Genomic DNA, 143694 nt, shown 5'->3' with positions numbered 1-143694 from the left:
GTGAAGCCATTAGATTTTTCAACTGCATTTTATCACCACTCTTTATTTCTAATATGCATCAAACAGCCCTCCCCACCCCCCAATATTACATGGGCCAGGAAGTTTTAACTGTAATGTTTGCTTCAGTGAACAGGATCATATAATGTGACAAACAGTGTGGTTTGTTTCTGGTAAGCCAAGTGCTAAGATCAATGAGTTGGTGTTATCACATTACTACTGATACAATATCATTTGTTTTTAGGAAGTGGCAAAAGTAATGGAAAGGCTGTGTAATGTGAAATTAAACACTGGGAATGACTTCCATTCTTTGATGTAGCTTGAGAGATGCCAAGTGTGTTGAGACACTGAAATAGCACAGCTATAATCGTCTGTAATGCATCCAATCATAGAATCATAGAATGGCATGGGTTGGAAGGGACCCCAAGGATAATAGAGTTCCAACCCCTCTGCCACAGGCAGGACCACCAACCTCCAGGCCTGGAGCTACACAAGGTTGCCCAGGGCCCCATCTGACCTGACCTCGAACACCTCCAGGAACGGGGCACCCACCACCTCTCTGGGCAGCCTGTTGCAGCACCTCACCACTCTCTCTGTAAAAAACTTCCCCCTAAGACCTAATTTAAACCTTCCTTCCTTTAGCTTTAATCCATCCCCCTTGTCCTGCCATTGTCTGCCCTTTTAAAAAGTTGATTCCCTTCCTGTTTCTCTGCTCCCTTCAGGGACTGGAAGGCTGCAATGAGGTCCCCCCGTAGCCTTCTCTTCTCCAGGCTGAACATCAGAATGGCAGAATGTCACTGCTGGTCAAAGAGCAGCTGTCACACATTCAGCAACATGAGGCCACAGGAATCAGAAGGATTTTAAGCCACAGAGGTAAGCATGTTCTGGCAGGTAATATGGCTTTCAGTGTATAATGAAACAGACCACTCTCCAGACTTGTGATGAAGGGGGGGTTCCTTCCTCCTGTGGTTATTCCTGTTGCTTCAAAGCCATCCTTCCCTTTGCCTGAGTACAGTTACTGGTTTAACACCCAGCAACCATACCAAGCGATACCAAAACTATTCTGGTTTGGAGTTTATCCTGTGAACTGCAGCTATAATGAGCTGGACTTGATATGGTGTAAACCAGTCCACAAACCGCTCTCACTCTTGCAAGTACCAGCAGCTGACTTCAGGGGAATACTCCCTGAGAAAGCAGTTAAAGGACTGTTGGTTCACTGAGCAAGTGGTGCCTGGGATAAGTTAAAATTGGTTTGTGCATACAGTCATTTTTGTTTCATCATTAAGATTGTTCTCTCCCCCACCCTTCTACAGTGTGTCCTTTTACTGTGTCCTTGCCAGTTATGGCCAAGCATACTCCTATTGAAACAGGAGGCTTTTAACAGCATCTAAAGCCCACAGTTGAGTCCCACACAGACTAGGGCATTGCCCCTGACTTGCTCTTTGCATAGCAGAGGAGTCTGCAATATTAAGACACTGGCCTCGAGTATGCAGAACATACATATGGTCAAGGCTCATGGCTAACTGAGGTGGTGGACCCCTGGTATGGTGGTACATATGGAGCCTATGTACATCATCAAAGAGCAACACAGAAGGAGAAAGCCTCTTTTGCTTTCTCTTTCTCCACAGCCTTTGTAAGTTTGTGAGAACAAATCAGAAAGCTTCTCTACTCAATTTGGGGATCTGACTTCATTTTCTCTTTCCATTCTATTCCTTTTCTAGATCCTGAGTTTATCAGATACCATTAAGAATGGCCAATTTTCTTCAATAGCTGGTAGAGGTAGTCCCAGAGTACTAAGTTGTATATTGTGATCCTGTTTGATTTCATTTGCTGTCCTATAACAGCAAGTTTCTAATTGTGTAACATAGAATCATTAACCTGAATATGAAAAATATCCTCAGAGGCCTATGCTTATTCAGAAGGGTTTTGTCAGTCTTGGTTTGGTGATAAAGTGGCTCACAAATGGATTTGGGAGTTTTGATGGAAACACAGTTGTAATGGGTCACAGCTAAGTCAAACTTAGCCTCCATAATAATAAAACTAGACCTCCATAATTTCATCAGAGTTAGACTGGTTGAGATATGCCCTAGCAAAGGAACTGTGATGGCTAAAATTACAACTTGCCTGGCACTGTGGTAGTTAACAGCTGTTTTACATTAAAAACAGTCCTTTCATCCTACCAGGAAAAACCTCACGGGATATCTCTACATGAACACGTTCACCTGGTTTAAACAGATGATTTGGATCTCAGTGAAAGTGTCACATACCCATATAGTTTTATTACAGATTTTGCCCAGTTAGTTTTTGGCCAACAGAAAACTGGCATTAGCTAACTAATGTGCTCCAGTGATTAGATTTGGCAGTACTACTCTAAATATTGCTCCTGACAGTTCTTTCTTGTACAGCTCTTGAGCACCTGACTGCACAGGTACTAAGTTTCTCACATGGCATCAAACCCAGAGGTTTGCATCTACAAGTCAACAGAGGGGTTACACAGTCCTGAGGAGACAATCCCAGGTAGTCAGGTAGTAGCAAATCCAGATATCCATGTGAATTTCTGGTAGCACAGGAGGGTGAGCATACTCTTCTGTGTAAGAGCAACCTAGCTCCAAAATGCAACAGAAAAAGAGGGCAGAGCCTCAGAGGAAGGAACTGCAGACCAGTTTCCCCAAATACATCATCCTGCAGCTTCCCATTTCTGGACCCCCATCCAGTTCAGAAGCATGAGCAGACCACATGGTTAGTTTATGCAGATATCCTAACTTCGTGTGTGTCATCTATCTTCATGCTTGTAAGCACAAAGACAACTGGAAAAGAACAAAGTACCTGCTCAGTTGCACTGGTGCAAAGCTTTGATGTGCTAACAAAGATGCAAACTGAGAGCTGCACTTATGGCATTTCCTTGAAAATAGATTCAATTTATTGCCAATGGATGTTTAGTGGAAGGATAACATAGAACATGCTAGCAACACAAGTATGCTACTTGTCCGAAGGTACAGCATGGAAGATACCTAGATGATAAAGAGTATGGAGGATCATCTTTTTGTCAGAAAAACACTGTAAAACAACTGAAATAGGGTACTGCCTGCAGAAGAGAAAGGCTTGCATGCTGTTTCCTGAACTACTGCATGGCCTCTCAGAAGTGAGTTTGATCAGCAGGGGCTATTTTACTGGAGGCAGGCAAAGAATCAAGAGCACCCTTTACTCGATCAGAGCTACCCAAGATTCTGAAAGGAGTTCCATAGAATAACTGTCAACCTGCCACAGAAGGCAACCATAAAACATGGAAATTTTTAGTACCTCACTGTATGGTTCAACTGAGAAGCTATAACCCACCTAGGGCTCAAGTGATTATCTTTAACTAAGTAAATCTGTAATCGATGGGTACAATGTTAGACTCCCACTTAGCCACAATTTAAGAATCACTGACAAAATCTTCTCTTTGGCTGTGATCAGTACAACACTCACACTCCTTTCTGGTTTCTGCAACCTTAAGTGGTGAATGGCACTTTCCTGTTTTATTAGATAAGTTCATGCCACAGGTATGACACAAATTCCTCTCCCTCAGGAAAAGTTCCTCTGTAAAAAAGACAATTTAGTGAAAACCCCCAAACTCCCTGTCTGCCATGGTGATGAGTGAGCTATAAAAAACTGTAGATAAAGACAAACAGAGCCACGCCTGATCTGACAGGCAGTACCAGCAGATCTGCCTACTTGCAAAGCACCTCATGTTTCCATGTGAACATTGCTGAGCAAGCCCGTGCCCTTGCTTAGGAATGGTTTAATTTATATGCCCTCAGAATGAGGTCATATCAATATCATGCATGATCTCTATCAGCTTTACAGATGCCTTAACCTGAGAACGTTCAAGCTCTTTGAGAGCCATTCATACTTGGCAGATTGATATAGTAACTGACAATTCACCGCCATCCAAGTGTATCTGAGAGCACAAAGCTCACATAAATATTGTTGAGCATATCCCATTGTTGGTTATTTACTTCTGCCATTCAACTTTCTACAGCTCTGAGAGGAAGATAATTTCTCTCTGTGTCATATGTCTGACTTACCCAGCAGACACCAAAAGCTCCTTGTTTCCTTTTTACCAGTAATGAGCTGTGCTAGAAGTGTCAAACACAGGTTTGTTCAGCACACCACCCCCCACCCCCCCCATCCAACAATGTGAAACAGAAAAGTATGGGTGGACAGAGACCGGGTGAGGAAGCCTGGCTACAAGCTTGGCTTTGTAACTAGTGCTGAAACAGCTTGCAGTGGTGTTTCTACATTCCACAAGCTCCAGAAGGAAGGACAAAGACCTACCTGACACCTTTTCTCCCACAGTTTCATAAGCTGCCATGCCTCCTTACCCAGCCTAAACCCTTACCAAAGGCAACCACGAGCAAACAGCATGCAAATATTTTTTTCATACAATCCGTGCTCGTGGCTTTCCAGTCCAGAAATGACCAGCTGACCCTTTGCTGTGGATTTATCGCACTCACCTTAGCCTCTCTCACTCTAACAACTCCGTGATGGAAAGACACAAAGAGAAAAACAAAGGATGAGAAAAACAGAAAAAAGGGGGAAAAGTGTGCAAAACTCCTCACTTTCAAACTTACCCCGGACCAAGCGTTTCTGACTGGTAAGTCTGGCTGAAAATCAGAGGCACGCTGTTCTAGCTTTGGAGAGGGATTCTTTTGATTTCCTGACATGCATCTCTCTCTCTGGCACCATAATTGAAAAGAGGAATCAAATTAAAAATATGTATGTTCCTACCTGGACTAATTCCTTTTGTTCAGCCATAAAGCTCGATTTTTAAATGGCTATTTATTTTCTTGGAGAATTTCTTGTTGAGTTAGTGAACTAAACTGGCTCACAAAGAGGTCAAACGAGGGCCAGAACTGCCACAAGTGAAACCATAGACTCATGTGGTCAAAACAAACAGGAGAGCAACTCTACCTTCCAGCACCCAAAGCTGCTAGACAAAGCTCAGCACCCCCTAACAGCACCCTCTAAGCACCCATACCACCTTCTGCTGTGCAACCTCAGCCTGGACAGACAGGTTTATTGTAAGCACATGGAACAACTTGGACAAACCAGCAATGGCTATACAACAGCTTGCTTTTTTCTTACTCATTATTATTGTCACACTATTGCACAATTTGAACATGACATCAGGGAAAGAAAGAAAAATTTGTCTTCCCCCCCCCCTCTTCTGCTACTGTCCTTTAATATAACATGTTACTGAAAGCAAAATCAGTTAATATCTAACCTGAAAAAAGTTGTATAGTAAGTACCTAAAGTACACCAGAGAAACAGAAACAAAGATAAAGCTTTCCTTTACGCTGTAAGCATAATTTGAAGCATATTTCTGGTAGAGTATGGAAAATAAGTAGTAGATCCTTGTCTTAATTAAATCTCAAAAAAACCTTCTTGAAGTAAATACTGTGAACACTATTGCCAGGCCAGAGGAATGGAGTAAGAGGCTCAGTGAAATGAATCAATTTACATAATTTTACTCTGTGGATAGGACCACGAAAAGAACCCAGGAGCCTTGGTGCCTTGTACTGTCTTCGGTGCATTAGGCAACTCTACTTGTGTTTACCTTGATGCTGTGGAAGGGAAAGTCTTGAATTTGTGTTAAGTACTCAAGCCTAATTCAGACGGGTATGTTATCCAGGTCGGTCAAACAAGCACAGAGGCTCCATTTCATTTGCCTTCAACTTCCCCCAGATTAAACGATCAAACCTACATCAATCATTGGGTGTAAAAGACATGGAGTAATTGGACTAGAAGGTTGTCAACAGACTGAAGGCTTCTGTTCAGAAAGCAGATGTCTTGGCTTTTTCTTGGTCTTGTTTATTCTTCATAAATACCAGAGCAAGACAGCATAGTCACTATTATCTCGTAACAACGTTCTGTTAATCAGGCATGTCATTTGCTTGTATGGCCCAACCTTCTGCAGATCCCAGACATTCCCCTTCCACAAGAATTAACCACAAAAATACTGCAGTGTAGCTGCTTTATGACCATGGCTAGGATCAATTTGTTTTGTGCTTTCAGGCACTGATCTTGCAACAGTGAACATACAGACACTATAGCAGGTTTTTTCTTTTTACATAAATAAGAGGTTTTGACCACCATCTTTCCTTTTTCAATGGCAGTTTGTCAAGATCTTTTGCCTAATTCCCAGCTCAGGAAAAAAAAAAAAAAGACAGCATTCAGCTAAGGAACAGCACATCCTTCTCAAATCGCTTTGAAAAGCAATCATTGGGGTGAAAGGCTGGGTCAAAATAATAGCAATTACACTAGAAGCATAGTATTGGTGGGCTAAACTAAGGAAAGAAAAGGAAAAAAAAAGAGAAAGGAAAAAAAGGCAAAACAGAACTCAAATGTTAGAAGCAGTATGCAAAGAATTTAAGAAATAAATACGAAGTTACACGTTCCAGCCTGAGCTCACTTCCTGTCTCGCACACAAAAGTTGGTGAACCTTCTGCATCCTTGCCACCACTGCTGGTCCTGCAGTCCTTCCCTCTTCACTGCGTGGGCTTTAGCCCTCACGGCACCCTCCCCTCAGCTACATCATGCTATACCGTCTGAAAACTACTCATTTTTCTTTCTTTGGATTAGTTTTCTGCCAGGACACTGATACTGGTTCTGTTCAGCACCAGCGCTGACACAGAAGACCATGGGTTTATGCAGGCAGGGACAAGAGGGGATGAGACAGGAGGAGCCAGACCTTCTTTATCCAGCAGCAGACAGCTGCCAAACTGGCTGAAGGACCCCAAAAGAGAAACATCCCTGTAAGTCAGTACAATGGCACTGGCATCAAGGAAGCTTTGTAACAAGATCTGGCCTGAATTGTGCATGCTCAAGACATCCACAAGTACAAAAATTTAGGTGCATCTGGCAGCACTCCCATAAAATCCCACCTTACATATGTGGACATATTTATAGATGATCTACAAATGACAATATTCCTGCCTACACCATCAACAATTTTTACAGCACCATCTCCTTCAGCTTTACCTCAATCTGCAACATAAACTGGATTCTTCCCAAGTATTCAAGGGTTTCATGGGGAACGGCTGTGTCAAGCTTTCTCAGCCCTTAGCTGAGGGGGATAGGTGGGACATCTTCTATCCCTGCCCTTTGTGTTGAAAATCATAAAGTATTAGCAGAAGCGACCAAACTCTGCATGAAAACTTTTCTAGTCCGGTGCAGGGGAACATGCCCTACAAACCACTGGCACCTTTCGTCTTAGTGGATGCTTCAAAATCACGTCAGTCCAAACAGCAGCCCAACTTTCCTGCAAGTACTCAACTCTAGACAACTCTAGACCTGGAGTTTCCTGGCTCATATGCTACAAGTGCTTCCTAACATACCTCACTATTAGAGCATTTTCTCACTAACAAAATGGCTATGGACTTCAATGGAAGCAGGATTGGGGTGTTTTTTTAAGCTGCTTGCTGCTGCCTTTGGTGAATGTTACACAGTTCTGTCCACTCAATGGACCTGAACACGATGCACAAAAGAGTCTCAATATCTGTGTGCAAACACAAAATGCTTTGTCAAACACTGTGAGTGGATAGTGAGGCAAAGCCAAAACCAACCAACCAAAAAAAACCCCAAACCCACCCACCCCAAAACCCAAACCCTAACTAACTTTTTATACAGGCAACATTGATGCTTAGGCAAAAATAGGGTATGATAGAATAGCATTTGTGTGTGACTCTGTATGTGTAAGGGCGCACACTCCCCCCCATATATTGTCCCCAGCTATAAGGGGGACTTGTCATCTGCAAAAGTCAAATGCTGGAGAGACTTGTCTAGGCAGGGAAAGGGAGAGATCCTTTTTTCTCCTCAAGGCTCTGCAGATGACAGCACTGAGACCCACTTGCTCTCCTCCCCTCACCACGCTGTAAGGCTCGTCTGGCCAGTAGAACTGTGAACATTTACTCCTACATAGCAACGATAACCAAGCTTATGCACAAAGAGCATCTACGTTTCAAGTTAATTTGGTTCTCCTGGGTCTTTATCTCCCCACGTAACTTCACTGCAGTTCGGCATTCTCTCCCCCTGCACAGTATGCCTTTCTTATTTAGCCTTTGTTGTTATTAAATATCAAAAATGGTAAATTAAATTGTCATTGTTCCAGTTACTGAGAGCAACATCGCTTACATCCAATGCAGAAATGGGAGTGTAAGTAGGCATCAGAACACAGTTTTCTTTCAGGAGGGTGTCAGGCTTCCGTGTGAACAAGTTTACCCTTGGGTTTTGCACATCAAGGTCGGGGGAAAAAGAAATGGCTTCGGGAGCCCTATAGAGGTGCTTTTGCTTCCCTGACTTCTCACACACCATTCTTTCGAATGAATTTAAAGCTTTTCTTGTCCAAATCCCCGCAAAAAGTAACCACACTGCAGTTTTCCTACTATTATGCAAATAGATTAATCAGCCAACGCTCCAGTGAGAATTAATTTATATTTGAATCAAATGAGGCCTTAGATTCTTTATAACCCAACCCCCGGGCCAAGGCCTGGGCTAGGTAGCAACCTCATATTATTCATTTGACGAAATGTGAACTGACATAAATACCATGGCTAACTTTCAATCCGATTACCCCGTTACCTCACATCAATGCTCTCCCAGCCATCAGATTCTAGCGTCCCTCCTTTCACCAGCACAGCCAACAACTGACAACTCTTCCCTGATAAACAAGCACCCACGCCGCCACCTCGGACCCCGCCTTTAACCCATCATCCCTGCTCAATGGCCCTTATTCGACAAGGTATTTTATTTTGTTTGTAGGAATCGGGGGGACTAAACAGCACAGAAATACTGTTTTGCTGGGGCTGCAATTCAAAGCTGCCCTTTCAGAGCTGCAGAGCACTTGAGGCACTAACAATAAACAGCCAAAAATGTGGGAGCATCATGTCTGCCCGTACACATACACACATTTGGTACAGCCACCAACATCTGTTATCTTTCATACTCTCCTAACCCTTAAAAAAACCAACCCCCCCCCCCCAAAAAAAAAAAAACCAGTGTTTTGGGCTCCTCTGTCCAAAGGTCAATGTAAAGTGAACCCACATTTTACACAGCACCCTCATACTAAACTCATGTTGACAACCACTAAATTCTTTCCATTGCCCTGCACAGGAATTTGGGGTTTTTTTTAAAAGGTTTTGGGTTTTCTTTTTTTTTTTTTTTTTTCCCCTTTAAAACTGTAAGCATTTAAAAAGATTGCCAGAGCAATCCACCAGGTGTGAGAAAAGCACTTTCTATGCAAGCAGCTCTGTGTCAGGAAACCTACACTCTGTAATTAGATTAGCAAGCCAGGACTGAATAGCTCTGATCCAAACATCTCCCCCCACATATCTCTAATAGCACATAACTGATAACTAAGCTTCTCTAGTCATGGTTAAAAATCTACTTAAAAACGGGAGTCCTGTGCAATCTGGAATTTAAATGCAGAGGAAAAGAAAACAAAGTACACATTCTTAAAAAGCTATGGGTAATTACTTGGCTGTCTGGTTTAAACAAAGCTTTATTTGAAAATCTCAGTCATACAACAAACCCTATGATGTAATGGCAGCCCTTCAGGAGAGCGCCACGTAAAACACACCTAAGCCAGAGAGTCAAGGATGTCATTTTTGCCTTAAGGACATACCTCACAGTGAAGAGGTTAGGGGAGGAGGAGGACAGTCCTCTCAGCCACGTGGCCCCAGCTCCAGGGAACATCCCGGATCCCTGGGATGAGAGCTGAAAATTCCCCAGCCCAAGAAGATGACTTTGGTTGTCTTTCTCTGTGGATTTTCCCATGTAGCCATACAGTTTACTTCTGTACTGGAGTCAGCTTCCCCAGCATAAAGGGAGGTTCTTCATAAAGGTTTCATGCAAAGCTTGTGTATTTTTCTTTGTAATAGTGAGGCTGTTTCACAGTTCTGCTCCATCTGCCCAGAGTGCAAATGCCTCAGTTATGAAGTTTGATCTCAGCCCCATCCACACCAGAATCAGTCTCTTTTTGTACTGTGGGCCCTGAAATCAGAAGGAAACCCTTGTGTGAATCAGTTTGTCTGAAGAGGGCTGATTACTGGATCCTTTTGCTCGGATCAGCACAGCTTATAAACCCCATAGTTATTCTATCCTTCTTGAAATAGTCTTTTAAGTATTCGGGGTGGAGCATCAGAACGGAGATCAAAGCTAAAGGACACCACAGAAATAGCAGAAGATAACAAGAGGACATTCTCCATTCTTCCTTTTGCAAAACAGGATATACTTGCTATACACACCACGAACAAAAACTTATCCATACTTCAGAAACTGTCCTACCTTCTCCTACTTCTGCTCTAAGCTCAGGAGCAGGGTCTAGTCTTCCATTTAAGACCTAGGCCAGGACTATTTAAAGGACACCAGAGGTCTACCCCTTACTGCAGGGTATCCATGTATCTGGAGGATGCAAACATAGCTTAGAACTATGTTAATCTCCTTTCTCCTGACCTTTCTGGGTCTGATGCGGAACCAGAGTATGGCTCCTCAGGAAGAGCACGTTCCATCTTCACTTCAAACTGTTGAATCTGACTAGCTAAGGTGTACTATGCTTGAGTAAATTTACCCCTTGAAAAATAAGCTAGTACAGTCTATTTTCAAAGACCTTTGCAGGGGAGTAAATAGGATGGTACACCGTGCTCCTCCATCCACACAAGGGGCACAACCCTTCTGCCAACATCACGACCAAATGTCTGCGGTTCAAGACCCTCACAGTTCACAACCATGACACACTCTCCCCCCTGAGCTTGTGCCCTGCCACGAAAGCAATGCTTAGCACTCCCAGGACAACGTGACCTTACCAGATTTCCTCAAGTAAAATTCTAAATCTGCTTAATCCCATCCAAGCTCCCTAAAGACCTTTCCAGAGACACAAGATTCGATGCTCTCCACCCTCTTACATTTTTCATGGAAAAGTCAAAAACAGAGAGAGGAAAAAAAAAGACAAAATTCACACTGAGAGCCAAAAATGTGAACGTGACCACTGAAATGTGATTTTTGTTGAGTAGCTCTCATGTTAAGTGGCATGACAAGAAACCTGAGAAAACCTGTTTCGGGCTATGAAGACCCCATTCAAACATCCTGCCTGTCTCATTCTGAACTTCAGTCGTCTTTGATATTTCCCCTGCAGTATCAAAACACTCCTGACAAAGTACTGAAAAGAGACAAGCACATTCAAATTCTTCCAGGGCTTAACCCCACCGCATTGAAATTAGCAAGAGTTTTGCCCCTGACTTCAGCCCTGACAGAACGAGCCACGTTCTCAGGCCAAAGGCATGGGGGAAAACCTTTTCTACAGCTTTTTTTACATGTTTCCACTTTCATTAGTCCTAGAGATTTCCCTTTACTTTCAAAACCACAAAGGCATAAATGGAAACACATTCTGCCAAGGATCTATCCAATCTCATGGCAGGTAAGAAACAAGTAAGGCTTTTTTTTTATTTCCATTTGCCAGAAACAAACACAATTGTCTGAGAAGGAACATACTTTCTACAGGTTCAGAAAGCTCCCGTGAGAAAGGTTCTGGTCTTTGCTATTTCAAGACAGTTTTACAAGTGCAAGAGAAGTTGGAACCTCATCAGCTTTTCCCAGTGATAAAACAGAAGGGTCCTTCATCTCTGAACACCGTGAAGCTGTGCTGCTTGCAAAGTGAAGCCCAGGAGGGAATTCTTGTTCTAGACTCCACAATGAGTCAAATGTTTTCTAAAGAGAACAACTCTTTCTCACAAACGGAGATCCAGTGCAAAATCTGTTGGCTTTGCAGGGAGCCAGTCACTCTGAATTCAGAGACCTACACTTGAGAAACGTTCATGATGCGTAGGACTATGAAATTATTAATTCCTCAGTAATTATTGCTCCATTGTTCTTGTTTTCTCTACCTGAAGCACTTAATTAAAAAAAAAAAATCCCCAGAAATACAGGTATCTTCCTTAGATTTCCCAATTTACACAAAGTAACTGGGAACACAGACCAGTGCATGCTAATCCATTTCTCACTGGCTCTATGGGGGTAAACCCAGATGGACAGAGTTTGTCAGCTCTATTCTTCTGTTGGAGCTCCAGAAATCAAACATACTCCATAGCAACACTCACAAAAATAGGTTTGCATTTTTTTGAAACACCAAGCATTGCTCTTCTCCAAAGAGTCCTTCACATATAGTACCTTCCTCCATGGATGCCGTACAGTTTGCTAGTGACCTATAGACATGAATGTAGCTATGGTTAAGGCACGGTCTGGAAAGGAAGCATTTAACTGCCAATTCATTGCTCCAAATCCATTAGACAAGTTCATCAGTCTAATGCTTCCAGGATGAAATCACTAGATGCTCAAGGAATTCAATGATTAAAAAAAAACCTAAAACACACGACCCAGAACTCACAAATTACTTTTTTTTAAAAAAAGAGATTCTGTGAACATCACAATATCCCAGGGAGAAATTTTTGCACTTCTATTCTTGCTAAGTAACTGCTACAGAGTATTTTAGTTTCCCTTCTTTCCTTTTCACATCATTTTTGGTCCTAGCAAAAGGTGTATACTTTAATCCCTTTCAACAGAACTTCCAGCACCTTCACATCAGACTCAAAGAGAGAAAAACAGTGAGTTTTGAAGAAGATACCTCCACACCTTCAAATCAAGAATATTCTTGCAACAATGAGTTTGTGCCAAGAAGTTGATAACTTGCACGGTCAAAAGGATGGACAGTGTGACTTTCCAGACAGGGAGATAGCCATCATGCAGGTGACCAATTAATTAAAACCTCTCTATCACCTACCTACAAGACCCCCATGACAGCTGTTTTCCCCAGTAGATCAGGGCATCTGAAGGCATTTTCTGCTAGAAGGAGCAAAGTGAGTCTCCAAGCCCATCACTGTCTATCTATCTGGCTACTCCCTACCAACACATACATCAGGGAAGACTTTCCACGAGGGGCAGTGTTTCCAACTACACGGGCTCTCATCAGCATCCTATGGGCTTTTCTGAGCCTCTTTCTTAAACCTTTCCAGAGGGGCTGAAGCCCCAGGGAGGTGTTCTACCAGTTGGTTGGCATAGTGAAAGTTGAGGCATTGAGGACTAATTGTCTGGCCCCTTTAAGAAAAGGTGTAGAAATAAGAGAAGGTCCTAGTTTCATCCTACATGGCAGTTAAATACTGATTGTGTTCTTTCCCTGAGAGACAGAGGTCCCTACATGCCGCTCCAGCGGGCAGAGGGACAGAGAACAGCTTCTTAAAAGACTGCATCTGTTCTCCTGGCAGGCATGGAGGGAGTGCATGGGCTCAGGGACCCTCACTTTAAGGTGACAATGAACTGTCATGTTTGCTGAAATCCACCCCAGGACACATTCATTCTCCTGTTAAATTTCCCTGGTAGATTCCCTCCCTCCAAGGAGGGTCACCCTTCCTGTCTTAGCCTGGAGAACAGGGAAGAGAAACGAGGCTTTACTAGTGGAAAAAGTAATGGGATCCTCAACTCCTAGCACTGAAAATAGCCCGCTGCCCAGAGATCTCAGTGAAACCTACCACCAGCATAAACAAAGGATCCCCGCTCTGGTTTGTGGGGAGGTGGCAGGAGTAGATGTAGGACCTGATTTGAAAGATAAAAGGATTTTTAATTATTCCTGTCTACTTGAGTAAGATGAGACAATTATGTATTGGAGAAATGAAAGGGGAAAGGATCATGCTCCCTCATCCTCCACGCTTCATCTGTGCCATCTAACATGGAAACTCCTGGGGCAGAGACCACAACTGGAACACACAGGACCATGGCCTCCAGCAGCTGGGAAACAGAACAGCCACTTCCCAGTTCCCAGCTAGTTTCTACAACCATGCTAAATAGTCATGAAATTAAGGCGATGAACCAAGCCCCGTATTGCACTCTCCAAAACCTGCAGATCTCAGTTCATGAAAGGAGTTGTTTTTAGAGAGGTAGTGTGGCTGGTTATTAGACAGATCAGTGGAGAAGAAAGAAGGAGGATTGTCCAACCCCAGATTATTATTTCTCCTTAAACAAAGGTGGAGGTTGGGGGAAAGGACGAGGTGGACAAAAATAATCAAATTCGGAAGAAAGGATGCAAATTAAACAGGCTTGGAAGGAGTTAGCAGAGCGCAAGCAAGACACAGAGACTAAACTAAAGTTAATTACTTTTGACATGATCAGATCATCTGGTTGCATTTCAGGCTGCGTGCACTCCGGGCTGGCCAGCATGAATGGCGAGGGAAAAGAAAGTAACTCTCCCCTCTAAGGTCCCTTTGCCAAGTCTGGGCTGCGCGCTCGGTCCGAGATCCCTCTTTCTTTGCGCAGAGAGAGAGAGGGGGAGAGGAGAGAGAAACACAGTTAACCACCTGTCAGGGCTGAGGACACAATAAGGCAGCCCCCAAAAGAGCTTTTCATGCATGCGTAATATATTTGTTCAGCTATTCACTTAATGAAGCTGATAAATGTGATGCGAAACAATAGTCAAGTTAATCTATTTAGTAAAATGTTTTGAGACTCTCAGGCGATGTTAAGGAGGGTAGTGTGTTCGGGGACATTTTCATTTCAATACGCTCATCTCTCCCCTCTTAGGGGGGTTTCAAGCAACCTATGTGAATATAATTTCTTATAAATGTGTCTTTAATGGGTTTAATTCACCCTTGCCAGCTGTTTTTTTAGCTATTTTGTAAGAGCAAAACAAACGTGCCAGGCTTGGAAAGCTAGTTAAAATTAGTTTCGGTCACTGGGGCCAAGCTATATTTCCTGCAAACCATCTGCTTGATTGGCACAATAGAAGGATTTTCAAGAAAAGGGGGGGGATCTAGAAGAGCTTTGAACGAACCAACAGTTACTGTTCCTTGTGCCTGAATTCTAAAGGTGAAGCCTTAGGTGTCTTAATATAGCTTCGCCCCCGCAGCCTCCATTCAAGCTCCCGACGAGGTCGATAAGCATCGTTAGGGAGCTGGGGCACGCCGGGGACGGAGCATCCCTCCCGCCGCCGCTACCCGCCTCCCCGCGAGGGGGGGGGGGGGAAAGGAGAAAGGGGGGGAAAAGGGGGGGAAAGAAACCGAAACGACAGGCGCACGCACGCTTCCTCCGCGGCTTTGGAGAAGGGGAAGCAGCGGGGCTGCTGCGGGCCGGCAGCCGCTCTCCGAGCAGGGGCGGCGGAGCAGGGGGTTCACCCCCCCAACCCCTTCCCCGGCGGAGCCGTGCCCGATTTGGGAATGGGGGGTGGCGGGGGAGGTGGGGGGCGAATTTGGCTTTCACCTGGCTGCGGGAAGCGCCGGGGACCGGCTCGGGAAAGGCGGGGGGTGTCCTGGCAGGGCAACCGTGCCGGTGATTGAGACGTCCGTCTCCCGGGGGCGCGGGGAGCGGGACGGCGCTTCCCAAAGCAGCTCCGCGCCGCTCGGGCAGGCGCTGGCCCAGCCCGGGCCAGCTCTTTGGTCTCCGGATTTGAAGTGCTGGCTCTCCCGATTTCATGCGGATTACCAGCCTCGGACCGGGACACACGCAGGCTTCAAACCCTCCTCCCCCCGCTGCCAGAGGTTTTGGGGTCGGATGGGTTTGGGGTTTTTTTATAGGGTTTTGGTTTTTCTTTAGTTTTGTTTTGGGAATTTTTTTTCCCCGACAAAGAAAGTGAGTGACTTAAGAAATAAATTTGAAGATAACGACATTAAAATGAATGGCAGGAAGCACAAAACGGCGTGAGCATAGGTCAAACGGCATTAGTCACAGGTTTTATCCTGAGACATTAGAATTCCCTTTCTCTTAAATGATCACTGCCTTTGAAAAGAAACTTCCAAAGGAGATCACTTAAAATAAGATCCTTTCGTCTGATTTCTTGGTTTCTTACGGTCTATCTTCCCTTTCAATAGATGTCTAGTCCCTTTTGCCTTGGTGCTTAAGGAATTCTTTATGAGTGTGCTCAGATGCATCACAAGGAACCGGGTCCACGTGTGCCCCAGCATGCGTTTGACCCAACCTTCCAGAAAATGTCAGACCCTCTTTCTTAAACCAGAGAAATTAGCAGCAGTTGGTCTATAGTGAGGCAAAATGCCCCCGATGTATATCTAAAGAAAGGAGTAAATCATCTCAAAGGGAACGTATAATGACTGTAAAAAACCGGAGTGTTCTAGGGTCCGCCCGGGCTGCTCCGAGACGCCGGAGCTGTGTTGGGAAATGCGGGGGGGGGGAGCGAAGGGGGGGCAATGCGGGGGGGGAGAGCAGCGCAGGAGTGCGGCTGCGAGAAGGGCAGGGAACAGGGGGGAGAGATGGAACGGGACCGGGGGGGGGGGGGGGGGAGGTGTGTGTGTGCGCGCGAGGGTGCAATCGGTTTTATTGGGAAAGCCCTGTTTGCTTTTTCCATTCGCTACAGTCCCGCTCGCTCGCTAAGTAACACCTTGAGCGCAGCCCTGTGTGGAAGCGGGCTTGAGATAACCCCGGAGCGCTCCGGGGGGAGCTGGGGGAGAGGGAAGCTAAACCCAGAGCAGGACCGGGCAACTCCCGCTTCTCCCACCCGCCGCGGTGCCCGCCGGGGGCGGGGGGCAGGTGCCGGGGACCCGCCGCCCTGCCTGCCAGCACCCCCCGAGCCCTTCAGGCTCTGCCCGCGCCTTCCTGCCCCTTTTTTCCCTCCCCCTCTTTACCTGCTAATCATCAAGATTAACAAACCCCGTGCGTGTTCGGGACTCCGGCGAGGTTTTGTTTCAAAGCGATGCTTTCAGACAGCCGGTCCCCCAAGTCAGCCTTCTGCAGATGCTCATCTGCTGGAGGCCGGCGTACAGCACCGGGAAAGCTTGTCGGGATCATACAATTTCGAGGGCCGATCCCGTCCTCTCTAATAAATAACTTTTTGATTTGAATCGAGGGAGAGGTTTAACAGACTTTCTTTCTTCCTTAATGTGATATAAATCGCAGATGCACTTTTATTGAATGGTTAAAGCATCGACATGGAGATAATCAACACAAAACGTCCGGACAAAAAACCATCGAGAGAAATAAAGCTGGTTAATAAGATTTTTGAGAAAGCTTTGTGTTAAAAAGTAAAAAGGGAAAACAGCTGAAGGTGACAGTTAGTTCATGGTTAATAGGATAAAGGCTGCATGGTTGAGCTGCACACTTCTGCTTGCAAAGGTTCAGCCACACCAAAGGGCTGAATAGGGTGCTTTTAAAACATAGGACATTTAACACATCTGTTATAGTCTTTAACAGAGAAATCAGGTAAAACCACTCTCAATAGTCGCTTTCATCACCCAGCTGCAAAGGAAATTAACTACACTTGCGCCTATTTCCATATTTGCCACCACAAAGCCCCTTTGCCGGGGGGAGGGGGAGGAATTAAAAATAATCCCTATTTTCTACTTTTCCGTTAGACGACGTCACTTGTCCCTCGCACCGAAGTTAAGGCACCGTCGGTCCTGCGGCACCCAGCTCCGCACAACTCCCCAAATTCCGCGCACCCACGCAGGTAACGAGCGAGTTCAGGTGGATTGGGTGGCTCCGAGAAGGCTCCGAGGCACCGGTACCGACAAAACCCAGGCTAGCTCGGACTACTTTCACCAAAATGATCCAAATGCTACAACGCCGTCTTCGTTTTCATGGTCGCGGGGGGTGGGGTGGGCTGGGCTGTGGGGGGTGGTAGCGATCTCCACTCTTTTTAATATAGGTGGGCCGAAGAAGACGGGCAGACTGAGAACCTGAGGGGGGCTGCTCTGGTCCCATAAAGCCGTTCAGATATTTAGGTCCAGCGCTCAGCCTGTCTCGGAGCAGAGACCTTACCGGCTCACGCTCCGGTCCGGAGAGGGCAAACCTCCTGCCTGAGCGCGCGCACACACACACACACGCGGCTCTTGGGATGCTCCCACGGTGAGAGCAGAGGTTCACGCCGCAAACGCCCTTTATAGCGGACCTTTGACGTGAAGGTAGAAAAACAACCCCAAACTACGCGCACAACTTTCGCTGCATACTAACAGCAAGGGGTAGAATGCGCTCCAAACACGGAGGGATCCGCTCTCCCAATATCCCCCCCCCCCCCCCCAACAGGGCTTAGATCCACGTTTTCTAATTTGTCTTTTCCAACCCACAAACCCGGTGCTTTTCTGAGAGCCCGCGGATAAGTTTTATATGAATATTTATTGATTTATTTCCTAAACTCGGCAGGGGAGCGGCAAATAAATTTAGTGCTTTCTTTAAATAATTCCCTTTCTACGAGGCAAGATGTCATTCGAAACTTTTAAATAGGCATTTAATTAGCCTGTGTGTGTTGCCTCTGAACAAAACCCTGCTGGGAGCCTTTGGAGCGCTGTATTCCAAAGAGGCGGTCAATATGCAAAATTGATGACTACACTTTCTTTGTGGCGGGGCCATTGTGCCCCGGTTGCTTATGAAGTCTAATCCAATCATAAATTGCAGCCCCGGACCAATGGAGAAGCCCGGAGCTCGCCCTGAATGAAGCTCAAGTGGAGAACTTTGTTGAACCCCATTGTTGGGGCTGTCACTTTTGAAAGAGCCTCAGCGGGGCTGACCACTATAAAACCCATCGTCCAGGAGGAAGGGGCAGAGAGAACCCCGCCAGGCTCGCTAGCCGGATCTTTACCAAACGAGGTTTCCAAAGCAGAAAACAAAACCCAAAAGCCAAACAAACAAACGAACGAGCGGCCCCAGCCCCGCTCCGCCGACGGCCCCTGCGATGATGTTCCCCAGCCTCATCGCTCCGCCGGCCGTCTACCCCAGCCTCCTGCGCCCGACTCCCACCCTCACCTTGCCTCAGTCGCTGCAGTCAGCTTTTTCCAGCCACTCCAGCTTCCTGGTGGAAGATTTGATCCGGATCAGCAGGCCTACCAGTTACCTGCCCAGGACTGCCCCCCAGCCCAGCATGTCCCCCCCAACCGCGGCGGCCAGGACGGACTCGGGGACGCCGGAGCTCTCCAGCTCCACCGCCGCCGGCTCCAGGAGGATCTGTTCGCCGCAGACTTCCAGCGGGGACTCCACTTTCCTCAAATTTGGGGTCAACGCCATCCTCTCCTCCGCCCCCCGAGCCGGTAAGCGGCCCGCTCCCGGCCCCCCCCACCCCCCCACACGGCTCCGGGGCGCTGCGGCACCCATCGCCCGCAGGAGGGGGTGGCAGGGGTGGGGGGAAGAGGAAGGAGACGGTTTAGGAAAGGGAGGGAGGATCTAGTGCCGAGGCTGCGGAGCCCTGCGGCGTTGATCGGATTTAAGGGCTCGGGGCAGCGCTGGCAGGCTGCTGGTCCCGCAGGACGGAGGCGGGGAGCAGGCAGCTTGGCAGCCGGGGGGTCCTACAGATGGGGGGGTCGGACCCACAAACGGGTCTCCTAACTGAGTGCCAGCCTGGGTGCCGCTTTGGGGCAAAATCATCGCAGCAGAAGTTGAGCACTCGGCGGTTGAGAGCTCGGTCTGGCTCTTTTTTCTTTTTTTTTGGGGGGGGGGAGAGGGGGGGGAAAGGCGGCGCGGGGGGGGGGGGGGGGGGGAGGGATCGGGGAGGTGTTGGGGAGAAGAAAGTACCGCATTGGTCCCCTGGCCAGACAGACCCAGCCGCGCCGTCGTTCGAGTGCAACCGGTGGTCATGTTTTTGGTGGGGTTGTTTTTTTTTTTTTGCTTAATCTCACTTAATTTATTTACTAGAAACTTCCCCCGCGCTGCTTCAGAGCGTCCCTCCAAAGACTTTCTCCTTCCCATACTTCGAAGGATCCTTCCAGCCCTTTATCAGATCTTCCTATTTCCCAGGTAGGTCCTTACACATCCCCGCCCCCTCCGAGAGACCCCTCTCCTCCCGCCCGGTAATATTTCTCCATCCATCCATCCCCGGGGGGGAGGGGGGGGTGGTTATGCTCTAGTTCAGAGGTTGGAGGGAGTACAACATTCAAGCATCAGTCGCGCCAATTTGATGCCCGATTTAGCACCGGCGGTGACTGTCTGACAGTCCCTGCCCGCTCCCCCTCCCGCTGATCGCCAAATTAGCCGGGATTGTCACGGTCCTGAGGCGAGGCGGGTCCCCCTCCTCCCGCCCGGCTCCATCCCTCCGCTTTCAGCACCACGCAGGGAGCGGTCAGCTCCCGCCACAGCCGCCTGCGCGGAGCGTTTCCCGGCCGGGCTGCGCGGGTGCGGAGCTCCGCACCCGCGCAGCCCGGCCGGGAAACGCTCCGCGCAGGCGGTCAGCCCGCTCTCCGCTCTGTATGTCGTCTGTCCCTTCATCTATCGTGACATCCCCCGACTGGCATTTGCCGGCGGAGCGAGGGTACCGCGGGCACGGCTTGGGTTCCTCCCCGGCGCCGTGCTAACCCCTTCCCCTCCCTTCGCTTCGGGTCTCACACCTCATCGCTTCTCGTTTAGACAAGTCAGGGTAATTCAAACCCCGCACGGGCCCGGCCAGAAAGCAGGGTACGGGGTTCGGGGAGGGGAGGGTGGTTAGGGAGGGATGATTCTCAGATCCTTGGGAGTGTTATGATGTGCAGAGAGCAATTAAAAAAAAAAAAAAGAAAACCAACCACAAACCACACACCAACCAGAAATCTAATTACACAAACAAGCTATTAATTTAAAAAGAAAACAGGGAAAGGGAGAGAGGGGAAAAAAATAACCCAAGCTCTTCCATTCATCCTCCGGATAATGGAATTTGCTTCCTTTCTCCAGCATGTGAATGGTCTAACAAAAACAACTTGAGCTTTATAAATAGCTTTTCATGTCCATTTAATGAAAATGATTTGGGGAAAGAGACGATTGTGCCATCAGTATTCTCCCGAGGAGCCTGGCATGCCGTTGTGTTTAGTTTGAAAGTGTAAATCTCTTTTGTTCCAATAATATATGGCGTTAGCTGCTTGTCCTCAGTCTTTTTCTGTTAGTTCATTACTACACAATTACCATTCACGCTTCATTAGCATCTCTGTCTCTCTTGGGGAGGTTCCCCCCCCCTCCTTTTTTTTTTTTTTAAGGCGAAACCCTGACCTTTTTATCATACCAATGCTATTGGGAACCAGGCAATGTGCTAATTAGCTGTTACTTTTCATGTCTTCGGCTTGAATTCTCTAACTTTGGGGAGGGGGGGAGCCAGGGTGGGAGAAGAGATTAATATAAAAAGATGAATACTGATTGATCAAAACTGCATGTGAAGAGGTTTTGTTCAGAACCAGAAAAGTCCTCATTTTCATCTTCAGCATAATAAAGCGCCTGAAATAATAAAAGCATCTGAAAAAAAAGTAATCGAATGCTTCTGAGGGGGAGGGAAAGCTTTTCTCTTCTACCTCTATCTTAGCTCATATGCCTCGCTTTGCCTTTTCAGGCTGGGGACCTTTGAATCTCCCCAACAAAACCAGCCACTATTGATCCATTTCACACGTTTGAGTTGATAGATCTAATCCCAGAGATCACGGGCTGAAAGGGGGGCGCGTAGTTAAGCCTAAAGCGCCTTTTCACGGCCTCAGGTTGATGGGTGCCCACCCAAAGGGCAAGGAGGGGGTGGTGGGGCCGGGTCCCGCTCCACTCCATGCTGTGTGTCCCCCCTGCAGCTGCCTCTGCTGTGGTCCCCATCCCTGGCACCTTCTCCTGGCCGCTGGCCGCCCGTGGCAAGCCTCGCCGTGGCATGCTGCGCCGCGCCGTCTTCTCCGACGTGCAGCGCAAGGCGCTGGAGAAGATGTTCCAGAAGCAGAAGTACATCAGCAAACCCGACAGGAAGAAGCTGGCAGCCAAGCTGGGCCTCAAGGACTCACAGGTGAGGTGGATGCCAGCTGGGGAGGGCAGAGGGGGTGCAGGGAGCCAGGGGCCCCATCTCTGGGGCAGCTTGAGGGCAGGGGAGGAAAAGGGGACCAGAGCAAGCTGCGGGGCTGTGAGCACCAAGGGAGCAGCATGATTCGCTGCTGGATGAGTAGGATGGGACAGACCACAGCCTTATTGCCACCCAACCCCTCTCCTCGGGTCCCCTACGTCAGGTTTTGTAGTTCCCATTGGTTTTGGTACGGGCATCAGCAGCGTTTTCAAGGGAGCAACTAAAAGGCCTCTCCTGGTCTCTGTTTTACTGAACTGTTTCGTTTCTGGTTTGCTTCACCCCTGCCCTCCCCAGGTGAAAATCTGGTTCCAGAACAGGAGGATGAAGTGGAGGAACTCCAAAGAAAGAGAGCTTCTCTCTTCTGGTGGCTGCAGAGAACAGACCCTACCCACCAAGTTCAATCCTCACCCTGACCTCAGCGACGTAGGCAAGAAATGTACAGGAGAGGAGGAGGAGGAAGAGGAAGTTCCCACCGTGTGCCCACCTAGCCCCCGGCATCCCTTAACCTACCACCAGTCCCCAGAACATCTACACTTGAGGGACAGACTGGACTCCCAGATGTCTCCTTCCCCATCCCATTCTAGCAGCCCCAGCAAACCTTCAGACTTCTCAGACTCGGAGGAAGAGGATGAAGAAGGGGAAGAGGAAGAGGAGGAGATAACAGTCTCTTAGGTCACCCTGCCTGCCCCTACCATCACACAGGGACATTGCAAAGCTGTAAATAAACCAGAGTGCTATAAATTGAAGAGGTGATGTCCCACTCAAATGTCCACATGCTTCTCCAATGCAGGTTCTTTATCACATAGCTGCAAGAAGTCCTACTTGGAGGTATTCCTTATTTTTCTGCCCCACGTGGAGATTTTCATATTGATAGCATCTGCTAACCTTTCCATAACTCTGCTTAACAACCAACACTTGCCCAGTTAGGTTTCTTCCCCTGAAAGCAAGCAACAGGCAGCTCCTTGCTTTACAGCAGGAAGGAAAGTAAAACTTGCCTGGAGGAAATGCTGTGGCCATTTTTGCTGCCTTTCAAGTGAATTTCAAGCTACTACTAAGATTTCAGAGCCCTGAAGACTGGCCTGATCCAGTAACCCTTTCCTCCAAGCCAAGTAACGTTACTGAGGGACACAGACCAAACACTACTCACTGCAAATAGCACAATATGTGTGCAACAGACCCACTGAAAAACCTGGAATGACTTGTAAGGTATAACGCCAGTGTGCCTTGTATAATGGAGACCTTATATATTTATATGTTTTTCATTTTAATTTATACATCAATATTATATTGGAAGCACTGTCTAACCCACCTATTTTTTTTTTTTTTCCCCACAGACCTGTGTTTATTTTCCACTTTGCTTCTGCTATCCTTGGTGTGGACAGAGGAAAGTGGATGTGCCTCTTTGATTTTTGACTGAACTTTGCTGTCTTTGCACAGCTTATATGAACTGTACACTATTTTGTACACTTACTCTGTATGGATGTTTTATACCAAGGTTATTGTGAATGAATATAACAATGGCTCAACAAGGTTTCTCTCCCTTTTTTTTAATTGACAGCTAAACTACAGACAAATTTAGTGTTTAACTGTGTAACTTATAAAGAAACACTTTTATTTTGTATTTTACCATGTACAGACTTTAAATATGTATATATATAATAAAGTGAATGATTGTCAACTGACAAAAAAAGGTAGAGTTCCAAGTTTGATTATTCATTAATACTTGGTTCTAGTTTACAGGTTGTTGTAGGTTGTGTCTGAGGCCAAATGGGAAGAAAACTACCTTTTTATCAACAGTACTGTGATTCAGTGAGACTTTATCAGCTTCAAATTAAATAGCCTTACAAGAGTATCTACCTGCCTTTTAACTAGGGAGCAACTCCACCAAAGGATTAGAGATTTTCTGCAGTTCAACAGACACCAGACTAGGAAGCCCATGGCAGGTGTTCAGCTGCTTCTCATTTAGGTGAGGAAGCCTGTGGCAGGTCTTCAGCTGCTCCTCATTTAGATGACTGCACACACCTAACCCCAGACACTCTATCATTTGAAGCACCTGCTACCCCTCTCACACCTTACAGCCCTTAGGGACTGAAAAGGTACACCTGAGACAGAGCAGGGAAACAGTTACCCACCTACAGTATTTATCCCACAAACCAAAGTGAAACAGCAGGAGTGTTTGCTTGGTTTATTTTTGGGTAGGGTGTTTTTTTTTTGGGGGGGGAAGCTTTTCCAAAAAATAAAAGAAACCCAAAAAAACAGCACATCACCCAAGCATACCTGAAAGGTCACACAAACCTTCATTAAAGAGCAACTGGCTCTGTAGCAACTGCATATGTACTGGAGGATGTGTTATTATCCATCTACTAACTCTTCAGGTGATGGAGCCCCCCACAACAAGCATTTATAACTTAAATTTTACTAATCCACTAAGCACAAGACCATTGTTAAGCAATCTATAAAGCCATATCTAATTCAAAACACATATTTTGTTTTAGAACTCATAAGCTACTCCAGACACCTCAGGTACTATCACACATACCACAAAACTCAAGAAAGCAGCACGTTCAAAACAAAAGCAGGTATTGCTTACACATAATCCCTTCCACTTCAGCATCCAACAGCTACTCACCCACCATATTACACCCTCTGCTCTTTACAGCTTGTCTGCATTTGGAATGTTACCAAAAATAATTACTTCAGACTACCTCTCTCAGCATAAGTACTGTTACATCTCACTCAGCCAGGAAAATAATCTTACTAAAGGGAAAAAAAATATCCTTGAACACCTAACATGGCAAAACCCTTACCTGAAAGGTTTTTTTTTAGTAATCTCACTATTCCCCCACACCCTTTTTAAGGGTTGCATAGCACGACCACCAAACACAAGCATTCAAGACTCAGAAATACCTTAAAATGCTTTTAAAGAATTGCTTTGTTTTTTTACTTACCAACAGCTGCCAGACCACATCTGTAGCTTGCAGGAAAGGAGGCAGCCTCCTTCTCCCCAGCTTTACCATCCTCTGGCTGGTGGAGCCCGAGTTCATGGCTGCAATGTGATGGCTCACACAGAACAGTTGTGCCCAGGGCAGACCCAGAAGCAGCCACCCTTTCTGAAGCCCAATGCCATCACTTACCTCAAATGGGGAGAGATTCCAGGTGGTTTGGGAGGGCCTGATTTGAACAGGGCTTGTGCCCCATGCCTAACGCTGGCAGTTCAGCTTGGGTGTGTTTCCAAGAGCAAGGTGTTTCATAACTTGCTTTTAACATAAAGAAAGCCTGAGGACCCTTCCCCAAGCCCCTGCAGCTAGCTAACCTTGGTGAGGACAACACAAAACTGCTGGCCCTGGATTGCTTTATTTGTTTATATTTAATTTTTTAATGCATCTCTCTACATGCTTTGGGAAAGGAAGCAAGATGATGGTACGAAGTCTTTCCTGCCTTCATGAGAGATGGAAAGATTTACATACTGACTAGTAGCACCCACAGCTTTTGAAACTCTTTAACAAAGTGATCCTGTACCCAATGCACTCCCACAACTGCTGCTTCGTGATACTCAAGTGCTCTTTCTAAAGACCCAGTGGCCTGGAGTGGTCTTGTGTGTCTGTTCTTCCTTCCCACAGCCAGGCTGGAAGTATCTGACACTGGGGGAACAGGAAAGGCAGAGAGAGGGATTTATCTGTGGCGGCTGTGAGCTCAGGGCAGCAAATTCTCAATTATTTCAATTATTTTATCCCTTAAGAAACCAGCTGGTTGGACATCTGTGCCTGCTGATCTTCCCCCAGCGTGGGAGAGTGGCTTTTCATCAGGGAAGGAATTAAATCACTTTCTTAGGGAGACTGTGCTGTTGTTACCTGCAGACCTGTATGGCAGGATCCTTGGCCAGCAGTCCCTGAGTACATTTCAGTACTGCCAAGCTTGAGAATGCCATGATTGGGGTGGGAGCAGGTGGGAAAGGCTCACTGAAGAACACCTCTTGTCCAGGAAAGTTTGAACACTGCGATTATCTTTAAGAAATAGAGCCCAAGATGCAAGGCCATAGTTCCCAGTTTTTCCCAGCACAGGCTGAGGCTCACAACATGCAAAACTCCCCCCAGCATTAAACCCCCCACCCGAAGGAGAACCAGACTTCTCTGGAGAGACCAAGGCTCAGAACTCAAAAACACTGGTGGCATTAAAAATTCTTTGTCTGGGAAGTTTAAGGTGACAACAGCAACGGGCTCTGCTATTTTCAAGAGGAAGAGGGCAGGGTCTCACCCCTGGGTATGCTTCCTCTTCACCCACAACCCATGCACACACCCTGGCACATACCTGGGCCCAAAGCAACCAGTTTTCTGGGTTTGCTCTGATTTCAGCTGGTCTCACATGTGGAACTGCTTACCAGTGCGTCAGAAGCACATGTGGCAGAAATGCTCCGTGAGGGTGGGAAAGAAGTGTTGAAGAACATCCCTTGTGCCAGCCCTCGTTATTAACTGATCTTCAATGTTCATCTTTAAAGCTGTTGTGTTTTCCAACTAGAATTGAACTTGATGTAAGTAAATGAAACCCTTCAAACCCCAAACAACTTATCAGCATCCCTTTCCCAGCTCACAAGACAGGGATACAGCACCAGGGAAGCCCAGCCCAGCAGCCAGGAACTCGCAGGAGTGCCTTACTGAGCATGCAGAAGTGCTAGGTGTGCTGCTTGTACCCAGCTTTACCTCCCTTGTAGTCAGCAAATGCTTCATAGAACAGCCCAGGTTGGAAGGGATCTGGAAAAATTCTCTGGTCCAACTTTTTCTGGGAAAGGGAATCTAGATGAAAACTATTATCCCATTCATTCACATCTTGAAAAACCTTCAGCAACGAGGACTTCCAGGGAGGTTCTTCCAGTGAACAACTGTTCTTACTGTAAAAAAAAAAAAAGTCAAGCTATAGCCTCTCCCAGTGCAACTTGTACCCATTGCCCTTTGTCTTCTCCATGTGAGTCCTTGTGAATAGAGAATGTCCATCCTGAGTATGGCTGCCATTTAAATTCTGGAATGCTGTGCTGAAATCCTCCCTGGGCCTTCTCTTCTTGGAGAAACGGAACTGTTCCAGTCTTTCCTTATAGGGCAGGGCCTCTAGCCCTCTGATCGCTCCCACAGCCCTCATTTGGACTCTTTACAGCCTGTCCACATTATTTTTTAATTGTGGGGACCAGAATTGGACATGGTACTCCAGGTGTGGCCTGATCACATTCCTTATTTCTGCCAGTAAAGCCCCTGTGGACACAGCCCACGGTCTGGTTTGCCTTTGTGTCACTGCTGACTCACATTCAGGTTGCTGCCCAGACCCCCCTCTCCCGGGTCCCTTTCAGCAAGGCTGCTTCCCAGCCACACAGCTCCTGGCCTGCACCGGGCTCTTTGGTTATGTCACCTCAGGCACAAAACCTTGCCCTAGAGCTTGTGAAACTTCAGGCTGCCCTTGCCAGCCTGCTCCTCCAGGCTGCATGGAGTATAAGCAAACCCAAGCACTATTAATATCACATTAAAAATAGAGGGGAAAAAAATAAGCAACCACCTGCACAATGCCTGTGCGGATGTGACTGACGGTGTTAATTACTGCGTCACGGAATTCAGTTCTTGCCTAAGTGGTCAAGAGGTCAGAGAAGAGTTTGGGGAGGTGAGATTCCTCAAGTCCCAGTGCTGCTACTTGTTTACTGCGACCATAACCACCTACTTTACTTCTCTGCACCTCTGTAAGATCAATCTTTTAAGGGGTGTGCAAGAGAGATTGGTAAATTCATTAAACTGGTTACTTTTGTTGGGGCTGTTCTCAATCAGAATAAATCCAGTTACAAAGCAGCTGAAGAAATTACATTGCTAGGTATGTTATTCCTAGTACCGAGAACGGAGGTTAATCTAAGCTGTTGGGATTTCTAGGAGAGATGATGTTCACTTAACAAGACATCTACCATCACAGATTTATTACCAAAAAAGCCTTCTGCAGTCCTAATTTGGTCGAGGGGCCCCGCATGTATCGTTAAATACACTTTACAGTCTCCAGTGAAGATTAAGACACCAAACAAACTGAAATTAACATATTTTTTTTCCTTGGGTCCAAAGTAATACTAAACCAGATCATTAATAACAAAATAACTTGAAGTGACATAATAGCACCTCAGTTATAAACAAAGCAAAAAACTTCACACAGGTGATAAGTTTTGCAAGAGCTGGAATATGTAAATCTCACACTGTAAACCCAAAGCTTAAACACAGAGTAACTATTAAACCTTTACCAAACCATCTTGAGTCTTGAAAAGACTTCCACTGTTTTAAGCCAGTATTTAAAGATCATTAATTGAGGTGGAAGCCAGAGATCAAAAAAAAGCATGTTTTAATGTTTTAAATCCTACTTTCCCAACACTGACCCAGTCAGAGCCAACACAATCTCTGAATTCTGAAATGACAATTTTATTTTAACTTGCATACTTGTGTTTTATAAATTAATTTATCACTGTATTGCTTAGTATAATTGAGTTATCATTTGATAAACAGCATATATGCATGAGGTGATTTTTCTAATCCCCAAATACTGGAAGGAAGAGGGGTGTTTTTGAGCTCCACTTCACAACAGTGGCTTCTGGTTTCCTGGGAGGAGGAGTTGGTTCAGATGATATACATACTATGACAGCTCTGTTCTTTATTAATGTCCTTGGACTATTCTTCTCCAGAAATGAACAATTGTAGCAGTCCTGTTCAAGGAAGATGTAAACTGTAAATGAAGAATGGCCACTACGATGCTGAAAGGCACGGAATATAGAGCTTACTAGGTTCAGCCATCAAAAGCAGAGCAGGGCTTTCACTGCTTCCTAGGCATAAGGGAAGGGAAGGAGTAAACTGGAGGATAGTGCTGGCACAGGAACAAGCTGACAATAAAGTGGTGGCAAATACATTTATGTTCACCTACCAAATATCAGCAATATTTTTAAGAGTTTTATCCTCCTTCACTAATTTTAAGAGAGCAATCATTTTATGAGGAAGATCACAGATGGCTGCCTGCAGCAGGTGTCGTCTTCTCCATGTAGCAGTCTCTGTTAAGTAGGACTTCAAGCTGAAGTTCTCTTGCTCATCAGGTAATTAATGGCAGTCCTGTTCACCCTCTCTTGTTTTACGTACCCCCTTCTGAGCAGTCTCACCTCTTCTGGCAAAAGTTCCAAGAGCCAACAAGAAGATACCTAACATTTCAGGCAAAGATTCAAAGGCAAGCTCTCTTAGCCTCCTAAACCTGGGCTAGAAAACACCAGTCTCCTCTATGACCTGAGATAGAACCCTCAAAACCATTAGATGTTTGTCATGCTTCTGATGCAGGCCCTTCATTGAGACTTCATGAGCAACTTTTAGCTGCCTTCACATAGAGCCTCTCTGACACTGGAAGCACCTTTTCAGTTTTAAATGTTTTCTTTACAAGTATTCTATAGTTGTACAATGGTTTTGTACAACTATCAGTTCTTCATGAGGCTCTACAACATTCTGACTGTAACTTCAGTATTTACCTTCTGTATCTGCTCTGTGTATCGACTTTCTCAGCTCCTCTCACACAAGTACTTCATTATCAATTATGTACCTCCTGTGATTCTGACCTTCAAAAAGAAGCAGCAAAATATAAACTATTGGAGATTTTTTTTTTTTTTAAGGATAGACTGCAATGGCAACAAAACTTCCTCAAACAGAGGAACATTTTTTCACAGCTTGAATCTCTTGGAATGGATTCATGAATATCTATTTTCTCCTTTCAGATTTCCCTATTATATATGGAATTTAAGAGTTTACCTTGATACTGTACTAAGCATTGCAATCTTTGCCCAAAGCAGACCTTACCAAGTGACTCGTCATACGCCTTATCTTGATGCATAAGCTGTATTACACCAGTATCTTTCAAAAGCACAGGCTTCCTTTACATTTAGCCTGCATTCTATAGGGACATACAAAATTAATTAACACAGCTCTGTAGTTTATGCACACTTTTTGAATGACATCACATTTCCAAACACAAAAGACAATTACTGTTGTCTGGAAAGAGAGCCAAATGTTTCCTGAAAGGTGGGGCTTTGGCACAACCAAAGTGTTTGGATCCAGTCTTCCAGTTTGGAGTATTACAGAAGTTCATCAGAAAGAAATGTCTGAATTTTGTTAATTTTCTGCACTTAGTCCTCCATGCTTTCAACACACATAAATTTATAAAGCTGTAGGTCAGGGTCATGATCTGTAATAATGCATGGAGTTGGTGCCTATGGAAAAAGATGCCCTGAAACTTTATTACAGTAAGACAATTTAAAAGATTAATCCATTTGACAGCAAACAAAAGATCCCTCTTCAGCAACAAATACAAACATCCACTCAACCAGCCTAGAAACATCACCATTATCTGGCTGAGGTAATAAAGGACAAGATCTCTTCTAAACTGAAAGGGATTTAAAAAAAAAAAATCAATCAGCAGTTCATTTTTTAATTAAATTAAGATTTGTACAAACAAAACAACAGAATAGTAGCGAAATATAGGCACATATTGCCATAGGTTTCTTACAGTACAGACAACAGCCATCAATTCTTTATTTTTCCACTCTGGTTTTGTGAAGGCAAAGCCCAGAGTCCAGTAAACCCAAACATGAACTAGCTGAACCCTTTTTTCTTTGCAAAGAGAAGGGGGAAATTGCTTGCCGCTGAAAATACTCAACTAGTCATTCTGCAAACAGTGCCATGAAGCTGATTGGAAGAGAATGTGTTGTAGCACAACTGCCCTATTTCAAAGCATTATCCCATAATAACAATCTGCAGCGTGGCTGTGCTTCATTGAGGAGCGCTACATCCGGCATGCACCTCAGGACACGTGCATTCCACTGAGAAACACTCTCCTTCTCTGCTAACGCTGGAAGGCAGCCCATTAACAGGCTCTCTTTTAGTTCTTTCCAGGGCAGGGACAGCACGTGCTTCATTGGCTGCAGCTATTTGCAATTTCCAGTTATGATGCTTGTGATTAAACCAAGCTCTGAGCACTCAAATCCTCTTCTGAAATAAGAGATCAGCTTTTGCTCAACAACATATCAAACGCTTTTTGGCATCAGACCACAGAAATGGTCTATCTTATTATGTCAACAGATTTTAAATTTTGTTAAACCAAAAAAGTGTTACATATACCAGTCTACAGCTTATGAGACCTGTAGGTAGAGAATACTTCCCTTCCTCACTGCTGGAACCCATGCCTTTGAGCAATCATTTGTTTGCAACAGCAGAAAGTTGGTCCCGGATCCTTCCCAACCCTTCTAACATAGTGTCCAAGGTTTCTTTGCTCAGTTCCACAGTCAGTGCAGAAACAACTGGACTATTTCCACATAAGGCGACATCTTCCTGAATCTGAAAACAGGAATGCAGCCGTTAGCTGTAAGGAAGATTAATTCAGGTGTTCTTCCAGTCCCGCTACAGAAGTCAGCGTTTAATGAAGAAAAACGCTTTAAATTTGGCATCCAGCTCCACCCTGAAGGGCCAACAGCAAAGTTTCTAAGCTTTGTGCCTTAATAATGAAGTGTGCTCCCACTGACAGAGTGCCAGTGAGCATATAAAGCCATGAGCATGGGGAAATTCAGACACTCATGGCAGGAAGCCACAACCTTATAAAAAACTATCTTAGCAGATACTGCACAGGACGTTTCATCCCATTCCACACACAGGAATTTAGATCTTTTGTCCCCCGCAGCTTCCTTTGAAATCCATGCATCCCATTTTTACTGGATAGACTAACCCAGAACTCTGCAGGGCATAAGCAGTAAGTGTAACTATGCTACCCAAATGATAGAGGTAGCCAGTGATGGAAGCTATTCACCATCAAAAAGCATATCCAAACTAATGCAGTGCTGATGAGTGGCTTAGAATTAAAGGACAATGACTTCATAATTTATCTCCTTTCTTTCTGTAAAAAGGGGACCAGGGAACAAATATGCTGCTTTCTTGCAATCTCATGCAAAGAAAACTCTCCCCTGACACAAAAAGTGGGCTTTCATCAGACACATAATTCCCAGGCTCTGTAGTATTTCAAAGAACATCTCTGAGCAAGCCTGCTAATTGCCTGCCAGGCAACAGGCAAAGCACCAGATGCCCACCTGAACTGTTTCACACTACCACTGGTAAGTCAGGTGTTGGGGTGGATCATTTTGATCCTGTGTCTCTTACAGCCACTGGCATTACCTTTAACTGAAGCAGACAAGTAGGAACTGCCATTCTGCTGATGCTGTCTGAAGATGTCTTGATGTCCACCCTCCAGTCCATGTCAACCAGTCGAGGCAGGGAGACTGAGGGATTAAAAAGTGGGTCTGTTAGGCCCAGCAGCACAGGATGACACCAGACCCTGGAACCTGTGACTACCACCACACACATGCTTCTCAACTTCTAGCCCTGGGAAGTACACAACTTTAGTGCTCCAGTGTGACCTCACATAATTTTTACTCTGCAAAAAGCCAGTCTCTGAAGGCTTCCTCACGACATGAGGAAGGACAAATAGGGTTCTCCCATCGTCACATGCAAGGATGGTACAGTGCAAGTCAAGCATAGGTAAATTCACAAAGCAGCTGAGAGAAGGGGAGTAGTAAGATGCCTTCTCCAGCTATTCATCCCCTGCTTTGCTGCCTGCAACTCAGCTAGGATTTCATCCTGAGTTGTTCTGGGACCTGAATGCTCTGCTGTCTGTAACTGATATGCAAGCACAAAGGAAAGCTCTTACAACCCAGCAGTGTGAAACATGCTATTTCCAGCTACCCAACCTGTGAACCAAAGCATCCTGCAATACAGCATGTGTACTGGTAAACTGCTATCTTCATATATCCTGCCAATCTATTGAAATTATTGAAGAGATCATCCCAATTCGATGCAGGCCAACAGAAATCATTCAGCAGTCTGGTACAATACTGACCTCAACAGTTCAGGCCTGGAGGCCCCATGAGCCTTCCAAGGGAAAGGAGACAGGTCTGACTTGGCTGCCCCACCAAGGAATTTGTGCAGCTATCCCTTAGAGAGAACAGACTGGGACATTCTCTTATGATGGGATGGGAGGTACTTACTCACTGCACCATGAACCCTTCAGAGTCCTTAAGCCCCATGCAAACTAACATAAAAGCTGAGATTAAGGTTCTCCCAGCAGAACTCTGGCACCAGCAGGCTGCCTGCAGGTGCTCTTTGTCAGTTCTGTGACCATCATGTTTTTCAACAGCATCTTTCAGCTGCTAGCAATAAACACAAGGAGCATTTGCAGAATATATAAAGTGAAACTGAAGCAGGGATTTAGACGGGCAGCATGTTGTTCCCCCTTGAACAAAAAGTTTCCTACTTTCATTAATAATACAAATTTTAAACCAGAAAAAGAAACAGTATTGATATTTTCATCTCAGATTTACAAGTGTCTTCTCACACACACTGCAAACCAAAGGAAAGCATAATTATGACAGCAAGTGGTAAAAGATGAGGCTCGAGCCCTTGACTGCCCAGTGGTAACACCTAACTGGGATCTAACTCGCTCCCCATGATGCTATTACTAGAAGTTCATATTCCTTAATTACATCACAGTCTAGGAAAGAGAGAAAAAAGCACAGTTACAAATATCTGCAGTGTACTTCCTGGAGTGTGGAAGAGAAAGAATGCACAGAATTGTTTACATGTGCAAAGATAAGGTATTTCCCAAGAAATACATGTCCTTTGCGGTGCAGTTACTGAACCTCTGAATGGAAAGGTCAGAGTGTTTCACTTTAAAAGGTTTTGCAAATACTTGCTATACACTGTGCCCTGCAAGGAAGCAACAGACAGCATTAAATAGAATTGCTTGAGGACTGGAAGATTTAGCAAAGCAGCACAGATGTGAATACAAGGCTGCTGGTCTCTGCTAAGCTCGGTGATGCCACAATCGTACAGCTTAATCTGAAACAAATTGGGGCATCCCTGTACTACACAACAAAAACAAATTGTAATGCACTAAGCTCGAATGACCTTGGGAAACATTACTTGCATCAAGACGTGAACTACTACTTACTCTGACTTGCTTGTGCTTCAGTTCTCCAAGCAGAGCTGTGAAAAAGTAGAGAAGAAAAACACTATCAGCAGTGCTGTGGGGGAAAAAAAAAAGAAAAAAAAAAGAAAAAAAAAGAAAAAAAAAAGAAAAAAAGCGGTAGGGGAAACATTCAGTGACACTTATCCTGACAGAAGGGTCACTAGGGCTTCATTGGTAAGCAGGGGAGAGAGACTGTGTATGCTACTGAGGAAAGGCTGTCACTGGTGGGCAGTGGTAGGCAAACTAGTGACCAACGATTGGTTCTTCTATAACTGCAGCTCACTTATGGCAGGTACTGTTCTCCCCAGTTTTATCAAACCAACAGGCTACCAAGCAGTGAGAGGTACAAACATGCAGAACTGCTATCGTCTGCTACCACCTCACATGTAGTCTACCCCTAGGCACCCTTTAGGTGCCCCCACACCTACGCCAAGGTAGTAAGCAGATGGGCATCTAGATGCTATCCAATCAGATTTCTGTAGTACTGAAATCCAGCCTTCTCAGTTTTATCATAACCTGTAGCATTTTTCCACCACACAGGTGAGCTGTTAGGATAAAATGGGCTTTGCATTACATGAATGAAGCCCACACCCACTCCAAAAGCTTGGGGAAAACCCTCTGAGCCCATGGCTGGTTGTTAACCATTCCACTCAGGTGATGTATGTCACTCAACACTGCTCATCCTAAACTGTAAGATTAGGCCCAAGACAGGCACAAAACTCACAGAAACAAGACTATGCATGCTGTCAGCTAACCACATATCAAAATGGATGTTTGCTTTAACTTCCCAGCAGAAAGCAAACAGCGGGTGGGTGGCACTCACATATTCTCCAAGATTATCTTAGTCAAAAGGTTCTTCAGGTTTTGGTGGAAGTTTTCTGGAAAAAGAGAGAGGATATCTTCTGCCCTCGTCAAGCCACAGTACACAATGTGCCTGGTGAGGCTGTGCAGAGCAGACACCAGCTGTAGGAAACGAAGAAGAAAGGGCTCTGCTGGGTTGAATGGCATTACATACAGCTCGGGACTAGCCTTCAGTAACCGCGAGCAACACAACTTCTGCATGAGGCCGACATCGCCGGGGCCTCGGACATCCATGTACTGCCCGACAGCCTCCACAGGTAACAAGCTGCCCTCTAGCACGCAGACCTCGTGTTCTTCCCTTCTGCCTCCCTGTAAGGCCCACCCGGGCTATACCCTCGCTGCGGGCGGGCGGAAACGCTTTTATGGGCACCTCTGTTTACGGCAGCAGCCGCGGTCCTCTGGAGACCCACAGCACCGCGTCTCTTCCCGAGGGCCCGGGCCGGCCCCTGTGCTGGCGCTGCCGGCGGCTCCTTCCCTGCCCGCGGCACGGCGAGGCCTAGGCGGGCAGGTCCCGCTCCCTCCGACGCGCCCCTTTACCGCGCAGCGAGAAGGGGCGCTCCTGAAGGCGCTCCGCCCGCTGCCGGGCCGGCGACTCTCCCTCCCTCCGGACCCGGCCCTCACCTTCTCCGCTTCCTCAGGATCGGCAGCGAGGCCGGGGCAGGCGCGCTGCGCCAACGGGCCGAGGCCGGCGGGCGGGCTGGAGAAACACTCCTGGCACAGCTGCCGCACGGCGTCCTTCGAGGGTGCCTGCCGGGAAGCAAAGCAGGGACCGCTCAGCCGCGGCCCAGCAGAGGCAGCCGCCCGAGCGGGCGGCCCGTCCCCCAACAACGCGACGGCCCCCTCACCTTCAGCAGGCTCTGCAAGGCGGCGAAGTCCCTCTCCCCCAGCGCCGCCATCTTGGCCCTGTCAGCTGAGGCGGGCGGGGCCGAGCGGCCGGGCAGCGGTCCTGCCTCTAGCGGGGGACACACACCGCGTTATCGCGGTCTCGAACCCGGGGCACACGGTGAAGGCTCGGCGGGGCGGCCTCCGCCCGGTGCGGAGTTTGTGGGGGTGCGTGGCCCCTGCTGCCCGTGAACACCCGCCCTTGCACGGCTGCGCTGCTTCTCCTCTCACTGCCCGCGCAGAGCTCTGCCCGGTTATTTTCAGGCAGCAGGAACCGAAGGCAGAAGGTTCGGCATGGTACCGCTGCAACGACCTGGACCGTTGTCTCAGCAATCTGTGTCTTTTATTTCATAAAGGATCTAAATAAATCCTTTTTTTTTATTTTTTTTTATTTTCCTGAGAGATAAATAGCCTTCTGTGTGTCTTTCTTGGGTGCGTGTGTGTAATTCCCCGTGACACCGAAATTCGGGAAGGAAGAAAACTCTTTTAACGCAGCAGGCATTCCCTTACCTGCTCCTACCAGTTCCTCAGAGGCAGGCGTGCTCAGGCACGTCAGGGTGTGTGTATCCACACCACATCCCCGGGGATTGCCATACATACCGGCGCTGTTAGTTACCATATTCACCTGCTTATTACGCATGCGCCCTGAGCCGTGAAAAAGCTGCTGTGAGGATCTTTTAGTGGTCTCTGGTGGTCCCCGGTGGTTGTTGAAGAGCTGCCGCTTTGTGTCCTTTCCCTGAACTCTAAGCCTTCCTTTAGGGTCTTATCACCTCTACCTCAAGTTCCTTATCTGAGATCCAACTGATCCATTTGCACCCTCCAGGATGCATGGGGCACACTTACAAAACTATCCTTGATTGCATTTCTTACCTGAGGGCCCTTGCATTCCTTCTCCTTAGTTTTTGGTTTGTAGATTGATGATCCCCTTTCTGTCCTCGGTAGATAGAGCTCACTTTTCCACGTCTATCACCTGCACATCTGGTTCCAGAACATCAGTAATCTGTGAACTTCCCCATCACAGCACACCCTTTGCTTACTTTGTTCTGTAAGCAGACAAATACACAGTAAGAAATGCAAGTAACTAAACGCTGCTTGCATTAGGCAGCATGAGCTTGGCAGGGAAAAGGAGCTTCCTCTTGCAGAGGAATTGATTTCCCTCTCTCTTGCTGGGAAATCTTAAAAAGCAGAAGAACCCAAAGAGGGTTTTATTTTCCACCGTTTTTTTCATGAACAACAGGAAACGAGGGTCATGGGGACATGTTCTGGGGTAGGAAATTGCCATCTGTGGCCTCTTGAAAGCAGTTAGTATGACTGATCAGTTTGGAGAGCTGCCATATACAGTACTGCCTCTCCTCTAGCACTGTCACCAACGTGTCCAACCCAGTGCAAGCAGCATGGGTCAAGGCCAAGGTTCCGCCACATGGCATCATATTTATGGTGGGGCCTCCCTGGAAGAGCTGGCGTGCTGCTGAGTTTAGATGGCAAGACCGAGCAGGCAGCAGCTTTTGAGGATAGCTGTTTCTTATCCAGGTGACCATATAGCACAATACTTTGACAAGAAAAGGAAAGTGAGCTACACAGATTATATTGTCTATTGCCACCTGAGATGAAGTGTCTGATCTCTCTTCAACTGATGCCACAGCGACAACGCAAATATGACAGTAACTGCATACTACACACTGGAATAGACCAGAAGGCGAAGAGAAGGATGGTAGATACTAACCTTTGTTTCCAAAATGAAAGGCTTGCAGAGTTAGTGGGCAAAACAATAGCATCCCAAAGGAAAAAAAAATGGAAAAAAAATGAAGTAGTGGTTAGAGGTCAGGGTTTAGGAGCTAGGAACCTGGAATCTTGTTTTGGTCTTCAGATGATTCAAGGTAGGTCACTGTTGTCACCTGAGTGACAGGAAGGTAATGTAACATGAAGTCCTGCATTAATAAATGCGGGCATTTATTAACATCAGCAGTAAGCATAGAGGTTGTGAAAGGCTAAAGAGAATGAAGGCAGTATGAAAAAACAGCAGCATTACGATCTGGGCAAGTAAACTTAAAGGAATCAGAGGGATTGTTCACAGGATGTAACTTAATACCATATTGTATCATTGACCTCTTGTAGTCTACAATCAGATGTAAGCAGACATTTTCCAGGCAGTAAAACTGCTGAAAAGCTGTATCCAACTGGGAAAGAGGGCTCTTTTCAGGGGTTTTCAAAAGCAATGACTTTACAAGATAGATAAAAATCAGATTGCTCCACGCCTAGGTTAGAGACTTTGTTGTGTGGAGTAACTTTGTCAGACAAGTAGGTAGGGGGATGCAAAGGGGGCATGCATATGCCATTGCTAACTATCACAAGAGTACGTGGCAAGACAGAATATTTACCTGAGTCTTATACTCAGAACAAAGATGCTGCCTGTCAGTAAGCACAGCTGGCATCATACTGAATTAGCTCTCCAGTCCATCTCCTATTGTTGCCATTTCCTCATTCTAGAAGCATTCTAACATCAGGAAACAATGACAGATCTGATTTAAAATAAAAATTCAAGTGCTGTTTGTCACTCGTGGTCAGAAGCCAACACAGAAGTGCATCACATAAGGAAGGCTGGCCCTATGATCTGCATGCTTATCAGGAAGTTTTGAGAAATATCAGTTCAGTTATTTGCTGTGCCAGAGGCAACACCATCAGAGTTTGTGAGCAAAACATTTAAATGAATTAGATTGCAAGAAGACTTAAGGAGGTCATCCAATCAGCCCTTTTTTCCATGATTCTGTGTCTGTATCACCCAGTGGGACTGTATTGTGAGCTGTGAGCCTGCAGATATGCCCACACAGCATTAAGTGCAGGAACTGGCTTGGATCTCCAGAGCTAAGCTGCTTTAACCCAGTCATTGAGTTTGAAAATTAAACTCTGCTTTCGAGTTGGGCAGATCCACCTTCACCCAGGTCTGGGCGATACAGCTATAGCACTAATTTGTCTCCCTCTCAGTTGATCCAGCAAATTGAGGCATCTGCAATTTGTACTTCCTGGAGTAGTGCAGATGTGTCTGCATATAAAACGTGTGGGCAGTAATACTGCAGGGGCTAGGTGAGTGAGCAGTCACCAGACTATAACTCTTAAGTAGTGTTGATAACATTATAAATTCAGGATCTCCTGGACAAGAGGATGTGGGTATATGGGTATGTATACTTACTTGCTGCCTGCTGTCACTTGTTCTTGCCTGTGATCTCTATTCCCAGCCATGTAAAAAGCCTTCAGAACTGGTATTTCTGGAGTAGAGAGAGAGTAGAGAGAGGACCCTGGCTGTGATACCCTGAGCTGAAAGATTTCTCTGTGCCTTTAATAGCAGTTCTGTTGTGCTTGCTTGCTTAACTCTGAAACTCTTGGTACAAATAGATAGAATACATGAGAAACCTTGTGCTATTGTTGTGTAATAGAACAACGTATGGCTACCAAGAACAGAAGAGGGAACATCAGACTGAGAAGTAGCAGCACAAGGAACCTCAGATAAGAACTTAACCAAGGGCAGAGTATTTCCCAGTCATAGCAGAAGAGGGCAGATAAACTCAAGAAACTAGTCAAAACCAGATGACTGTAAAAGAATAGACAAGCCACATGGATTAACCCACACTGTTACATGCTTCGAGGAGTTCATGGGAAAGGACACTGAAACAACCACTAGGGACCACCAAAGGACCACCGAAGACCCTCACAACAGACCCTCAGAGACTTAAAGCACATGCATAATGAAGATGCAAATATTATAATTCGTTCCAGGAAATGAATATTTATATGCTGTGAATGATACACACTTTTGCTCTTGCAACTAACAGGATGCACATTAGGTTGGAGAGATCCTCTGAGCATCCAGCACTGCTTTCTACAGCTCCCAAGTTGAGTCTTAGGGAGTTTCTTAACCAACTTTTTCAGTAACAGCTGGGGACCATTTGAACAAGAAGGGGGGTGAAGCAAGAAGGGTTGACTTCTGAGGGCTAGGTGGGAGGTTTCTCATGGGAGTTGGGGACCTCACAGGGCTTGCAGTAGGAGAGTAGTTCTTCATTTGCCATTTCACTTAAAATAGTGAGTTGTCCTAGTTTTCTCTATCTACTGGTACTTGGCAAGGAATACCCAGGGGGACTTCCCTTGTTGTCAGGTATATATACAGTGCTCTGCTGGACTCTGAGGGATTTAAGCTTTGCCCTACCTGGAAAATAACAGGAGGGAAGTTGTCTGTGTGTCCTTTGCCTTTTTTGATAGAGAGGGTCTGTCAACCCTTTTTGTTTAAGAAAAAAAAGAAAAGGAGAGGGAGGTAAGGGGAATAACTGCATGTATTTTATATACAAGGCAATGAAAAAACTGTTTGCACTTCACGTGTGAAGTATGTATCTTCAGCAGAAGTCAGCTATCATGACAGAATCAATTCTGTAATGCCTCAAGGCAAGAATCAAGAGATGGAAAGACGAATTGAAGAATTTCAGTCGGTCAGTGTGAAATTTCAGCCTTGCTAATCCTCGTATATTCGAGGTAAAAAAGCATATAACTTGACAAAATTACATTGCTGTGATGTTTTCCAGGTAGTAGTGATTAGTTTTAAGGTTGCCAGGGAAGGCAATACAAGCAAAGCACCCTAGATAAAATAATGTATTGGTTCTCGTTACTTACGTTATGGCTACAGCCAAGTTTTTCATAGTTCAGACACAGAACAGGAAAAAAATAATAGTCCCCAGCATCTAACCTCCATGTAGTTTATGTACATGAAGGATTGCTTATAAAAGATTGCCATTAGAAGTTAGGAACTTTGTGTTCTCTGTCTTTTTGGTCCTTTCTAGAGAAGGTAGGAAAGATGCATATGAAGCTTGTGAGCTGGTGTTGCATACCCAGCACCATAAATGCCTGTACTGGTGCTCCTACAATATATCAAAAGCTCATTTGTGACAATCTATGGCATTAAGCCACCAGGGGACAGAGATGAGAAAATCTGGCAATTCTGAAAACAAACAGGCAAGGAAACACATCTGTTCGTCTAAATTATTTTTTCCCCTACCAGAAAACTTCTGGAAATTCTGACAAAAATTAAAATAGCTATTTTAAATATATACATACAAGGAAAACCCCCTATCTACTTCTATAGGAACAAAGCATTCATTGTCACCAATGGAACTTGCATGCAGGGATGTCTACTAGGAGACTTCTGGTATAACATGGTATGAATTCTTCACTTTTAAGTAGCTATTTACATACCTATCCCATTACTGGGGGGTGTATGTGTGTGTGTATTTGTCTCTTTCCTGTTGGTATCTCTAAAATGGAGGGATATCTCTCACAATGGAAAGTATCAATATTGTGGACTTGTAAACAGAATGGAAAGCCATAGCCATAGGACTGAGAAATAATATGTAAATTAAAACTGATGTTATAAAGCAGATGGAGAAGGAGCTCTTCTTTGAGAGCTTGGAAAATCATCACAACATTCTTATGTTTTTTCATTGCATTGTGATTAAATAAACCATTACATTAAATACTGGAAATAAATCCAGCTTCCTCAATGTCAGAGTCATAATTGCTCAGTAGCAACTATTTTAGTGTTTTGTCTTTATTTGAAATATCTACTAGGATGAATTCTAAAAGCCAGTAGTGCAACAATAATAATATGATTTTATAATAAACTCTAAAAAGTCTCTGCACTGTGAATGAAAATATTTAATATCAAAGCAGATTTTTTTCCATTAAAAAGTAATAATTTTTCCTTATCCTGCATTAAAAAGGAACAAGCAAAGTTCCCTGTTTGTTTTCTCCATTACTTCCATGTGGTCGTATCACAAGGGAAGAAGCTGGTACAATGCAACTATAGGCCAGTCAGCCTCACTTCTGTCCATGGAAAGGTGATGGAACAGCTTGTTCTGGATGCCATCTCCAAGCAATTGGAAGAGAAGAAGGTCATGAGGAGTAGTCAGCATGGATTCACCAAGAGGAGATCATGCTCGACCAATCTCATAGCCTTCTATGATCTCATCATCGGCTGGGTGGATGGAGGGAGAGCAGTGGATGTCACCTACCTTGACTTCAGCAAAGCTTTTGATACTGTCTCCCATGACATCCTGGTAGCAAAGCTGAGAGAGCACGGGATAGATGAGTAGACAGTGAGGTGGGTTGAGAACTGGCTGTCGGACCGAGCTCAGAGGGTGGTGATCAGTGGAGCAGAGTCCAGCTGGAGACCTGTGACTAGCGGTGTTACTCAGGGCTCAGTGTTGGGTCCAGTTCTGTTTAAGATCTTCACTGACGACCCTGATGAGGGAATAGCATCCACCCTCAGCAAGTGCCCATGATACAAAGCTGGGAGGAGTGGCTGACACGCAGGAACACTGCGCTGCCATCCAGCGAGACCTGGACAGGCTGGAGAGCTGGGCAGGGAGAAACCAGATGAGATTCAACAAAAGCAAGTGTAGAGTCTTGCACCTGGGAAGGAATAACTGCTGGAATCAGTACAGGCTGGGGGATGACCTGCTGGAGAAGAGCTCTGTGGAGAAGGACCTGGGGGTCCTGGTTGATGACAGGTTGGCCATGAGCCAGCAGGGTGCCCTGGGGGCTGAGAGCGCCAATGGGATCCTGGGGTGCATCAGGAGGAGTGTGGCCAGCAGGCCAAAGGAGGTGATCCTCCCCCTCTACTCTGCCCTGGTCAGGTCCCACCTGGAGTATTGTGTCCAGTTCTGGGCTCCCTGGTATAAAAATGACAGTGATCTCCTGGAGAGAGTCCAGAGAAGGGCTACAAAGATGATTAAGGGCCTGAAGCATCTCCCCTGTGAGGAAAGACTGAGTGAGCTGGGACTGTTCAGCCTTGAGAAGACTAAGAGGGGACCTTATTAATGTTTATAAATATCTTAAGTATAGGATACAGGGGGAATTAGCCAGCCTCTTCTCAGTGGTCTGTGGGGACAGGACAAGGGGCAATGGCTGCATGTTGAAGCACAGGAAGTTCTGCACCAACATGCAGAAGAACTTTTTCCCAATGAGGGTGACAGGGCCCTGGGACAGGCTGCCCAGGGGGGTGTGGAGTCTGCATCTCTGGAGAGATTCCAGCCCCCTCTGGACGCCTATCTGTGCAATATGGGCTAGGGAGCTGCTTTGGAGGGGAGTTGGACCTGATGATCTCTTGAGGTCCCTTCCAACCCCTATGATTCTATGATATGCAAATTCCTATTAATAAGTTTACATATTCTTTTCCAAATTGGAAGATGCAGGGCTTAGATCCTGAGTTAATACAGTAGAGATACAACATCAAGTATATGTTGATCAAACTGGGTATATGCTATGTGGTGGCCTAGAGAAAAGCGCTGTGCCCCAGCCAGTCTGCAGGTAAGCCCTGCAGAATTTCAGGGCATACAGGATTTCCAAATACCTATTTGCCTGCCAGCACTTACCAGCTCCACAGGAGAGTCAGCAGGAGAAAAAGCTTGCTTGTGCAGCATCCACCCGGGTGCGTGAGTTTCAAAACACCTTTGTCTTCAAGAAGTCATGCAGGAGATGTGGCACTGGGGTGTTAGAGCATCAGGTGCGCCATCTCTTCTGGCAATCCTGCTGCAGAGACAGCTGGATCCAGCAGAGGGAGAGAGAATTCGAGTTACAATTTCTCTGGACAATACAGCAAGACTGAGAGAGTTCTTAGGTAAAAGATGGGTAAGGCTATTTATACCTACTTTTGTGAAGTACTTGGAGGTTCACGGACAGAAAGCATCAGGTAAGCACTCAGTACGTTTGTGTCTCTGAAGTAAAGCACCAAGCAGTTAAAAATACTGAAAAGCTATACAAATGAGACTACTTGACAGCAGCTTTTGAATGCCTGTTGATATAGACGCCTTTTCAGGCACCAGAACAAGGCTCTTGAATTTAGCATTTCGACACATATTTTCAACAATTAAGACAAATTGGTTGGTCTGCGTGATTAGGGAAAGTTACCATATTGATCAATCACTGGGCCTAACAGGTAATCCTCACCTTAAGGACTTGTCTATATTAGACTCTTCTCATCTTAAAATTTCCTACATTTCTTTCTGTTAGTAAAACTTACTGATTGTGCAAAAGTGAGAGTAGGGTAGGACCATTCGTAGCACCTCATGGGCACAACTAGCAGCGTTGTCCTGACTCTGGATGGCCACGCACTCTGTGCTTTGTCTGCCTTTTGCAGTGGCTAAACATGGTACAGGTAATGTAAAAATCAAGATCCTTCCTGTTTGCAGTCATATGGCATTTGGCCCCAACTCTACTCACTCAACAGGTATCGTCCTGACAAGTTTTTATTGTTAGGGTTTTTCAAGAAATGGAGCAAAACCATGAGGTTAATACTCAGGTTTGTACCCAAGTTGTCAGTCACCTTTCAGATGACAGCATTCCTTCCTCCCTGGCCTCTCAGCTGAAGCAGCTAGTGCCTTTTCAATTTGAATTGGTGATACTTGAGACTCTTCAAATGGGCCTGCCAATTGGAGGGTGAGACCACTGCTGACAGATGTGACCTGTAAGGCTTTGGGATAACAGGTACTCTGTGTACTGTTTAAGTCTGGAGACACTTGCTGTTATTAAACCTGGAAAGTGAGCAACCTAACACTGTTGTGAAGGCACTTGCACATTAATAGTTAACAGAGTACTTCTGTAATTTCCCCACACCACCTCCACAAGATGGTCCCTATAAAGTTTGATAGGCAGGACAAACTCTGCCAGCTCACAAGGTTATGAGCGTGTTCAAACTGCTGAGTGTCATCTGGACAAAAAGAAGCTGAGTATTTTCCAGCAGAAAACATCTGGCCTAAGCATAATACCAAGTCCTCAGACCTTTCTTTATCCAACATCTCACCAAGATGTAGCAACCATTCATTGATGCTCACAAAACTCCTGAAAATGCTTTATAACATCTCAAATGAATGGAACTGCATCTGTTTTTTTAAAGCATGCTTTGAAACATTTCCCTTGAGGTATTTGCAACCCTGACACCACAACATTAGCTCTGGCAGGACAGAAGGAGCAAACCACCCTGGCAAGACATTTCATCGCTCTTAGAAAAGCAAAAAACATCAACAAGCTGCAGGGTTGGCCAAGGATAAGCATGAAATTTAAAATTCACTGAAGGGGACACTTCTTTCTCCCTGGTCTCCTTTTGAATGGCAGCATCCCTCAGCATGACTTAGCTGTGCTAGACAGTGAAGCAGAGGCCAGCAGCAGCATGTGCTCCCAGCTCTCCCTTTCAGGCACTGAAGGTGACTGCCACACTGTGCAAGCAACTAACAGAAGGGAAAGCACCAACAGGAAGTTCAAATACACTGAAGCCCATTGGTTTCTTTATTCCAGCAGAGGAACTTCAGTAGCTAGTAGTTAGTAGGATCTGTTACTCAGAACTATTACTGCCAGGAGAGCAGTTTTTCTGTACATCAATGGAGCCACCATGGAGACTGCTGGCTAGTTTAGGGTTCAGAACTGTGTCTGAGCCCCACACACCACTCGCTCCCAGAGGGGAGGTAGACAGAGCCACAGGCAGAGCCACCACAAGTGGGGATAAGGGCAGTTCACTGACAAGAACACTGTGATAGGGAAACAATAACAGCCCACAGAAAATTTCACTCACACCCAGTGATAACACAGAGTACTTACTGAGCAGATGATATCACAAAGTGCTGCACCAATACAAGAACCAACCCAACACCCCACTCATATTCAGCACGCCCTGAAGGCACCCAGGAGCATCCCTTCCTAAGCAGCCCGTTTTATGGGGGAGTGATGTCAGGTGGTGTGGGAACAGCCTGGGCTGACTCAGCTCACCTGGGCTGCTGCCTGGGGAGGTTGACTCTGGCCTGGACAGAACCAGGACAAGAACTGAGTGAAACATCAAGGATCAGCTTCGAGTGCAGTGATGCCAGTATCACCAACCAGCTGCAGCAACATTTCATAAGTTTAATATTCTGTATTCATTACAAAGTCTTGCTGTGTCACAGAGTACTGCAGCCCACTGCAGGCACAATCCAAAGTTGCTGTGACACAGCCTGACATCTCTGTTTAACCATTTCTATTCTGCTGAAGTTTCTTGTTAGCCTTCCACTTTCCACAGGCTCCTGCACAGCCTGGCTTTAACCACTGGGTACCAGGGGCCTCCCAGCATGAAGCCACTCGTGCACTGGCTGGTCTCCCCACGATGGGAATGCTGCCTGCAGATAAATAAAGGCTTGTGAATGAAGCGATGTGATGTTCTCCAAAGCAATGTGTAGAGTCTAAGCGTGGAGGACACAGAGCCACTGGCTTCTGCAGCAGGACTGGCTTGTAGATTTGCAGGGTGCCACACAAAATGCACCAAGAGGCCAGTGTTCAACCACTGCTTGTGCTCGGTTTGCACTTGTGATGAAGGCAGATGTGTGTGATGCGCTGGGCTGTCAGGTGCACCCCGGGCAGCGGCGGATCGAGCTGCACTCAGGGGCCTACGTGCTTCAAGAAACTGCATGTCCGTGTTTACCTCAGGCCACTCATCCTGCAGCTCAGGCTGACTGCAGAGCTGTCAAGCTGTGACTGTGACCCAGAGCTGCAACAGGAACCCCATCAGCTCATTTTGTATGAGAATAGGTAAGAGAACAGCCAGTGTTATTAGTTCAAATTGCGTCTCAGTAAGCAAAAGGATTCATATCCCGTTATCAAGGAAATGCTGGAGTCATGCAGGCCCCTTTTGGTGCAGTTGCCGTGTTTTGTTGGCTTCAAATGAGTTACAAAGGGTGTATTTCTGCCTTACTAGCTAGGATTGTCTTTTCATTCTGTGTTAATACACTGACTAGTTGAAGGAAGTCTGGGTTTAAGTGCTAAGAAATAGTAATAAAATCATAAAGCCTCAATTTATTCCTTGATCGTGCATATAACTGCAACAGAAAGCATTCAAGAAGCAGTTTCTTTCTCTGATTGTTTTGGGTGGCTTAAAACTCAGGAAAGGTGAGATAAACCCCATGCACTCGGAAAAGCCTCTAGTAATGCCTCAAAACAGAAGAGCAGAATTGAAAAAGTTAAGAAACTGGAGTATAAATTACATTATTCATTCTTCTGTCAAACCTCTGCCTCATCACAACCACATGGCTACAAATTACCAAGGCATCAAGGGTAAATGTCAAGATAAATGCTTTTAAAATGCCCATCCCTGTGTTACAACACCATCACAAACTATTAAAATTAAAGGGCTCTTGAAAAGAAAATTGTTTTTTCATTATTTATCTACTGTTCCCTCTTTTCCAGTCAGTGGGAACTTCTGTCAGACTGCCATGACTTCTCATGTGTGATGGGTAGGGGCTTAGCAACTTCATCTGCCAGTTTCCTCAGGACCCACAGATGTATCTCTGCAGGTGCCATGGAACCTTCTGGTTTCCGCTACAGTGAGCACTTCATCCTCCCAGTCCCTGCCTTTGCCTTCCGAGGCTTGGGCAGTGGGGCTAGAGCCCTTGCCGATGAAAACTGGGGCAAAGCATTCAATGAGTACCTCAGCCTTCTCCATGCTAGTTGTAGCCAGATCTCCTGTTCTGCTCATTGGAGGGAGTTTTTATTTTTCGTTGTTGTGCTATGTACCTGAAAAAACTCTACTTGCAGTTTTTTTATGTCCCTAGCCAGGGCCCTGCACTCCTGGATCACATCCCTGTAACCTCCCTGGGATGTGTATCCCTGTCTATGTGTTTTGGTTTTGTGTTTGATACGATAGCCAAGGCTTCTTTTTTTCTGAGGCCGCGAGGCTGGGATGAACTATACTTTCACTAAGAAAGCCCAAATCCAGATTTGGGCAAAATTTAAATACTTTATTTCACTTCAGTCTTTGACACCCTTTGATGGCCATGTCGCTATTCTCCTACAGGAGTCAGCAGAGGTTCCCTCCTGATTAAGAAATGGAACAGTCTGGGGACAATGAAGTACACTGAGATTAAAGCATAAAGGTATTTTCAGAGCTGTGGGCACCCTAATTCTATCAGGGCGACAGTCGGGAAGTGGTCAGCATGAGAAAGGTGCTATTTGGAGTTGAAAAGAAACAAAGCTGTTTTTCACCTGTCCCTTTTGCCGTGCTGTGCCCAGCAGCTCTGCACCTGCAAGGGAGCAGCACCTGTGACGCCGTGGCATGAGGTGTGAACCAAACCCTGGCGTGACAGGAGGGGGCTGTCAGCAGAGTGACACTCCGGACATGAGGTTTGGCAGGTCTGGTTTGAAGGAGGGCTGAGTAACAGCCCGAGCGAGTGCCTCACGCAAGGGGTGGCAAGGGGGGGCAGAGGCAGAGACACCAACTGTATTCCTCATCCATCAGTTCCTTACTTCTGAAAGCCTGAGGTTGTGGTGTTTACATATTAAGTACCTCATTAGCTCTTCGTAATTTAACTGGGCTTTATTTTGGTTGTTTTTTTTTTAAATCAGAGCATTTTATAACTATGGTGATTTATGGTCTTGTCCTCTCAGTAAACTGCAGAACGGAGCTCACAGAAACCCCAGCCTCTTAGGCCACGCTGCGCTTTGTCCTGACACCCAAGACATGTAGTTTGATATGTTACCCAAACCTTCTGCTGTGCTGAGAAGAGCACCTAAGCACCCATGTTGTTGTTTTGTTTCCTGCTGACGGGTACATCCAGCAAACAATCTGACTTCATTCCTTGCCCCCACAATAACAGCATTGTACAACACCACAGATCGGCTTTGATGCGTGGTGCCTCATGGTACCAGAGAACAAATCAAAGGGCTTCTGAGGAGTGTTACAGCCTTAAAAATGATGTGGTTGAACCTAGAATTTTTTGGTTTGGTTTGTTTTTTGTTTTGAGAGTTGTTGTTTAAACCAGGCTCCCCAGTATTTCTTTGTTAAGAACATCTTCTTCTGGCATATAAAATTACCTTGTTGAAGTGTAAACCAAATGACCATGAGTCTAACATCAACCCTAGGAAGTCATTCCTTTGCTTGTAGCTACTGATGCTTCCTTGTCACTGGGGTACTTCAATACCGTAGCGTAAACCACAACCTAAAGGACTCTCTGCCTTCACCTGTAGCACTTGATGCAGTGTTAGAGCTGGGCATTGCTGCCTGGATCCTCATGCTCTGGTACCTTGCCAATACACAGGGATGTAACGTTATGAAACTTCATTATGCAGTGACACAAATACCATGGAGCTGGAGCACTACCTTGAAGAAAAATTGCTTCCACCAGTAAAAATAATGCTTAAATCAACACAAACACAGGTTTTTGGTAGTAAAGCGGCTTAGTGTTGCCAACTATTCTGAATCAGCATGTCTGGAAATTAGGCACAATGAATGCCTGTGTCTTCAGGGAGAACTGAAGCATCAACTGTGTGTTGTAGAGCATCTGCTCTACAGATTCCCGGTCTACTTTCCATGCAGACGTAACCTTACCTGATTTTTAAGAGGAGTAGAGAGGACCTAATGAAAATCAGACTCCTAGGTTTTTTCTTTCCTCTTCCCCATGTATGAAATGGACCAAGTGAAATTTTTGCTCCTCCACAGACAGTGATTGTTAGGGAATTTGTGCTTGCGCGGTGTCACTGTGAGTGACACGTCCTTGCTGTAAAGGTACTGATAACTGTGTCATTAATATCTCCTTTTATTCTATACCCTCAAAAATATTTACCCCGCTTACATAACTGGTAAGCATTTCATTTGTTGCTGAAAATGCAGCTGCTCCTAGAGTGAAATGTCAGCACACAACACTGCAATATAACTACAGGAAAAGGGGGGAAAAGTGGAGTTACATAAAGAATCCCATGTCCTAGGTAAAAATCAGCATATTGCAACCCAAATTGGATTTGGACTAGCATTTGCCTCTGCTTTTGTAAGATTCAATGTGGGGTTTTTCTTAAGTCCTTCAGGATCCTCCCAGCTGCATTTCATTGGGAAATATGGTCAGAAAATGCTCTGATTCAGTAAACTGAGGCAGGAACAGAAGTCCTAGAGAAAAATGGTTCTACGGTAGAGCAAAAAGAATATTTGTAGGATCCTTGATATTTTTCCTGTCTGCATTTCTAAATGGAAGATACATTACAGGAGATACATTAACCAGTAATGTAAGGACTTACATTGATAAATAACTGTTACACAGCATTTGCAGAAAGTGAGGTGTTAGTTGCAGAAAAATATGATGCATTTGTAATGGTTCATGCTAATTTTTTTTTCTTAAGTAGAAATAAACAGGAAACAGAACTCTTCCAGTATCACCACTGATTCAGATTTGATTCAACTAGGAAAGAAAAGTCTGTAGTAAAAAAAAAAAAAATTCACCACCCCCCTCTTTCCTTCCTGGGACAGGAAATGTAAAAATAGGAATACTCTACTTCCAAATCCTGCTAGAATAGGTGAAACTATCTCATTTCTTTGCAAAAATAAAAGGCTCTCCCTTGGTTTTGAAAAAGACAAGTATAATGACCTAACCAGTTTGATATATGAATATGCAGCATTGTAAAAAAGCTGTTTTTAAAGTGACTTTTAAAAATCATGGTAGTTCAGATCTCTGTGCTTTAGTGTTTTCAGTCTGTCATCACAAGCTCTGAAACAGTGTCAACCAATTCAATCAAATCTGTGAACTATGAACTACCATCAACCCATAAAAAGGTTAGAGTACAGGCAATGGAATACTCACTGCCTTCTGAGTGTTGAAAGGCAGTGATCAGTACCAGAACTCCAGTTAACACAGCTGTGATTATAACATCACAGGCATTATAATGATTTTTTTTAAAAATCTCTGCATTTTATTAACAAGGGGTCAGATGCTTTGCTGCTGAGCTCCTAACTGACAAACATGAATAGTCCACAAAATGTTCCAGAGACTTGGGTTGGATATAGATCCCTGGTTAGAAACTTCCTGTCCCGATTCTCTCCTGTTTGGCTTAAAGACACAGTTTGGAAAACGAGTGCCTTTTAGTTTTTCATATGTTGAAGATAAGTTTCATGTTCAGAAGAGTCACTAATCCAAATAGGTAAAGCCTCAAACACTGCACAGGGCAAACCCCAGGCATCTTGGTGTTGGAGCTTCAGAGTTTAAAATTGTCCTTCTACTGGAGTCATGAGAATTTCTGTATTTGGACAACTCTTCCCATTTGTCAAGATAAAGAGGCAGGAGAGAAGGTTTTAATTTTTTAGGCTTGACACAGGGCCAGTCGCTTTCTAAAGAAGTAGTCACGTTTGGGGGTACTTGATTAGATCATAGAATAATAGAATCATAGACTGGTCTGGGTTGGGAGGGACCCCAAGGATCACAGAGTTCCAACCCCCCTGCCACAGGCAGGGCCACCAAACTCCGGGCCTGGATCTACACAAGGTTGCCCAGGGCCCCATCCAACCTGGCCTTGAACACCTCCAGGGACGGGGCACCCACCCCCTCTCTGGGCAGCCTGTTGCAGAACCTCACCACTCTCTCTGTAAAAAGCTTTCCCCTGTTAAACCTTCCTTCCTTTGGCTTTAATCCATCCCCCTTGTCCTGCCATTATCTACCCTTTAAAAAAGTTGAATCCCCTCCTGTTTATATGCTCCCTTCAGGTATTGGAAGGCTGCAATGAGGTCCCCAAGATGAACCTCTCTCAAAACGCTGAGGCCAATTCTCCCATCTAGAGAAGGAGGATTTCTTCCAGAAGACTTTCTTGGTTGCATCCAGCAGCCTGCACTCACCTCCTTCTGCAAATACCATCTACATGATTAGCTGGAACTGAGTCAACACCCCCAGACTAGGGCACAGGATACAGGAGGATTTTATTACGAGCTGGGTTTCCTGGAGGGAAGTTCAGATAAAGAGGAGACTCCATTCCCCCCAGTCTATTGTTCACACAGACTTGGACCCTGTCCTTTTCTGTTTATTTATTCAGACAGCCATCTCCTTGCATACCAATCTGCATGTGTACAGTAAACACTGGAAGCTCACTGTAGTGGTAATAATACATTGCAGCTACAAGGATTCACATCTTTGTCAGATGCTAATCTTGGTTCTTTCTGCTCTCTTTCTCCTGCTGCCAGGCTCATGGAAGGAGGTAGGCACAGGCAGTCTGTCCCCTGTATGTGCACACTGTCCCCCCTCCCCCCCCCCGAGCCCTGCTGCATGCTGCAACTTTCATCAGGCAAGAAAAATACCTTTATGTAGGCAAAATGTCTTCTTCCAGGGTAATGGGGGTGGCAGAAGATTTTATTGCTTACATTTTCATATTTATAACAGAGGAAGATTTTTTTGTTGTTGCTGTTAATTTTTATGACCCCCGTGTGTAGAGAAGGGGACAATACAGAATCAGATTATGGCTAGTTATGATTGACTTGGACTTTGCAGTTCAGGCTGTGGCTACATATTTGGCAGCAACACAGCTAAACTCCTGTTAACCCAGTTACTTCTCTTTGCCTCCTCCCAGGAACATGTGCCATCCTTGTGACACAGAGTTTTCCCCAGCAAGACATCTACCATTCACAGACTTTGGAAAACGCAGATGTGAAAATAAATTCAAACACATCTGCAATTGTAGAGAACTAGTGATTGAAGTGCAGGAAACATCCTTTGCTAGCTTTAACTTTGCTAACACAGGTAAAGACAGTGGTGGAGATAACTGAGATAAGTAATCTTTCCATATGATTTCCCTGTTCCCATGGTCCACACAAAGCATCTTCTTTTGGCTACTGCTGGAGAGAGAAAACGGAGCTAAAGGGACCCATTCTGTTCATTCCCATGTTACACTGCCTAGTAACCAAACACTGGGGTCCCTGGCTGGCCTGCCTGAGCTGAGGTTTATGTGGATAGGTACCCTATTTACTGCTGCTTGTAATAGTTCTACAATTAAACTAAGCAAGTGTCTCTCAGTGGTAGAACTACTAATTTTAAAGCAGGTTGATTGTCTGTGGTGAAAATGGATCTGCCAGACAACATGTAGCTGCACTTGGTTTTGTCTCTCACTTCCAAAATCACCTGCCTAAGCCTGAGCATCACCTCTCCCTCACCAAGGAACCCCATGCATTAGTTGCAGCCTCATAGAGACCCTTCATAAGGCACGTTCCCCAGCGGCAGGTGAATATCACTGTTGCTCTTTGCATATGTGCCTTATGTGGCAGACCTCCTGGCCCGTGGTGCAATGCAGTGCAAGCACAGGCACTGCTTTACTGAGGTCCCATTAAAGCTTTCTTTTCCCACCGTGCCTCTCCTTAGCCGTGACCCAGCAGATGCACTTTGTGTTGCAAAGGGAGGATGTGAGAAAGGATGCTTGCCCAGGGCACGATGCGCCTGGATCTGATGAGTAATAGTCCAGAGACAATTCCTGCTTACTTGGAATGTTTTTGCCATTTGGATTTCACATGTGAGAAATCACAAGGTGAGAAAACAGTGGGGAAGGGAGGAAGGGGGAGAGAGAAGGAAGGAAAAGAGGCAGGCTGGTTTATTTGCTTAACGTTTTCTGTTGCAAAGTTGAAGTGTTGGCCCTCTGTCTGTTCTAATGAGTTGGCATTACACACATACGTACACAAAATCTTGGATTTCCTTTATGGATGGCTGAAATTCCAGTCTTGCCTGGAAGAAGGGCAAGATCCACATGAAGAACAGTCTCTGTGGAGAGTTTTGGCAAACAAACAAAAAAACCCTGAGAGACTGAAAAAAATTCTGACAACTGGAGATGTGTCAGACAGATTTCCCCAGGTTCCTATAAGTGCAGTTGGGATAAGACTGTCTTCCACACAAATGCAGAGCTGTAGACACAGACCCCACAGCTGGTGTTCAAACACCCATGTTAGCTCTCTGGAGGTGAGCGTGTCTGTACACACACCCATTTGACCACCATACAGTATTGCTCATAAGCAATATGAACACGTGCATATGGAATTCTCTATTTAAATACATTTAATCTGGTGATCACAAGCTGAATTCCACAAGTGCACAGGCCCTACTGGCTTGCAAAGACTCATCCTGTGCTGAGGCGTGATACACAGTCTACATTGTCATTTAACCAGCACTTTTAGCATCCCTTATCCCTTATGGCACCTTTGTGGTACAAAGGCTCTATCTGATGACCATAGATGATTTGGGATCAGAAGCATCTGATAATGTGGCAGAATATGCCATGAAGCTATCCTTCATCTCGCCATCCATGTAACAACCCCAAACTGGGCATATTCTGGATATTTGCATCTTACGCTGTATATTCAAATGCAGCCCACCTTTCAAATGCTCCTGTTTGTCCACCAAGGCTTCTCAGGCCCTCTAGTTTAACCCTCCAGGATAGACTCACTCAATGCATCACTTCAATACCAGAAGTCACTGACACTCCCATGCCAGATGAGAGCCTCTAGTCAAGTTCAACTGGTCCAGAAAGAGAGATATAACTCACTAATTCTGTCAGTCCCTTTCTCTGTGTAGATAAAATCTGAAGGGCTGAAGGTTTTCTTCTCCCCCCATCATGCTGCCCAGGTTTCTCCTCTACAGCACAACTCCATTCCTGGATAGACAAAATAAGATCTTTTAGCTACTAAATGCATCTTCCAGTTTGGCTCAGCCTCTGCACTGCTACATCTGTAAGAAATGACCTGGCATTTACAGCAGGAGGCAAGAGCAGACACATGAGTAAATAAGCACCGAGATGTAAACCTGGACTATGGCACCCAGCTGTGTTCTGTCGTTCCTCCCCTGTTCGAAGAAGGCAGGGTCACCCCTAGGAGGTGAGGCTACGTTGTCAGCAACTGCGCCAAATTAGTGGCATATGCCACAGGACAACGAATGAGAAGATTGCTTTGAGGGGAAAAAGCATGTCTGTTCATCGTCCCACCAACTGTGGGGTGGCTGGGAGGGTTCAAGTCTCACCCACATTCTTTCTGGATATAAATATAGGGACTGTGATCACTTCTGGTGCGACACGTGATTTCTTCTTGGACCCTAAACTGTTTATTGTGCCAGTCGGCTCAGGAGGTGAACGTGTCCTTCTGCTGTGTCCACAGAGATTTGTGGGCTTCAGCTGTCTCTGAGACCTACATCAAAGTGACTGTGAGGTGTTTTCAGGAGGAAAGCCTGTTTTTTCTCACTAAGAGAGCTCTACCCCTGGTAGTGGCTTTCACTGTGTGGCAGTGCTTCTGTCCTGCAGAGCACAGCACAAAGAGAAAGTGCAGTGTCGGAAGGGACAAAAAGACAGACTGAAAACCAAGGGATGAATCAGAGCAAGTCAGGGTTGAGTAAAGGAAGGCACCTTAGAAACCTCCTGTAATTAGAACAGCGTGATTTGGCATCCCTTCACCAAGAAGAGTCATCTAACACCTAATGATTCACTTGTTTTGCCCTGAGAAAGATGTCTTATACCATGTGCATACTCCTTTCGGTGCACAGCTTTGAAAGACAATATAACCCAAAGCTGTTGCCAGCAGGGAGCTGATACATGAAACATCGGCTGGTAACTGAGACGCTGGACACCTTGCCAAAATTGCCTACTGTGGTGACCTTTTTACTGGCACAGCCAACAGATCCTGAATGACCTGCAATCAGCCTTATGGACCAGGCTCACAACAAGGCAGGGCACGGCAAAGAGCAGGTTGCTGTGCTGCTTTGAGGGCTTTCTTCACACTAAGGGCACACACTGTGGTTCTCCTGGGCTGGTATCTCTGTGATTCACAGAATAATGGGTCCAATTGACTTTTTCCAATGCCATCAACAGAACAAAGTCAGGTCAAGCTCCCCATGGGGAGTGAGGGCAGTGTCATTGTTGAAACCCAGTTCATCTTTCTGGCTGTGCAATCACACAGGGATTTGGTGGTACAAGGAAAGGGACAGTGCTGGGAAGCGCTAATGGCCAAAGCCAGTGTGAGAGTGATATGGCCTTTTTCAGTGCCAATCACAACTAATTTCAGTGAAACTTTAATGAGAGAAACTCCAGTAACACAAAGACAGGCTGAGAGCTACGGTGGTAAGTAGGGGATGGGGCAAGAGAGTAAAAGGGAAAGTAAAAGGTATTGCTTCAAATGACAGAGGTGAAGGCAATGACATTTGTAGTGCTGTCCTGCATAGATGGGAGAGAAGATTATATGTTTGAAAGCTGGAGGAAAAACTATTTCAGTAATTTTGATATGATATGACTAAGGTCAGGCTGAGATGTATTCGTCTGTGGGGAAGTAAGCACACTATTTGAAAGAAGACAGAGAGTATCTGCAAAATGTAAACATTGCCTGAATATGAGAACCTAGAGAAATAAAGGTCTCAGAAACAATGCCCAAATAAATGTGTATAGGCAGGGCTGGGGTGGGGCATTTCTAGTTTAGTAAACTGGGAAAGGAAGAGATGGGACTGGAGAGGAGAGTACAACCATGCACTGGTAGTTAAACTGGTTTTGTGTATGTGACATTACCTGGGGATAACATGAAGGAGAAGAAAAGTGCCTGAAAGAAAAAGCTCTCCTTCAGGAAGATGAAGGATACAATGCTGAAGCAATTAAGGAGGTAGAAAAAAACCCACAAGAGGACCATCAGGGAAAACAAAAGGCAAAAAGACAGGCTTGTGTTTCAAAACTGGCTGATGAGTCAGAGAAGATGGGAACTGGTCTGTGGACTGAAAGAAACGTGGTATTTAGAAAGTGTGGCATACCACTGGGATGCCTAAGGTACAGAAACTAGATGGGAGAGGGTTTAGTGTGGATGTATAGGATCCCAAGTAATGAATTTAAACATTCAGTTTGCTGTCCTTGGGGATGAAAGGCAAGAGGGAGATGGAAATGCTGGAGGGACAAATGGAATCAGGAGTGGGATGGGAAGAATTAAAGCAGGAGGGTGGAAAGAAATGTCTGTTCTGCTTACTTGTGACCTTTGGAAATTTATGTTATGGTTTCTAGCAGAGGTCACTATAAGAAAGACTGGTTGCCACTGCCTTTGCCTGGCTATGATTTGTGGTGTGACTGTAAAGTATCACACACAAACATGTTTTAGTTCCTTCATTTAGATCTTGTCTCCCTGTGGGCTAGTTTGTTTGCCTTCTCCTCGGAGGTTTGCCACTGATGTGACAAACAGTGCTCTACAGAGGAGGAAGTTTTAGAAACACAGAAATTAGAGACGGAAAATTCCTCTGTAAAAGATCAACTAGCCCACTGTGCTTGGTAGGCCAAGGATAAACACTAGCATTGTGATTATTTAAAAAAGAAGAATTCTCCCAGAGCAACTGCCACCAGGCAGCAGATCCTGCAGCCAAGCCATTGTCACACTATCCATCCTAATCCTTTTGCTTCGTTTCACCCTAGGTTCTCCTTCCCCACAATAATAACACCACTCTCACTGCTGTAAACCTGCCGTGCCTCCCTTTGTAGCTATGTGTCCGACATGCCACATGCAGCTGGCTCTCACAACCCATTTGACAGTATCTCCTTCTTTTATTATTATTAAATTAATTCATTTGTGTTTGCTGATGTCTTTTCGATGAGAAGATGATCAGGACTGAATGCAGTATGCCTGGGGGTTTACACTACAGTACCACTAACAGAGGCTTTTGTTACAGTTTCTGTTTATGAACTCCACTATCCCATTGTTTCCTTTTTTCCTTCTTCCCCTCCTGCTGTCATCTCGGATTACAGGCATGTCTAATTTACTGTCTGCTCCCCTGCTATTTTAGGTGTCTTTCAGCAGTGCAGCTTCGGAGAATCCTTCTTCCCAACGAATAGCTGTGATTTGAATTATTTTTCACCACACATAGTATAGCTGCATTTCTCCCTGTGGAATTACATTTTGTTTCCTGAATACCATTTGTGCCAGAGTTTTGACTTGTAAAATTAATAACGTACTCTCAGCCCACAGCTTAAAGGTGCTTCCCTCCCTCCCCAAGCCTGAAACCATAAAAATGGATATTGAAAGGCTACTGAAAATAATATTAATTTTATTTTGTGCTCTTTGCAGGAGTTGTTTAAGATCCATAGCATTGCCAACACAGAGACTTTTCTCACTATAGCCCAAAGAAAAAGGTGAACTGTGTTGTTAAATAATTGGCATGGCGTCACTGAGGACTGAGACTTCTTGTCCTCCCAGTCAGAACTGGGATAGAAGCTCTCAGCTTATCGCCAGCCATCTGCCACACACTCCTTGCTGGAATCCACAAGGTAACTTCAAGTGTAGCTACTGCCTAATCCTTTGCTGTCTAATTCACTCATTTCAGTTGAGGCCAATTTTTTTTCTTGCCTACTTTTCTGTCTGTCTCCTACTCTCTCTTAGGACAGCTGGAGCAAATACATTCTATCCCAGCAGATGGAAAGGGAAAGAGATCTTTGGTGCACAGGATAAGATTAAACCGAAGGTCAGTGGCCCCTTAACCTGGTTCAGCTGCAACCCTCAGCTCTTTGAAAATTAGTGCCAAATTTAGGAATACTCTTCAGAAACAGCGACTCTCCTCGCTGCCCTCCTCTTAGACCACACTGTGTCTTTTCCCAGAAGTCCTTTCTGGGAAGCACATGATGCTGAAGACCTGTTGGATCACGCAGCCAAAAGCAAAGGCGATACGTTGTGGAATCAACACGTCATCAAATGCATTATAAACCAAACCAATAAAAGGTCACATCTGTTAGTCACAACGATGTGGTTTGGCTCTCACTGAACACCAGGCTGCCTGAGAGGAGGACGTGTGTGTGCTCAGGGCTGCCTTGCTATAGAATGTGCTGCAGAGAGGATGTGTGGTGTTGGGACTGAGCGTCAACACAAAATTAAGGCTTGTAGCTATTTTTCACCTATATGTTCATTATATAAATGTCTGCAGCAACATTGTTGATGTAGTCAATTTCCCTGCTTCTCAAGGCTGAAGGCTTCAACAAGGCCACAGAAGTCAGTTTGTCTCACACTAAGGGCACAAGCAGTCCACCTGCACCATGTATTGTCTGTCAGCTGCTACTTGTCTGTGGAAGGCAAGGAGCTTGCTCTTGAAACTGTATTCTCCTCTTTTTGCTTTAACTAAAGCTAAAGGGGAAAAAGAATCATAGAATGGTTTGAGTTGGAAGGAAAGTCATATATCATCTAGTTCAACCCCCCTACCATGGGCAGGGACACCCTCCACTAGACCAGGTTGCCCAAAGCCCCATCCAACCTGGCCTTAACCGGGGAGGGACCATCCACAGCTTCTCTGGGCAACCTGTATCCCCTTTAGGTACTGGAAGGCTGCAGTAAGGTCTCCCCAGAGACTTCTCCAGGCTGCATAAGCCCAACTCTCTAAGCCTGTCTTCACGGGAGAGATGCTCCAGTCCGTTATCATTTTTGTGGCCTTCTCTGGACTCGCTTCAACAGATCCATACCTTTCTTGAAATGGGGACCCCAGAGATGAAGACAGTACTCCAGGTGGGGTTTCATAAGAGTGGAGTAGAGGAGGATAATCACTTTGGCCTGCTGGTCACAGTTCTTTTGATGCAGCCCAGGGCACAGCTGTCTTTCTGGGCTGCAAGCACACATCATGTTGAGCTTCTCATCAGCCAGCACCCTCAAGTCCTTCTCCTTAGGGCTGCTCTCAATCCATTCTCTACCCAGCCCGTAGTTGTGTTTGGGGTTGCCCTGACCCTTGTGCAGGACCTTGCACTTGGCCTTGTTGAATTTCATGTGACTGACGCACAGGCCCACCTCTCAAGCCTGTCAATGTCCCTCTGGATGGCATCCCTTCTCTCCAGGGTGTCGACACCTCAGGATCTTTGCTGGCCATGAAGAACAGCTCAACTATGATAAATCACATTCTTGCTTCTGCAGTCAATCTACCCACGGTGGCAGTCACTTCCCAGCTATATCATGAGCCGCAGATGGAGACCACCACTCAAGCTCCACTTCACCAGTGTTGTCTCTGAACAATTAGGAACTGTTGGCTTGGAAAGCAGATGCAGAATAAGTGACAATAAGCACTTCTTATTGTTGGATTACATTTATATGTAGTAGATACACTGAAGTTTTTATGTGATGGATAGGTATCAACTCTGACCATATGCCACTTCAGCATGGGACAGGAAACATAGTGTTGTTCATATAGTTTTCAGTGATGTCCTGTCTGCAAGCCCCAGGTCCTAATTTCATGTTCATAACAGTAAACCCTATTTGAATAACTAACAGTAGAAATGGGCAGCAGGTAAGGTTCGCAATACCTCACTGAGTCTGTGTTTTGCACATCTAGAGACATAAGACAGACAGGAGAATAGCTCTCCTACAGATACATGTGGCAAATGTTCTCATCTAAGTTTGCTGTGGCTACCTGCAGACCAACTTAGAAGTGTTAGAGGATCCCAAGACGGACTGACAGATTGATGTAGCGGTTTCAGAGTAGCATCATCTTTTCCCATTTTAAGACCAGGTGCAACTTGGTTATAAAGTTACGATTCACATTCTTTTAACGTGCCGTGCACTGGTTTATGAAACATCACCAGTACCATGCACAAAAGCCTCTTAAGCAGTTAAAACTCTGCTATTTTACAAATGTGGTCTCTCTCCTTTAAACACTTTAAAATCTCAGCGCTTTAAATTAACCAGTAGCACTCCAAAAGTCGGTGTCACTTTTGGGGATACACGTTCCATGCCATGGCTTGCTGACTGCGACTAATTGTGGTGGCTTTTTAACAACATCCTTGAGGCCTCCGAATTACACGTTTTTTTTCCCCAGCAGCTTCTTGTCTGATACCTGCTGCAGGCTCGGACAGCCGCACAGAGCAACCTGCACAGGGCCGCGGCTCTCTGAGGACCCTTGCACCCTGAGATCACAATAAAATAGGCCCTATCTTTAAACGGCTCGTTCTCTTCCCCCTCGCCGCACGTTTTATTGGCCGTAACGACCTGGTTCTTTAACTGTAGCTCGGTGTGATGGCAAATTCCGCGCCCGGGGCCAGGCCTGAAAGGAGCCGCTGGCTGGTCCGGCATCTGTCACCGAGACCCTGAGGAGCGACGGGGCTGGGGAGGTCCCGGGAGGCGGCGGCAGTGGAGCGCCCGCGGAGCCGAGCCGGCCAGCCGGCCGCCCTGCCCCGGGAAGGGCCTCTACAACTCCTCCATCCTTTCCCTTCCCTTTCTTTAGCTAAAGGTCATAAGAATTTAAGCTTCCTGACTCTGCCGAGGCGGGGCGGGGCAGGCTTCTTTCCACCCCGCAGCGGGGTGGGAGGCCGGGGGAGGGCGTCCCCCGCTGCCTCCGCGGGGCCGGGCTTGCCCGGCCGCCTTTTGTCTCTGCTGGGAGGAGCCAGCAAGAGGCAGATTGTAAAAATAAAAGCCTGGCCGGCAGCCAGGAAGCGTAAAAATCTTGGCTGGTTGGTGGCAAATTTTGCCAGATCCCGGCGAACAGGCGTGCAGCGCGGCCGGCCGGCCCCGGCGGAGGGGTGCGGAGCGGCGCTCCCCTCGCAGCCACCCGCTCGGCAGCCCGGCGCGGGGGGGTGAGTGCCAGAGGCGCTCCCGGGCGCTGGCCGCTGCTCGGAGAGGGCTGCGCGGCCGCGGGGGGTTCGGCGGCGGCCGGGCGCACTTGCCCTGCCCGCGGAGGCAGCGGAGCTGGCAGCGATGCTGGCACCAAAAGGCCGGCGTTGGTGGCGCGAAGGGGACGTTTCGGAGGGGGCGGCCTTCGGCGGGCGGCGGGCTGAGCCAGCTCCCCGTGCCCGGCGGTCTCTCTGAAGGAAGGCGCTGGCATTAAACCCGGGTAAGTTCTCCGTTTAAAAATACTGAAAGTAGACCCTCCGGCTCCATAGCGCTGCCGAGTGAGTCATTTCCAAACCGAATGTCTCAGTCTAACCTTTCCCCCAGGAGACACAATAATTCTGAAACCGTGGGTGAAGGGAAAGAGTTTTTTTCCTCCCTTCTTTCCCTTAAACAGCGAATTAGCGCGTAGCTGCGGAGCGAGGGGGCAAAAGCGGGGAGCAGGAGGCCGCCCGTTCGGCAAAGCGCGGTGCAGCTCAGTGCCCTTCTTCCCCCCGTTCTTCTCCCCAGCAGTGATGCCCTGGCAGGCACCCAGAGCATCATCTCTGCCCTAGGAGGATTTGCAGCGCGGACATACTACACCTTTTGGTTCCTTCTGCTGCCAAACCCGTCCCCCTGCCGCCACCTCTGTGGGGCATCAGCCGCGGCCGCGCATCGCTCCCGCGGTGACCCCGGTCAGCGCGGCTCCTGTGCTGAAAATAATAGCCCAGAGCGCTGCTATTTTTTATTTCTTTTTCTTCCCCTGCCTTGTTTTTTTGTTTAAGTCATATGATGATTTGTTCATGTAAGTAGGCTGCCGCGAGTAGAGGGCTTTTTTTGTTTGTCAAGCAGCAAGTGCTGAGCGTGTTTATAGGTGATGCTGCAGTTCTGCGGGTTTCAGTTAGGCAGAACCCATGAGTACCTGGACCAGCGTGCAGGAGCCGGTCACATCGTGCTATTTCATCTGTGTACCCGTAGATGTTACCTCATGGGGAGGCAGCAAGCACACGACGCAGAAGCTGGTCTGTAGGCGATGTAGTTTCTTCCTTCCTAAAACACATGCCACAGTCCAACTGTGCAGTTGTCCCTAACAGTTTGTAGATCCGCAAGAGACAAGACATCGTGCTCTCCTGATAAACTGTCTTTCATGAAGTTAGGAAACCACCTAGCTAAGGGTAGAAACCTGTCTCAGACCCCAAGAACACTGGCAGGGAAAAGTGATGCACAGCTCTGTGTATGTGCAGTAAGTTATGCCAGCTATTTTACAGTCGTATGAAGAATGTTGGGTTGGGGAATGTGATCAGTGTTAGCAACCCAAAATTAATAGCATTTCCACGCAGGTTAGAGGAGAATCATGGTACAAAAGGACTTGCTTGGGTTTTTTTTTTTCTTCTGTTTAGATTAAATTTCTCCTCTTAAAGCTATTTAGATTTTTTCCAGCCAAGAGAGACCATTGTGACTGAGTGATCAGTCACATAGGGCACAGAGAGCTGAGAGATTCCCACAGAAGGTTTGTGACTTCTTCTTTTAGCTGTAACATGTAAGAGATTTGTGAATTTAAAACTACTACTGTAGTACTGAACTAGAATATACGATTCCATTGGGTTCCAAAAGACAAGCAAAGCAGACTTCACATCCCGAGTAAATGAAAATATCACAGTAATCTAAGACAATATACAGTCTTGATACATAGATAATGCATTGCATTCTTGCTAAGATTTTAGTGCTGTGAGCAGAGGGAGGAAAATTCTTGGACTTGGGTAGAAAAACAGGTACTTTTTGGTAAAGAAACTTTTAGAGAGGTGGGTTATTCCGTGTCTGGCTGTGGTGGGGGTGTCCTGAATCTCTGATTGAAATAGTCATCAAGTCAGGTGAGGTGCATTGCACTGGATTCTACATGGATGATACCTGCAAATTGGCAGTGCCAAAGGTAGGCAGGGAAGATCAAATGCACTCAATCCTATATGGGAGTCTTTTTTAATGTCAATTTAATAGCTGTATTTCCTTTTGGCAGTTTTACAGTGGAGTTAAGGTGACAGTTTCGCATTTGTCTTTAGCTTTCAAGATAAAATTCTTCCTAAATATTTTTATGCAGTGTGTTTGGGCTGCATGATGTCAGCTGAGACTCTGGTAAGACTTCCAATGTTTGCTTTCAAAGTTCAGATAGAACACAGGTAATGTTTGCTGGCTCCTCTATCTTATTTTGGAAGGTTTAAAATTCCTTACATTTCCAGCAACCAATGTTTTACCTTATATTTGAGAAATCACAGAATCACAGAATTGTAGAGGTTGGAAGGGACCTCAACAGATCATCGGGTTCAACTCCCTAAATAGATGTACCTTCCATTGTTATGGGAAGAGCAGAGGAATGGGTCTTGAATGTGTCATCAAAGGATTAGAAGTAGCAGGCAAGTAAGTACTAGAATTGTATCCTTGTAACTCATTTTCAATTAGTTCACTTTTCATCTGTGACTTCTCTAGGCGCCTGTAGTGTTTGTGGGGTTTTTTTAGACCATAATGTATTGCCTTTTGTACTCATTGTTTCTGCTAATGTGAATTCAAGCATAAATATACATTAAATATATGCTGTGTTCCAGGGCTTATTCAGTAGGGCATAACAACCTGTCCTTGTCCTTAGTGCACGAGGTGGGGCTAAGTGCAGCTCAGAGGATAGAAGGTTGTGCAAAAACCTGGTCATACTAGAGCTGACTGAGGGGTGGTGGGATGTGGTGGGATGTGATATATCAGCAGGCTACTTAACTGCCATGTTTTGTAGCCCCAGGGTTAAAAGTGTGGGGTATACTTACGTTTTTAGTAACAACAACAGGAATATGGAAACAAAATCCAAAAAGGAGTAAGTATGAAGTGCAAGAAAGCACAAAGATGATAGATTGTCATTCTAGCAGCGAAATAGTTCCTAAAATATTTGTAGTTGCTGATGTTTGTTTGATTTTGATGAAGTATATCCTGCATTTTTACCAATTGACTGTCCTAAAAAATGAAACATATTACATTTATACTGATATGACTTCTTTGTTTCTGAAACTGTGTTCTCCCCTGCCTCGATGTTTCAGCCTGGCATCTTTAAGAAAGCATCCCTGTCTTCCCCTCTCCTAACTTTATGAATTAGTTGGTGAATTTCCCCACGTTTGATCAAGGAAGGAAAGGTTTAAAAGGATAAAGTTACTCTGAGCTTTGTGAAAATACTCTCAGAGCTCATGCTGAAGGAAGGGCTGTTGGTGGGGGTTAGTCCCTTCTGCACATGTGGAGTTCAGAAGGGAGCATGATGTGGGAGAGCAGGGCTGTTTTAGTTCTGCTGCTCATGTAGCTACTTAATGTGAACAGTTTACTTGTTGAGCATCTATGTCTTTTATTCCTTTCAAATACAAGCCAACAGCTTCTTTATATGCTAAGCAAAAACTGCTGTGATCTCTAGACTGTTCAATATACTTTGCAGCTTGTTTTGAATGAGTTAATACAAGAGGATTTCCTGGATTTTGCAGCAGATGTTAGTTGTGAGCTATTCGAAACAGGTTGAAGCTGCTAAGTTAGTTTCTGTGTTTGAAAACACATTTGTCAATTCAATCCAAAGGCCTTTCCTACAGTAAAAACTTTGATAGTTTACTTATACTTGTGTCATTCAAGTGACATATTCCTCACATTTTTGCTGCAGTAGGGATGCACCTAGTAAGTGCTATTCCCAGCAGTGGAAGGAAATAGCTATTTATGTGCATGTAATTTTTTTTTCTTGTTTTCATGCTATGGCTTGTTCCCATATAGCTGGATTAGAAGTCATTTTGGTAATCAACAGAATTTTAAGTCTCTTATGCCTGGAAATAACATAGGCCACTGAACTGGGGGCCTGAGCTCCTTTGGAATACCACTTTTTTATTAAATCAGTTGTGGTTTTTAGAGTGTAACAACTCCAGTTAAGCCTTTCTGTAGAAATGGAGACAAATCAATGACTGTCTCAAGCAGTCAATGTCTTGGGTGGGTGAAATGCAAAAGAGGGATGCAGATAAGCTTGCCGCTTAAAAAGATCTGTGCTAGCTGCTGTGGACAGTACTGCACTGAGTTAATTTTAAAAGGATTGTTAATATAGCTGTCATGTATTTAATTTTATATAAAAAACCACAGTGCTTTCAGAAAATCAGAATACGGTGATGTATCTCTGTTCCCCCTCTTTTATCCCTTCCTCCTATTAGATCGCCTTAATCCAGTACACTTAAGGTAAGTGCATTTTTTCAGTCCCAATCCAGTCCATCATTGTTATGATTCTGAAACTCCATTATGTTTTTGCTTTTGCCTTTCATAACTGGGTTTTTGGTGTGGTAGTTATGTATATAGGGGATACAATTTGTTTCAACCGTATTAAATCAGTTGTTAGTACTTCTATTCAAAGTTCTCTCTAGCTTCATAGTGATCAACTAAGTGACTCTAATGAGGTATTCTCTGTTCTCTAGGCATTTCAGTGTGTTTTGCAAACTTGTGGCATCTTTTAATAGCTGTAACAATTTTCCCCATTTTTGAATGATACAAGTTCAATGAATTAAGTGTTTTTTGAATTAACACAGAAAGCCTATGATAGAGAACAAAATAATGACTAAGATGCTACTCCTGTATTACAAAATACATGTTTCTCTGTATGTTCTTTACTATGACTTGATTTCTTTACATTGAACTGGCCTGCTCTATGCCATTACTGATTCCTTACATTTTTTAATGAGGAATTGTACTATTACTTATATAGATGTGAAGTAGCAATCTTACTTCTAACCAGCCATCAACTCCAAAAGGGTTATAGAGAAGCTTCTCAGACCATGGGTTTTTTTCTCCTCATCTCATATATTTCCTCTCACTCTAAGCAGAGTTTCACTTTGAGTTTAAGGTTTACTTTAACCTCAGGAACTCAAAGCATAACTAAGTGAAAACCACTGAGTTTCTTTGCAAATGTTACATGGCTCTGCTATCAAAGCCAAGTTTGATCTCTTTATGACTTTGTTTGAAATATGAGTAGAGACATGATGTGGGTCCAGTTTCAAGAAGGAATATGCAAAAGATGGAGGAGGATGGCAGGGGTGCTGGGGTCTCATTTTTGGACAACTTTGTGTACTAGGAGTTTTGGGGAGTCAAAAAGTGGTAGTAAAATGGCTGGATGTATGGGTGCATACCAGAGTGTCAACACTTCATATTGAGAGGGCTGTTTTCCCGTAGTCTGTTGATGGAATTTCTTTTATGTACTTAATAGTGAAAATCTATCAAGTTTAATTAAGGATAAGTGAGGCCGGTAGAACACCTCCAGGGTATTTATGTGGCACCAAGTTGCTGCCTTTATGGTGGTGTAGCTCAGCAAAATAATAATAATAATTAAAAAAAAAAAATTGACACCCTTTGGTATTGAGTCAGTGTTAGCAAAGGAGAGGTAGATCAGATGTTCTCTCCATCTCTGTGGAATGATTTGAAAAGCTTCACTGAAGGAGCTTAGAGGGGGTATTTTTGTTTGGTGAGTTTGGTGGATAGGCCTGTCCTGGGAGGTGGAAGGCCTGGGGAAGTCTCCTCACTGGGTTTGCAACTTCATTTCCTCAGCCAGCAAATGGAGATAGTTATTTTTATTCTTACTAGTAATCCTCCAGGAGCTCTTGATGAGAGGAGCGTTCGCAGGACTGAGTGGCCCATCCACTGGGGGCTGAGCCTGCCTGGGGTGCCTCCAGGCCTTCCTGTGGTGCAGGATGGGCACACAAGCCAGAGGTGTGGGAAGGGTGGGCCAGAGGCGTGGGGTGGGCAGGCAGGCAACCCTGGCTGACAGCGTTTGGCACTGCATATGCCGGCTCCAGCCAGGGGCTGGCTGGAGGTGTGCAGTGGGGCTGAAGGTCATGCGCTTTGGCTGGCTGAAGTCCCGTGTTTGCCAGTTGGCATGTAACCTGCACAGAGAGCTTGAGGGGCCACCTTGCATTCCCCCATGGGTCAGCATCTGAGGCACAGCCCAGTGAGGTGCTGATGGATTGCTGTTACTTGTCCTGTCTGGATCCTGCCCTTGTGCTGAGAAGTAGGGACATGACCCCTGAGCATGCCTACAACAGGCGATCTGTTATCTTCACTAGGTTCTGCCTTGCAAAATTTCTGAGTTGGCTGTGCTGGTGAGATTACAGAAACCAGTGGCATTAATATATGGGTGGTAGATGCTGTCTTTTAAAGTCTGCTACTTGAATCAGTCCTTCCGACAAGACTGTGAGACCTGAAGGCTGGTCTTGCACTCTTGCCTTCTGTCATTGGGAATGTCGCTTAGCATGGGCTGTGCTCCTGGTGCCAGCATGAGCACACCTGAGGATATAATGTCCCTTACACGGGGGAGGCTCACAAGAGAAAGTGTCTACACTTTTCCTTGCTGTTTCAGGTCTTGTCTCAAACCATTTTAGGACCAGTATTTAGATTCCTATTGTTTTTTATGGCCGTGAATTAGGCACTGAAATTGTTAGTCAAATTACCAAAGGTTTGAAAGCATGAAAAGATGAGGGTGTGGGAAGGACCCTGCCTGGAGAGTGGGGCCCCAGATCGCCTCCAAAACTTGTGACGCTCTTGCTTTCAGTAACTTCAGACATACATCTAAGACACAGCGTCTGGGCAATGTTAACTGGAAAGGACCACCATTAGTTACTGAATAAATCTCAATTCGATCATCTCTCATTCAGAAAAGCAGACCTTATTTATTTTTAAGAAACTGAGGAATTGGGTGCTACAAGAGGAACAGAATGTTGTAAACTTAATGGTGGCAAATGCCGTGTGTGTTTACATAGGATACAAACTTTTAAGTTAATTCATGTGCATATGTAGTTGTGGCGACTTGAAGTCACAGGTTGTGGGGTGCTTTTCCATTTCTCAGTATGGCTGCATAACAAATAAATGAGAGATTTTTGTCAGAAATAGTGTCAGCTGGACTCAAATCAAGGATTTTGTCAATGACATATATTCTTAAGAATTTACTAGGCTGAAAGGAGATTCTAGGTGATTTTCTGCATGTATTTTGTGTCTGAGGTAGGATGAACCTGCTGCTCATTATGGGTATGTGGGCCTAGTAAGATTTCTTAAGGTTATGTTACTTCCACAACCAAAATCATTACAAATAGTTCTGATGCATGTTGCAGTATCCAGTTTGTGTAATTTACAGTCACAGGTCATCAGTATCACAACTACACAGAGCATATACAGGAGAGGAAAATGGGGACGTGGGTATCTTTCTTCACGAAGGGGCTGGAGTTTACCACTAAAAAAAAATTGAAATGGCAAAACATTACACTGGATACTACCTCATCCTCTGTTTCAGAAGACCTTGGAAATGTTTGCTTGGATGAATTGAGGATCCTTTGATTTCTCTGCTCACCCTTCCCTTCCCTTTTTGACTTGTTACCTTTCAACTTGTGGCTTTTTGGTGTGAAGTGGTGCTGGTGCCAGTTTTCCTCTAAGAAACATGAATGGTTGCTGCCCCATCACTTCCATTAGCAGCTGTTGCTCTGACTTTTGCAGAGAAGGCATCAGAGGAATTTAAAATAGCTCGTTCTTTTGTTAAAACTCAGTTACCATGGGCTTTTTGTTTGTTTGGCCCAAGATTATCATGAAGATTCATAATTTGAAGGAACTGCTGCCAACTTTTTCTTTGGGCTATTCTTTCTTTAGTACAGAGAGGTCTAGGTATATTGCCTGATCTTGATTTCCCTCCAGACAGTATTATGGTCTGTTGAGAGGGCAATGTCTTTTCATTAAATCATTTTGAAATTATTTCTCTGTTGGTTTTCATGCTTAACAGAAATCAACCAATGAAGAAACTTGTATCTATGTGTGCTGGAAGAGGATTTGTGTCTGTGCTGGATTCTTCTCTTGAAAGATTCGGAGTAATCCTAAAAGTGTTTACTCAGATGTGATGAATTACAAGTAGATGAAATGACATTGTTGTCAGATTGACTCATCATTGTGCTTTGCTCCCCTCAGTTGAGAACATTGACTTCCAGCTTCAAAGAGTTTGCTCACCCAAAGATCTGGGTTTTACACAGATGACACATCTCCTGTGTTAAAGATCTAGAGGGTTTTGGTAACTGGGTTTTTGAGATGATAATGATAAGAGAAAACAAACCAAGAGGGGGTAGGACAGCTGGGAGAGAAGGAAGAGCAATACCTGTCTCTTTGACTTAGTTATGACAAGCTTCTTGCAAAAAAAATATCTGCAGGGTCATTGTGTGAGATGGGTGGGGAATGTTTTTAGGATGTATCAGCTGACAGGCAGTTTGAGATGCCCTGGTGCCATGTAAAGCATTGCCCCAGCAGCTGGAGCATGGGGCAATGACAGATTACCTTGGTGTGGCTGTATCTCTTGAGCAGTCGCTGAACTTTAGTGTCCAAGTCTTTGTGCCTTTTGTAATAAATGATGAGAATGTTCCTTGGTGGCTAGGACATGCTGCACCCTGGATAAAAGGAATAATTGCTTCTCCATAAAACTTCTAGTTTTGTGGTCAGTAAACAATAGGACTATGATTACTAGAAGCAGTTTTTATTTTGTAGTCTTATAACACACTTTAATGTTAGGAAGAGGAGACTGTAGATAATGAGGGAGTTTGAACTGAAGGCCTCAAGGAAGAGTTTCTGAATATTTCTTAGTAAGTCTGTAAGAGTTTTCATGGCAAACTGAAGTGGAAAATTGTTCCTTGCTATACTCAGCATTTTGCTAAACACTGTTCAGTCTCAATAGCTAAAGTAGCCTGAATACAGTGAGGTCTTCTTACTAACCTATAACTATGTTAATGCCTTTCTACCACAAGGGCAGTTTCTCTCATTAAAAAGCCAAAAAATTGCACACTGCAGAATGCACACTGGGGACATTGCCAGCAAACTGCTACTGCAATTTGCCTGCAAAAATGAAGCAGTATTTACAAGACTGCCTAGCTTTGGGGAGAACTTTCAGTGGAAACTAGTCGCTGTGAAAAGGAAATGTGGTCTGATGGAAGTTTGGGTGCCTTGTTCTACCTTCGGGTACACAAGATCTGCAAACTACTTGTGACAAAAGGCTGCTTTCTAGTAAATGCTCTGTTCTCTGAGCTTTATGAAACTGAAAATAGCTTAAATAGGCTGTGGGCATGGGGAGAGGGTAGTTCTTACCACATGCTTTGGCATTTCCAGTTCTGCTAGCATGAGGGTCGGTTATGTTTGGGTATCATTTGGTGGCTAGCCTGCCTTCAGAGTAACAGTTTACTGCCCCTGTCATTTAGCAGTTACCAGTTTAGGTAAGATGAGAGATTTGTGTCTCTGAATCCTGAAGAAATGAAAATAAGGCTCTGAATCTGGTCCTGAAGCTGAAGATGTTGTCTTAAATTCGTGATGAGACCCTTAATGGTTGGACTTGATGACCTTAAAGGTCTTTTCTAACCAAAATGGTTCTATGATGCTAGGATTCTAAAGTGAAGTTGACTTGCAGACTGGGGTTGGGGGATGAATGGAGAAGTGGGGTGTCTTACCTGCTCTTCGTAGACAAGAACTTGTTATTATCTGTCTGGGTGACTTTAGTAGAGGTTAAGAAAAGCAACATGTATGTTTCTATAAGCAGAAAAAAGCACATTCCCTTGGTAAGAAGTGTTCAGGAAATTTGTCACAGGGCCCTGTGTAATGCCACAGTTCTGCTGTGGTGTAATTGGTCTCGTAAATCCATAGCCCAAGCTCAGGAGAGACCTTCCTGACCATGGTGCTCTACTGCTCACACAGAACAGGCCAAAGAATCCCCTACACAAACTTTAAAAATATGGATATTAAGGTACAGAGTTTGTTCTGCTGATTTACCCTTCTCAGTTTAAACTTTGCTCTTGCTGCTTAATCTAACACAAAGGGATGTAAGTGCAGTTTTATAAAATGATACAATTGCTGGGGAGAAAGATACTTGTATACACTTACAGCACCTGGAATAGTGATGCTTTCTAGCCCTGCTAAATGCCTCCAACTCATCTAAAGTAACACTTGGATTGTGTTTTACAGCTCTGAAAGCCATGTGCTGGTTTCCCTGTGTAAAAATTATTGAGCTAGGAATTTCACTGTACTGCTTGGAGAGGTGAGCTGTCAGTTGTTCAGCCCCTTATGCTGTCAGCTTTGGAATTTGGAGGTGACAGACATTTGCTGCAACAGAATAGAGTTACACTTTGCCTCCAGGATAACTTTTGATGTATTGTGAGAGAAGGCTGCCCTTGGCTCTCCAAGGTTCTGTAGTTTTTTTCCTCTAATGATTTCTGGTTACAGTTGCCAATAGAGAAATTGCTGGCAGATTGAAAACGTGTGGGCAATGTCAAATGAACTGTGATTTCACAAAGCTCACAGAAGACCCTGCTGATTTGGTTGTATTAATTTACATTTATTCTTAATTTTTAAAAGTGACTTTTTTTTTTTTTTTTAATTGGAACAGGGCAGCCACAGAATCAACAGATTGCCACCCTTTTGAGCAACAACAGAAAAGTCTAAGCTCATGTCATGGAAGACTGTTGGGGCTTTGTCAGCTCTAAAGACAGCTAGAAGTTGTCTAAAGACAAAAGAAAGTTCTACTTGTAGCCATGTTCCAGTTGCACAAAGATCTGTACAAACTGAGTTTAGCTCATGGGGGAATAACAAACCATATTTATTTCTTGAATAGCACCAAGAATGACAGCACCACACGTTTTGGTGCCTAAAAAATGAGGTACTTTCTCTATGTTTTCCCCTTGAACTTCCTTGGTGGCAGGGCATGTGGTGTCTGTGGCACTGCAAGGGCTTGCGAGGGCTTCACGGTGGTTGATCAGAATCTGAGAGCTGTGTGGAGGTGAGGTAGCAAAGTTAGCTCAGCATGAAACTGGGCTGGCTAGGTAGGAAGAAAGCTGTTCTGTTATATGTAAAAGACTTAATTATGGTTTGGGGCGTGGGGAGAGTTTCCTGAAGCTGAGCAGTAGTCAAATTAGAAGCCCTGAGCAGTTACACAACATTTTTTTGGCTGATCATCTCAGTTCATCTCATGCTGAAAATGTAGTGGAAAAGAGAAGATTTTGCTTTACAGCTTTGTGTGCAGTTCAGTTACACAACTGTTTTGCTTTGTTTTGTGTTTCTTTTCTCTCCTTTCTCCCACATCTTCACTCTCCAAACTGCCAACTACATCTACTGCTTGTATTTGTCTGCAGTGGGAAGATTTAGAAGTATGGAAGCTTTGCCAAAGTTTCTTTGTGGTTTTTATCCAAGCTAACTTCTTCTATTTCTGTGGTTTATTTCGGGCTACGTATTCATTTATATGGAGATGATGGTTGGAGTGGAAAATACAAATTTCATATTTGGCCTGGCAATTACTTCTCATTCAGTAGAAAACAAAACAGGCATAGAAGTCCTGCTTGCTCTCAAAATATGCTTGTCAGACCTCTTTTGCACAAGCTCCCTCATGTATCCTTTTTTGCATGGCCTGATAACGCAAGTGTGTTTATTCCCTTGCATAACACTTCTCAAAACCCCTTGTGTTTGCTTATCTTTTCTCCCATGGTTCATCTTTTGTTCCTTTCTGGTGAAATAGTTTTCTTGTATCTTTCTCTGGTTTTGACTTTTTTTATACAGGCTGAATGGCTAATGTATTGAAAAATATTTGTTAAGTGCTTCTGGCAGAGGAGTTTAGGCACCTCTGATCTTGCATCTATGCTAGGTGAAATGGAAAGAGAGACCATGCTTGTATTTCTGGCTGGCTGTGTTGGGTCATTATACAAAAGGCCCGAGGGGAAAGGGGGCTTCTATTAAAGAGCTCTGGGAGATTTTCTGAAGTTTGCTCTTAATGGTATGGGATATTTTCACCCCTCCCTTCTCTGTCTTGCTCTTCTCTTTACACTACATTTTGCAGGACTGCTTCAATTGCTTCATCATCTTGCAGTGCGTGTCCCATGTCACAACCCGACTCTGTGGGGAACTGCTGGTCCAAGGCTTATTCTGCACTTTTTCTGCAGGCTGAGTCCTTGGGTTTGAAGACTCATCGACATCACTGAGATTGATGCTTGGACCTTAAAGAGAAGAGGCTTCCTGACAGCCCTGCTCCACTCCACCTGACCCTATGACTGGAGGGTTCACCGTAGCTCCATCCTTTGTTCTCCAGTTCCACAAGATGGGTTCGTTCAGAAGGCCCCGACCTCGCTTCATGAGCTCCCCAGTCCTCAGTGACCTGCCACGGTTCCAGGCAGCCCGTCAGGCTCTGCAGCTCAGCTCCAATTCTGCCTGGAACAGGTGAGCAGGACCCGCTCAGGCTGAGCTCTCACCCTGCAGCAGCCCCATGGTAACAGCCACGCATATCTGATCTTTGTGCTTCACACCATTTACAGAGAAGCCAGCACTGAAAGCCTTCATGGAGATGAAAACATTAGACCTAGTAGTGTTTTGTCTTGGTTTTGGCCAGTGTTCAAAGTTGTCTTGAAGTCTAATAGACTTGCTCTTTGTTAACAGCTGTATCTCTTTAAGTACCATCTAAGAAAACACATTGCTAGTGCTGTAATAAAGGACAGATTCTTAATGCCCAACAAGGATTTATTTACATATTATGCATATTTTACCACAGTCAGGTTCCTCTGACAAATGCTGAGCTTGTGGGTTCTACCAGCATTTCCTATTGACAGCCAAATGCTGTCTGCTGTGCGTGTTGTGCAGCAATGGCAACTGGAAAAACAACGTGTAGGGTGAAGAGTGGGCTACCCCAATCTCATCTAATGGCCTGCTGCTACCAAAGGTGGGTGTTCCCACCCTCCTTTCGGCCACCCTGCACCAGCTTTGCGCCCTGGAAACCCCTCCCTCTTGCTGACCTAGCTCAGCTTACTAAAGTTGCGCAAAAGTAGCTCAGCAAAAGCACTGCAGCTTCATGCCAGGATAGCCAGCTGGCCCACAGAAGGCAGTGCCTGGTGAGGGAATGACACCACCTCTTGCTGGCCATGGCAAGCCTTTAGGCATGCTAAACCTTTTTGTATGCTGCCACTTTATGACTTCTGCTGTGCTGAAGAGAGAACTATGAATTAGACGATCTTCCAACAGCATCTTAGAAGCACTAACAGGGCTTAAAGTTGGGTCTGACTGAGGTGATGCTGGCTGCAGAATGTCTTCCAAAACAGCCAGGGTCCTGCCAGACACTGCAGCTTGGGTAGTTCCTGCTGGCACCACTGGATAATGCACCATGATGCGTTTGGTAGATACTGCCAGAAATCTATGTCATGTAGCAACCAGTCTGCAGCACACAGCAGAGATCCCCTAAACAGTCATTTTGAAGATACAGCTGGTGTAAGCACATCCTTTGTAAATGGTGTCCATGTAACAACTTCCTCTCACTTACTCTAAGCACCACCTGAGATTGGTTCTTTCTCCCACCACAGATGTAGGTAAATAACAGTGATGATTTCCAGGTGAGAAAGAGTGGAAGTATTTAAGTCCAATTAACTTCTCCCCCCCTCCCCCCCCCATTATAACCACTCAGCTTTTGGTGGCCAGCTCACATTGTGCTCTGTGGTAAATCATACTGGTAGTTGTTATGTGTTGTACTCTCACTTCTTCTCTTTGGCAGTGTGCAAACAGCAGTGATAAATGTGTTCAAAGGAGGAGGCTTGCAGAACAATGAACTCTACACACTCAATGAAAACATCAGGTAGGTTGCTGAAATGCTTGAAAAGGGATTTTTGTTGCTGCTTGTTTGATGTTTGCTTGGTTTTGTTTCCCTAAAGATCATCAGTTAGAGGATGTTGGTTGGAGGAGCAGGGATTGAAGCAAATCTAATAACATCTTTTGGGTTTTAGGCTAGTTTACTTATTTTTTGCTATTGAGTGTATGGCATGGGGCACTTGGATAGTGTCTGACTGGTGTGGATGTGTAGCTTTGACAAGGACAGGATGTGTATTGACTTGGATTATAAAGATTTTGTCCTATCCCAGGGGGTCTGCTGCTTCTGGCTGTTTTGTACACATTCTTATCAGGGCATTCATGATGACAGTAACATACCTCTTCTAAACCCAAGCTCCTCAGAGCCATGCAGTGCTTAAAATGAAAGCAAAGCACAGCACCTAAATGGTTTTTTCAAACTCTGATGCTAGTGATGATACTGATTAATTGGAAAATTTGGTTAGCAGTGGAGTTGTGGAGTAGGTAAAGAACAATTTATTCCTGCCTTGCTTCCAAATTCTGCGAAGAGGAGTATAGTCAGAGCTTAAGGATGTAGTTCCTACTCTGTCTCTTTCCCACTACATCCATATTCATTCCTCATGAATGCTGTGATAGAGATCTCTGCTGCTCCTTTTATATGTCCCGTTGTATTTTTCCTCTTTCCTCAGGAAAAATTGTATTTTTCCTGAGCACCAAGATCCAAATGGCAGCATGGACTAAGCATGCACTGAGCAGCGGTGTCAACTGCTGCTCTCCCTACTTGCAAAAAGAAGGCAGCTTGCAGGACACGAGGTTCTGTCCTACTTGGGCTGGTCCCAAAGGCAAAAGTTTACAGAATTCTTTTTGAGAGCTGAGTGAGGGCAGTGACTTGTGTTTTTGCTGTATTTTAGCGTGCTCGGGTCAGAAGTCCTCAAGTTAGTTTTAAGTACTGGGAGCAGTCTTAATTCTCTGTGGGATTACTATTTCTGTACATGAAAAAGAAAAGCAAGTGTCGTAAGACTTTGGAAATACCCTAAACCCACAGTGTGTTTGCAGGCTTGGTGACCAGCTTTGGGTTTTGTGACTTGTCTGCTAGGCTGTTGCCTGATGCAGTCTCTGCAGCTTTCCCTCCCCAGTGCGAGCAGGGGCTCCTTCCCACCCTTGCAGGGAGGTCGTAGTATGCTGGGCAGAGCAGCGGTGGTGCCCGGGCTGGCTGTGGTGGCTGGACGTGCTCTCTTCACATTGGTTAATGAGGTGGATCTAGAGCTGGGCAAAGAACAGGGAATTCCTTGTGGACTGCGTGAGCAGTGATGGTGGGGGGAGGAGAAATGCTTTCTTCCATGGACAGGCAGGGAAGCACTCACCTTGAACTACATGATTAATGTTTCTACAGGTGCCTTGAGCACTGGTGACCTCTCCAAATGTCATTCTCTAAATAGGCCACTTTAACATCCTAGTATGTCATTAATGGCCATCTAAGGAGTGAGAGATGTGCATCTGCACTTATGTTTGTCTGCACCACCTGCAGCCTGTGAGGCTCCTTGTAGTTCCTTCCCATCACACTGTTAGCTCATTGTGTGTGAGATGAATCTCTAGTTTGACACTGGGCAAAAAGCCAGACCTGTCAGATGGCCAGCTCATCTGTGCTGTTAGGCTGAGCTGCTGCATTTTCCTTGTTTGTAGCTCTCCATTCAGCTCCTTGGTGGAAGTTACCAGTGCTTTAAGAGACTCAGAGATTCTGTGTAGCACTTAGTTATTTGATAGTGGGAAATGCAGCAGAGTTTTGAAGCAGGACAGTAATGGAGGGACCAGGAGACAAACAACTGGTAACATGCTCTGGATTACTGCCACTGAGTTTTTATCTTGCTGTGATTCGATATAATCTCACTGGATACTTTAACTGTGTTGAAAGTCACTTGTCACAGCAAGAGGGAATGTAAGAAACGCCATCAGGAGATGGGATTTCAGGAAGCAGGAGGTGACCTGGCTCTGATTAGGAGGAGACTGCTTCCTTGGGTTCTCTCTAGGATTCGAGCCTCTGGGTGCTGGTCTACCTGTGTGAGGCAAAGTCCTGTCATGGGCTTGTCAGTCAGCTGATGAAGAGCCCCCTGGACTCTGCCGAAGCTGGTGGAAAGCCCCCCCCCCCCCCAGATTCTGCTGAAGTTGGTGGGAGAACTCCTGGCAGACAGCCCCTGAAAGACTTTTTCTGGTTTGTCCATCTCACAGAAATAGAAACGTGCTTTGAAATGGGTGGAGTGAACATATCTGCTCTCAGAGAGAAAAGAGTAAAGGCATGTTGGCATGTGAGTAAATGTAGAGGTGTTACAGAATGGGAAGGGAGGAAGGTTGCTGTCAAAATCTATTTTCAGTTAAGTTTAGGAAAAAAGTGATGCATTTGGTTAGTAAGAACCCAGCCTGGATCTGGATGGTCCTGATTCAAATGCTATTTTTGATCATTCTTGCACAGTGATACTTCATGTTGGTCAAAAGCAACACCCGTAGCAAAAAAGAAGTTGACGAGTTTTGCACTGGAAAGTGTTGGGCACCTTTTAAATTTTAGGCTGAATTTACTGCTCCAGGACTTAAGCTCTGTCACTGGAAGATGAAAGTGGAAATACTTTGAACTTCTGGACATTGTGAGGGTTTTTTAAATGCTTCTGATGTGAAACAGTCATGGGTTTTATACTGGAGTTTTGAAATACAAATGTGTATTATGATTTAAAAGTTTCATTACAGCCTGATTTGAAAACCCAAGAGTTTTTGTCAGAAGTATTATTTTAGAGTGGCTTGTGCCTGCATGTATTTAAAATACCTCTTGTTAAATTTCTAGAATGTCTTTCTTGAAATAGATGCCTTTTTTTTAATGTGGTAGTCAAGCCTCTGCTTGTGTGTTTACTTCATTGTTTCTCTCCTTATCCTCCCACCTTCTGCTTCCAAGGGAAACACAAGTACAGTGTTTGATCGATACATGCTATTTTCAGCAAAATGAAAGGCATCTTGGCCTAAAGATGAAGCAGAAAAAATGATGAATTTCAAGCTGAATAGCTTTAAATTGTCTCCCCAATCTTCTGTGCATTCAGGGAGGTAAATCTTTTGTTTGCTTGTTCTAAGTATGTGGCTTAATTACTTCAGGGAAGCTATTTAGTTCTTTCATAATTTGACAATAGCCTTTGTGGGCACTTGTAGAATATATACCTCACTGGAGAAGAAATCTGACTGTGTCAGAAGGCCACATTCTCATACACTGGTGTGCCTTTGGTATGACTGGGAGTAAAGTGTGAATATACCTGTAAGAAATGACCAGCAATGGCTGTTACTTGATGGCTGCATTCCTTCTGTCTACAGACGGCTGCTGAGGAGTGAACTTGGATCCTTCATCACAGATTACTTTCAGGTATTACATGATTTGCTTGCTTGCTTTTGAGGTTTTCTCTCTTCAGCTTTTAAGGCTACATTTAAAAAAAAAAAAGGGACCCCTTTTTACAGCATATAGCCTACAAGTTTCACTTTTGTTTTGCTGCAGAAGATGGAGGTATGGGACTTTTTTAATGTGAACCATGCAGCTTTGGGAGTAATCATTTGTATGGATTATCTTCCTTTGCACTTAGAAGGCTGCTAGCAGCCTGCCAAGGTCACGAAGGAATTTACTTGAAGTTTTAAAAGAAGATGGCATACCTCTTAATAGTCTTTTTTTCACCCTATTTCTCTAATGTAGAGAGTAAGGAATAGGTTTTCTGTGACAGGGGCCAGCAAAGGGGAAAAGAAGTGACAACAGCTGTCTGTTTTGGAGGAAGGGGCAGAGAAGGAAGTCCCTATCAGCAGGAAATCAATCTGGGTACTGTTTGCCTTTTAGTCCCACAAATATAAATGCAACCTGCAAAAACATGAAAGATGAAGGATGTGAGTAAGTGTTATTGCCCTTTACTGATACTGTCCAGATAGAGAGAGGTTCAAATGTAACCACATGAAAGTGTGTTGGATTCTGCTCCTATACTTTGCTCTGCTGAGACCCCACCTGGGGCACTGTGTCTAGCTCTGGGATCCCCAGTACAAGAAAAATACTGAGGTGTTGGAGCAAGTCCAGAGGAGACCACAAAGCTGATCAGAGGGCTGGAGCACTTCTGTGGGGATGGGCTGAGAGGGTTGGGCTTCTTCAGCCTGGAGAATAGAAGGCTCTAGAAGACCTTACTGCCGCCTTTCAGTACCTAAAGGGGCTACAGGAAAGCTGGAGAGGGACTGTTTGTAAGGGAGTGCAGTGACAGGACAAGGGCTAATGAGTTTAAACTAAAAGAGGATAGATTTAGTTTAGAAATTAGGAGGAAATTCTTCCCTGTGAGGGTGGTGAGAGCTTTCCCAGAGAAACTATGGCTGCCCCCTTCCTGGCAGTATTCCAGGGCAGGTTGGATGGGGCTTTGGGCAACCTGGTCTAGTGGAGGGTGTCCCTGTCCATGGCAGGGGGGGTTGGATCTGCATGATCTTTGAGGTCCCTTCCAATCCAAAGCGTTCTGTGATTCTCTTATTGAGAGAGCACCAATGGCTTTCAGCATTGTAAGTTGTTCAGTGTAGTATTGGTTTTAAAAAAAGAAGTGGGAGGCTGCTGAACAGAGCAGGGTTTTCTTCCCTTTCAGTAAGAGATGATTTCAGTACATTCTGGAGCAGTTGATGCTTCTGCATACTGTGCTGACAGCTTAGGAAGGGGAAAAAGAAGAGTAGTGTTATTTCCTATCAATATTAGATTACACCACTTGATAGCCTTGTGTGGTGGCCTTTAAAGTCAGAAGCAACCTCCTAACCCAGTGGCAGTTAAGTTTCACTTCTTTAGACCTTATCCACACAAGTCATTTACTGGAAAGAGGGGGCTGCTGGTGCTGGATTGTGGGACATTTCCTGGACCATGAGTGGGGTCTGGTGGCAGTCAGGTGGAAAGACCCATTGCACAAAGTGCCTGGCTTAACTGGAAATGTGTTGTTCCTCCTGCTGATTTAAAAACAGGAAGATGAAATTTGCAACTAAATAGATGTGGTGAATTGAAATGGCAAGAGTCTTGATAGAGTATCCAGGTACTGCAACTTTGGGCATGGTGTGCAGGCCAGGACTAAGCAGAAAATGACCAGAGGCAGCTTCAGGAACCAGTAAGGCTGGAGGGACTGTGGGGCTGACCATGGTCCCATGGGATGTGACATGCTGACATATGGCTGTTTACCAGGTTTTGGAAATTGAGTGCACTGAAAGAGGCCTGGGTGGGTTTCAGGTGTTGTGTCACTGTGCAAGAGGAGCCAATGACTGCTGTGGGCTGGATGGCTCTGAGTGCTGAGGTTTGGATATGTTGTTCTTTTCCTCCAAACTGCAAAAGACCAGGTTGGATGGGGCCCTGGGCAACCTTGTGTAGCTCCAGGCCTGGAGGTTGGTGTCCCTGCCTGTGGCAGGGGGTTGGAGCTCTGTGATCCTTGGGGTTCCTTCCAACCCGGACCAGTCTGTGATTCTGTGATGGGGCTAGTGGCATTACCTGAGACTCCTTAGTAGCAGAGCTGATGACTGAGAAGACTACAGTCTGCTCACTGGTGGAGGCTGGCTATCTGTGCTGCATCCTTAGCAAGCTGATCTTGTCCTGGGAGAAGGATCTGATCATCAGCAATGTTTGCTATAAAAGCAGCAGGAAAACCTGTCCCCTTTCACCCTTTCCCCAGTGGCAGAGGTGTGTACAGCTTCAGACAGGTACTCAGCACTGCTCAGTACTCAGCATGTAGTGCAAGGGCTTGGCTGTGCTCACCACTTGAGTTGGTTTGTCTGTCTGTTCACACTTGTGTAAATACCTGCAGCTGCTGTCGCACCACTGAAGCCACTGGGATTCAGATTTAATTTATGGAGTATTTTTTTGCTCAATGTTAAAAGGACTAACTTAGCATCTGTCAGATGACATCATTCTCTCAACCTCTCTTCACAGGAGAGGTGCTCCAGCCCCCTGGTTATCTCCTCTTCCCCAATTCTTGTGCTGGGATGCCCAGAGCTGAACAGAGTACTCTAGGTGAGGTCTCATAAAATCAGAGAAGAGGGGGAGAATCACCTTCCTTGACCTACTAGCCACAATTCTGATGATGCAGCCCAGGATACAGGTGGCTTTCTAGGCTGTGAGCACACATTGCTGGCTCATGTTGAGATTTTCATCAACCAGCACCCCTGAGTCCTCCTCAGGGCTGCTCTCAGCCTGTGTTTGTGCTTGGGATTGCCCTGACCCCTGTGCAGGACCTTGCACTTGGCCTTGTTGAATTTTGTTCATTTCACATGGGTCCACCTCTCAAGGCTGCCAATGTCCCTCTGTATGGCATCCCTTCTCTCCAGTGTGACTGCCCCTCACAGCTTGGTGTTGTCAGCAGCCTTGCTGAGGGTATACTTGATCCTGCTGTCCATACCACCAACAAGGATGTTGAAGAGCACTGGGCTGAATACCAACCACTGAGGGCTGCCACTCGCTGGTGATCTCCACTTGGACATCAAGCTGTTGACCACAGCTCTTTGAGTGTGACAATCCAGCCAATTCCTTATCTACCTGTCAAATCCATGCCTCTCTGATTTGGAGACAAGAATGTCATGCAGGACAGTATCAGATGCTTTGCACAAGTCCAAGTAGATGATGTCAGTTGATCTTGCACTGTCCCCCAATGCTGTAACCCTGTCATAGAAGGCCAGCAAATTTGTCAGGCATGATTTGCCCTTAGTGAAGCCTTTCTGACTGTCACCACTCCCCCCTGTATTTTCCATGTGCCTTAGCATGGTTTCCTGGCACATCTGCTCCATGATCTTGCTGGACACAGAGTGAGACTGACTGGCCTGTAGTTCCCCAGGTCTTCCTCTTTTCCTTTTTTAGAAATGTGGGTTCCACTCAGTGGGAACTTCTATCAGACTGCCATGACTTCTCATGTGTGACGGGGCTTAGGAACTTCATCTGCCAGTCTCCTCAGGACCCACAGATGTATCCCCTCAGGTTCCATGGACTTGTGCACCTTCTGGTGCTGTAGATGCTCTTGTGCCTGATCTTTTCCAGTGGGCACTTCTTCATTCTCCCAGTCCTTGCCTTTGCCTTCTGTGACTTGGACTGTTTGGCTGGAGCACTTCCTGGTGAAGACTGGGACAAAAAATTCATTGAGTACCTCACACTTCTCCATATCCTGGGCAACCAGCTCTCTTGTTTCCTCCCAGACAGGGCCCACATGTTACCTAGTCTTCCTTTTATTCCTCACATACCGATAGAAACTGTTATTACTGCCCTTGAGATCCCTGGTCAGACAATTCTATCAGGCCTTCAGGTTTCCTAGCCTGGTTGCTCCAGGGATTTATTTGTGTTCTCCTGGGTTACCTGCCCTTCCTTTCACCCTCTGTAGTCTTACCTTTTCATGTCTGAGTTTGTCCAGGAGCTCCTTGTTCATCCCTGCAGGCCTCCAAGCTTTTTTGCCTGATTTCCTCTTTGTTGGGATGTGATGCTCCTCAGGCAGTGCTGGCAAGATTCTTTCACTTGTGGGTTCAGTTTCAGTGCTGTTGTCAGCTGATTTATAGCAATGCTGCTTCCACCAAGATGCAGAGAGTTGAATCACACTGATTTGTCTGAAAAATAGTCTTGAAAGAAAAAGTTTTCAAATACTTTGCCTCATGCTCATCACCTCTGACAATGGGGGAGGTGGTGGATGTGGGTCATCAGGGTGGGGAGTGGAGGTGATTCTTTTGGCAGTGACTTCCTCCTCCATCTGTTGAAGCCCACTGAAAAGCTATGCTGAGAACCAAGCTTACCATTCTTAAATTGAAATGGACCCTGAAGGGTCTGCTGTCATGCATAAACAGGCAGATTGAAATACTGTAGCAACAACTAGAGCAACTGACTGGATCAGGTAATTTAGATGTGGTAGTGATGTAAGTGTTTCCCATTTCTTATGCACAGCACTTGTACCAGGAGTCACTGAGATCACTTTTAAGATGGCATTTAAAAAAAAAATTTAAAATCCATTGTTTTAAGATTTTGGCTCTTTGTTATGTATATTTTATATACCTGCACACAATTTTTCTAACCACTGAATATTTAAGACTAAAATGGAGCAGAGCTTTTATAGTGGGACAAATCCACCTTTGTTGTCAACTTGATGGCTCACAAGGCCATTCACCAACACTCATGCAGATTACCAGTTTTCAGTTCCTGAAGCTGCTAATGAAATGTGTAGGAAATGATGGAGTTCAGGGAGTCTGTTACCAAACTGTCATCATACCAGAGTTACTCAGTCTGGTTTGTATTTGAAAGAGCAGTGTAATTCCTGTAAGGGTTTCAGTGGGAGCTCAGATGTCTCATTCTGAAGGAGGTTTGTGTTTATAAAGCTGCTGCTTTAGCAACCTATTATATATACAAGCCATCTTCTTGGATTGGAGTCTGAGTGTAAATGCCAGAGAGTTGGGACTTGTAATATTTGTTGCAGAGCTTCGTGCTCCAGGTTTTCCAGTACTGGCTTTGCCCATGAACCAATCTGATATTTTCCTGTTGCTGAAAAAGGAGCACTCTGTATCCACCCCTCTGCTCAGCAGGGCACCACTGTGTGCTCTCACTGCTGGGTGAGTTCTCTGGTGGTGAGCTGAACCGCATCAGGGAGCAGTAAGATTTGTACAAACGGGGTGTGCTGGTGATTGGGACTCTCCTGGGCCAGCTGTAAGATTTTTCAGATTAGCTACCTTCATTTTCATGCTATCTGACCTTGTGGCTGTGGAGAGAAGTTTTGAATATATTAGATATTGAAATATTAAACTAATGAGTGTTGATAAATGGGTGCATTACCTTCCTGATTCTGAAATGAAACCTTTGTAAAGGGTGAGCTGCTGCTTTTCACTGCGGGCTTGTTAATCTTGAAACTCACAGGGGAAAATGGAAATGCTAGTTATATCACAGCTAACCACTTCAGCAGAACTGCCTGGTTTAGGTGTATTAACTCAAACTGTCTCCTCCTAAGGCAGAGAGACCTGATACCTTCCCTATAGCCTCTCCCAAGGACCCATGGGCAGCACATGCAAAAGGTCAGATGCCCAGAGCTGATGCCTCTCTAGCCTGACGTCTGCTGCCTGCCCTGGCAGAGCTGGTAGGTGAGGGATGGCAAGTGGACTGTACTTCCTTGCTTAAGCAAATGAGAACGTTGATATCTTAAAACCAGAAGTGAAGCTATTACATAATTTCCAGGCTCCTGCAGCACAGAGCCATGGGAGGCAGCTAGTCCTGACTCAGGCTTATGCCCAGCTTTCTGTTTGCACGCGAAACATAGAAACCGCAACGTGTGAGCGCCCATGAGCAGAGTCAGAACAGCAAGATGTTAACAGGGAGCTGTGAAAGCAAGCAGCAGCAGCAAGGCAAGTCCAGAGTGCAGCCAGAACTGCTTTTGTCCTCTCCTTTTAGAGTGGTCAGCAGTGGGACTAGTGAACCTTCCTGCAGAGAGAGTCCCTTTTGCTGTAGGTTAGTGGCTGAGGCAGTGCTATGGGGAAGAACGTACTCCTCCCTCTACTGTGGCACTGTAAAGCTCTTGCTTAAGTCTCTGCTGCATCTTTCTCAGACCCCAGCCTATCCAGCATCGCCTGTGGTGCCTGCTCTCCTTTGGAAGGCTGGCTTATAAAGCTGTCCTAACAGCTGAATGTGCCGTGTATCCCTCTTTCCTGCTCCGGCAAAGAGAAAAACCTGGCGTGCCTGACATTTCTTTCCTTGGAGCCAAGGCTGCTATTTTGACCTGTTTTGAAGCAGGTCAAGGGAGTAGTTGTGTGGGCTGTTGGAGTGATGGTTGTTGCTGGGTAAAGGCAGTGCTAGCTCTTCTCTGACCAAGTGCTGTCTCTTGCCTGCTGCCAGGGGCTGCAGCAGCTCAGCTGCTGCACAAAGGAAGAATTCCCACTTGTGTGATTTGCAGAGCTCAGCCATATGCCTGCAGTACTCTTTTGGGTCAAGCTGGTCTGTCTTTATTGTATTTCTCCCCTTGCTGGCTGGTTCATGCAGGTCTGGTAATTATTTCTGCTTCATCTGGCACTTTCTAGGACTGAGCTTTCATGGAGCAGCTCCAGAGACTCCATAGCAACTGCCCAGCTTTGTTATCATGGACAGGGTCACCCAGCAGCTCAGTACCGTTCCTGTGAGCTGAGCAGAGGACCTAGGCTTGGGTGGCAGCAGCAGGGGCACCTGCTTTCAGGGCTTTTGGCCAACAGCTCCCTAGACATGCATAGCTGACTTGAAACGGTGGCTGGCTGTTGCTGCTGCTCAGAGCATAGCAAAGGATGGTGTGCTGTGCCCTGGCAAAGTGGGGCTCCTGCCTGGAGCAGTGACTCACCAGTGCAGAGCTGGGCAGGGCGCAGCCCCAAGGCTTGCTCATAGCTGCTGATTTAATGGTGAGCTGTGGTCTAGATTCTAGCAGTGCTGCCTGGTCTGCTCTGTCTTACTCTCTCTGCTTCACTTTCTCTTTTGAAGTGGGCTGTCTCTCTCTTTAACCCATCTGTCTCGAGAAAAGTCATTTTAAGATGTTATTTCACATTTGTCTTCCATTTTTTTTCTCTACATAGGATCAAAATGATCTCTGATTCTGTCAGTATTTCCCCTCTTTCTAGAGAGGAAAAAAAAAAAAGGGAGGGGGAGATGCTCCAGTTATGAGATGCTGCAGCTCACACAGATTTGCATTTGGTAAAACACTGGCAAGAGGTAGGTAGGTGTTTGTATGCAACTGACAACAACCTTGTAGAAAATACTTCCCAAGTAATTTTGGCTGATGCTTTTTTCTCAAATTAATGACAGATTATCCAAGAAACAATGGCTGGGCTCTTGTGGAGCTTCTGAAAGTGTGGATTAACACTAGAACACAAAACCTGGAAGAGGGGGCTACATTTAAGAAATGCTGTAATGTGTAGAAGAAAACCTGGGGGATTTTTAAATTTTTTTTCACCTAGGGGTCACTTATTTTGAGTTTGCTCTTAATGAGTTTATTCCTGTTCCAAGCTTGTTTCTGACTGAATTAATTTGTTAATTTTAATGTGGCTTTTTAGAGGCATACAGGCCATGTTCAGCTTGGGTCTTTGCTGAGGAAAAAAGTTATTTTTTTTTTTCCCCAGAGCTTTGACTCCTGTTTCCCAAAACTTGGGGTGTTTGAAAACTTACTTAAATTGTACTTAAATGCTTTCTCTTAGCTGCACTTCTTGGTGATAAACCTGAAACAGCTATTGTGGTTTTCTGCTCTGAGAAGGAGAGGGTTTTGACCTGCAAGACTTCACAAGCACACTTCTATCTGCTGCAAAACATCTCCCTCCAAATTTCTCGACTGCTTGTGCATGTGTGTGTGGGGGGATTTGTGTCTCTGCAGGGCGTGCCTCACCAGCATGAGAGGTTTGCAGCACCTGCAGTGAGGGTATAGCAATCCATGATGTCCCAACAGCACTGTGAGGGCTTTACCCTGGAGATCCAGGGAGAGCTGATTTGGGGAGGGGAGGGAATAACTGCCTCTCCCAGGGCCTGAGAAGATGGAAGGTGGCACCTCAGCATTTCAAGTAGATGCACCCTTCGAGTTCACTTGCTGTAAGTCTTTACCTGGCCTTGTTTGCAGGTTTTCATGAGAATTTACCTGTCTGGTGTTATCTCAGTTGGTAACATTCAGATTGATTCTATTTCTAAGCCTGTGACTTAAGCAGAAAAGACAGTTAAGTAAAATTTCCAGATGTTTTTTTTGTAATGGGGAGAAGGGAAATGAAGTGTGGCTGGGTGGTGGTGGTTGTTTTTGTCTTGGTGTTTTATTTGTTTTTAAGTCAGTCTCTTCCTCAGGAAAGGAGAACTTGAGAGAGTAATTGAAACATCTGCAGTTAACTATATGGAGCTAAGCCTTTATTTTTTTAGAAACCATAAGGCTGAGACAATGCAATCTATTTAGCACATGGTATTACTGGTAATACATCCCTAAGAGCATTTTAAATTCTTTACCACAGAGTAATGATTAATAGATCTCATTTTAATGGATCTATGATGCCCATGAAGCTGTACAAATGCTCATTTTGTTTGCTGACATGTCTATAAAAAAACCCTCTGCAAGTAGAAAGCATCAATAATACTAACTTGCAAGCCAAGTAGCTGGAAAACTGTATGCACAGTGCTCATGAAGGGTATGTAAATTGAAACCTAATTTTCTAGTGCATAGAGGAGCTCATATTTTTTGAGGAACACCCTCATGTATATATACTTTTAAATTATATGATAGTTTAAAGTGACACACTATTAAAGAATAGATGTAACCTTTTCATGCAATATGAGAGGATTACCTTGAGTTAAAGGTTGAAAAATAAGAATTGAAGTGCTTTATTAGTAAATTGAAAGCATTTAGAAGGATTAAAGTGCAGTACCACTCCAAACATTATCTTATTACTGTGTATGTGGATTGCACTATTTCCCAGTTACAATTTTGTTCATTCCAGATGTCTTTCTTTTTCACATTGTTTTATATCCCCCCCGCCACAAAGTCATCTTTTGTTGTGCTCTAGAGCCTGATATGTGTAGTCACTTATTTCTGCTGAACACACCTAAAACTTGAATGGAGGTCTCAACAACGTAACATTTCACATCAAATCCTGTATTTCTCCTAGATGGTCTTGGCAAAATATTCACCTTCCATTGCTTGATAATGTTTGGAAATGTTGTGGTTTTATGTGGCATTTTTCTTTCCTCCCCACAAACACCCATCTTGCTAAATGCTGTTGTCATTGCCCAGGTAAAAAGTGTCTCCTAGGCATACCCCCTCTGCAGCTCACGCATCCTTTGGCACCCCTGTTCCTGCTGTGCACTGCTGGGAGGTCTGGCTTCCTCTCAACCCTAACGCTCGCCCTAACTGAGGAGAGAGCCCTAGGCAAAGCCCCCCAGCCATGAAAAATTTCTCCCTGTCAAGTTCCCTTCACTCCCTGCAGTTTCCTTTGGTGGGCCTTTGTCGTGTTGGTCATGAGGAATAAATCATTGCCGTGGCACCCAGCCCCAAAGGGTCTCAGAGCTCACCTTGCATGAGTTGAAATTCCAAAGCAAAAGGAGCTGCCGAATTCAGCCCCTGATTTTATTAATTTCAGTATTTTCCTGCCTGGCAGCCCCTAGAATGTAAAGTCTCCACAAAGACAATGCATCCAGAGATGTTTCCTTATTGATAGGATGTACAGTGGTCTCAGTCCCTCAGCCTCGACCTGCTTGCAGAAGGCTCCTGGTGTCTGCTTGATGAGGGACTATTTAAGGGTGAGACCTTCCTTTCCTACACATTTGAGTGATGTCTGGTGCTAACAAGCAGGGCCCTTGAGAGGCAACATTCTGTTTTGTTCTGGAAAGCAAAGTACAAGTGGAGAATGTCACAGAGGAACATGTTACTCCCTTCCATAGTACCCCAGTTTACTGTTGCTCCTAGTTGTAAGGAGGTTGCAGGGGTGTGCTGCTCTCTTTGCTTGGGGTGGCTTACACGGTTACGTGCTTGTGGTGCCATGAACAAGCCAGCCTGGTATATGGCTACAGGAGGCAGGTTGATCATCCAGAGCAGCAGTGTGAGGGTGGTTGTGTGGTGTGGCAGCTCATTGCAGTGGTGTAATGGCAGTGTCTCCTGGGAGTGAAAAAAGATGTGCCATGCTCCTCAGCTGAGGGCAGGTTGAAAGGTCCAACTTTGACCTGGTTACCCACTAAAAACAAAAGCTGGAGGATGAATGTGAGCGTTCTGAACATTGTGTGCTACTCTGACAGAATCCTTTCAGAGGGGCAGAAGGCTTTACTCTTACCAGTATCACCTCTGTGGTAGGACTGAAACTTCTTAGGATGCAGTAATAGTGTGTTATATAGTGGTAGCAGCTCCTTTCTTGGGAATTCTCTAAACTTTTCAGAACAACTGATTCTCCCATTGTTTGTTGGAAGAACAGAAAGGTAGGTGGTGTAGATGTCCTGTACTGCCAACAGGTACATTGATATTTCAGTCTGTCTGGTCTGTGATAGTTAAGTTCATCTAGAATGATTAGCTCCTGACAGTTCTGCAGTTTGAGACTGTGTACTGAGAGGTGCCAACTGCTCAATATAGCCAAAAAAACCCACAGCCTCAAAGGAAGAGAATAGGTAGCAGTAGAGAAGCAAGGGTTAGGGAGGTAAACAGGCTTGCTGTGCAGTCAGGCAAGCACTGAGTGAGTGCAAAGGAAGAGTGGGACACTTGGGTAACTTGTGGGCCTTTGGTCACTTCCATCATCTGACTGATCTACAGCCTGTGTGGCTGTACTCTTCTGTTAAGAACCACTTTATTTTCTCAGCTCCTAGGAAAGCTCTTTCCTTCCCACTTAGGGCAATTTCTTCAACTGTCTATGGTATCTGCTGTGTTCTCATGTCTGGCTGACCTGAGGGGGTTAATAAACGTACAGCACTCAGAGACCAGGTCTGGTTGTGGTTCTGGGACAAAGTGCTATGGTATGACTAATCTTTAGATAACTGCATGAAAAGTGGATAACATCTGAAAAAACCCTATTCTTCCATGTTTGTTTTAAATCTCAGGAAAGACAAATGCATGTCTCTCTTTTCTCTTGGCAGAACCAGCTCCTTGCGAAAGGCTTGCTGTTTATAGAGGAGAAGGTTAAGCTGTGTGAAGGCAAGTATGGTAAGAAATCCATGTTGGAAAGGAGTTATCCTTTGATGTTTGGTCAGACAAGATGATTTGCATGTCTGGAAAGCGCACAGCCCTTTCTGGTGCTGCCTTAGGCTGTCACACAGCCTCTCAGGAGCCAGGTTGCCCTGCAGCCCTTGTGAGGCTTAAAAGGATGGTGGGCTGTTTGAATAGCCAGGTAGCTGCAGCACTCCCACCAGTCATGTCTGCATCATGACAACAGAAATGTGAGTCTTGTGTGGCAGTTGAACCTGGGTTCAAAGCAGTTCTGGGCTGGATGTGCATCCTATTGCGAAACTACTGCCTTTTGTGTCTCAGTGTGATTTCCAGCTTGATGTAAGCATGGTTTTGGCTACTGTGTCATGTTTTGAGAGCTGAACTAACAGGCTTCATGTAGGTTTAAAGAAACAAACAGTCATGTGGGTGGCAGTAAAATTCTTCAGGAAAGAAGTTGATCACATATGAAGCTCTGATCAAACCACTGGGGTACAGATGCTCGCTACCACTGAGCCTGTGGACCAAAGCCAGACTCAGTGTTGGAAGTATGGGCAGTTAGTCATGTTTGTTAACAGCTTGCTCAGGCAGTGTGAGCTGTCTAGAGCACATGCCTTTATTCAAAACTAGGCTGCACTCTGATTTGACCCAGTTTTGTAGCCTGCAGAGAAGGTCCCTTGCTAATCATCGACGTGCTGTATCTGGGTCATTAAATGCCATTAGATATGTCTAATCTCTCATCATAGTTGCTGCTGGACTCCTCAGCACCGTTCTTCTCCCAGTGACTTCTCCCCAGCCAGCAGACTGAGGCCTCAGCCCCTGAAAGCTCTGTGCAGTTGCCAGTCTCCTGCTTGGTGCATGTACAGGAGGAAAAAAGGCAGAATTGTGCCTCTTTCTGAACAAGAGATTTACCTGGCAGCTGCCAGCTCTTCAGAATGAGTGCTGTCCAGTTTAGCATAGGTTTTGTTTCTGTATTGGTATAAAACTCCTCCTTTACCTGCTTTAGCATTATGAAGATTGACTTCCAATCTGTAATGGGCTAAGAGCTGTCTGGGAGTAGTTTGCAGTTGCTCAGGTAGTTTGGGTAAGGTGAAGTTTCCCGGGCAGACAGCAAAACCCTACTCACTTTTTTGTCCCTCATTTTTTTGTTCCTATGCCTCATTTTCTTTGTCCCTAGTTTGAAGTAACAATGGATCCACTTGGCTCATGCAGGCTGGCATCTCTGCAGGAGATGACTCACAGGCACCTTTCTTCCATGATGTGTAGGCCTGCTGCAGGTCTTGTGGTCACAGCAACAAGAACTTCTTGTACATGCTTCTTGGTTAGCTCTGTCTTCCTGGAAAATTTCTACTGTCCCACAGCTCAGAGCTGGAATAATGTTTCAGCTGTAGGGCACGGCAGTGTTTTACCATGTCAATTTTTCAAATTGCAGCCTCTTATTTTAAGGGGATTTTTCTTTATACAGTCTGTTAGAATCTCTGTCAATGCCTGTAGGATTTCTGATTTGAAGGTTTTGAAGAAACAAACCATTCCTCCTTCCCCTGCAGAAGTGTTCTAAGATGTTTCATTCTGGCTCCACATAACAAATGGTTGCAGTAGTGGGGAGGAGGCAGAAGAGGGGGGAAAAAACCCTATTCAATTAGTCTGTTTCCTGTTGGTTTTTTCCTTTAGTGTTGGCAGTTTCTGGTAAAGGGTAGTGTTATGGGGGTGTTGGGTAGGTGCTCATCTGCCTGCTGTTCCAGTTTTGAAGTCAGTGTCATACTTGAATGATGAAGCCTCCCTCTGAACCCTGCTGCAGTCATCAGGTGGGCTCTCTGCTCAAAAGCAGATGTCTGCAGGATCTGGCTCTGCTGGTGCTCTGTGCGGGTCCTAAGCAGCACATCCCATGATGGGCAAGCACAGTGAAAGCCCTTGTGGAAATCTCCAGATGGGGAAAGCGCTTCAGTACATTGTTATAAGGCTCCTTCAAGTTGGAATTGTAGGTGTGTTCCAGTTCCTTACATAGAGCCTTTAGTCACCTTGATTCTGAGCCTTCAAATCTGTCTTACATTGCTGGTCCTTGAATCGTGGCTGCTTCTGAGCTACAGCTGAGGCACTGAGAAAGGTGTCCAGGAAAATCCTTTTGTCAGAAACTTCTGTTATTAAACCTGGGTCTGTATTTGCATCTGAAATTTCTGATGAATGTATCTAAAACTTGAAAGACATTGCAAACCTCTGGCCTTTGGAATGGGAAAAATCTCCGAAAAAGACTTAGAGGATTTGGGCCCCAAATACTGAAGAACACACAGCTGTAAGTTAAGCCTATGAGCATAACTTAAATATCTATTCAAACAATTATGTTCAGTAAAGCATTTTTTAATAGTAGTCTTTTGACCCCAGTTGTATTCCTGTTCTAGGAATCCCAAGTTGCATAATTTAGTTTGCCTTCATTTTAAATACCCGCTCACATTTGGAGGTGTTTGAGTTGGAGTCATATGAGGGGTAGATTTCATTTAAGAACCTTTCCAAGTGCCATGGTGGCTTTGTGGCTCATCATAATGCTGTGCCTGTGCTTGGGAGCGGGGGGGATGCTGGAGGGGCCTTAGGTCTTGTAAATGGTCTCCCTGACTCAATTGGTGTTGGCTGGGACCGGTTGGTTTTCAGATCCAGCTGCTAAAGTATGGCTGTGCCCCCTTGCTGGCTGAGAGCTTTTTGTAGAAGTCTTTTGTTGAGAGTCTTTTGATTAAATGGGTCTCCTGTTTTGAACAGAGCAATGTATGGTCACAGCCTTGCATCTCTGCTGGTTAAGGTGAAGCTTAGGGGAGTGATGTCCAGTTTTGGATGGAAGCAGTAAATGTGAAGTAGTGGGGAAATGGAACTTGATTTTAGTGTCCCTGTCACTAACACTCTTGCTCTCAATCTCTGTGCTCATAGGTGAGGATCGTATCGACGTCCTGTCTGAAATCTGGGATCACTATTTTACAGAGACTCTCCCTACACTCCAGGCAATATTCTATCCAGTCCAGGTAATCTTCATTATAACTCAGTCTTCAGTCAGGTGAGGCAATGTAGCTGTGGTGTCTGCTAACAGCACGTGGAAACGTTCTTCTGTTCCAGTAGCACTGTTGGGCCAGTGGTGAAATGGGCCTCAAAACCTTTGAAACAAATATGGGAGGGGGTAGAGTTTGCCCAAGTCAGCATTGACTGACAGAAGGACTGCTAAAATCTACTGGGCAAGCACAGTGTTTTAGGCTGAATTTGTCTGCCCTCTGTGCTTTGCTAAGCTTGAACACTGAAACTATTTGACTATACCTTGCCTAGGCTGAAGCTTTGGGCCACTTGTATAGATAGTTCTTCTGTTTTTAAGTCCTTGGGACTCCTATGACAACACTGATCTGAACAGAGGGACAAATCTGAAGACCTGATTAGGAGCAGATGTGTTTAACTCCCCCTAACTGCTTTTGGGGGGCTTATGTCCCACTTGTGCCTCTGGAAAATCCTCTGTTGGGTTTTTTGATGCTTTAGGAAAGGGACAAGTAAATCTGTGGGTAGAGGATGAATGAACAACTATAAGACCTATTTCCATTGAGTGTTTTGAAGGCTGAGTGTCTGATCAGAAGTGAGCTGTACAATGTTTTAATGTAGCTTTAGTCACTGTTTCCATATGAGCAGTTTAATCACCTCGCCAGCTTATTTTGATCTTCTCTTCCATCAGAGGAAAAGGAAAAACATACCTCATGAGGAGACTGTTCTTGGAAATGCTAGCCTCTTCCTCTTGACTTTTGCCTCTTCCACAAGACATTCCTTCCAGAGCTCTTCGAACTATTTTTTCTTTATATTGTTTGAAGGGCAGCAGCTAAAACTCCAAGGTTGCCCCCTTTTCCTCTAATCCTATTAAAGCTGGCATTTCCTAAAAGGGAAAGGACTTCTGTGAAGACAGACACTAACCTTTCTACTCTGTTTATCTTTATTCTTTCCTTGCTGCAGATGCCTTAAAGGTAGGTGTTTGGCAGGTAAAACTGCATGATTATAATATCCTCCCCTTCTCTCCTTTTGCAGCTAATTCTCAGTCAGGGAGACAGAATTAAACTAGGCAGGGGTTTGTCTGTCTTCACTGCAGCTATCTCTGCACTGTGGAAACAGCTGAGCTGTGTGTCATGCCCACTGGTGCTAGTAATTCTGCCATTTAGCAGAAAAATGCACTCCTCTGCTAGGAAATAGCTCTTACAAGAAACTGAACAGAAGTTACTGCACAGTTTGTGCAACATTTGGGAGTGACTTGGTGGTAGTGCTGAAAGTGTGACTGTGGGATGTTGAGATTCTTTGAAAACATGACTTTCTTACTGTGTTTATCTTGTATCTGAGTCACCCAAAAATGCATCACAGAAGCTGTGAAGGTAGGCAAGTATTTCCACTTTATGGTTAAGGAACTGAAAAGGTACAGGCAGTGTATTTCAAGTTCTGTAGGCACCTAAAGTCCTACACATCTGCTTAAATACATCCAAGAATTGAAGTGAGTTGTCCAAGGCTACAACAGAAATTTGCTGGTGCAGCAAGAAATAGTTCTTATCCCAGACCAGTGCCCTAATAACAAGACTGGGCTTTTCCTACAAATAGGAAACTGTGTGTACCTATTTCTACAGTGTGTCAGCAGGTGTGAAGAGAGCTCACCTAGCAACTCACTTCCACCAAGTTGCAGTTCTTCGTGTGCCACTCTGGGAGGTGGGAAAGCCAGTTTGTTGGTTGTTGGTTCCCTGTACTTTGCTGCAAATGTCAATGTGATTTTTTTGAGTTGTACTCCTCTATGATCCCAGCAACTGCCTATTCATAATGGGAAGTCAGTCAGCCAGATGTGTGAGCCTGTGTTACACAAGGTAGCAACTAGAAGTAGCTCCCTATCTCTGCTGAGTTTAAACTGGAGGCTCAGAGCTGTTGCAGAAACATGACCTTTAAGCAGCCAAGTTGGTTAAATTGCTGTACAGAGGGAAACTATGTAAACAGGTCACTGGCTTTTGTATAGCTGCAGCTGTTGATGTAACTACTTGGTGTGGAAAAAGAATAACAAATCTTGTTTTGTTTGGCACAGCAAGATGTTTGTGTTTTGAAATGGGGTATGAAGTTAACGGGACTAAGCTGCATATTATCAATAAAAAGTGTGCTGAAATCCAGTTGAGAGATGTCTTTTCCACACCTCCAAGCTTCTAAACATGCAGTGATAGCTTAAAACAGCAAAGTACTTATTACTATTTGTTATGGCCAAGCTGCTTTAGATTAAAGACTATTGTCTTTAATTCGTATTTACATATTGATGGTGCTGTTAATTATGACATTAAACCCATTATGAATTAATGATTAACTGCTATTAATTCCTTCCAGCTAAATATTAGCCATGTTAAATGTGTTACAGAGACCATAAAACAGTTTCCAAACAGACTGTGGGGCAGAGATTAACATGCTGGCAAGAACAAGCAAAACTCTCCAGGCTGGAAAGTGCTGGGCAGAGCTGGGAGGAAAATTTCTGCTGTTAAGCTGCAGTCAGGCAGGAGAAAGTTGTGAGGGTGTTGAGTGCAGCAGAAGGAAAGGTGGTAACACCAGAGAGACAAATGGAGCCCAGCTATGTTTAAGTATGCTGAGAAATAGGACAACCTCTTCCTCTGCTAAGCCTGCTCACCTGTGGTGTTAATGTAAAAAAGTACCTGATAGGACACAGAGCACCTTGCAGGGGACATCAAAGCTTTTGATTTTTTTTCAAATGATATTTGGTGTCAGTAGTCCAGCTAGCTTTGCTCAAGCCTAAATGCTGAAATCTGTAGTGGATGGAATTCCGGGTTTTTGTCATACCAGCAAGGTCTAAGGTGCAGATGTCAAGCAAAAAGGGGATCCAACACAGACCTGAGTTAGGCTCATTTGAGGAATACTCTATACCAGCCTCTTCCCCTACCAAATCTTCTCTGGATTTTGAGCTCTTAGTGGCAAAAGCATTAGCTGCATCCATCCTGGGTTTTGCATGTTTGTGACCAAATTGGGTGGCAGTTTGGTTTCATGAATACATAGTCTTTTGGTGAAAGAGGCCTGTTTTTGGCTTCAATCCAAACGTAGTGGCACCTCAGATAAAGTGTTACTCACTTCAGAATTTGTGTGGGACAGACTGAGAGGCAAGCAGCCAAATAACACCATGAATGCTCAGACTGAGAAGCTGCGGGGTGCTTTGCCACAGCAGCGATGGGCAGGATAAACCCTATGTGCATACCTGTGTTGGTGTGATGTTCACATGCCTCTTTACCAATTTTTGGCTTTTGTCTTCTGTGTCTTTTAGGGTCAGGAGTTGACTATCCGTCAGATTGCTCTTCTTGGCTTCAGAGACCTGGTCTTGCTAAAAGTGAAGCTGGAAGAAATTCTTCCTCTTGTCCAGACAAAGCTCCCAGCTTCCATTGTCCAGATGCTGTTAATTTTACAGGTGGGAAGCCTCTGTTCTTTGACTCCACTTGGGTATGTTGACCTCACTGAACAAACAGTGGAGAGGACGGGGGGTGGGGGGGGACAGTTGAGGGTGTGATGAGCAGGGAAGTGATGTGTGCTTATTTAGAAGCAATAAATGTAGAAATTAGAGCTGAATTTGAGTGTCCTGAACTTTCCTGGGATGGATAAGGATATTGCTGTGAAAAGTCTGGGTTCTGCTATTGGTATTTTTCTTGGTACATCTCTTCCTTGGCTAGGAACAGTCTCAGGAGTTTTTCACATGAAGTTTCCTCTCCCATCTTCTCTGAATGCATCTTTGTCCCCATGTTCTCCTGGTTTCTCAGCTTTGCAATGAGAAGACAAATCTGTTGCAGTGGATTGTTGAGTTTGAACAGACTGTGGCTGTTGGGTCCCTGGTGCCAGCCCCTCAGATGGCTGGGATGCTGAGCTATGCCCATGAGAGGAGGAATACCTGGCAGCAGGAAGAAGGTTGTACATCCTCCAAAGACCTCTCCCAAGAGACCCAGACCTTCTGTGAGGACTGTCCTCTTTATCTAGACCACAAGAATATTTTTCAAGTCTGCCAAGTATACCAGCTGTTTAATCTTTATATATTGCCCAGCCTGACAAAACGTGCAGAATACCACATCACAGGTGCCTGTTTGGGCTCCTTTCACTTTTATTTCTTCTCCAATATACTGTATGCTGAGTGGTGGATAATGAAACTGAGATGAAAAGTGGCTAAGCTGGTGTTTCTTTATGAGTTCTTACTGTTCTGATGTTTCTAGTGACCCAACCTGTCATAGCAGGAGCTACTAAATTGTCAATTCAATTTCCTTGAAATATTTAAATAGTAAATAAATAAAAGGGACCTCGTGGGGAGAGTCTGGTGGAGGGCTACAAGGATGATTCAAGGACTGGACCATCTCTCCTATGAGGAAAGGCTAGAAGAACTGGGACTGGTCAGCCTTGAGAAAAGAGACTGAGAGGGGATCTGATCAATGTTCATCAATATCTGAAGTGTGGGACACAGAGGGAAATGGCCAGCCTCTTCTCAGTGTCTGTGGGGACAGGACAAGGGGCGATGGCCTCAAGTGGGAGCACAGGGAGTTCGACACCAATCTGGGGAAGAACTTTTTCATGGTGAGGGTGACAGAGCCCTGGGACAGGCTGCCCAGGGGGGTGTGGAGTCTCCTTCTCTGGAGATATTAAAGACTCCTCTGGACACCTCCCTGTGTGACCTGTCCTAGGGACCCTGCTTTGGCAGGGGGGTTGGACCCGATGATCTCTGGAGGTCCATGCTGACCCCTATAATTCTGCGATTCTATGAAAAGACTCCGGAGAGCAAAGAGGGTCTCAAAGCAATGCACTGGAGAAAGGAAAAGCTTATTGAGGCTTTGCAGGAAGTTGAGTCTGGGAACAGTTTCTGAAATTACTGTTGAATTGGTTAATGTTATCTACCATCTTCACAGCTGTAAGCTGAGCTACAGGGAGTGCTTTTCCTGCAGCCTTGACTAGGAAGAGAGCAGTGCTTTGTCCAAGCTGTGCTAAGGCTTTTCTACAGAGAGATGTGGAATTGCCCTGGTATAATTATATGGCTGTAGTTACACTGCATAAACCCTCCATGTGAGTGAACCTTGTATCTTCCCCTTGATCAGAAAAGCAGCTGTTTGCTGTCCATATCGTTATGGCTTGAGTGAGAAGATTGACTTGAATGGCACACAAACATCCACTTGGGCTTGTCTGCTGTGCCCTCCAAATGGTCTTCCAGTGTGGTTGGAATAGTCTAGTGCAGAGAGATTTGACAGACCCCAGGCTTTACTCAAAATCTTACTCAAAACTATGAAAGAGTAATGTTGATTTTTGTTTGTTTTTTTTTTTTTTAATATTTGAATTTCAGAGTGTCCATGAGCCTGCTGGCCCCAGTGAGGGCTACCTACAGCTGGAAGAACTGGTCAAGCAGGTAGTGTCACCATACTTGGGTTTGTGTGAGGATCACAATTTCTCTGGTAGCACCTGCTTGCTTGGTAAGACATGTGCATTGTATAGAAGCTCTTGTTGGGGTACACTGGTTGGTTAATGTAAGACTGCCTATTTCCGCTAGAAAAGGAGGCGGTGCCTGAATCCATGAGAGACAGAAAGCAAAGGCTAAAACACCCTTAAGGTGGCCCCTGGAGAAGGTCCTGATTAATCTGTTTCTGAATGTACGTTTTTATGAAGGGCTTTTTATTTTCAGTGACCAAGTGAACTATTACTGCCTCACCACTGTATACACACACACACATATGCAAAGTCTCCCTTCTCTAGAGATGGGCTTGGTTTTAAAACTCCCTGGTCCATGCGTTACGTACCGCCCTCACCCCAGTGAGGGGCTGCATGTGGTCCTTTACTGCCTGCTCTCTGTCCCTGCTTGCTAGCCTGCTCTGGCTCCCTGGAATCCCATGCTCCCTGCTGCATTGGCCAGCCTTCACAAATAGTAAATATGTGGAATGCTCATTCTGAGGGATTACACATGTGTTTTGCATGGAGGCTTCATAGAATCATAAAATGGTTTGAGTTGAAGGAATTGTACAGGCCACCTAGTTCCAAAACACCTGACCTGGACAGGAACACCCTCTGCTAGATCAGGTTCCCCAAAGCCCTATCCAACCTGGTCTTGAATATTTCCGAGGAGGGGGCATCCACAACTTCTCAGGGAAACCTGTTCCAGTGTCTTGCAACCCTCACACTAAAGAATTCTAGTATCTAATCTAAATCTACCTTCCTTCAGTTGAAACCCATTACCCCATACCCTATCACTACATGCCCCTGTAAACAGTTCCTCCCCAGTTTTCCTGTAGGCCCCCTTCAGGTATTGGAAGGCCTCAATAAGGTCTCTAGGACCTTAGAACAAGCCCAACTTTCACAGCCTGACCTCATAGTAGATGTGCTTCAGCCCTGTAATTATCTTTGTGGCCCTCCTCTGGACTTGCTCTAACAGGTTTGTGTCTGTCTTGTTCTGGAGACCCTGGAGCTGAAGACAGTAATCCAGGTGGGGCCTCGTGAGAAGGGAGAAGATATGAAGGATCACCTTCTCTTCCCTCCAAAGTGTCAACCACACCACACAGCTTGGTGATGTTGACAAACTTGCTGTGGATGCACTCAATCTCACTGTCCATGTCACTCATAAGGATGTTAAAAGGTGCATGTTCCAAAACTGACCCCAGAGGGATGCCATTTGCCACTGATATCAACCTGGATATCAAACTGTCAATAGCCAGCCCTGTTTCCTCAGGCAAGCTGAAGACTGAGTAGCCATAGCAGATGGTGACCCAACTGCCTTTCCTCTTCCTGTGTCACACAACACCTGACCTCCTGTAACTTGTCCAGGCCAGCCTTCCCAGGCACAGAACCATTTTGGTTAGAAAAGACCTTGAAGATCATCAAGTCCAACCATTAAGGGTCTCATCAGGAATTTTAAGACAACATTTTCAGCTTCAGGACCAGATTCAGAGCCTTATTTTCATTTCTTCAGGTTTGAGACACAAATGTCTTGTCTAAACTGGTAACTGCTAAATGGCAGGGACAGCAAACTGTTACTCTGAAGGCAGCCTAGCCACCAAATGATACCCAAATGTAACTGTTATCCTCATGCTTAGAGCTTCAACTTTAGGAGAAACATTTGCTGGTGGGCAAAGAACAAGTAATTCTGATTTCTTCCACTGAGCACCACCAGCTCTGTCACATATGCTTCCAACACATTTCATTGGCTTCCTACCCAGTTTGCTCTGACAGCAGGATACTGGACCAGTCCTGTGTTGCTGTGAAGCTGGATAATTCCTGTGGCTACATCAGATTAAGTTTGAGCACTTTTTCTTTTAACCTCTTTAGCTTACTTCACACCACCACCAATGCCTTTCTCCTCCCTCTTCTGTCCCAGCTTCTGTGAAATGTTATGGGCTTGAAACAGATAAAAGCGCATGTTATCACAGGTAGACAGATATTAAACAGTTGGGTTTCCAAGTCCACTAGTGAAGTGCTAGCGTTGTCCTGGTTGGTGGGTAAGGCTGCCATGAGAGGTGTTGGAGGGGGGTTTTGGTTTATTTTCAGAACTGGCATTTTCTGTCACTTGGTTTAACTCTTCTGTGTACTACAGTGTTTCATATTCAGCTGTATCTGAAACACAGTGTCTCTTTTGAGCAACACCTCTATCATCTTAAAAGATCCCTGTGGCAACAAGAGTATAGTGACATGCTGCTGGTTTTGGGAACCTGCAAAGTAGCAGGTTGACTGTAACAGAACAGAAGAGAGAAAGTTTAGTACATCCAAACTGAAGCGTGCACTGGGCATAAACTGCTGTCAGTGGCTTGCAGGCTTACAAAATATGCTGTGTGAACGCATGTTATGTATGAACCATGTAAAAGTGGGTCTGCTCTTAGCATAAATATGCTCATGCTGGTAACCAGCTGCATGGTCGAGATGGACAGCAGCTGTGCTGTGACAGCACAGGTCCCAAAGCCTGTGGCTTGTGTGTCTGTCCAGATTACTGGCAGCAGTGAAGTGTTGTCATAGCTTGGCTGCTGCCAGTGATGAAGTTTTGGCTGCTCACTTGTTCCTCCCTGCAACAATATAGTTTAGTTTCTGCTTTTTTTTTTTCCTGATGCAAGCTTCCAAAACTCTTTTATAATCTTCAGAGACAAGTGTTTTGCTTTACTTTTTGTTTTTCTGTCTCTTATGCTCTGCAGTTTTGGAAGTATTTGATATGGTTTCAAGGCTTCCATCTTTATGAAATCAGACATTGCACTTCAAGGAAGGTGCTGAAAAACAGATCAGGAATAGCTTTACCACCTGCTTCAGGGATAGACCACATGAAGTATTTAACACCACATGGCAATGCTGCATGGTGGTGGAAGATTCAGCCTGCTAGTGGAGTGAATTACAGCCAGCTGAGGCACAAACTCAGACCCCTGCTTTTCTTAAAGCTTTCAGTGTCAGCAAAAATGGTGCTTCATGGGATGGAGCTGGGGACTGCACCTTGGGATTGAGTTTTAAACCAGGCGTTTTCCCCCCTTAATGCTTTTGCTAGGCAGGTGGTAGACCCTGCGCCCATTTGTTCTGTGTCACTGCTTTTGCCCGCGCTTCTCCCCAAGAACTGCCTTTCCCCTGAGCTGCTCTGAGCTGTTGCTGTGCACTGCCAGGTGGTTTCAGTGTCTAGCCCCAGAACCAGGCATGTTTTTGTAATGAGACAGGATTGGGGTTGAAGTGTGCTTTTCTTGCATGATCTTAACAAAAATATGGTGGGATAATGCTGTCAGAACCACATTGCTGTATGCAGCCTTTGAGGCAGTGCCATGTGAGCAACTTCATGTTGATGCCATCTAATAGCATCTCCTGAGAGAAATTTTCCAGAGAAAGGGATGGCAACTCAGGTCCTCACTGAATGTTTCTGTTGGGGCTTGTGCCACTTGGTGTTACTGATTTTAGTGAACCAGCACATGAGAGCTCCTACTCGGTCCTCGCCCCCCTGGGTAAGAGAGGAGACCATGAGGATGATGAAGAAAGTCTCTTTGCTCCACTACTTACTTCTTGGCTCACTTCTCCCACAGGCAGCAGAACCACTGCTGGTGGGAGGTGTCTCCTTACTGGAGGGAGAGGCAGACCTCCTTTCCGAACCCCTGGCAATAGGAACCTTACTGTTCCCCGGTGGTAATGATGTGGGATGCCCTGTATCTCCACACTGAGTCCTTTCTGTTTCCTGAGGCCAGCCCTAGCAGTTTCAGCCATGCTTTGTCTGTGCCCTGTTGAGCTTTACTTCTTCCTTTGTGTCTTCCAGAGAGACGGTACTCGAGATCCCGTCCCAAGACCGGTGTGCTGAATTACTCTTCTCACGTGGTGACGAACCGACAGCCCAGTGAGATGGCCCTGAGCCCCCTGACAGAGCAGGAGGGGGAGGCCTACCTAGAGAAGTGCGGCAGCGTCCGGCGGCACACTGTTGCCAACGCTCACTCAGACATTCAGCTCCTGGCGATGGCCTCCATGATGCATACAGGGATGGTGACCGAGGAGTCAGACAGCACAGACAAATGCCGCCTCCTGCAGCCCAGTTTCAGCCACAGGCAGTGCTCCAGCGAGCCCAGTATTGCTGATGGGCCGGAGGGAGTCGTGGCAGCAGGTAGGCAAGACCCCGCAGAGCTGAACTGCACGTCGATCAGCTAGAAGAAGCTGTGCTGAGAAGAGAACTGTATGCACTAAGCTGGACAGTGTTGTGTCATCCCTGCTGGGGAAAAAAGGGAAAAATTAGGTTTTTCCTCATGTTGTTGAAATGTTCCTGAGGGGTCTTGCACCTCTTTGGGAACGCTCTCTATATTTGTTTTTTTTTTTTTTCTGCTTGTCTAGAATCATTGTTGATGGAGGTACCAGGCTGCTTCCAGATGAGTTCTGAGGGCTGCAGAGGTTTTGCTGTTGAACAGCACAGTCTGTGCTCTGTAAAATTTCTTCCTCTGCTGGACCAAGACCTCTGGCCTCAGGTTTCCTTCTGTTTCTTTGGTATGACATAAATCATCCACCGTCTGCATTTCTCCATCTTTCCCGGTTTTGTGCTGCTTGTTTGCTCTGTGTTCCTGCAGTAGACCTCTGCTAATGGTTCTCTTTGCTCTGGTGCTAGGCTGGTGGTGCCTGAGGACGGCATTTTTCTCTTTTAAAGTTGAACTCAGGGGTGAAACCATTTCCCTCCTGCAGAAAGATCTGCTCAGGTAGCTTGTGAGAGAAAGACACCTTTCACTTTCGCCTCCCATGGGCATGGATGAAAAGTCCAAATCTGAAGTATGTACCCATGGGCATCATGGGAGATGGGTGTAAGCTGAATGCAAAGGAGAGGTGGGTGTCTAAATTGGGGGCAGAACAGGTCCTGAACATCCTGGCATCTGGCATCAATCTGTTCTCAAAAGTTTTGGAGGTGGTAGGGTGACAAAGCAGAAATCTAAATGGATTCCTGTGGGAAAGAGTCACTGGGCGGAGTCTGCCCTTGTGCAAGAGACACTTAAGTGCTTCTCAGCACCGAGCCATCATTTAGGGGTTGGACTCAATGATCTCTTGAGGTCCCTTCCAACCCCTACAATTCTGTGATCGTGATTCCAGACCAGGAGGTGACATAACCAGATTTCATCCTTGGGCTGCTCTGGTACTTGTAGCACTTGCAGATTCCATAAGACCAAAGATAACCAGTGGAGTGCAGCAAGGAGCCCTCTCTTGGTAGTGTATTCACGACGTGCTCCTGACCTCCAGCGGTACCTGACTCAGTGCAGCGCTGCCTTTCAGAGGAAGTGATGTCTCTTTGCTTGTGTTTTGTTATTTTGAAGATTAGGAGTGGGTCCAATTTGCACGTGTCTGTCTCAGGCATTGCAGTGCCTCTGTGGCATCACTTGGTACTCAAACGCTGCTTCCACGGGAACAGAGCTGATCTGTCAGAGCAGTCCCCTGGGATCCTCTGCTGATGTCTTACTAAGTAATTTACAAGTGTAATTACAGACTTAGAGGTGAACTGAAATGCTGCCTTAAATGTCAAATCCCATTAAAAATACAGATATAATACCACTGCCACTCGAACCTCGTCCCTGTGGTGCTGACTGAAAATAGATCTGTCCTGACAAGGAGACAGAAGGTCAGGATGAACCTTCAGATGATGTTTTCGTTTGTGCTGTGATATTACCTGCAGAATTTGCTCTGTTTCTGCAGGGCATTAAGCATCTTCTGCTCCAGCAGCTGCACCCGAAACACAGCTCTGACCTGTCAGGATTTGGCTTTAGTAGCATGTGCAGCAAAAAGAAAGCAGATTATTATTAGGTAACAAAGCATCAGAAGCACTGGTGATGAGCACAAGCCATGCTGCCTTTGTAAAAGACGGCGCTGCTTTGTCTCCTGTGGTTTGCAAATGTTGAAAGATACTTCAAAGGCTGGTGTTTCCTTGCAGTCACTTAAGGCGCCCTTCCTATTGGCCTCTCTAGAAGTGCTGAGGGTTTTGATCATGCCACCTGTGCTCACATGTTGAAGAATAGAGATTTAATTGTGCTGGTTGACTCCTCTGTGGAGCACGCACAGTGCAGTGGCTGCCAGGATGATGTGGCTTTAAACGGGCTTCCCTTCAGATGGCTTCTAGGATAAATCACCCTCCTATTCATAAATTAGAGTCACTAGGCCAATTTATTTGTTGTCATCTGTCCCAGGATGGCCAGGGATTGTAGCAGAGCTTCAGAATCTTTGTGGTGACAGCCAAACCTAGTAGACAATGCTGGTCTCACCTCAGCACGGTCCCTCCAGCATGGGGCAGATGATGGCATCCTCCTCAAAGGGAATTTCTTTGGCCTCTTGCAGTGATTCAAAGCCTTCTTGTAGTCACAGTGGGACATGTGGGTAAGAGATCATCTTGCAGTATTTCAGTTCACTCTTATGAATGCTTTTCTTCCTTCTGTTTCTCTAACCCGTCTGCCTTCTGTACATACCTAAATCAGTCGGATTAGTAAGCAGCCTCCTCTTTTATGGCGAAAATTAGAATGATTTATTTATTTCCTGACACATTCTTGGATCATCTCTAGGGCTAATAGGAATCCGGTCCTGGTTTTAACTTGAATTTATTTTGGTTTACATGTATGTATAATTTGAATTGATTTTGTCTGTTACTTTGCAAAAATTTGCACCGAGCCACTCTGAATCGTGCACTTCCCCAGTCGGTTTGGTTTCTTGGGAGAATTAAAGCTGGTGGCTTTACTCTCTAAGCTGAAGTAAACAAAATTTGTTCTGTAAACCACACTGATGTTTTTGTCATGAGCACTGTTTTTACAGCCGTATGAGAGGCACAGACCTCTGCAAGCCTGTACCTTTCACAGGCCAAATGGGTGAATGTGGTTGGAAAGCCGCTGTCTGAGAGTGTTGTGGCTGCTCTCGGCTGAGGATGCTGTCAGCCTGCAGAAGCTAAGCACCCTGGAAGCGAAGAGCAAAGACAGTGTCCCTGGGGTCAGAGGTGTGGTGTGAGAATCACTCATATTTTTCACACAGGTCCTGGTCTGGGGTTACACTTCACCACTCACCATGTCACACAGCCACTATAGTCACAGGGCAGGTCTTTTCTACCTTCACAGCCATCTGCATAAGAAACCCTCCTGTAAGATCTGGCAGAACAGGAAGAAGGAATTTATCTCACCACCTCCCCAAATCTGTTACCTTGTAACCAGATAATTACCTAGATTGAGTCACTTCCCATCACCCTAAATCTGTCTTTTCATTCTGTCTTCTCTTCCTAGGGGAAGAGGTTTATTCTCCACATCCTTACAATTCTGTCATAAACTTACCTAGGATCCCTCAGCAGAAAGCTGTTCTGAGTACAACTGGCCTTTCTCCTCACCCCCCAGGCATGCAGCATGTTGTTAATGCCGGCAAGCAGAGATACCTCAGTGCCCAGCTGGGTGGGCAGCAACCTGCCTTATTTTGTGGAGGTTTATTTCTATCTGAAGAAATGCAGTAGGTCTTGGTGCCGGCACTGATGGGAGGAGGGGGAGTGCTGCAAGATTTGGATTGATGCAAAGGTAAGGTATCACCCTTTCTTTTTAGATCTAAATGGTAATGGGTTTCCCTGGAAGGAACAGTCTTTTGATGCCTATGACTCTGAGCTAGCAGACTGAAAATGTTTTTTATAGTAAGCCTGTGTGTCCCAGAAACCCAGTGTCTATTAAGGAACAAACTGTGGTGTTCATGGTGTCCTTACTTGTATGAACTTCTTAATTCTGCTGTAGACCTGGAGTAGCCAGTTTCTCTAACTGGGTTCCCTGTTACTTCCTGACCTGGCTCCTTCCCTGTGCCAGCAGCAGGGCTCCTGGGCTGGACACTCATCTCCGTCCAGTGAGAGAAAGGGGAGTTGAGCAGTGTAAAGACTCAGCCAAAATTGATGGCCCTGCCTTGTGCCACATTGTCAGAGCCAGCATTGCAGGCTCTGCTAGGAACAGAGGATGCTGCCTGGGCAGGGCCCTGCTATGACACGCTATGGCTGACACACTGTGGGGCCTTCTCATAACTTCAGAAATGTGGGAGAAGGGTCATTTTTATGTACCCGGGCTGCGGGAGTGAAAGTGAGCTCCTCTCCTCAGTCACGGCTGAAATGCAGAGGCAGACAGCCCTTGGTTCAGCTGTGGAACTGCAGCCAGCAGAAGGGAGTGGTTGTGTTTTGTCCAGTGCCTTTAGGGCAGCTGCTCTGCGCCATGAGGCCTGGGCCCTGCCTCACCAAGGCAGAGTCAGGCCCTTTCCGTAGCCCCAGGTGTGTCCCTTTGGTTCAGTCGGTGGCTGTGGAGGAGGTTGGGGAGGGCACATCCTCCTGCTAGCCTGCCCTTAGTGCCAAAACACCCACTCCTCAAAGAAACGTGTGGGTTATAGCAAGGCATCTGAACTAGGGAAAGGGGGTGGGGTGGGGGCAGGCGGCTCCCTGGCTGTCCTCTTCCCCATGCAGGATGCATCTCCAGCCCCGCTTCCTGCATGAAATGGCCTGGCAGGGGAGCTCGGGAAAGCAGGTGAGAAAGCATGACTTAACCTGGTGTGGGAGCCCCACAGTGCCCTGGGAGTTCCCCAGGGAGACCTGCTGGAAATGCAGCCTACATTTAGGCTGTTGGTCACTTAGAAACACTCCAGCTCCATAGGAAAGTCACTGTAAATTTTCCTCTTTATTCAGAGTGTGAAGAGCATGGCTAGTTGGTATCTCCCTGAGCAAAGAGGAGATAATTAATCATACTATCCATTTTCCAAAGGTGGAAGGAGGATCTGGCAGCATGACAACAGCTTAAATGGGATTTTGTTGCTTAGCCAGCCATTTGGAGAGTGCTTGCTATCCCCCCTTGCTACCCCGGTGGCTCCTGGTGAGGGCATCGAGCACTTAAATAAATAAACAAAAGCTTCAAACCAGAAATGGCAGCTTTTAAAGCAGCTCAGCAGCAAAGGAACAGCATGTTTTCATTAATATGGCACTCAAAATTTCATGCAGTAAAATAATAGCTGCCACTTTCCACCTGAGAACTGGCTGCCTTTCATACATTACTTACACTTGAAGGTACTTTGACTACCTGTGTGAGTTATATCCACCCATTACTCTCACCTGGGAGAGCAACCATGGTGTAACTGTAGTGCCAGCTTATGGATCCCCTGTGTGTAAATTCACCCCTTCCAGGGAATGAAACCTGCCCCAAGCAGTTCTCCAGGCTGAGTGAAACACACAAGGTGTGGGGTGCAGCAGTGGTTTGGGCTGTTTCTCTAGTCCAAATGATAAAAAAGAAATAGCAATTCCAGTGAGGAAATCAGTGAACTGAAAACTCTCATTACCCATCAGCAGCTGTGTATGGCCAACACATTCTCTGGACCACAAAGACAGGTGCGTGTGTAGGAGGTGCATCTGAATAGGAGAGCATATGGGAGAGGGCAATGGAGAAGAACTCTGCAGGTAAAGGAAGTAGCTGACTGTACTGGTTTTTACTGGGATGGAGTTATGTTTTCTCTCTAGCAACTGGTACAGTGCTACCTTTTGGATTTAGGATGACAGCAATGTTGATAACACTATTTTCGTTGCTGCCAAGCAGTCAAGGATTTTGCAGCTTTTCATACTGGCCTGACAATGAGGTGTGGGGGTCCCAAGAAGCTGGGAGGGGACACAGCCAGGACAACTGACTCCATATGTAACTGGGGAGTTGGCAAGGAGGTGGGGTGGTTTGGGAACTAGCTGAGCATCAGGCCTGGGTGGTGAACAATTTCACTGTGTATCATGTGATTTGTATATTTTTTTATTGTTGTTGCTATTATTATTCCTCCTGATTCTCAGCTAGGATAGAGCTAATTTTCGCAAGATGCTGCCCAGGAGGTGACACAGACAGGATGGCTGACCCAAGCTAGCCAAAGGGGTATTTGATACCATGATGTTATGCTCAGAACATAAGGGTGGCTGGCTGGGGAGGAGAGGCTGCTGCTCAGGGAGGGGCTGGACATGGGGTCTGGGGAGCAAACTGCAGTGTGCATCACTTGCTTTGTATACTTTTTTATTAACATTGTTATTAGTATTGTTATTTTCCTCTCCCTTTGCTGTCCTAGGCTGGGACAAGGGCAGTTTACCATCAGTTTTAACTTCTGATTCTCCTCCCCATCTCACTTCAGGGGTGCTGGTGTGAGGCAGGGGAGGGAGACCAAGTGGCTGCTTGGTGCTTAGCTGCCAGCTGAGCTTAAACCATGATGTTATTACTATTTTCTTCTTTTTTTTTTGTCCTATTAAGCTGCCTTTATCTCAGCCCGAGTTTCATTTCTTTGATTCTCTCCTCAGCTCACTGATGGAGGGAGGGAGGGACCGAATGGCTGTGCGGTTCTTGGCTGCCTGCTGGGTTAAACTGTGACAGTCCTCTTCCAGCACATTCTCCACCCCTGGTCCCCCTGATAAACCAGATCACTGGGTTTAACAGTGTCATAAACTCTTCCCCTTGCCCCTGCTTTGGCTTGGATTTCTCCCCGGCTACAGTCCCTTCAGAAGTAGGCCTGCTCCAATGCGGCCTTACCCCTGGCTGCAGTCCCCCTGGGAGCGTAACCCCCTCTGTTGTGGGCCTATCTGCGGCCTAGCGCTTGGAGTTGGCAGAAAGCACTGACCTGCTTTAACTGTCAGGCAGCTACAAGCAGCAGCCCATTGTTCACTCTGCACCCACAGTGGGGCTGGGACAGAGACAAAAACGTAAAGCTGTTGGGAGGAGAGAAAGACAGGCAGGGATATAATAGGCCAGGTCAGGTGGTAATAGCAACAAAAATAATAACATCGATGATAAAATAACATACAAATAACATATATACACACAATAATATACAAATAACATACAAAACAAGCCCCAGTTCTATGTGGAACATGATGTCATATGGTATGGAATATCCTGTTTGCCACTTTGGGTCAGCTCTCCTGGCTGTGCCCCCTCCCAGCTATAATATAATTATAATATAATGCAATATAGTATAATGTATTTTAACCATGGTGCTGAATAGATTAATCTTTTCCCACATCATTAGTATAAGAGAAGGTGGGGTAGAGGCTTAGTTACAGTTCGCTCATAAGACTTTTCAGTGAGCAAAAGGAAAGCAAACTCCTTAACCCCCCCCCCAAAAAAAAAAAAAATAGAAAGGCTTGCAGGGTCTCACCTACCCAGAACTCTTCCTGTAGTACAGAGCAGCTATGCAGTGGCTATAAATTCCAGTAATATTCAGGGGTGACTGAATATTGCTGATTGAATTGCCTGTAATTAGGCTTCAGAGCTAACTCCTGCTCATGCCAAGAGCTAGTTCGTAATTCTTATGGCGTAACTATTACAGACAGTGGATTAACAGCCTCTGCTGCATTTGAAAACAGATTTGAGTCACAGAATTGTTCCTTCTGATCTTGAAATTTATGAAGACAGCTGCACTGACTCGCAGCCAGGAGCTCTCTGTGATTGCTATCACCACTGAAAGGTTGGTTTGGTGTTTTGGGTGGGTTTTTTTTCTCTTCTTTTTTAACCCAAAAGCATGAGTTCTGTGAGAGACGCCCAAAAAGCAAGCAGGCCAACTACCCTGAGATGCGCAGGGTTCGAGTCAGCACTGCACCAGTACTACCTGGAAAGTAAGAGGATGGATGTATATTAAATGTCAGTGGGAAACCACTCACTTCACCACGTGTCACCTACCCTGTAGGCCTCTCAGACTGATTTACACCCGGTATGGGTAAGCAGGCCCTCTTTTCCACTGTGGGTTTTTAATCTGCTTCACACTAAATGCGTAGTGACTAACCTGTAGCAACAGCTCTGGCAGCTGAAACCAGACTTTCTCCCTTGTCTCCTGCATATCTATCTCAAAGGGGCAGCTGCGCAAGCATAAATGAACAAGACCTACAGTCTTTCTCTGGGCTTATCCCAAACCGATGAATTGTCATTTATTTGATGTGTGGCTGGATATAAGAGATGAGAGACTGGGAGAAGCTGTTCTGCAGGAGGGGACAGATGATACATTTGAAAAGTCCCCCTTAGGTGGCATGTGCCCAGTATTTACAAGAAACACCCTGCTCTAATCCTCTTTTCTTCCTTCTGGTGGGGATGGGAGGGGAGCTCCGATGTACATTTGGTACTTTAAATCTCAGGGATTCAGAATTACTCTTCTTTACAAGTATGAGTGAGTGCTGGGGAAGAGAGAGAGGAGGGGGATTTCTTGTGATTTCCTCTCCATCCTCATTGTTTTCTCAGAAGATGGTGGTGGGCAGCCATTACATGCTGGGCATCTCTGCATTTGGTAGTGTAGGTGGAGCTCCTCTGAGCTCCTCCGTTCGGTCTCGCACTGGGTATTGCCAGTGTCCTGGCTCTTAAACGTTAGACATCTTTCTTCCTTGGAAGCCCAGCAGCAGACCGGAGGCGTGCTGCCCACTGCAACCATAGTCCTAGTTAAGAACAGTAGCTCATCCTTAATAGCACTGCAGCAAAAGCATCTTCCAGCATGTCGTCGTTTTGCCATCAAAGAGAGTGCCCCATGTCTTTGAAAGTCTAGCTCTGCGAGATGGAAATAAACGCTGAAGCAGATGTGGCTGACAGCATTTGTCACAAACCCCTCCTAGCTCATTAAAATGTGTGATCTGGTGAGAACAAGACACCCACGCTTATCAGCCCAACAAACAAAAAAAAGCCCGTTTTCAGGAGCTCTTTGCTCTCCTCTGCTTAATCCAATCCACGACTGGTCTGCTCTGTTACTGCCATCCTCCTCTGCTAGGGTTTGCACTATGGAGTGGAAACTGCTTAAGCCCAGCACTCCTCCCACTTTTGTTTTTTTCCCTGACTAATTACCACGAGGGCAGCAGCATGCCTCCATTCACACCTCCTGTGGCCTGGCAGTGGTTACAGCCTGGGAGTGGGCTGCTCAGGGGAGCATTGGAGTCCCTGGGGGTATTTAAAAGGTTAGATGTGGTGCTCAGGGGTGTGGTTTGGTGGAGGTCGGTGGGTTAGGGTGATGGCTTGGCTTGATGATCTAAAGGGTCCTTTCCTGCCAGGGCAATTCTATGATATGAAGACTCAACTCTCTATAAAATAATAAGTGAGAATGTGTTTAGCAGTGGGCACTTAGGTTTGTAGGGGCTGTGGAGAGGTGGGTCTAACAGAATTAGGCCTCTGAGGAGGTGGATGTTTACTTTGCAGGTGTGGTGTTCCTCTGGTGCCTGTTTGGGGTTGCCTTTAGTGAGGGAGGCTCAAATGGGCTTTTGAGAGTTTTAGGGGAAACTAAACTTTTCTGTCATTTGTCCCGTGTCTCTTAGCCCATTTGCAAACCAGCTCTGAGAGCAAGTGCGTTGGTTTTGGTGATGCTGGAGAGGGTGTGCGTGCTGTTATTACTGCAGAAAATGCCTTTTTAGGAGGAGGGGTGCAGAACCCATGGGCCAGGCCTGAAAGGGACCCACATGCTTAGCTCCGCAAACAGCCTCTGGCACCGCTTGTGCTGAAAGCAAGGCCTGTGTGGAGGAGACCAACCTTCTGGAGCAGGAACAGCCATGCCTGTACTCAGCAATATCCCTTGAACCAGTCTGCTGTCCTCCACCTTCCTGATGCTGCTCATAGGCACCCTTTTTCTCATGGGGGGGGGTGGGGCTGATAGAGCTGCCTTTATCTCACTGCTGCAGATCCGCTCCATCAAGCAAGGTGCCCGTAGAGGGAACCAGCGGAAACCAACAGAGAGAAGCTCATGGCTGCCCCAAGGGCTCGCTGCCAGCTTGCAGAGTTTCTCCAACCAATGCAAGGGTGTGCGAAGTCCAAACTGGAAGACGTAACCCAGTTCAGCTCTTTTGGAGAATCACGGGTATCAGCAGGCTCAGGCATCCCCCCCCAGCCTCATGACCCTTGTGTCAAAATGTTGCTGAGACATGCCTTCTCTAGCATCAAAGCAGGCTTGCACCTAGCAGGCAGGGCAGCCTTCAGTGAAGGGAAGTGAGACTAATGTGGTTGTGCCACTAGTGCTGGATTCTTCTTTTGCTTCAGACACAGATAATATGTACAAAAACCCACAACCACAAGGCATGAAGACTTTGGCATGAAGAAACCCTAGTGTTAGCTAAGGAGCTGTTTCTAGCAGGCGAATTGCACTGGTGGCACTTGCTTAGGTAAGTAAACCCCACACTATGTGAAGTTCATGGCACCTGGCTGTGATACTGAAGCTGGGAAAACTTGTCCATGTCACTTTTCCTTGGTAGTGCCTCAGTTCCTTAATGCCTTGTCAGCAAAGCCCAGTTTGTACCTGGGCTGCGACTGCTGCTTTAACAAAGGCAGCAGCAGAGGCAAAGCCAAATCTTGGAGAAGCAAGTCTGTGCATGCACAAATCAATGCCAATGTGGAAATTAAAATGCTAAGCTCAAGCATAGTGTTGTAGGACTGGAAAAGCCAAGCTCATGGACTTCCCGTGACACCTCTGCCTCTCACCCAGCCGTATAAGCACTTGTCGAGAGGCCTGTCTGCTGCTGAGGACAGAAGGGAAAACCAAGAAGTGACCAATGCTGGTCTGTAGCAGAGGACTCATGACTCTGAAGAAAACAATCTCCACAGATCAGGTGAGGTAAGGTAAGGTTTGTCTTGATGCTTCTTTTTTGTTTGGTTTTATTTAGCCTGTCAGTTACCAGCTGAGTTTCGTAGAAATCAGGTTCTGTCTGGGAGGGGTAAGAAGCCAAAACCTCATGTTTTTGTACAGTTTTATCAGAGTTTTTAGCAAGCTATCTTCTGCTTTTAACAAGCTGAGAGAATGTCAGCACTGTCAGTGCCCAAGTGCTAAAACACTGCTCTGTTTAATGCCTTTGTTGCTTCATGGTTGACTGGGTAGTCTCCTGAAGAAAATGTGCCCGTGAATTAATTCTGCTACATGCTGGCACCTGTTTGGTGTGGCTGAGCCAAGTCAAACCTGCTGGCACCTCAGTGAGAAACTATCAGCCAGCACCTTCAGCACTGAGCAGCATCGCTGGCTGTATAAGGTTGGAAGGGACCTTTGAAGGCCATCTAGTCTGACCCCTGGCAGTAAGCAGGGACATCTTCACTACATTAGGTCACTCAGAGCTTCATCATGTCTTGAATAGACCAGGGCTTTCCCCACTGCTTCAGCACAGACTGACTGGCTCCACAGCCAAAATAACTGTCCACAGATGCATGGGAGAGCACTGGAGGTGATGGAGACCTGGTTGGGGCAAAGGAGCAGGGTGAAATCACTAAACTCAGACACCACCGTGGGCTGTATCACCTCCAGTGTCCTGAGCTGAAAGGAAAAGAAAGCTCACTGGCCCAGACTGGGACTGCAGATACCCAAGGAAACTATTTTCTGGCTTTGCAGTCTCTTCTTGCACAGCTTTGGAAATTTTCCTTTTCTGAGAGGAAAAACCCCCAGCCAAACCCAGCCTTTGGGGGACTGGGAAACCCAAGCAGTTCTTTCTGTGGAACAAACAGGTTCAAAGAAGAACGTGACTACCGAGAGACTGGGCAGTGAAGCCAGGCCTTGGGTTTTGAGCAGAAAGGGTATCTTCATAATGCTGCAATCCAGTCTTTACTTGCTCCTCCTCAGTCATTAAATAGCAAGGTAAAACTCTTTATTTATTTATTTATTTTTATGATATCACGTACTTTTTTTGAAATGAGGGAGGTTGCAGCCCTTTAGAGGGGATGGCAAGTGGTAACAGCGATGGTTCTGCTTGGAATAGAACATAAGTGAGGTGTATACAGAGTCTCTGCAAACAGAGTCTCTGCTGCCTTGTGGGCAAGAGGAAATGAAAAAAGAATAGGAGAAACAAGGACAGTTCTGTCTGTGGGTTGGGGGTTTTTATTGTTGCTTGTGAACTGGGAAAGACTGAGAAGTAGCACCAAAACCTCACACGTTCTGACCCCTGAGAAGCTTAAAGTAACCGTTAAATGGCTGCCACTGTGCTCAGAGATGCCCGTTTTTAGCAAGGAGGTGGTGAAGTTTAGTTAAAAAAACCTAAATTAAAACCAGTAAAAGAGAAGAAGAGGAAGGCTGTGGATACTGAAATTTTGTATTCCATGTCACTAGGGCTCTCAGAAACTCTAACAGTGGTGGTGGTGGCACCAGGATCCACTTGGTCCAGCCCGGTCAAACTACCCTTTCCAGATGTATCTGCGAAAAGCTCAGTGGTGTGAGGAAGATGAGGGTGAGACAGTGGTGACAGTGAAGTTTGTTTCCTTTTGGTCATTTTTCCCACTAGTGTCACAGTTTCCCCTTTGAGCCACATGGGCCTGGGTTTGGAGTTTGGGGTTGGGTTTTGTTGGGTTTTGATTTGATTTTTCAACCAGAATGTGCAATGGGAAGAATTCATCAGCCATCTTACTCATTTCTTCCAGACAGGCCCAGTTCCCCAACTCGACGCTGCTGGCGCAGAACCCCCCCCATATTATGGCCTGGCTTTGCATCGGTCAGGACTTTAGCCAGAAAAAACACATTCTTCCTGTGAAGCCGCTGCAGTGAACTCGTGTTTGTCCAGTCCACATCTAACTGCGCAGTAAAAAACACAAGTTTTTTTTCTGGAACGTGCAGGTACATGAGACATTTGTAGTTATTGTGGGTGTGAACGTACCTTTATTGCTGGTATCTTCTATTTCTGCATCTGGACTTTCTGGTCATAGGTGCAGCTGCATCTACCTTCATCTGCAGGAGCATTAAAAATGGATTGACAGAACAGACACAGGTATCTAAGCATCCTTTCGTATCCGTTACTCATGGAAGCTGTTAGGACCAACTTGGATGAAAGGTAAGGGCACAGTAAACATGGCAAGTTGTGTGTGCCCAGGTGGCCAGGAAGGCCAACAGCATTCTGGTGTGTATTAGAAACAGTGTGGCCTGCGGGACTAGGGAAGTGGTTGCACCTCTGTACTCAGCACAGGTGAGGTCACATGTCAAGTGCTGTGTTCAGTTTTGGGCCCCTCACTACAAGGACTCTGAGGTGCTGGAGCATGTCCAGAGGAGGACAATGAATGAAGCTGGTGAAGGGTTCAGAGCACAAGTTTTATAAGGAGTGTCTGAGGGAACTGGGATTATTTAGCCTGGAGAAAAGGAAGCTGAGGGGAGACCTTATTGCTCTCTACAGCTACCTGAAAAATGTTACAGCCATGCGGGTTTTGGTCTCTTCTCCCAAATAACAAGTGCAAGGACAAGAGGAAATGGCCTCAAGTTGCACTAGGGGAGGTTTAGGTTGGAAATTTGGCAAATTTTTTTCACTGAGAGTGGTCAGGCATTGCAGTAGGCTGCACAGTGGTAGAAGCTGCATCCCTAGAGGTGTTAAAAAGAAGCTGTGTAGATAGGGCACTCCAGGACATGGTTTAATTGATGTGGTGATACTAGACAGTCAGCTAGACTTGATCTCTGAGGTCTTTTCCAACCTTTATGATTCTATGACATTAACTGCACTGGATTCGATATTATGTCTGGGAAAAGCCACCCATTTACCTCAGAAGAAGGTGAAGGTCTTGAATACTGTACATGCTAGGGGGTGTGGAGCATGAGACCAAGATTCCCTTTCTGCAGATGCTATTAAAAATAGATCTAGAGTGCTTCTGAGCTTGAGAGAGATTAGCAGGTCACCACAAAGCAAACACTTGTTTCTCTTACTGAGAGAGGAACTCCCTTTGGTTTCTTATCTGAGTTATCTTGCAGCAGTGCTCCAGCCTGTACTTGCTTAATGACAAATAAACAAACAGCCGGATGTGGCCACAGAGGTGGGTAGCAGTGTGTGGTTATGTCACTCAGTCCCCGAGGGGAGCAGCTCTGGAGCAGCAGTCTGCATGGAACCTGCAGCCCCTGGCCAAACAGCTGACAACTCCCCCACCAGCACATGCAGAAGGGAGAGGGGCCAATAATGCAGAAGAATGGAAGCTTGCAACACCGAGGACCGAGACTGGCTGGCTTGGAGGTGGATGTTAGGACACCAATTTGATAGTCAAGAAGGTTAAATAGAACAAGTGAAGAAAGCTCCGTCTCCCCCCCTGCTTTTATGAACTTTAGCCTTTGCTTCCATGCAACCTGCAGCACACTGGAGCCACAGCACCTGTCCTGCACTACCCTGTAGTGGCACAGGGGCAGAGATGGTCTCATGGCAGAAGTGCTTACACCAGCACTCGGGTGAGCTGTGCCTGTAACAAACTCACGGCGTCGTGTAAGGCAAACTCTGGTTCACAGGTTTTGTTTAGCAATTAAATCCTTTTTATAGAAGTGCACGATTCTATAGCTCAGCATTGATTTGCAGTCCCCATCCTGGGGCTACATCCAGACCCCTGTAAAAGCTGAGCTTTGGCAATTTTGACTGTTCTGTTCTTTACAGTGTTGGTCAGTGTAAAGTCCACATTGGAGGCAGCTGGCATTGGCTTTGGTGGATGTACAGGAAACTCTTAACAGCTTCTTGCACCAGCTACTCCTGCAGCCCACCCCTGCTACTAAAACCTTACCACACAAGCCCCAAACACCCTTACAAGTTTTTAATCTTGAAATATATTTTCTTGCTGCCTTGGTGCTGTATGATACAGTCTTCCTCATGAACAACCAGCAAACTCTGAAAGCTGCCAAAGAATGACTGAGGCTCTCAGCCAGTTAATCTTTCCAAACAGCTTTCCATATGAAGAAAGATGCAACGTCCAGTGCACAGTTTAATTAGTTTATTTTTAAAAATCTTGTGAAACATAGGTGTGCATTACTTACAAAATATATTAGACAATCTATTGACACTTCCAAGGGAATGGGAGTACTTTCATTCTGTTCAAATGCAAACCTCTAACACTGATCCCAGAATAATCTCTTGTCAAAGTGTCTCTAAAGATGAACAGAAAGGCCACCCTGATCTTATTTCGCTAGCAAGTCGGATCCCTTGAGAGCAAACATGACTGAGCATATCATGAGACCACTTAAAAAAAACCAAGTCTATACATCTCACATTATCTGAGCTCCCACATATACATCTCATAGCAACATTTTCAGTAAATAATTTTCCCTGCCCTGCAGGGGAAGATGTTCAGAGGCAAAAAGAAAACATCTGCAATATATTATAATTGGAAAATTTGTGCCATAGCAGCCTTGCAAATACACATACTAAGAGTGGCTAACTTAAAATAGGTTCAAGACAACAGAAATTTGGAAGATAAAAGAAGCCAAGCCACTTTCTAAATCACTCTTGAGATCCAGCAATGCTGCAAAGCATCAAGAGTTACAGAACTGAAAAACCCCATTCCTGAGTACAGGAAACTGGTTAAACTCCCTAATTTCTCTGTATTCTGTTTAGAGAGCACTCTCAACACTGCATACCCTTCTGCTTCTATTTAAGTAGTTCTAAGAATTATACCTCAATCCATTATGGTAAAGTGATTTCTCAAAAGAATAGAGCTGACTGAGGAAGGGGAAAAGAAGTGGGGTTGTTCCACTGAAAATACATTTTCACAAAGAAAGTGAATCTCCTCGTGCTAAGCTTAGAAAAGTTTGAATAAAGGTAATAGTAATAAAAACTATATGTTAAGATGGTAACAATGTAGACTTACAGGTTCTTCCATTAGCTGTTCTGAAGATGATGTTCTTATTTGTAAGAGAAAGTTCTGGAACTGCACTTAAAATTAAGAGTAGCTTGGAAGGTGAGGGAAAAGGAAAACGGAACAGGTAGATTAATAAACATTTCATTAACTTTTAACAATTTTTCATTACAAAGGTTTAACTGATACTTAGCAAATTAGCTCTGAAAGTCTCTGATGTAAAACTCTGGCATTACAGTAATTTGGCATCACTCAGAGTTCTACTTGGTAATATTAAAATACAAAACCAGTAGAATAGCAGCAGTGAATAAAGCATTTGTATTACTGTGGCCAATACAGTATTATACATGCAGTAGCTTTCTATTCCTTATTGTTTTGTGCTATTGTACAATATTAACCTGAATCATTTCTGCTCCTTAACCTGCTGCCAAACAGAGTTTCCTCCCAGGCAGAAGTGTATCAGATCCAGCAGACAAAGCAAACAGTCACTTCATAACGCAAAGCTTCAGGAGTCAAGAAAGTATTAATGCACTTTGTGGCTGTAGGGTATAAACTGTTAGAAAACAGCCTAAGGACATTCTTGTTAACATCAGTAAGATGGAGAGAGGAATTGTGGCAGGAAGAGGCTCTGCTGTTACAAGTGTTTCTTCTGCCCCTCCTCAAAACTAAGAGGAAAGAAAACAAGAGGAGAACAGTAGCTTTTGAGCATCTTCAAAAAAATACGGATAACTAACATAGCTTGGTAATGATTGGAGAAGTAGTGTACAGTGCCTTCTGTCTGCACTGGGGCCGGGCACTCTTACCTACAGTAAAGATTCTTGGTTAAGAATCATTTAACTAACTACTAGAAATGATCTAACTGAAGACACTCCAAAACAATCCAGCTAATAATATGAGGCTATTCAATATGAAGACTAAGAGGTTCAAAAAGACACTTTTAAAGCACAGCTATTTTCCTGTTTTGAGTAATATACACTTCACCTGTCCACTAAACACACAGGATACACTAAATAAGTCGATGACTGACTGCCATTTACCATTAGCCATTTCAGTAGTGACAACACAATCTGGCTGTATCTGAAAAACAGAATTTTACTCATCTGAATGCGATGAACAAAGTGGTAGGTTGGGTCCTGGAACTTTAAGTCTTGTGCCAGCAGAGTATCCTCCTCAATCAATACACTGTAGCAGTCTTTCATTAGCCTCTTTTTAATATATTAAGCATATGCACTTTCCCCACTGATGATCCCAACAGGATTTCTTTGATGAGGACAACTATTTGGAATACTTTTCAGTATCTTTTAAGTTGCAGTGTCTGAAGTCTGAACTTTTTTCCCAACTAGCTTGGGGAAATCCTGTAGGTATGCTTATGCACAGCTTAGTTCTTCTTTGTACCCAAGATATGGGATGAGAAGAACCTTTTTTTCTTTCCTCCTTTTAAAAAGGCAAGATTCAGAACTTTATATCAGCACCACCATAAATTAAAATTTTTAGCACCAATGCACTTGAACTACTCAGTTTTGACTTTTCTAAACTAACATGTATGTGGCATACAAACTATCAGCACAGAGAACAGTAACACTCAGCATTAAGAAGCTCATGAATTCTTGACATAGTCAACGTAGTGTTTGTTAAATGAAACCAGATATTTCTTTTTTTTCCTTAAGAGCAATCAGGATTGCAATTTTTCCTTTAAAATATTTTCTGTTCAAAAGCGTTGAGGGTGGCCCAGCTCCTACTGTCTAAAGGGACAGAAAATATTCACAGCAGCTGGATGTTGATACAGCCAGCTATCCACTGAGAACTCACAGAAGACAACATAGGTCACAATACCAAGAGATCACTTGAACAGATGCTGGGCACAAGTTCAGCTTTGGTACTAACTCAGGTTTGGGTAACAGTAAAATAAATTCTGCATCACCCCTGTCTAGTTAGTACATAGCTTCTGTTGTGTATCCACTCAGCACCTAAAACATGTCCAGCACGAGGAGGAGATCCCACCAGCACAAAGGTCTCTCATTCAAACACTACACTTCTATCTCTCTGGTGATGGCAGACTGACATTCTGGGCCTGGAGCACACACTTAACAAAACAATTTATCAAAATAAAGACAATTAATGGGGCACTTTCAGACCACATTACAAATATTTCTTCGGGGAACTCAGCTCAGAGTCATTCAGCCTTCTCCATAACACTATCACATCCGTCCTTCAGAAATACCTGTGTTAGCTCTACATGAACACGCAGCTTCCCACAGGTAACTCCAACAGGAGGGAAGGGTCAAAGCATACCTCAACCCCAGGTGATGCAAGCAAAGCTTAACCCCACTTCAGATTTCGAGGGGAGCACAGTCAATCCACAATTCTAGGTAAGTCAACACAAAAACTGCCTCAACTCTCTCAAGTTCTGTGAAAAACAAATAAAGCCCCCTCTATCTTCATTAATTTGGCTATTTCCCTGCTACTGTATCTACTCCAAGGCACTGAGGCAAAAAGATTTACTGGTCTTTTCTAATATGACCTAAGTCTTACCAAGCTGAGATGTACAGGTCCTTCAACAGGACCTTCCTGTAGGTAGTTGTGGTGCACAACACTTCATTTAGTTAGCTTGCTACAGAGGCAGCTTATTACTTTAAAACAACGCTCAGCTAGGAAAGGGTTCATTTTCACCAGAAGCTGGGATGGGACACACCCAGGACAGGTGACCTAAACTAACCAAAGGGGGTATTCTGGCCCATAGGACATCAGGCTTGGTATAAAAGGGAGATAGCCGGGGAGAGGCAGTGTGCTTCCAGGACATGCAGCTTGGAGATGGTCCAGCTTCAGGACAGGTCTGAGCGTGCGGCTGTTGGTGAGAAACTACACTGTGTATCAGCAGTTTTCCATGTTGTATTAAAGTCTGGCTGCTGTTCTTTCCCTCTCCCTGTGCTGCCCCAGCAAACTGTCCTTACCGCAACCCAGGAAGTTTGCCTTTGTCCCCCATCTTCCTCCCCGTCCCACCGAGGGCAAGGAGTGGGGAGTGAGCAGCCGTGCAGTGCTCAGCTGCAGCTGGGCCTAAGCCACAACAAATACCAAATACTCAAACACGTGACCTCAGAGAGAGAAAAAAACAGTAAAATAATCTATCAGCAACAAAGTTCTGCTCAGGTGAAGATCACTATGGTGGCAACTATGATCTTTTACAAAATGCAGGCTGTAGGGACGATGAAGCACACTTGTAATCTGCTGTGGAAGAACATGACTAGTGGCTCCATTCCTCTGGTTAAGACTTGCAGGTTACAGGTTTCCATCAGTGCTGCGAGACTGAAATCCTTCCCTGCGGAGACTGTTCAAATCCAGGCGTGTCACAACCTCGCAGCGCACCAGGAGGGTATCATCCTTCACGTAGGTTCTTTGTCTCAAGTTCTGCAGGTGCATGAAAGTCACATAACCAAAGCCTTTTGGATTGCGGTGAATTGTCGGTCTCTGGAAGGCTAACAACTCCGGCTTGGCTTCCATTATTTCTTCACAATTCTGCCGTTCAGGGCCTTCTGACTGATCCAAAATAGAAAGTCGAATAGTGCCTTGGAAAGGCCAAGGCAAATGGCTGTCATATTCTCCTTGCATAGTGTGGACAAACAGAGATATATAATTAGCACAACGCTGAGCGCTCGGTAATTGGATATGCAGGCGCAAACACAGCTTGTAGCCCGGCTTTCCAGTATAGAAGCCGGGACTGTGTATCACAACAGGTCGCTCTTCTTCCTGGGCTTTCTGAAGTCCACTGAAGTTCTCAATCTTCCAGATATAAATACCATTACATTGCTGTGCCTCCATTTCAGTGATCTTCCCCTCCAAACTTCGGATAGTGCGCTTGAGTTCCGCCACGTGAGTGTTCTGAGTCTCCATCTTAGCAATGAGCTCTCTGATTTGGTGATCCTGTCTCACCAGGCGACCTTCCAACTGCTGAATAGTTTCTTTGAAGTTTTCAACTTCTGGGTTACAATCGTACGGGGCATGTGACACGTGTAAGAGGGTGGGCTCAAAGGGCAGGCCATTGATGAAGGGCACAGGGTTTGTAGCAGTAACACTGATGTTTTGAAAGCTCTGAGCCATCATTCTCATGTGAACCTGAGTGAACTCCTGCATGTGTCGTGCCAGCTCATTCCTTTGCATCTAGAATTTAAGAGATGTGGCATTAGGAACGGATCAGCAATTACCTGCGCTCACATCTTAAATGCAGCTCTGAAGAAGGCCAAACAACTAATTGCTTCTCTCGTGTGAGAAAAACTGACTCTGAACCAAAGGCAGGTGATGTGACAAAGCAGCACTTTTACCAAAGGAGGGCTCCGAATTTAAGGTCACTGTTATGACAAACGAAAAAAGACTTTCACGTGCCACTGGGCAAGAGTTGTTCATCTCAAACTAGTGACAGGGTGAATAAGTGTTAGTGATACAGGCAGTATTTTTTCTACATTTAAATCAGCACTGTATTCACTGGTTGGCTAAAACATCCCACAGTACCAAAGGTGTACGAGAACTGACATGGAAAGGAGGAAGTGAAAAGAACCATTTTTCAGATGTATTAAATGACTACAGATAAGCAATAAGAACCTTCATATTAAATCATTTTAGCATTCAATAAAACGTAAAGCACTGATGGGTTTTCTTTACCGACCAGTCATACCTGTTATTTGTTCACAACATAAGAAGAAATGCTAGAAGCTACTTTATTGACGTGAAGTTCATCAAAGAAGTAATTCAGAGTTTTTAAATTTGAAAAATATTTCTGAAAGGCAATGTATCAATATGTAGAGTTTAAGAGTTAAGATACCTCCAAAAAAACCCAAACAAACCCCCAAACCCAAATCACTGAGGATTTGGGCTGGTAAATGAGACAAGAATAGGAAAATACATATATTAAAACAACCCTGGACAAAACCATGCAGAAGGTCTGCAATCCATGGCTCCGATAAAAGGTTTACCTTTTCAGGACACCCAAAGGCACTGTAAAAACATGGCACCGGAGCAGTGGGACAATCATTGTCATAATGGTTAGGCATCTAAAACAAATCAGATTCAAAATTAATTTTTCCATTAAGAGTATTCTTTTATAACATCCTCAAAGAACATGGCTGGATGGACTCTGAATAGGTACCTGGAATCAGATCAGTTTATACCTATATAATTTCATCAAATACAGTGTTTTGAACAAAAATGTTGGCTGATGATAAAAGTTCCAAATCCTCCTTTTATGTACTTTAACAATTTCCTTGCCTTTGTTCTTATGTTAATCATCAGAAAGCATTCAGGTTTTCTTGCTAGAATCAATACTCTTTGTTTCTAGGCTATCCTCAAGCTAGATCACAGTCCCATTTCCTTCCCTTCTGAGGCATTACTTGCATATACAAGTTCATCCTCCATTATCCATCTCCTCAAAATATTCTTTTGTTTTCCAGACCAAACTATCTCACTGCTCTGGATCCTCCTTATTCAGCCCCACCTCAGAAGTTGGACAGCTTCAGCTTCAGCCCTACACAGAACAACGGATATTTCTGGGTTTCACGGGCAAAATACCTGTTTATATAACCCAGTATGCCTGCATCATTTAAATACCATGATGAAGTAGAACACATGCTAAATATAGTTCATCCATTAATTCTAAACCATTACCTACTTTAGCATTCTCTATTCCCTATTTTTTGCAGTTCATTATTCTACCTAACCACTAATTTGTGCTCTTGTTACTGAACTCAATTGGGTTTTCAGTGTATTTCTCCACTTTGACAAGATCATTCTTTATTTTAAGCCAGGTCATCAACATAATTGCCATGGCAATCAAACAAGGATAGGCTGCAAATCCAATGTCTATAATTCTCCTGTCAATGAAGTTATTACTGAATAGAAGAAATACTAATGGCTATTACACTAGAGTAATGGGCAAGGAAAAGTCCAACCAGCATTTACAAGTTCATAGTGAATTACATATAGCTGCTGGTAGTGGGTTGACCCCCATTACAGGTGGATGGGGAGAAAATATCTACTGAAAGTCTCCGTGGGTGGAGATAAGGACAGGGAGACATCATTCAGCAATTACCGTCATGGGCAAGACAGACCTAACAAGGAATAAAGTGAATCTAATTTATTACCCAATCAAAAGAGAGTAGGATAATGAGAAATAAAACCAAATCTTAAACCACCTCCCCTCCACCCCTCCCTTCTTCCCAGGCTCAATATTATTCACAATTTCTCTTCCTCCTCCCCTGCAAAGCAGCACAAGGAGGGATGGGGAGTGGGGATTGTGGTCAGTTCATCACACATGCTCTCTGACACTCCTTCCTCCTCAGGGGCAAGACTCCTCACTCTTCCCCTGCTCCAGCGTGGGGTCCCTCTCATGGAAGAGAGTCCTCTGTGAACTTCTCCAAAGTGAGTTCTTCCCACAGGGGCTTCAGTTCTTCATCAACTGCTCCAGTGTCAGTCTCTTCCATGGAGCGCAGACCTTCAGGAACAGACTGCTCCAGCATGGTTCACCCCTGGCATCATAAGTCCTGCCAGCAAACCTGCTCTGGCATAGGCTCCTCTCTCCAGGGGTGACAGGTCCTTCCAAGAGCTTGCTCCAGCACAGGCTTCCTACAGGGTCATAGCATCCTTCACCTGCTCCATCACAGGGTCTGCAATGAGCTTCAGGTGGGATCTTTACTCCCCATTATCTCCCATGGGCTCCAGGGACAGCCTGATTCACTGTGGTCTTTTCCATAGGCTGCGGGGAATCTCTGCTCCGGTGCCTGAAGCACCTCCCCTCCCCCTTCTTCACTGACCTTGATGTCTGCAGAGTTTCTCACATCTTCTCAGATTTTTTCTCTGGCTGCAAAAAAAGCTGCTGCATGCAGTTTTTGTTCCTTCTTAAAATACTATCACAGAGGCACTACCATTGTCACCGATTGGCTTGGCCTTGATCAGCAGCAGGTCCATCTTGGAGCTGGCTGGTACTGGCTCTGCTGGACCCAGGGGAAGCTTTTAGCAGCTTCTTACAGAAGTCCCCTCCACTACTAAAACCTTGCCATGGCATCCCAAAATACTACTTTTCAGCAGTGGCTTTCCAATTGCATATACTCTCACCCTCTCTGCCCAAATGAAAGCTTTGTCCTCTAATGGCAGCCACGACCAGTAGCAGCTGTTTGGTATTCTTTAACCTTAGTTCAAGATCAAAAACATGCAGCATGACCTCTTGTCGAGAAACATTATACCTGAACAATGTGATTTAGAGCCAAAAATCCTACAGAGGTTTACCAGACTGCATTTGCAAGCTGGCGCAGCATTTAAGAGTATTACACCCATATAGAATGCAACACTTCCAGAGCAAGAAAGGTAAACATTTATTAGCTAGTAGACAAACTGTTTCTTCAAGTTTAATTTCAGATTAAAGCAGCAGTGTAAATACCAAACACCTGATTAAGATTAAACACAGAGAAAGGTGGTCCCTTACCTGCTCTCTGATGAGCATTGTGTTGCAATATTCACAAAACACATTGGCAAGCGGGCAGGTTTGGTCATGAAGCTTAGATATTAAATAGAGAAAAAGAGAGGAAAGAAAGAATCAATAAAGTTTCACAATCTAAAAGAGTGCAAATCACCTCTGATAAGACATGAAATTTTTATTTACATTTCAACTTTTGCATTTAGCTGTACGCAAGCATGAAACACAGGCTTACCCTTACCCTGAATTGTATGTTTCTTATAATTACTGTTTTTTCCTGGATTCATACAAGACACACAAAAAGTTAGAGCTAATTTTATTCCCTAAAGCTTTTATGGTCCAAAGGAGTCTGAATTTACCCAAAAGTTTCTGAAATTCCCGTTCAATTGTAGTGGAACTATATAAAAAAGTCTTTTGTATTATTGGACTATATGGAGTATTTTTGTTTCACAAATCACAATATGATATCATAAAATTAATAGCCCTTGAGATAATACATCCATATACAGATAAAGAAATAAAAGCTCAACAAGGAATGGGCTATCCTTAGTCTCACCCAAGTAAAAATGCAGAGCCAAGAAAAGAATTCAGAAGTGATCTTGGCCTTGTGCATTAACAGATAATGCCAAAAGATGCTTCTTCTGAACCATCCTGTCTGCCAGGCATAAAACCTGTAAGCATAAATACTGGTCTGCGTGTTACTTCAGCAGCAGATCCCAGCCTCTCTGACAGCAAGGCCAAAACCCAGCAGCTCTTGCACAAGCCTTTTCACTCCACAGGGTTCCGAAGAAGTTTGTATTTAAGCACAGTCCTCTCCCCAGCTTTTACCTGCTCTTCACGAATGTCCTGATTTTGCTGCTTCTCACCTGTGCAGCACAGACAGCTCTCCTAGATGAAAACTACTTTTTTAAATGAAATGATTTCAACTGATGTTCCATTTCCAAGTAAACCAGTGTGAATAAAGACTGCAAATCTGGGACTCCCCCTAAGTACCTCTTTATCTTCATAGGCCATAGACGTGGCACAGTTTGGGCAACAGACTTGACGCCTCGGACATCCCTGCGTCATGTGCTCTTTTAGATGGTTCTTCTGGAAGGTTCCTTGGCACTGGGGGCATTCCACAGTGGAAAAATCACACTGCAACTGGTGTTCCTGAACATGAACAAAAAAGGAAATTGATACTACAAACAGGTACTATGGCCTTCATCTATTGTCAACGTAAAACACAGTGCAGGAGAACAAATAGCAATCTTTCCTTCACTGCAGCATCTCCTTATACACTTATGCTCAGAACTTCATGCATTCAGAGCTTTAAAAATGCAGCTTTATGTTTATCCTTCTAACTTGCTATATTATCTTCCAAAGTAATTATTTCAACTAGTAGATCTAGCTGCTTTTGAGGGAATATTAAACTGACTTTAGGGAACTTGTGTCAAGCTCCCAGGCTGACCAAAGACAAGCAGGAATGATTGTAAAGACAAAGCTGAGTTAGTACAATTTTCATGCATTATGATTTTGCCTTGGGAATTGCTTAATTAAAGACTCATCAAACACCAAACATGTGTAGCCAGAGTCTTGAATGAACAATGCCCTGAATCAACATAAAATTTTTACTTGTCCATGAAAACAAGGTTCCCTATTTTCCAAACTTATTCTCACCTCTAAATGTCTCAGCTCCATCTTCATACTGCAGCCCTTGTTGGGACACTTGACCGTCAAGGACAGAATTTCCCGTTTAGCAAAGTTGTCAGGAAAAAGCTGATTTTCAAGCAGAATTTCATTGTCTACCGGACATTTGTGACCTGCGTCTCTACAATGCAGAAAGAAAAGAAACCAAAATGAAGATTCCAAGCTTCCTTTGCTCTTCAGTTACAATATTTTGACACTAGCAAGACATTAGTGGCCAAATTATAACATATTAAGAAAGTCTTTGAAAACAATGGCATTTACATGGCAATTACCAGAAAGTATGCAATATACATCAGAGAAATTAACAGTAAAGCAAATTTCACTAGAGGTGGCATGACTGGGACCACAGCTCTTTTGGAACTCAGTAGTTTTTATTTGGACAAATGCCATGATAGACACTTTTGAGGAGGATGCAAACAAATTAAGAATTTACAGTCCTACTTCTGGAAGTACTTCACATAGCTCAACCATTAAAAAATATTTCACATACTATTTCAAAACAATCTTTAAAGATTCTTGGACCTTCTTTCTTTCTTTCTCACCTTATAATTGCCAAGGTGACCACAGCTGAGAGAAGCAGCAAAAAACATGTGCTGTTTTTTCTTCCAGATTCACTTAATCTATTTGTCATTACTTTTCATATAGCCCCTTATGCTGGTTTTGCTATACAACCATTTGATCAGTTGGTTATCATTCAATTTATTTATTTATATAAAGGAGACAAAATTCCAGACACAAAAATCACTGCTAACTCTGAATACTACACTGGGTTTGGAACTGGGTGTTGCATCTGAAGGCGTTTTAACAGCAAACAGACTGGAAGTCAGTGATAACTGTTGAAATTTTGGAACATGGGCACATGCAACTTGCTGAAGAGACATAACAGCACGTTCCACTTCAATAGGTTCTGCCTACCTCCATTTAAACACAAGAAACGGTGTAAAAAAGGTTTCACCTCTGCCAAGTTTTCCTTAAAAAATATCCAGTATCAACTCATTTCTTAAAGAAGCTGGTCAACATATATATTGACAATAAAATAATACAGTTAGAGGCATGAGGGATCAAAGCTTCTGAACCAAAGCGCTAATGGAAACAGCAATAACATGGAAAAAAATGGGTTGGAAAAATGTCAGGGAGTACTTGTGGTGCAGAGATCAAAAGGCCAGATCACTGTCACTGGTTACAAGCATGAGGGGAAGTAGAACCTAGTGGGCTGTGGAGACCAGGAGGGTATTTATGTACTTTTTTGGAAAAGGAATTAATTGCTCAGCAACTCCTTCATCAGCAAGGCAGCTAGAGGAAGTGGGGGTAAAGCTGAGACTTCAGAAAGAGACAATGAACTTCCTGTCCTAGGTTTGGTTTACAAGAGCTTGCTTGCCACAAGTCTGATAGACACACTCCTAAACAAGTGGAAAGAAGAAAATACCTAGCGTGCTGTTTTGTTTCATAGTTCCCTGAGCTATGATCAGCAAGCTGATCTTTCTCACAGGGCAGAAATGTTTCCTCACTTTACAGGCAACCTACAGGAAATCAGTCTTCACAGGTCTAAGGTGGTTGCAACCAGTCTGTTCAGTGGAGTGTAACACAGTTGGGTAGGCCTGCTAACACAGCAGCCTTATTTCTACACAGAAAAGCTAATAAAGTATAGCAATAGCCTACAACAAATTAATTTTCAAGAATGATTAGCAGATCCCCAGTTTAACTAACTAATAAAGGGTATAATAATGGATATAGTGATTATAGTAAGTAAAAAGCAGTAACTTACTGTAGTATATTAGACTTCAAACACTGTTTACAAGTATTTGGATTGTGTTTAAAAGGCTGCTTAGATCCATCTACAAAGATGCTGCCATACATTGGCTATCACAGAAGTGAGTTTTGCACTTCACTTCTAATTTACATTAATTACAGTGGAGGCTTTCTGATGCTGGCATTAGCTATCACATTGAACTGTGGTGCCCACAATCATCTGTGATGAATACTCCTGTAATTTCCCTTTAAATCAAAATATAGGTATGAAAAACAAAGCCAGAAAAAAAGTTGTTTGAAGAGAAAAACCTGCTCTTTGATTTTAATAATGGAGTAGTTTCGCCTAGAACATAAAACAGTTGGTATACACTTTAACTGCAGCCTTGCTGACTGCTTGATGAACTGCTACCACCCAAAGTTTTCCTTGCTGCCCTTGTCAGCTCATAGTTCAGTTTCTCTGATAGTTCTGACATGTGGCAGGCTCTACTGTAAGCCCTAAATCAGCTTTGACCTAAGATACAGAGAGTGAAATTTAATTAGCTAGTGCATCTGAACTTGGTTCTCCTAAAATTCCTAATCAAGTACTCTGTAGGCAGCAACATTTGCAAATTATTATTTGTAGTTGCTTTGGCAGATAAGCTTCTTCGCTACTGTGACTCACAAAGCACTTCAGACAGCTTCATTTCAAATGATGCCAAGACTTTCTGGGAGGCAAACCTTTACTGTGATCCATCTGGTCTAATCTTGTCCCTCACACTGTAAGATCTAAGGCTCCAGGCTTTACAGGCTTTTAAAAAAAAAAAAAAAAAAATTTCTAGTTGCAGCCACAACTTCAACATGGACAAGTACAATTGTTTGTGTAAGTCACAAGAAGCAATTACTCAAGAACTGCTCATCCATGCTTTATCATTTAAAATCCTTAATTTCTGTGTTCACTTGAGCTGCACAGTGGGGAAATAAGGAACAAACAGAAGCATTTCTGTCCTGACAGATAAAGGCTGTGATAATCACTTAATGAAAAAACCCCAGTAATTAGAGAATGTAAAAGTCACTTTCCATTTTCTTAGTTCTCTAGAAGCTTCTCAATGATACCAATCAATATGGTGTTACAGACACTACATACTCCGTATCAACAGCTTGATCCATGGAACCCAATCATGCATGAAATTCAGCCCTTCAGGGATCCAGACAGCCTGGCACTGTAAGTCCTCTGCTCTGCTTTCACAAGCACTCAAACTTGTATTGCAGTGGGGAACAAGGGGAACACTGAGTATCAATGAAATATCTGTTACGATCTGTAGCTTCCAAGATGAAAGGTGCTTTCTACCCGTGTTACTATTAAACTAAAGCAGTCGACACATCTACAGAAATAAAGTAAAATAAGGAAAGGGTGTAAAAGCAGCAAAAGCTTCTGATCACTGAAGCTACTTGCAGATCTAAGACTCTGAGTAGCACAAATGCTCTGTTAATTTAAAAAGGAAGAGAAACCATTTCCCATGCCTGGGGTTTAAGAAGGAAGTTTCTCTACCTGCTATGTGATGTTGCATTATGAGCACACATTCACTGCAGTTCCTCACTCAGTCTTGTGGTAAACTCTAACCAAGGACTGTAACTGTGCAGCTCATCAGCAGAAGGATGAGAAAACAAGACACCTTAGCTGATAAGGATCCGAAATACTGGAAACGAGACACCTGTTTTTTGTAATCTTGAGTTTAGTCATTTTCCCCTCACTTTTCACCCTAGGAATTCTGTCGTCTTTGAAATTATCCATAAGCAGACATTTCTAAAGCTCAGCGCCAACTAATTTACCTTCAGGATTTATAGACACCATACTCCCATGAGAAGGTTTAATGATTTCTGTTCTTTCTTCCATAAACACCAAGTTGAAGAGTAACATTAAAAACTGTTACTCCCAACAAACAGATCAAGCAGAGAGACACCAAGTATGGAATTCCAAAATTTAATGGCCTTTATTAGTACAAACATCTAACTCAATGCTTCCAAGCATGCATAAAATTATGTACATTAACCTCCTGAAAGAATTTAGGTTGGAATGTGCAAAGGCTGGATAGTGAAGCCAAGTGCTTGTGCCTGGGGAACTGGATGACAGTCAAAGCTGACAGGTTCATGTTTGGGTTTCTTTGCTGCCTTCTGTGCACCTGGCTGATGCAGATAAAACCAATCAAGACAGCACTGTCTATTTTGCATGCTAAAACTAAATGTCTGGGGAAAACAACATTTTATGGTAACAGGAAAGACAGTTTGATGATCTTTACACAAAAGGTGTGCAAAGTAAGGTTGGAAACAAATCACTTCCATGTGTAGGTCACAAAGAATTAATATTTAGATTCCTAGCTCAAATGTTGTAATACTTTGGTGAGCCATTGACAAGAAAGTAACCTGGCTTGTGCTGAGTAGGAAAAACCCTACAGCATAACATCTAGTGTTCTATCAATGTGTTTCAATAATCGCTGACACTAATAACTGTATTCCTGGTTTGAGGGAAGGACACCCTTCATCAGTTTTTATGAGCCCAGCCTATGCTTGTGTTCATCTCATTCCCACTCCCCTAAATGCCCCCTAGTTTCCTCTCTCAACACTTTGTCTGAGCCTATTCCCTCATTACATTCTCTCTTCCAGTTCAGCAACGAAACAGCTGACTTCAAGGGAAGAACTGAAAGCACAAATTGCCATGCACCAAGAAATCATGTTGTCTGTAGTTACCAAGAGAAACAGTCATAGGGAAGAGACAGGTTTTACAATCCTGGGATGAAAAAGGAATTTATTTGGAAGCTTTGGCTACTTCTAAAAATATTAAGTTTCCTCAATCTAATCTCTCGATCCATAACCTGGGTAAACTTGTATAAAAGGCAAAATATCCACAGTTCATGCAACCTCCACACCCATGACATTCTGGCCATACACTGTGTTTATTAGAAAACATCTCTAATGAATTACCAATTGTCAGATTTCTATCAGCACTCATTGGTAATGCACCTTACAGAGTTCTACTCAGTTTACACTGCCTGTAAACTGCCCTGAAACTGAAAAATGTTAATTTCTTCTTACAAGCAACTTCTATAAATTCTCCTTTACCTTATTGATTTGACAATGCAGCCTTTGCAGAATCGGTGTCCACAGGGTGTCTGCACGGCTTCCCGAAGTGCCATCAAACAGATTGGACATTCGTATTTGCTTTCCAAGGGTGGATCAAACTCCACATCGTACCCTTGTGTTTCTTCTGTGAAGGAACTCGCAGGGTTTCCAGTCCCACTGCTGACGCTCACGCTGTCTTCTTTAGCTCCCACGCTGCAGGCACTGGCCATGGCTGCACAGCAGCCTCTGTCCCCGTCTCGGGCTCCACAGCCGTTATCACTGTATAGTAAGCTCATAGTAGCTAATCAAATGCTACACAGAAATGCTCTGCAAGATGACAAAACGGTGTGTTAATTGAAAACATTCCAAGACCTTCCCTTCCAGTCAAGGGCAGATTTTATTTCTGACCTGAAACACGGAAACAGTGGTGCAGATTTGGTTCTACTCAGAATCAATGGCTTTGTTTTGTCACAGTTTGTTATCTTTTGCTATGCGTTATTTTTCAATTATCTTGTGATCTATAGGAAGAGCACTGCCTCCTATCAGCCTACCTCAAACACAAACACCTTTCTGTAATCTTTCATCTGACAACCCAGTTTCTGTGAAGAGGAATACTCTTTCTGCTTGCTACGTTTACTGAAAATGCCTCCTTACCCCTTCAGTATTATTTACTTCTAAAGCATTCAAATATCATTTGTGTGGAAAAAGCTGTGCAAAATCAAGCTTTAATGGATGACAATAGCTCAATTCTGTATTTCCCTGACAGTGAATTAACGTTTTCTATATCCAGCCATTCACAGCATGGATTTCAAATCAGTTTAGGCACACGTCCACAAACAAAATGCAAGTCCAAGTATCCAAACTAAGCAGATGCTGGGCTGCAAATGAAATTCACACACTCAGCACTGCTGAGAACATTTTAAAACTGCCAACAGGACTTCAAATTGAGTAAGAAGCTACACATAAGATAAGGCTAATACTCCCACAGCTCAAAAGCTATCTACGACCTACTTGTACTCAAGAGTTCTTGCTCTCCTTTCACTCTTCCAGTCTAGCTGGCAGGGAGGACAAGGGATTGTAAGAACAGAAGATAGAAGTCCCATTTCCCTGCAGAGCAGTGAACGGCATCGTAAAGCCTGCTTTTAAAGTACTGCTCCCAAAGTGGGCTGAATATGAGATTAAAAAATGCTGGTATCCACAAACAGACTGCCAATGCCAAATGAGGGAACTTTCTGTAAAGCTCTAAACAACAAATATAAATTCTAGACATCCAAGTCCTTTTCTTCTCCCTTGGTATTGTAGTGGTTCCAATAATGTTCTTAGAATCCTATTGCAGTTATTTCTTTAATAAGTGATATTTCTTTGAAACACAGAGGTTATCACCAGGTGCAAGACAGTAGGAGTAGGCTGAGGGTTAGTGGGCTTGTTTTGCATGCCTGGCTCTAAGGCCAGATTTTATATTTTTTTACATAGCAGTTCCAGGCAAAGGCCTCCTGCAATATTCACCTACTGCATTCACCGCAATACCACTACATAACTTAAAATATGTTACAAGGATGGAAATCTAAGGATTAATCACGAGGTGTAACCGCAAGGACCATTGATACTGCGGACTCGGGGGGCAGTGAGGGATGCAGAATGAACAGGGTTACCCTGACCAAACTCAAAGAACCAACCTTTTTCCTGCCTTCATCAGGATGTTAATGTCACAAGTCACTTCAGCAAAAGTGTTCATGGATAGGAGGACATACACATAGTTTTATACAGGTAATCAAGGGACACCTGAACATTACATGAGCAGAAATGCTGATCACACAAAGCCTCACCTAGCATTTACTGGAAATATGTTTTCAACACATGCAAGCTTGTAGGCCATGTATGTGATAAACAATTAGCAACACTGCCTATGCTAATGGTGCATCAGCATTTCCCACCCCGAGTTATCCCAACAGAGAAAAAATGGAAAAAAAAAAAGAAAAACAGAGGAAAAAAAACAAAGAAAAAAGAGAAAAAGTAAAGAAAAATGAAAAGAAAAAGCAAAAAGAAAAGAAAAAAGCAAAAAGAAAAGAAAAAAAAGAAAGGAAAAAACGCCCGCTTGAATCAGTACAGGCTGGGGGATGACCTGCTGGAGCAGAGCTCTGTGGAGAAGGACCTGGGGGTCCTGGTTGATGACAGGTTGGCCATGAGCCAGCAGTGTGCCCTGGGGGCTAAGAGAGCCAATGGGACCCTGGGGGGCATCAGGAGGAGTGTGGCCAGCAGGCCAAAGGAGGTGATCCTCCCCCTCTACTCTGCCCTGGTCAGGCCCCACCTGGAGTATTGTGTCCATATCTGGGCTCCCTGGTATAAAATGACAGGGATCTCCTGGAGAGAGTCCAGAGGAGGCTATGAAGGTGATTAAGGGCCTGGAGCATCTCCCCTGTGAGGAAAGGCTGAGTGAGCTGGGGCTGTTCAGCCTAGAGAAAAGAAGACTAAGGGGGGACCTTATTAATGTTTATAAATATCTTAAGTATGGGGTGCAGGGGGAAGTGGCCAGCCCCTTTTCAGTGGTCTGTGGGGACAGGACAAGGGGCAATGGCCTCAAGTTGGAGCACAGGAAGTTCTGCACCAGCATGCGGAAGAACTTTTTCCCAGTGAGGGTGACAGAGCCCTGGGACAGGCTGCCCAGGGGGGTGTGGAGTCTCCATCTCTGGAGATATTCCAGCCCCCTCTGGACGCCTATCTGTGCAATATGAGCTGGGGAGCTGCTTTGGCGGGGGGTGGGGGTGGGTGGACCCAATGATCTCTTGAGGTCCCTTCCAACCCCTTTTTTCTAATTTTCATAGAATCATAGAAGTCAGATCTACCGAACAAATCCATATTTAGGTCATTTACAGTTAGAATCCAAACAGAACTTTTATTCTATTGTGCAAATATCCAACTTTATGTTTTGTTGAGGAAGACAGAAGCATGAGAAATATCTGAAGAGTAGAATTCCTCACATTTTCCAAACACTGCTGAGGTTGGAGAGTCTCAAAGCACAGTTTGGTAGATGTATGGAACTGGTCAGCGATGCTCACTCTGTGCAGAGCTGTCTGAACTGCATCCGCCTCCATGTATTATCCCCACGTTATCTACCACAACAGGCTTTCTAATCAATGTTCCTAAACACAACAACAACACAAGTTAAACACCAAGTAAATTCTCAGTGGTTCCTTCAGGCACAGTACAATCAATTTTACCCCATGGAACAGAGCAGCTCCCTCAATGACAGAAAAGAATCACACAGAATCGTAGGGGTTGGAAGGGACCTCGAGAGATCATCGGGTCCAACCCTCCTGCCAAAGCAGCTCCCCAGCTCATATTGCACAGGGAGGCGTCCAGACAGGTCTTGAATATCTCCACAGAAGGAGACTCCACACCCCCCTGGGCAGCCTGTCCCAGGGCTCTGTCACCCTCACTGGGAAAAAGTTCTTCCCCATGTTGGTGTGGAACTTCCTGTGCTCCAACTTGCAGCCATTGCCCCTTGTCCTGTCCCCACAGACCACTGAAAAGGGGCTGGCCATTTCCCCCTGCATTCCATGCTTAAGATAATTATAGACATTAATTAGATCCCCCCCCTTAGTCTTCTCTTCTCAAGGCTGAACAGCCCCAGCTTATTCAGCCTCTCCTCATAGGGGAGATGCTCCAGGCAGGCCCTTAATCATCTTCATAGCAAGAAGAATCAATGTTTAGAAAGATGCTCTGTGACAGGAAGTTTTGGGGCTTTTTTTAGTCCTATCATCAGGTGTATTTTCTCTGGAGAAAAATCCCACCAAAACACACAACTTGCTTCCACTGTTAAACTAACATAACTTTTATTTAACAGCCACTGCAGGGGACGATTAATCCACAAGCTGTATTTCAAGAAAAATCTAAGTGACTAAGTTGGGCCAGTGGACCGGGAATGTTGGTATGCAGGACATCAGGATCCACAGATTAGCCTGGGACTCAAAAATTCACATTATTCTAAACCACAAGGGTATATTTAGTGAGACTAAGAAAGGGAAGAGGAACCTATATCCCTTTAGCAATGTCATAAAGGAATTAAAGAAGTCACAAGGAGGAGAATACAATGGCTTTACCCAAATTCAGTTGTCACGTTCATTGCAAAGAAGAGTACAACTCTTCCCTTCCTTTTCCTAGGAAAAAAGCATACTACTTGAAATACTGTTCTTGTAAGGAAGAAAACAGGATCTGAGTCAGTATAATCTCAATAGCTGAACACTTTGTAGATTCAACTACTGTGCAAGTGTTGTTCTCTTTGCCTATTTAAATTGTTTCTACAGACACAGCAAGTATGCATATTCAGTTCAGAGAAACAAAAATTCTCTATCACAGTCACAGTATCAAATGAGTCACTGCAACCAGTGAACATCCCAGTCTCACACAAAAATCCCCTTATTCCGTGAGACACTCCACTCCCACATGGAGCTTTTTGTCTGCATATGACCATAGGGTTCATAAAAGTGGAAGCACCATTGGCTCCTCTTTTTAAATAAAGAAATTCAAGCACAAATAGGCAACTTAAGGTGATTACAAGCCAGATTTTTAGTCTCATTCATGTAAAATAGCATTCCTCCTACTTCACTTATCCATTTCATCTTATCTGGGAGGAAAATCCTCCTTTCTCCACACACAGGCGTGGAACAAGTCACTGTTTTCCAAATCAATACCCATACTGCTGTTACTCAGACCATTACTCCAGACCAATTACTCCATCAAAGGTTAAAACAATTCCTCTACAAGTTGTAGCTACTGCAGTAGGAATTAGTTCTGTTTCTCATGGCAGTTATTTTACCTTCCAAGAGTAGGAACACAGATTCAATCATCATGGACAGAGCAAACGCAGTTAGTGTATACTTTGAATGATGAATGCAGATCTTTCCCTTGATGAAGGTGGAGCAGATGATTTGTGAGCCCACTATAGCAGTTTTGCAAACACTTTGAAGCTAGAAGAGAATGGATTTTCAAGCCCAAACCAGTATATATCCCAAAATTCATAGCAAATTGCTACTCCATTTGATTATGAAATAGATTACCAGTGAAGTAAAAGGTAACAAACATCCCCCCAAAACACATCAGTTTTTCTTCCTCTTGATAAAACTGTTATTCTTCCCCAGTGCTGAATAATACTGAGTCAAATACAATATGCAAATACTAACTTATGATACCTTATCTATACCACAGCCCAGTATTTTAAACTGTTGGTTAGATTAACATATTAAACACTTTGGTAGCCTGCTCTATGACCTTTTTTGATTGGACAACATCCAGCCTTCAGATCAAGGATCAACTGAAATTAAACTGGGTCATTACATGCTCGTTCTTGGTTTTGCTAGCATGAAGCTTCCAGGCAGAGAAAGCCTTAAACTATGTTTGGCAATGCACCTGAAATGCCCTTTTCTAGAATTAGGAAGTCCTATCAAGCTCACTGATTAGACAGACAATAGGTTTTAGCTTGCACACACTGGTATCCAAAGTCCTTGAGCCAGCAAAGGTTGATTTCTCTCACCAAGGCAACAGCTGTATTGCTTGACAACAGAAAGGAAGGTGCTTTCCAGGCCAAATGGTAATGGACAGAATTTGTTTGAACATTATTTGAGCAGCAGAAATTTGGAATACCCTAAGGCCTAAATCTTTATGCCCCAGAAAAGACACATTTAAGACTACAGGGAACCCCCATACTACTCTCACAACTGAAAGATTAAACTATAATGCAACCTTTCTTCATTAAGTAACCTGTGCTATGTTGCTATTTACACCACTGCATTACAGAGAGGCTAGGCTGATCTGAGATAGCGCAGTCAGACCAGAAGAGCAAACTCCTGCAAGAATAATGTACCTTACGACTGACAAAAACAATTTCAAAACTGGATTAAAACCCACCCATATTTTAAATGAACACACACAACAAACCTCCGTACTCTGAGTTGCAAAGCCCTGTAGTTTAACAGAGTTTAGGCAGTACTTCTACCAATATTCATGTTCCAAAGAGACAACAGGATTAATTCAGAAACTTGTCTAAATCAAACAGTATTACTGGTGCCAAGAGATACCTTCAGACTGCCTGGAAAGTTACACTGCAATTAGAAGAAATAGGGAGCAAACAAAACCAGACATTGTATCTTATTTACACTGAAATATGAAACAATACCTTTGAACATTTGGCAAAGGTGAAAAAACACTGTACAGGTAGTGTATCAGAAAATTTTTAATATTAATCAATAAGTACTGAATGCAATTAATTTCCACATGTCCTTTCCTAGAAATTCACACTGCTCAGCCATATAAATAAGAAACCAACACAGCACTCTATTCCATAATCCCTTTTCTTTCTGGAAGTTCACAAACATCATCAATCTGCAGCTTGGCCAGCACACAGCCAGGAGGAGAAACGCCTTCAGCCCTGCACTGACAGAAAAACACAGCCAGACTTTTGTCTTCTTCTGCCTCACTGAGAACACTTTTATACATACAGATTTTTGGGTCATGAGACTGATAGACAGGTGGGGTGACTCTGGATAATTTGCTTATGAAGCAATACTTGCAACACTTATTCCCAGGCATATCAACCAATGGTCTACTTACAACTGATAAGCGCTGTGTGTTTGCATTATGAGGTTTGTAACTACCAACACAGCAGCCTCATCCAGGCAGAATACACAAAATTATGCAAGTTCCTTTTAATTAATACCTATAATCCACTTTAACTCCAAAGGTATCAAATGATTAGACAAACCAAAACAATAGGAAGTTTGGGCAGAACTTGAAACTGCAAGAGCCAAATTCTGGCTTCTTGTAAAAGCCTGCAAGCGTGCTGCAAGCATTTTGTTGAGATACTGACTTCTTTTTCCTAGTAACAGTTAAGACTTCCAGGCCTTTTGGATAACTACAAAATGAAAATTCTTGCAAATACAACTAGACAACAATATTAAAAGCTCATCAGACTCTGTCAAGGCTCCTGCTGCTGGAGGACAGCAGTTTTCTTTCAGAAACTTTGGGAGTTTCTGAAGATTTCAAGGTGATTTATCTTTGCTTGGAGAGAAATGAGGTTAAGCATAAAGATACAAATTAAAGCCTAAGTGTTACTTTGGAGACTAGATGGTGGCATATCCCCAGTTATGCTCATATTTTATACCACTGAATTCTGTCAAAACAAGCTTAATTTCAGCGAGCAGTGGATGTACACTATACTGTATTTAGCAGCAAAATATTCCACAGTTTTTTCCATAATCAAAAGAACAATGCAAACCAAAACCCCCCAAACCTCTCTTCAATTTATTAACTCCTAGAGACACTTCTCTGAGAATTGTTCAGATTAACAAATGCAAGGAAAGCATCGTTAGTGAGCAGAAGGATACTGTTTAATTCTTTACTGTGGCAGAGACTCTGCTCCCTTTGGCCTCTGTTCTCCCTTTCCACACTGAGAACACTTCAAGATATGCATCATTCCTTTCTACATCCCTCAGCAGATCTGCAGGGGATTTAAGATGCTGCCATAATGGGGACAAAGTAAACAACAGGACAGGAATAAAAAGAGGCAGGCAGAAGTATGGCTATGAACAAACGTCATTTCCACAGGGCACAGTCCCCAGGCTAGCTTTAACTACCATCTACCTCAACAAGCCTCAAGTTTGTATCTGGCATTAGAAAAAAAATATATTTGAGCCCCTGTTAAAAAAATTAGAATTAAGCACACATTCTAAAACAACTCAAATATTTCTCCTTTTCACTCTAACTTATGCCTGTTTTCACCTTCCTTTTTACATGCTTTATACCCAGAGTCTTTTAGCATTAGCTTTCACAGTTTGGATATAAATCTTTTCTATATGTGCTTAAGCAGTTTGTGCTACTGAGATACCAAAGTTACTCTTCTTGGCATATTAAATTCATGGAAGTTTCAACAAGTGGGGGGGGGGGGAGGGGGGGAAAGCATCTTGACCTCACATTTCTTCATTCTGAAGTTCTAACAGCATAAGTATCTTGTTGTGTGTGGTCTTCTTAGATAGAGTAGCACAATTTAAAAATAGAAAACAGTATGGCAGTGATGCAGCACTGCAAAACTTAAAAAGTCATTTATGTCTTGATGACTTCTCATGCAACAGAGCCTGAGCTCCACAAATCTTTAGCCACTGGGAAAAGCTGGAGCTCATGTGGAACATGCAGAGGAGTTATGCCCAAAGTGGTACCTACCATAAAAATAATCCAGGTGCTTTTATCACCATACTTCTGTGACGCCTTCTGACACTAGTGGGACTAAATTTATGCCCCTTTCATACTATGGAAAAACAAAGCAGTTTGTTTGCAAAAGTTAACACAATGGGTGAACCCAGGGTAAAATGCACCAGACACGTTAAACAAGTTGTTAGTTCAGCGAGTGGCTTTGCCTCCCCCCCTGTTTCTTTTCCTACTTCTCTCTCACCAAAAAGCTTCAAATCAATACTTTCTTAATCACTCTCTCAGTGGTACCTGAGACACAACAAGATTCACACGGGTCAGGGGCAGTTCTGCAGCATGCAGAACCTGTCAGAGGCAAACACAGAGAAACACTTCTGGCTAGCTTTAACCACCGGGTGTAAGGCATATAATTAGAACACTTTCCTCCCACCTACAGCTGAGATTTCCGTTTAAGTGTGAAAAGGCTTGGTGTGACCTACCTAAACCAGATGAAATCAATGGAAAGCGCTATTGGCCACAATGTATTACTCAGGCTAGAAATCTTACCATGACTATAAAGTACTGCCAGTCCCTACCAAAAAATAGAGCCGTGGGCTTTGGAAACTGTAATCTCTCTGGCAAGTTATCCTTCCCCAAGCACTTATTTCCACTTCACAGTGGGAAGAACAGAGCCAGCTTCCCAAGCGACGCGCTCCTGGTCGCAGAGGAACTAACGATTCGGGCAACTCGGGAACGACCCGCTGCTGCCGCGACTACTTCTGCCCGGTGGCACAGCCCTGACAGTTAAGAGGCGAAAGGTCGCTGGCAGCCGCCTTCCCACGCCCGGGCGAACCGGCGAGGCTCTGCGCCGACGGGCACGGCTGGGCTGGCAGCTGCCCGGCCCGCCGTGCGCACCGCGCCGCGGTTTCAATTCCCGAGCTGCGCGGGCTGGCCTGCCTCAGCCCCGGCACCCGCCCTCTCCCCTCACGCAGCCCGCCGCGCCGGCCAGCCCCCGGACCGGCTCAGGTGCGGGCCGGGACGCCTTCGCTTCTCGCGGAAGAGGCCGGAGGGCCAGGCGCCGCGGCGGGACGGGCTCCACGGGAGGGCGGCTCTCTGCCCTGCAGCGGGAACCGCGCTCCGCTCCCCAACCTACAGCCCCGGCCCGGTGGGGAAACGCTCTGCGCCGCCCCACACACCGGCGGAGTCCCGGCCGGCCCCGTTCCGGCCGGCCCCTCACTTACAGGAGTTCGTCGCGCCAGCTCCGCCGCCGCCACCCATGCCACTGGCGAGGCAAGCCCCGCCGCAGCCCCCGCCCGCAGGCCCCGGCGGCTCAGCGGCTGCCCAGCCGCGCGCTCCCCAGCCGCCCGTACTCACCGCAGCACTGCCAGCCGCTCCGCGCCGGGCACCATTTCCTCCTTCTCCCGACGGAAGGCACCGGGAGGTACCGGGACTCCACATCCGCTGCAGCGCCCCCTGCCGTGGCGGCGGGGATAGGGCGGGGCGGTAAACTCGCGGACGCGGCTCCGGCGGGGGGGGCTGCGGGGGCGTAAAAGGCCGGGGCGGGCAGGGCAGGGCCGGGGCGGGTGGCCGTCCCGGGGGTTTGGCCTCGGGGTTGCGGAAGGCCGAGTGCAGCGGCCATCCCCTTCATAAAGAGCAGCTGAGGCCTCCACGGGTTCTGATGTGGGCGATGGACTTTTACGGGCGGCGCAGCGCTGGCTGGGACGCTGCTGCCGTTTGTGCGAGCGGCCGTCAGGGTTCGCTCGGCGCCGCTGCCATGCGGGGGGAGTCACCGACAGCCGGGCGGGCGGCGGAGGGGGGTGTGTGTGTGGCGAGGGGGGGGTGGAGGGGGGGGGGTTGTGTTGCGGATGGCCCGGGATTCACGAAGAAAAAACCTTTTCTCGACGCAAACCAACTTCTCAGCGCCGAGGGCTCTCTGCCGGGCTGCGAGCTGCCCCGAGGGGCTCCCGGCCCTTTCCCGGTAGCTTGCCGCAGCGGGCGGGTTTAAGGAAGTGAGAAGCGGGGACAGTGCAAGCGCGAGAGGCGGCTTCATTTCCTTAAAAACCAACACGGGGAATTTGCTTGTTTGCACCAGTGAGTTTTCCCGGCAGGGATGTCTGACTAAGGCGTATGTAAATCCAGCGCGCCTCCCCGTTCCCGGCCTGCGGGGCGGTACAGACCGGGCGGGGGGTGCGGGGGGGGGGGGTTGTGGGCGCCACAGTTTTCCAGTGATTCTCTGGCTGCGTGCCCCTCTGCTAGCTGGAGACCAGGGGCTTGGTGCCAGTCGCTGAACTGCCCATCTCCCTCTGAGCACTGGGCAGGGTCCTGCTGCTGTAGCAAAGGCACACGCCGGACCCTAACGCACCCTAACACACCCCTTCAAGCACTGCTTCTGTCCGAAGCATACTCAGGCTTTTCTGTTAAGACCTGGTATAAAAAAAGACAGGGATCTCCTGGAGAGAGTCCAGAGGAGGCTACAAAGATGATTAAGGGCCTGGAGCATCTCCCCTGTGAGGAAAGGCTGAGTGAGCTGGGACTGTTCAGCCTGGAGAAAAGAAGACTAAGGGGGGACATCATTAATGTTTATAAATATCTTAAGTATGGGATGCAGGGGGAAATGGCCAGCCCCTTTTCAGTGGTCTGTGGGGACAGGACAAGGGGCAATGGCTGCAAGTTGGAGCACAGGAAGTTCCGCACCAACGTGGGGAAGAACTTTTTCCCAGTGAGGGTGACAGAGCCCTGGGACAGGCTGCCCAGGGGGGTGTGGAGTCTCCTTCTCTGGAGATGTTCAAGCCCCTTCTGGACGCCTCCCTGTGCGACCTGTTCTAGGGACCCTGCTTTGGCAGGGGGGTTGGACCCAATGATCTCTCGAGGTCCCTTCCAACCCCTATGATTCTATGACCTACCAGGAAGCTACAAGTCAGAGGAGAGAGGTTTCTGGGTCATCAGATAGGGCCCCGAAGCACCACAATAAATAACCGGTTATATTAACAATAAATAAAAAGTGAAAACTTTCTGGAGGCTTTCCTGGATGACTGGCTGAATTTCAGAGCTGTCTTTTCTCCCCTGCCAAGTGAACAAACTGTTTGTTACTTTCATTCGCTGTCAAATCACAGAGTTTATCATTATGCAGCTTTGTAAAACAGGTATCTTTAGATCGAGAGTTTTCTATGGCTGAAAAACACAGTATTTTTTTTTTTTTTAGTAATCTGTAAGGTACCTAGAGCACAGATGCCCAGCCTACTTTAACTGAGGGTTCAAGGGACTCATCTGGAGTTTTTATCCCGAGCGTAAAGGAAACGCCTTTTTTCGGAGGAGTTTCCCAATCCTTGTAGCTCCCGGGCCGCGCAGGCCTTCAGCGATGCTCTGACGCCCATGCTGGAACCGAAACCCAGGCAAAACCGCTTTCCTCCGCTCGGTGGAGCCAGTGGCACAGGGAAAGCGTTTCCCAGCTCTGGGTCGGTGCCTCTGGAGCTATTGCTCAGGCTCATCCGGACATAAACCGCACCCAAAGCTGTAGCGAATCCAGATCAATTAAGCCTTAAATTGGGGTGCCTGCAGCATGCCTACATGGCAATTTTGTTTTTTTCCAAGGTGATTTCCTGGGTACTTTGGGCTCGTCTGGGCTCACATATGTCCTTTAGCTCCTTTGATAACCTAGCTGCTGGCTCTACACGCAGCTTGTGTGGGAACTCGGGCTCCTAGGGAAATGGCTGGCTACCTGGGTGAAGTTTTGAGTAAGGACCAGAGGGGGAGGGGATCTGCTAAACTACTTTCTCCAAGAGCCCTGAGTCCCTCGATACTAACAGTGCAAATTGTCAGGGAGCTGTATCTGCCAGGTCCGGGTCAAGGCAGGAAACTAGTATGGACTGCAGAGAGTGGTTTGGGTTGATACCTGGGCTTGCAGCCTGATCTGGGGTGTTTTTCCAAAGGTCTCTCCAAATGCTATGGTGTAAGTAGTAAAAATAAGCAGGTTGTTAAGTTCTGGCAAAAGAGGGACAGCAGAAGAGCCGAGCTCAGGACTTAACCATCTAATGTTCTCAGGGGTCTATAAATGCTTCAGCCATGACATTTTTGTCCCATACTGCCTTGGCCCTCAATAACCTCTGTGGTTTCTGTTCCACCTTATCCTGACACTACCACTCAGTTATTTCTGATTGGGGCTTGAGAGAGTCAGAATCTGAGCAAGGCTATCAGGGTTTGGCCCCTAATTTTGTTTACTTTCTCCATGCATTATGTACTCCATACACATTCTGTTTATCTCCCCATGCATTACTTGCTCTGGCATGAATCATTACACTTGGTTACTGCGGAATTCTTGGCCTCCCACGTGGCACGCAGGCTTATGACTGATGTCTTCAAAAAACATCTTA

At 45.2% G+C, this 143694-nt stretch overlaps 4 protein-coding genes across 4 annotated transcripts; 2 read left to right on the top strand and 2 right to left on the bottom strand.

Annotated features, from left to right (window-relative positions):
- Positions 1–18694: 18694 nt before the first annotated feature.
- DBX1 (developing brain homeobox 1) lies at positions 18695–22456 on the top strand (the record flags this gene model as incomplete). Its single annotated transcript, XM_084263666.1, has 4 exons — positions 18695–19046; positions 19648–19749; positions 21528–21730; positions 22079–22456. 4 exons carry the CDS (start codon positions 18695–18697, stop codon positions 22454–22456), a joined length of 1035 nt encoding a protein of 344 aa, XP_084119792.1.
- Positions 22457–30234: 7778 nt separating this feature from the next.
- Positions 30235–35720, bottom strand: COMMD9 (COMM domain containing 9). The gene is made up of 6 exons (XM_084264093.1): positions 35539–35720; positions 35315–35440; positions 34656–34795; positions 33815–33849; positions 31984–32087; positions 30235–31155 (listed from the first exon to the last, which is right to left on the bottom strand). The coding sequence occupies exons 1-6, from the start codon at positions 35587–35589 to the stop codon at positions 31015–31017; spliced, it is 597 nt and encodes a 198-aa protein (XP_084120219.1). The 5' UTR covers positions 35590–35720; the 3' UTR covers positions 30235–31014.
- Positions 35721–72996: 37276 nt separating this feature from the next.
- PRR5L (proline rich 5 like) lies at positions 72997–101821 on the top strand (the record flags this gene model as incomplete). Its single annotated transcript, XM_084262787.1, has 8 exons — positions 72997–73166; positions 74485–74565; positions 77901–77949; positions 89122–89188; positions 92102–92193; positions 95484–95624; positions 97527–97653; positions 101439–101821. 8 exons carry the CDS (start codon positions 72997–72999, stop codon positions 101819–101821), a joined length of 1110 nt encoding a protein of 369 aa, XP_084118913.1.
- An 18614-nt stretch (positions 101822–120435) lies between these two features.
- TRAF6 (TNF receptor associated factor 6) lies at positions 120436–131445 on the bottom strand (the record flags this gene model as incomplete). Its single annotated transcript, XM_084263469.1, has 6 exons — positions 120436–121314; positions 122124–122201; positions 124625–124696; positions 125609–125767; positions 126275–126425; positions 131150–131445. 6 exons carry the CDS (start codon positions 131443–131445, stop codon positions 120436–120438), a joined length of 1635 nt encoding a protein of 544 aa, XP_084119595.1.
- Between the last annotated feature and the right edge of the window lie 12249 nt (positions 131446–143694).

Source organism: Gallinula chloropus (assembly GCF_964237585.1).
Source record: "Gallinula chloropus genome assembly, chromosome: 4".
In the NCBI taxonomy this organism is placed as follows: domain Eukaryota; kingdom Metazoa; phylum Chordata; class Aves; order Gruiformes; family Rallidae; genus Gallinula; species Gallinula chloropus.
This window is presented reverse-complemented; position numbering and strand designations above follow the sequence as displayed.

Excerpts from the sequence above, each read along its gene's own strand:
- COMMD9 (XM_084264093.1), bottom strand. The coding sequence starts at position 35,589 with ATGGCGGCGCTGGGGGAGAGGGACTTCGCCGCCTTGCAGAGCCTGCTG. Across the intron at positions 34,796-35,314 it reads ATCCTGAGGAAGCGGAGAAG|CTGGTGTCTGCTCTGCACAG; the intron begins GTGAGGGCCGGG and ends CGTTTCCTACAG. Across the intron at positions 33,850-34,655 it reads AAGATAATCTTGGAGAATAT|CTCTGCTTGGAGAACTGAAG; the intron begins GTGAGTGCCACC and ends ACTTTTTCACAG.